Source organism: Cygnus olor, chromosome Z (assembly GCF_009769625.2).
Source record: "Cygnus olor isolate bCygOlo1 chromosome Z, bCygOlo1.pri.v2, whole genome shotgun sequence".
NCBI classification, from domain to species: Eukaryota; Metazoa; Chordata; class Aves; order Anseriformes; family Anatidae; genus Cygnus; species Cygnus olor.
Window position 1 is genome coordinate 37,371,800 of NC_049198.1, and position 107,225 is coordinate 37,479,024.

Here is a 107,225-nt window from a genome sequence, read left to right on the forward strand (position 1 = left end):
TTGCCGTGTGTACGCCGCGTTTGGGACACTCGGTTCAGGGCCTGCCGGGTGCGGAGCTGCATTGCCCCGCGGGGCCGGTGCCGGTGCCCGTCGGCCGGGCCGGGTCGTGAGGCGCGGGGGGGCGCCTCGCCTCACTCCGGGGGTGAAGGCCGGCGCCCCGGGAGCCGCCGCGCCCCGCCGAGGCGCCGCCCGCCCGCTCGGCCGCTGCGGGACAAGGATCGGCGGCGCCGCGCGGGCATGGCGGCGTGGCGGGACCTGCTCTTCGCCCAGCTGGGCCCCGTCTGCCGGGACTGGCGGGGGGGCGGCTGGAGGCACCCTGCCCGCGAGCGCTGCGCCGAGGACCGCCGCCCACGGGCCGCTCCGTGCCGCCCTCACCGCCGCGGACCGGCCGAGGGCAGCCGCGAACCCGCGGCCCCCGCGCCGCCTGAGGTGAGGCGGGGGCGGGTGGCCGGGCGCCGAGGCAGCGCAGCCGCCTGGTGCTCAGCCCGGCCGGGGCGCGCTGCCCCATGCCGAGCCGGCGGCGGGGTGGCGGCCGGCGGGGCGCGGCGGTCCCTGCGCTGAGCGAGAGGTGCCCGTGACCCCCGGCTGTCCCCGCGCACCGCTGCTCCGCCGCCGGCTCCGCGCTCGGGTCCGGCGCAGGTGCGGGAGCTGCCCCGGCTCGTCCCAGGCACAGGGGTCCTCCCTGCGACCGCAACTGCAGAGCCTTCGGGGAGACGGCCCCGGCTCTGCTGAAGCTGGGGCTCTTTGCACCGTTATGCTGCCGGGAGATCCCTTCCCTTCCCTTCCCTTCCCTTCCCTTCCCTTCCCTTCCCTTCCCTTCCCTTCCCTTCCCTTCCCTTCCCTTCCCTTCCCTTCCCTTCCCTTCCCTTCCCTTCCCTTCCCTCCCCTCCCCTCCCCTCCCCTCCCCTCCCCTCCCCTCTGAAACACACATCACTCAAATCTTGGGATTTTAAAAAGGCTCTGTTAGCTATAGATAAAATGGTGAAACTGGATGGTATTTTGTTCAGATCATGCTGTAACCAAGTACCTAGAGCATCTATTTCTAATATACTTGCTGATACAAGAAATATGTCTACAGTAGACTTTTCTTTGTGTGTATCCCAGTTTACAAATATTATTTTTAAAATACACAGTATCTGCCGGCACACCAAGAAACAAATGAACTTGGGTTTTAAGTTGTAAACTCCTGAAGGTAAATCACAAACTCCTTTTTTGATACCTAAATGGAGTGGCCACTTTCAGAGATTGACTGCACGTTGGACCCCACAGGTAGCCAAACCCAGGGGAATTCCAGTGTTACCTACAGGAATATGCTCATATTTGTATGAGGCTAAAATGGGCTTAAGGAAGCATCATTATATATGAAAGATTTTTAATGAAAGAATATGCTCTGTAGTTTTGAAATCAGTTTACAGGTTTTTCCTTGATAAGTTTATAGTATACTATAACAACCTTATATAAAGTAATGACATGCTTATATAGTGTTATTAAAAAACATGATAAACAGTAAATAAGTTAGAGTATGTTTGAACTTAAGTTTCCTTAATTGTCTTTTGGCTTGATAAGGGACAAAGGATGAAACTTTCTCAGCTGTTGAAAGGTCAGAGGCACAGAAATTACCCTGTAGTGAATGTGCTGAAATATGCTGTCTGGAAGTAACCTGTACCAGGAAGAAAACGTAAGAATCATGCAGAACCACACTGGAGGAAGACATACCTCTCTGAGCTCCACCTTCACATTTTTTTTTTTTTAATGTTGTAGGGACAAGTAGATGTTGAGGAAGACAATTGTTACCTTCTTTTACCCTTCCCATTTGTGTACACTGAAGTGGAATCTAAAAAGTCACATAGCAGTTTTAGAAGAGCAGAAGGTAGATGAGTTTAAAATTTCTGCAGCTCATGGGGAAAAACAAGGTCTCGGTAAGCATCTGTCTGTCCATGCATGCACATAATTGTGCAGTGCTCATAGGTGGGTCACAGCTGACATTTTCAAAAACATGTGATTTATGCACCTAATTTCTTGTTTTCAGAGGTATGTAGGAGCATAGGTCCCACTGGAACCAATCGAGCTTTGGGTACATTGTGGCCACTTTGTGGAGAACCTGATGAACTGGGCAGCTGCAACGCCTCACTCCTCTGTCATCCCAAGGAGTTCTTGTTTGCACATGTGTAACCACTGTGGCAGATGCCTAGCAATAACAGAAAACAAATTTTCATGGTCATGGGACCAAAATCGTCCTTGATTTATGGTATTGTTTTTAAAGCTGGGTTTTGGTGCAGGGTAGCTTGTCAGGGGAAGGTTGCAGCTGCAGGAAGAGAATGTTGGTCCCTTCACCACTATTAGCACCACTCTGAACATGGCTGGTGTTGCAAAAAAGATGGCAAAGAGTACTGCTGTACCCCATCTGCAGCATCCATCAGTGTGGATCTAGCCTGGTTACATCTGCCTTAGTGGAACGAAAACTTCCCCGGAAGAAAATCTTAAGCAGAGGGGGAAAAGGTACTATCTGCAATACTGTTCCTGCATCTTTCTGATACTAGAGATGAGGAACCAGGAGCACCTGACAGGCAGTGGAAAGAGTAAGCTAAATAATGAGAGATAATCTACTCTTTTGCTTTATACATATTCTGGGGGGAATGCATGAAGAAACTGACACACAGTTATTTCTACACTTGAGTCCAGAGATAATCAGTTATGAAGCAGAAGTACTGGGATAAGTACAAGGATAATCAGTTATGAAGTACTTCAACTTCATTGGTATTCTCAGCTCCACATACTATGTTCCCAAAGAAATTTGCAATAGGAGCCTCACTGTTAATTTTTATTTATGGCTGCACAGTTTTGAGACTTGAATTGAGACCGACTTGAAGAGAAGCAGAAAGGTGACTTTTTTGGTTGTGTTTGGTCAGCTCTGTGATAACACAAAAAGAGGCAAATTAATGTTAAATCTTCTAAATACACGTGTTACTTCTATTTTCTTGCATTAGTATAAATAGTTAAATATAAATCATGAGTATTTTATATCAGACAACTCTTTCCAAGAAACTTATTAATCCACCTCTTCTGGAGGTGAATTTTGTCAGATGAGCATATGATGTGAGGAAGAAAAGACTGAAACTATAGCAGGACCTAGATAAGCTAAGATCTTTTAGCTAAGTTTAAATATGGATACTGGCACCTAAAATCTTTCTTGGTCTTGGTCTTGACAGGGCAGTTGTGTGCCTGACTTATGCTTAAGCTAATATCACGAAGGACTGGTCTTACTGACAGGGTCTTTTGGAGTGTCACATGAAGAACCAGGAACGGGGTGCTCAGAGCAGGACCCAATGTTTTGTCCTAAATGAGTCCTCTCATCCTGCCTTTTCATGGCTTGGTTAACCTTAAATTCATTTTTCACTCAACACCTTGTCTGTTGAAAAGGTAGGTCCCCCCCACATGACTCCCATAGGCTTTTGGTTGCTCTCCAGGGAGGTGGTAGGTCCCAGCTGGGTAATCCAATTTTTGGAGAATTGCCTTAATGAATTTGAGACTTCAGGCAGTTGACAGCACAATGGGAAGCTGAGGGGGCCGTGATAAAAACTTTCCATTTTCTCTCAGAGCTGTTTTTCAGGAGGACCTGCTTTATCAACTGTTGTGTGAAGCTTCCCTGATTCTTGTAACACTTAAAGATATTTCTGTGTAAGGTGCAGACTAGATAAACCCTTGAGATCCACTTGGATCACTATGCTGTGAATTACCAGTTATTTTCTTGTATGTTCTTATCTCTACCATTTTAACTCAGTTATTGAGAGCTGGTCATACCTTCTTCTGCTGGTCCTGGAAGAAAAGAGACCCCTTGAAAGGGTCGTAGCTCCAAGTAAAGTGTTTGAGCCTCACAGAAGGCAGGATTAAGCCTTTGTCTTCATAATTTCCATATGGCTGTCATTGCTTTGCCTCTCTCCCATAGTGCTGATTCTGGTACATGGTTTTCTGGGTTGTCCAATTCCCTCTGTCCATCATGTGGGCACAGAAGGAGGCATACAAAAATAGTTTCTGGGATTACTTGCTGTTCTTGACTGGGGACAGAAGATAGGCACACTGATAGAAGCAATTCAGGAAAAAAGTTTTTTTAAAATGCACTGCTGTTGTGACATCTTGACACCACTGTTACCGAATCAAATGGCCTTGGGTTGCTACCAGAATGGGTGCTTCCGGTAATTAGTAAGTCTCAGTGATGAGGGTGGAGTTTAGCTCACTTCTGTGTTATTGCTGAGGATGAATGCACACTTAGCTGGCACTCATCGCCTAGCCCTTGATGGTCCCAGGTGCAATGGTCTGGAAATGTGTGAATGGCCGTGGCTGTACTGTGGTGCTAGCTCCACAGCGTCAAAAAATAACACATTTCCATTAAAAACATGGTTTCCTAGCTGCCATGTAGTGCTAGAGATTACTAGTGCAAAGGTGATGGGAGACTTGGTTGTTGCCGTAAAGGGTTTGTCACCTGCTGTGACTTTAGCACCGGTTGGATGAGTGCACGCTGCTCAGGTTGGGCTGTGGGTGTAAATTTCCTACCAGCCCAGCTAGAACGGGACAGTCCCTGGTTTGATCCCAGCCCTACTGCTATAAACGACTGTATCTGTTTACACTTTACTGGCATGACTTGACACCCAAAGAGGGGCAGAGGAACTTAGACTAGTATGTCCCTGGTGCTTATGACACATACCACGTGCCATCTGCATGCTGGTGCTGTCCCCACTGCCTCCCCGCATGCTGGTGCTGTCCCCACTGCCTCCCCTCATGCTGGCGCAGCTCACGGAGCTGACCCCACATGGATGCAGCCCCACAGCTTGGTGAGCAGGGTGGGAGGGAGCAGAGACCATCTGGGACACAGGGGAGCCTAGCCTGGTGTGGCGGGGACAAGGAGCTTTGGTGATGGCTTGGGCCATTGCTGTGCTGTCCCCTGGGCCCGGTGTAAGTGGCAGCCACAGCTGCTCCTCGCCCTCCAGGCCCAGGGAAGGAGAAGCCCTTTGGCTGCTTGTGCAGCCTGCAGTGCGAGGAACAGCTGATAATGTGGGTGTCGCAGAGTGTATCTTGGCACACGAGGCTGAAGGGTAGGTTTTGACAGACCCGGTGAAGGGCCTGAGGGTGTGCTCGAGTGGCCTTTGTTGCAAAGGGGCAGGACATTCCTGTACCCACGGCCCGTCATGTGCAGCTACTCCCAGGCCAGGGATAGTTTCCTTCATGGAGATATTCATATTTACAATGGAGTGATTTATATTTAAAAGCAAGACACCACAAAGAAAAGTGTTTTTGTTTTTTATTTGGGAGGTGCTAGATTGGGCAGTGCCGGGGAGAACAGCAAGCGTTGTCCACCTTGGAGATGCAGATGTGGGACCATGGCTTCATCCTCCTCAGAGCTCATCAGAGCTGCCCTCCCTCTCACTTTGGAAAATGGGGTTTCGGTCCTGTGAAAATCCTGCCTGTCTCACAGCATGTATGAAGTCTGCTGCATGCAAATCCAGCCCATAAAGATTTTATTAGGGTGTGAGACAAGCAGTGGAGCAACAGGAACAAGGGTGTCAGGAGTGACAGCAAATGGCCAAGAGGCTCCAGGGGACACTTGTCTAGGTCATTCACATCCTGTAAACTTTGTAGTACTGCAGTTTAACACAGATTGCTATCAAACTGCCACTTCTTGGGGTTTTTCATGCTTCTCCCAGCTGAACATTGCAAACTTTATTTGCTTTCCTTTCAACAGTAAATTCAGGTAGTTTAGATATATCCTGTCTTCAGAGAGTCACCTCCCTAGCTAATATTAGCTCTTCTGCTGTGAAAATACAAATAAATGAAAGCATGCTCAGAAATTTATAAGCAGGTGTCAGATCTAATTTACTTTTCTTCTTTGCCTTCTCTTGGTGAAGGAGAACCTGTACTATTGATCCAAAAGACAAGAGAAATGAGAAAGGGGTAGTCTTCTGTTAAAAGGCAGGCATAAAATTCATTTCAGTATGACTTTAAGGCACAGAGACTAAATTTCTGGACAAACATGGAGTGTTTTTAGAACAAAGGAACATTTTTACTTGAATGTAGAACGTGCTGTGATCTTTCCTGGAAAAACTAAAAATATTCACAGAACACAAGTAAAGTTTGATGGCTATCAAGAGGAAATCTTTGGCAAAAGATCAATGACTCATATTTACTCTTAAGCTGTGTTCAGTGTTTTAAGTATGTAGAATAGATTTTATAATTTCAACAAATAACAACAACATGAGCCACAAGAGATATAATCTACTGCAAGTGAAGCTGTAGATAGTTTAAACTGGGAAGAGCTTTGTGCTGTATAATTTTGGATCTTTGATGGAGGCATGCACAGGTAAGCACAGTGGTTGTGTGGCTGACATGGGTGATCCCTCACTGCCCAGTATGTAAGACCCAGTTTCAAATACAGCAAGTTGCTTTTGCTAACGTCAGGTGTTAACAAAGGAAAAGCATTGCCTTCTGGTGGTCCCAAAATGTCATACCAGTATTACTGGCTTCAGAAATGTTGCCAGTGAGGCAGGCAGGGCTGTTCCTCGTGGGAACCCTGCAACTTTTGACTCCAAAAGAGACATGGTAAAGTAGGATCATTCTTACATTTTAAGATTTGTAACTATTTGCAAATACTCTGTTACTGGTTCCTTCTCCATTTTGTCAAAAGGTTTTTTAATTTGCATAATTCACTCTGCAATTTCAGACCGTTTTCCATCCATTAAAATAATTAGAAGATATTTTTTATATATCTTAATGTATGACTAGTTTGCTAAATAATCCATGTTTTAGGCTGCTCATTGAACTGGCTTTGTAAGAGGGTGATGTACAGTATTCTGTGTTCTAATGTTAGTGGTGTTAGATGTCAGTGTTTAGCAAAGTAGCTGCCATCAGCTTCAAGCACAGATGTTTTTGTTGTCTGTATGGGTCACAGTTATGAAGCATAGCTGGATCCAAACTTTCTCAAAAATTACCACGCTTCTAGAGTAGTGGGTTTTGTATTGGCCAATTTTAGGCAGAAGGCCAAATTACGTTTCATGTCACAGAGGCTTTTGTCATTCCCAGTTGGGGAACACATCCACAACACGTGTTTAGAAGTAACTTGCAGATATGTAATGCTTGTACAAGATTTTTAGCAACGCGTTTGGAGCCTGCTTCAAGGATAGCACTGAGGAAGATGAATTGTGATTTGAGATTTCCTGTGTTTAGCTTGTTTGCAAGCGCCTGGGTTGTTGGCAGAAACATTACGGGGAGTGCCTGCCTCTGTGGCCTTCCTGTAGTCTGGTGCCAGTGGGCCGTGGCGGGGGACGGGACAGGAGAGTCTGCTCGGAGCCTCCAGCTGCAAACCGTGCGTCCCCCCAGAGCCTCCGCACCCAGTGGGGAGCATTACATCTTTGGTGACAGCAGAAAGGCTTAATTGATTAATTAATAAACTTAAATAGTAAGAGGTAATTCATTTGGCACAGGCTAATTTCATTCTGTGGCCTCAGCTTTCCATCAGCGCGATAGTTCTGTGTTCCAGGAGTCAAGCTGGGACTTCTTTGACAGCAACAAGGAGATCATTTTCTGTTCAGTATTTCCTGTGTTTTGTTGTCATGACCCCACTGCTATTTGCAATCAGAATGTCCTTCTGGTTTTCTTGTGTGGTCCACTCTGAGATTAGAAGCAATGTTTGGAAAGCCAATTACAATCAAAGGGGTTTTCTTTTGTTGGCTAAGTTTGGGATGAAAATTTGGAAACATTTTTATGAGCCTTCAATGTAAGGCCCCGATCCAGAAAAGCACTTAGCCATGCATTCTTTGCTTTTATGTGCAGTTGATTAAATGTAAAAGTAAATGCCATAGTATGCATTCCAGACTGAATTTACGTGTTTCTAAGAAGCTGACAGGCTCCATTTGTGCTAAGGAGAATCATCTAAAATTTTTCTTTAGTATAACTGAAGATTTTCAACAAGTTCTGTTGTTCCTCTCTAAACTTGGGTCTGTGTGATTTACACCTGTTAGCACTGGTGACTCCTCTTTTTTTTTTTTTTTTTTTTGTGTGTGTGTGTGGATATCTTGAGAGATTTAAGAATATGCTAACAGCAAATATAGTTGAATGAATTACTAGGAAATAATCACACAGATTCTGCTGTGGCCTGAAATGATACTTTATTTTTAAAAAGTGAAAAAAAAAATCTGTGCTATGGAATCTAGAGTCTTCTTACAGAAGTGGTTTGGGATTAACTGGTAGCTGTCCTTTATAATTGGGCAAGGTGAACTGTTGAGCAGTAAAACCACTCAAGTGATTTTATTTTTTTTGCACAGTACTTCTGTGAGTCTTTTTGAAGTGCAGTGATGAAAGTTTTCTTGCAAATTAAATTACTTATAATGCAGTATTCCACAGATTTACAGTCCTGAACACTTGGTCAACGTAGTAGGTAAGAAAAATTGGAAAAACGAAAAATACTAGTTAGTAACAGATGGACTGATGCACTGCAGTGGCAGAGTTGTGGAGAACTACAGTGCTTCTGTGTTACAAGCCAGGCTGCAGTGTAGCCTGAACACAGTGAAACTGTAGAATACCGGAGAGTTTGTTGGAAACCTCATGTTCCATTTGCGTTTTATTGCATATAACCCTGTCATTTTACAATACACTTCTGCCCTACCTGAATCCAAAGTGGTGTTCTTTGTTATGACCAGTTGCTGTATTACTTCATACCATAAGCATGCATGCAATGAAAACTGAAGAAGAAAGTTGCTACCCTGAAAAGCTTATGCAAGACAGCATGTTGAAGTTGGAACTCTCTTTCATGCTGGCAGCAATTTAGCAATCACCATGGGGTGCAGAAATATTGCTGAAGTCCTATATTTCATGTAGGATTTGTTAGGCATACAATGATGATACCTGAAAGTCCACCTCAGCTTTTATAGCTCAGGAAAAGATCCCAGGGCAAAGGGTTAAAAAGATATAAAATTGCTGACAAGCTGAGCTCTTGTGAAATAGTCTTGAGTGTTAGCTTACAAGAACTCTGGCTACATTTCAGGTACCTAGTGTTCTTGCAAGTGACTTGCTCCATGTCTAGTTAATTTTTAAAAGAGTTTAAGATATTTTAGGATACTCTGCTGAACATTGAGGCTGGATTCTTGTAGTGGCTATGCTAAGGGGAAATTCTTCTTTCCCTCCCTCACTTTGTGTTTGAATAAGTGTTGGTCACATGCTGCCTTAGGCTGATTTCTCACAACTTTCACCTGAAAATGGCATCTCCCTCCTTCCCAGGCACTGAAAATCAATTTTAGGTCTTTTGGGTCTTTCTAATTCTTGACATGAGTAGTAAAAGTTCTTTACAGGTATTGTGTAGGTATACTGGAGTCCTGGGGCAAAGCTATTAGTCCCAGGTTTATCTGTTGCAATTAAATAAGTATTTGCTTTCAACTCATCATTGTCAGGATAACAAAACATTTCTAAACTGGAAACAGAATTACATGGTGGGTAGCTATATCCAGTTTTGCTGAAATTCTGCCCAATCTGCTAAGCTTTGCAAAAATACTGGCTCTAATATTTAAGAGCTTTAGGGATACCCAAACCCTTGAGACATGGGGGACACGAGGGACAAGAGGGAATGGCCTCAAGTTGTGCCAAGGCAGGTTTAAGTTGGAAATGAGGAGACATTTCTTCTCAGAAAGAGCAGTCAGGCATTGGAACGGGTTGCCCAGGGAGGTGGTGGTGTCACCGTCCCTGGGGGTGATTAAGGAAAGGTTGGACCTGGTGCTTAGGGACATGGTTTAGTGGGTGATATTGGTGGTAGGGGGATGGCTGGACCAGATGATCTTGGAGGTCTCTTCCAACCTTTATATTTCTATGATTCTATTAGTTAGAAAAGTTGTTGTGTTTAGTGGATTCTGTGCAGAGCAGAGGTATATGGTGTTTGGTAGTACATTTCATCTCTTGAAGTAGTGTTTTGGCTAAGACCTGAATCAGAGATCACTGCTTTCTCTGTTGTCAGTATTAATTTGTTGCAGTTTAGGAAGTGACTTGATTGTTTTGACTAGTCTCCAACAGAAATGGATTTTGCCTAAATGAACTAGCCTATTATTTAAAATGTCTAGTCATTATATAATTTATCATTATCTTCTCCTGTCTACATCTACAGTATAGACAGTTGCAGCTGTTTTGTGGAAGAATTTATTTCGATAACGGATGAAATTATTCTGACACAGAGATATGTGCCTTTTAATTTCCTTTTGCAGGGAATTTGACAATGTCAGGAGCAGCATGCTGTTTGTGTAGAAAATGTATGTATCTGTGCCTTTCACCCAAAGGGGACGTTAGTACAACGAATGGTACTAAAATATTTGTTGTTTAGTTTTTGCATTGTAACCTAGTTTTCCTGAGTTTGGTACTCAACCAGGAAACAGTGCTTATTGTCTGGTCTTGAAGGGGCTGCATGTTTCTTGCTGATCTTGGCTTAGGAAAGCTAATTCCAGAGCAGGACAAATGCACATTAGCCACTGCTTATCGGTGTAAAATTGGTGCAGTGCATCTAAAAGCTCTGATTCTGGCAAGCCCTTTAGGATGTGTCAGGGTGGACAAGGGCAGAAGACAGCAGGAAAGGGAACTGCAGTATTCCTCTGAGAGAAGAGAGCAAAGCTGCACCCCTGCTCAGTGATGCTGTCGGGCCAGGGGCTGTCAGCACCAGGCGTGAACCTGTGTGCACAAGGAGTTGCTGAGCCCACCGCACTGCAGCCCTGGCTCTGGTGGCACCTTGCGGGTGGTGCTGCTGGGCTTTGGAGGGCTGCTTGCCTTTTTAGTAGTCTGGGCTTTTAGGTTTTGTCTGCTCTCACTCCCTGTCAAGAGGGGGTTGAAATAAGTAAGTGGCACGGGTGTTTCTCTGAATTTTACACTCTTGATCTCTTTCTTTACTACTGGAAACCTTAATTTCTTAAATGTTACTTCTGTTTAACCAAATTTGACCTGGCAGCATCCCTTTAATACCCTATTATGTAAGAATCTCAGACATTAAATATATTGGAGAAGTGATTAAAAGCAGTTTTCTAAAAACTACTCATGCGCCTTAAATTTCAGCGCCAAACTCTTCCTACTCCATTGACTAAATCAGGCTAGAAATCTGCAAAGCCTCTTCTGTGGCAGGGAAGCCTAAGCAGCAATCCTAATCCTCTGACTGGTGAGAAATGAGAAGGCAAAACTCCCAAATAAAGGTCTTGGGACTTTCTGGAAGGGAAATTGCAGTATAAACTTGTCTTTTGGTCTTCAGTATATCAGAAAAGAAATTTGTCAGCCAGAAATAACATATGGGTGTATTTTTGTCTCCTTTAGGATTTGGTGGTAGAAAGGATACATGTTGATACTGGCTGACATTTTTATATATCATTGTAGTGAAGGAAGAAATTTTAATTTGTTGTTGATGACATGATGACATGATGACATGTTGTTGATGACATTAAATGATGACAATTTGGAAATGTTTGTCACAGTTTTACAAAAGAAATATACTTTTTTGTTGTTATTATTATTTATGTAGACAGAGGTCTGTGTATATTTACATGTATATATACAGAGGTCTTTCAGAAAGCTAGGAACCAAAATCTGACAAACAGCAGTTGAGAAGTCTCCTATTCCCTTTCTTACTTGCCCAATGCTGATGTCACAAATGACTGTAAAGAACATGAAGTTTTAAAACCCTTTTCCCAATTATATTATTAGTTTAGAAACCTTATTAAAGCCTTAGATTAAGAAATGGATGTTATTGTTATGGTATAAATTATACATAGGAAGGGAAGATTTCACCTTCATTTTATATAAAAGTAACACTAAATGTGTTGTATATCATGGTGTTTCAGTTTTGACACTTATGCTTCACAAGATGAAAGACAGTAGTACAGATGAACTTCTATTTTATTTTTTCCTATGATTGATTGCAATTTTAATTTGTTATACTTTTAAATAAAACCATCTGTTCAGCAAGTTCATTAAAGACAAAAAAGATGGAGAGTTTGCAAACTGTTTTTTGCTATATTTACTTGTTTATCATTACATATGAAAACAAATGTTAAAGTTACAGATGTTTAGGCAGGTTTCATCAGGATTATATGCAGATACGATATTCTGTCCAGGTATTGCTTTTTTAAATTTAAAAAGTACAAGAAGCAAGGAGGTGAGACAGCACAGCATAGCCAACACTTTTTCAAACTCTGTGTAAAGAAAAATTAATGTTGAAATATCAGTATGGAATGATAATCTATTTCTTTGCAGAGTGGGGTGAAAATTACCACTATTCTATCAATTTTAGTTTGAAATGTTGTTTCCAGCCCTATTTACTGAGAAGTTCTTTAAGGCTGAGAATCCTGAAGTGGAGTTATCTGAGATGAGTGTTATGCTAGGAGGATCTCTGAGCCACTTGAGTGAGATAACAGCTTTGGTGCATTAAGATTCAAAGGTCAAATTAAGTTCATTGTGACCTTGTTCATTTGAAATAAATGGGAATTTTGTCAATGATCTCTATAGGAGCAAGATTAGAGCCATGGCATGTGATCCAAAGCTCACTGGAGTCAATAGCGTTTTTCCATTGGCTTTACTAGACCTTAAGCCTGACCCACTGGGATTCAAGTAGCCTGATCAGCTGCGGGATGTGTTGGTCACTGCCCTTACTGCCTCAGTTGCCTATGAAAATGGATCAAATTGTAAAACGTTGCACAAAGCATCCAGAATTTTGAGCATTATTACTTTTGTCTTAATCCCCTAAGCACCTGCCAGACAGAATCTAAAAAAAATAAAAATAAAAATTGTTTAAAGGAAAGTATGTTACTTTAGGAGACAGCTTAGATGTTCAAAAAGCTAATGGTAAAGAAGCCTATACATCTCCCCTATTAGATACTGTAATTTCAGTTTAACACAGTGTATTGCTATCCTTGCAGACTATAAATTATATTTTGTTTTCAAATAGCCACACCAAAAAGTTGTAGTATACCAGATGACCTCTACCCACTTTAAAATTACTGATTTGTGTTGTAACTTGTACCATCGTAACAGTGAATTTTGGAGATAAAAACTTAAGACACACTTTTTCAAGTGTTTTCACGTGCAGATTACCTGAGCACCAGAGCCTTGCTCATTTGGCTGCATGTTTTTCTGTTGGTGCATAGGTTGATGCAATGCCCTCCTTTTACACTGGTCTGTATTCTCCAGTGCTGGCCTTCACACCTGGAAAAATACCCAGATAACACTTGATCTTCAAAATATGTCATACTGGAGATAAAATAGCTGGAGGGAGGTTGTGTGATGAGGCTGTGTGATGCCAGCACCTTGTTCAAAAGTATTTCAACTACTGGTGTTGTTACTAATCAAAGTGACAGCAAGCAGTATGGTTGTTTTTGTTCTCACACAAGGCTGAGCACATTTCCCCAGCAAGTGCTGCGAGGCTTGTCCATTACACCCACTCACATTAATGAAAACTTCAGTCAAATTCATTCTTATCCAAAGCGTCCCATAGAACAGAAAGATTTTTTGTTCCCCACTTTTGCTTGAAAAGCATTACTTGAAATAGTAATGGATCTCAGAAAAATCAGAGTCTCAGGGTATTGTAACATTAGAAACATTTCACTGTTTTGCTTGATAGCTCAAACAACTAGAATAAAGTGGCTTGGGAAGCGTGAAACAATTCTAATTACTAACAAGACTACTGTTGAAAGGTTTTTGAGAGCAGTGTGTATCTGCCCTCAAACAATGAAATTTGCTTTGCTGCTTCTACTTTTTTCCTTGGATTTAATTTTTGTGCCTTGTCTTCAGTAGGCGTCTTTCTAGGATAATTAATTTTCCTGCATGCCCATGCTCTGTCCAGCCCTGAGGGTCTTCCACGCTGTTACTTCTTCATTCTAAGCTCGACCAGACACAATTCAATTAGTTACTCCCAGAAGAATACACATGCACATCAATACCAGCAAACTGCTTTTTAATAAACTCTTTCATCTTTGTCAGTGGGGTCCTGATTCAGACTACATTAAAATCAAAGAAAGGACTCCCATTAGTCTTGATGGGAGCTGGATCTGAACCTGCTGACAAGCTGATATTTCACCCAGGTAGCTCTTGGCGTTCTATAACCAAGTGATTAGCTGTGAGATTATGCAGGGGCATTTAGGGATGTGAAGCTAAAGTAAAAATACCCAAACAGGCCCATTTTATTAGGGATCATAATTCCATTCAGGAGATAAAAGAGAAATATTCCCTTTTATAAGAATTATTGCTGAACTCCAACCATAAAAACGCTCCTAGCACTGCTCTTAATCATTTGAATTACAGTCATTCTCATGAATTGAATTCTTTTCTAATTCATTGTATGAAGGAGACATTTTACAAACAAGTATGGAGACAAGCACTTACCATAAATATTTTTGCTAGGTAGACATATTGCATAGGAATAATCAATTGTAAGCATCAAAAGTGAATAAGGAGTCAACGTTTATAATTTGATTCCTGTTTGCCTTGTAAGCCTAATCATAAACCAGGACCTTATTGTGCCCTGTCCTAGAGGGCTTACCATGTAAGTAGAAGATAGACAATACATAGACAAAGAGTAATACAAACATGAGAAACAAGGCAATAATAATCAGTATAATTGTATTTACTTTTAAGGATAAAATATCTGTCCATTGCATGTTTTATTATGGTGGCAGTTCCATTTAGGTGCAAAAAAACTTCCTTTTGTTTTAGTATTTACTAAATTCAGTCCTGGAGATTTCAAAGTTCAACATCCAGAAAACAGTCATTGTTTTCAGGGATTTTGATTCTGGCAGGCCAGAATAGAAAGATGTTCACAGAATCACAGAATGTTAGGGATTGGAAGGGAACCTTGAAAGATCATCTCACTCCCAGTGAAATTCTTTGAAAAAAAAATTGCTATACCACAGTGACTGTTCAGTTCATTCAACTGCAACAACCTTCATTGAGGCAGCGTCCCTGTGGAGAAACCCCACCTAATACCACTGTAAGCAGTAGGTCCAGTCTTTGGTCCTTGTCTTTTGTGTTTCACTATAGTCCTAGTTCAGTAAACATGTAACCAGGATGCATCAATTCTGAACTCTGATAATAATAAGAAGGAGTCAACAATCACTTTCAGGCAAAAAGAAAATACTGCATTTTTGCACATTTTCAGGTTTAGTAAAATTGTCACTTAATAGTCTTCTTGCTAGTCAGAAGTAATGTGCAGTCCTTTAAACAGTCCTAGTTTATCCTTGCCACTTCCTCTGTTACATGTATGTGATACTCTAAATCATTCTCATGTTTATTACTGAGGGGTGGGAATACATTTTATAGTTCATCTTTCCATGGAGCTCTGTAAAACTTGGGAGTGAAGGGCTAGGACCATTGAGAGCTGTAGGTTAATCTCCTAGAATTTGTTACCATCTAACACTGTGATAGGAATCATTCAGAATTATGTATATACAGCAATGTAGACTTTGTAAAGCATTTTTTGGCACTGTGTTCTGAAGTTAAGGAATACAATTATGTTTGCAATGTCTTTTCAGTCCCCCAAATCTTGGATTGAAGAAGTCTTCAGTAAAAGAGAATGTGCAAACATAATTCCCAATTTAAAAGATCCTCACAGGTAACACAATTAATTTCATTTTCTTTCTGATAACATTTAGAAAGAATCAGAATACACTTTTCTGGGTGTTCTGTGAAGTTTAGATGCAGTTCTTTGCAGTTTTGCAATGCTGCATTGGCGATTGCTCCATTTTTAAGTACATCTCAGCAGTTCATTTTAAATGATGTTGTTTGCCCCATCCCTGGGAGTGTTGCATGGGGTTTGAGCAACCTGGCGTAGTGGGAGGTGTCCCTGCCATGGCAGGTGGGTTGGAACTAGGTGATTTAAAGTCCCTTCCATCCCAAACTATTCTGTGTTTCTACGGTACTGTTTGTTTGGATTAGAAATTGTGAACAATTGACCTTCTTTTCCTTCCTAGGCGCCTTGCTCTCAGTCCAGTAACCAAAACTGTGGTATGGCGTCCAACTGAAAGAGAAAAAAGTGTCATGCTTCTAATATTGCACTACTGCTGCGCAGGAATTCTTAATCCTGTTCTACTGTTTTCTCCCTTCCTCAAAATAATGTCAGCTGTTTATCAAAGTTCAGAGACACAGGTTTCTGCTCAGGCTGGCATAGAGCGTGAAAAGAGTAAAGAAAAGATGAAATCCTCAACCTATTCTTTAGGAACTGAGAAGAAAAACATGATTTGGCATTCCAAACTCTGTATCTAGTGGATGGTGTTGCCTAAATATACTCAGTGAAAACACATTTTGAGGGTGTAAACTTGTAATTTGGATAGTATTGTTCTGAACACATGGATTGTGTAGAGTAGATGAGAAGGAAGACTCATCTATGAAATGCAGATATAATGTATATTCTGAGATGTAAAACCCCAAACAAATCAGTGAAGTTACCCAGTAGTTCTTCCAAGGGTGAATGCAGAAGAACACAACCTTTAATTCTGTTAGTAAGAGTTTTATTACATGTGAATTGATATTTTATGAATACCGTTACAGATGTTTTCTTTTATACATGCATGTATTAATTATCCATCTTTATCACAGATGTCCGGCAGGATGCCAGGTGTGCCAGAATTTAATCAGGTAAGAGTGCATAAATATGTATCTATGATTTTTCTAATGACATAAAACCAGCAATGGATATTCCTAGTCTAGGAAGAAACGACAGCAAAAATATCCTCCTCTTACAATGTCAGAAAAGAATTTCTGGGGACCTGGTGGAGACATATTACCATAAACCTACATAAAATAATTGTAGGGTAAACTTTAACTCACTCCCAGTAGAAAATTTTGTCTAAATAATTTCTGTGTGTGAGTTTGTCTTAATCTTCTCTTGATGAATGAAAGACAGAAATGTGATGTTAACATGGGAAACAATTCCAGCTATATCCTGGATGATACAAGGGAGAGAGAGAGGAAAGCAATGGAAAACATTAAGAATGAGGGAAAGAGCAGAAACAAAATAAAGGGAGAAGAAACATCCCTGATGATAGGTTTTCATCTGCTCTGCACTGGGCATTCTAAGTCCCTGCCTTCAGCAAGTAGCAAAAATCACATCATTTTGGTGGTTTTAACTGATGTGTTGATTTTTCAGACAGCTAGTATTTGTGGCTTGTATTAACTAGTTGTTTTCAATCCAACATTTTTAGTTCAGCTAGTGTTCCCAAACTGCTTTTAGTATTGTTTATGGTTATAAACTAGAAGTTTTTTGAATGAACATTTAATCTTTCCTTGTTATTAATTTTGCATTAAAGGCTTCTGAAAGCTGAAGCACCAGAAAACAATGTTTCCAATAACTAACAACTAGTAAGCTGATGCAAAATGATTCTGTCATCTGCGTGAGCTTGACTATTTGCTTTTTGATGAAATGTTTCACATTTTGCAGTTGGACAAGATGATCTCTGAAGGTCCCTTCCAACTGTTCTGTTCTGATCTGATCTGATCTGATCTGTTCTATTCTATTCTATTCTATTCTATTCTATTCTATTCTATTCTATTCTATTCTATTCTATTCTATTCTATTCTATTCTATTCCTTTGTTTTACTTCTAAGTCTTATATGAAACAAGAATCACATTTTCCAAAAAGCAAATAAAATACTGCTGTAAATCATATGACTGCAAATGGATTTGTAAGTAAAGCAAACATTCTGTGCAGCATTAGTTCAGAAAGGGTCAACTCCCTCTATCTGGTATCTGTCCATAAAGAATGGTTGTATGCGTATTTTGCTTTAGAGCAGAAGAAAGGAGATCCAAAGATTTTTTTGCAAATGTTCTAGAAGTAGAAAGAAAGCTGAAGTTAACTTGCACTTCCAAGATGGTTATTCCTTTGGCGCCAGGTGAGCTAAGTAAAGGAGTACTTAGGGTATAATTTCATGGTTTAATCTCATGGTTTAATCCAGTCTAAATCAGGACCACAGCAGTTCTGTAGTTCTGTGCCACCTCTCTCACCCTGCTCATAGTGTGACCATATTGTTAGTTGGTCTTGGAAGCTCATTAGTATGAAAATTAACCTAGAGGAAAAAAAAATAGCTTTCCACCAAATCAGCCACCTAATGAACCATTATTTAGTTGCATGAATGCTAATATTATGGTAGGAGAAGGAGGAAGAGAAAATGGAAAACGGGATGGGTTTATTTTTTCTCTTTCACTTTTCTCTGTAAAGAGATCCCATACCTTTGGATTTTTACTTTTCATCTTGTAGTTGTTTCTTTTACTATTTTGTTGAGTATTTTCCCATGGATCCTGTATGTCCCTCTCGCTATACATGCAGAATGTGTGTGGGTGTCTGATGTTCATTTCAGTCAGCCATTCAGTCATGCAGGCACATTTCCCCAAATGTTAACTCTTCTTTTCTACTGGTGTATCTTATGATGCACTCAGAGCTTTATTTGAGAAGAATTTTTCTGTTCTTAACAAGAGGAAATCATTTTTGCCTTAGTGTTATAACTGTTTATATTGTATTTATTAGGTCAGCAGTGAAGTCAGGTTTAGGCCTCTTGAGATCTGTGATTTTCTACTCAGTCCAAAATTGATGTGAGTGTACTTATTGCCTATTATAATTTGACCCAATATCACAGGCAATTGAAATCTCTTAATGATTTCTTATTTGTAGAGAACTTCCAAGGTTTGCGGTTTATGATTGAGTTACACAACTATTTGCTAATACTAAGTAGAATAATTCCATGAAGTAGTTGCTAATGACATTTGATAAACTCACTAGCACACTTGTTTGTCCATTCTTCCCTGGTGTGTTGAAATGGCCCCTTCAGTGCAATGCTAACAAATACATACCAGAAAGCACCTAGACCAGTCTCACTATGTGAATATTCAGCAGCATGGTGCCATACTTCTGAATCCTTACATATCTGAGGTGCTCTCATAAATTGTCTCTATGTTTGACCATTTACACACATTTAGGGCTGTATCAAAAGAAGCATGGGCAGCAGGTCCAAGGAGGTGATTCTCCCCTCTGTACTCCCCTCTCATGAAACTCCACCTGGCATACTGTGTTCAGCTCTGGGACCCACAGAAAGCTAGGGAACTGCTGGAGCGGGTCCAGAGGAGTGCCACGAAGATGATCAGAGGGCTGGAGCACCTCTACTATGAAGAGAGGCTGAGAGAGTTGGGGTAGTCTAATCTATAGAAGAGAAGGCTCTGCGGAGACCTTACAGAGGCCTTACAGTATTTAAAGGGGACCCACATGAAAGATGGAAATCTTCTTATCAGGGAGTGTAACGACAGGACAAGGGGTAATGGTTTTAAGCTGAAAGAGGGTAGATACTAGATTAGATATAAGGAAGAAATTTTTAATGATGAGGTTGGTTAGGCACTGGAACAGGTTTCCTAGAGAGGTTGTAGACGCCCCACTCCTGGAAGTGTTCAAGGCCGGATTGGATGGGGCTTTGGACAACCTGGTCTAGTGGGAGGCATCCCTGCTGATGGTAGGGGCTTGGAACTGGGTGATCTTTAACTTCCCTTCCAACCCAAACCATTCTATGATTCTGTGAATTTTTGGGCACTGAAGTGCTGTCTGCAAGGACACTGGACTTTGTAATGTAGTTACTGCAGTTACTTCAGCAATAATCCTCCAGGTTTCTCCTTTTTGTTTTAAGTGTGATTTTCCAGGGGTGTGCTTTTGTGTTACTGACGTTGTTCCCTTCTTCGCTAATAGCTTGGTGAGCCTTTTGGGCAAAGACAGTAGAGTCATTGCTGACACTTTGAAATTATGCTTGCGACATATTCACAGTATCATAGAAAAATGAAGGCTGGCAGGGCCTTAAGGAGGTCCCCAGCCCAGAGCAGGCTCAGCCTGGGCTCAGGCTGGGCTGCTCAGGGCTTCTCCCAGGGGTGTGAATACCCAGGGTGCAGAGTCCTGACCTCCCTGGGCCTTGGCTCCACGGCCGGGCTGTCCTGGTGGGGAAAAGGCTTTTCCTTGTCTCCATCCTGAGCCCCTCGTGCCTCAGACTGTGCCCTGCCTCCCGCCCTCCCACCAGGCACCGCTGGGCAGAGCCCGACCGCGTCTCCTCCGTCCCCTCCTGAAAGTGCCGGGGCTGCTGCTGGGAGCCCCCGCAGCTGCCCCTTTTCCCGGCTGAACCGGTCCTGCTCCACAGCCTCGCCTCACAAGGGCAAGGCCTCCAGCACCACTGCCTTGGTGCCTCCCCTCCCCTCCCCTCCCCTCCCCTCCTGCCTGTTTGTGGGTGTCCTCCCCCTGGACTGCAGCATCCCAGCCCAGACACAAGGTACTGGGGAGCTGTGCCTGGTGCCCAGCTGGAGTGGTATAAACGGCATCCCTGGCTCTCCTTTCATCCCCAGGGTTTAACCCACAGAGGGCAGTCAGGTGGGACAGGCATGATTTATCCTTGGTGAGCTCTCGCTGACTGCTCCTGGTCACTGCCTTCTCCCTCATGTGCCCAGACATGGGCTCCAGGAGGACTCGCTCCATGATCTCACCCAGTACTGAAGGGAGGCCAGCAGGCCTGCAGTTCCTCAGGTTGGGTTTTCCCCATTTTTGAAGGCAGGTGTGGCATTTGCCTCTCTCCAGCTGATCTCCATGGTCCTTTCAGAGCTGATGGAGCTGGCTAATGCCCTTGTATGGCTGCTCTCCATCAGCACCCTGGGGTGCAGCTTAATGGGTCCCAGGGTATGTGGCTCCAGAGCTCCCAAGCAATCCCTGGCTTAACCACCAACCCTGGGTGTGAGCTCCTGTCCTCCTTGAGCCCTGTAGCTATGCACACAGCACAAAAGTTTACAGAAAAGCAAAACAAAACAGATGTGTGTGATGTCGTGCTTTGGTTTCCTCACCCTTTCTGAGAGCCTCTTGGTCTTGCCATTTGAACTCTCACATCAGGAAGGCCTTAGCACCTGGTCTGTTACTGCTAGTTGGCTGAAGAACCTGAGCATGCCAGGATGTGGCAGAGCATGAGCTGCTTGGGAAATACAAGACCCTTTGAGTTCATACCTCTTATTATGGTAATCACTGAGGTAAAAGCAGGTGTATGTACCCTATGTTGCACGTGTTAGGTCCACGTGCAATTCTTTCACTGTCTGCTGAGCGTAGCTGAACTGTTCTGAGTGCAGTTCACCTGTGGGTGTATTTGCATCCAAGCATTAAGTATGCAGAGCTAATGCTGTTAATTACTAAAGCTGTTAAATGTTCATTGGGCCTCTCAGTTTCAAGGTTACTGCACTGATTTGTCATGCCAGATAGTTGGTTGCTTTCTATAGGATCTCTGCTTTAAAAAGGAAGGTTGCTCTGGCTCTTGCTGTTCTAGAAAGTACTGCTGATGTTACCCTGTATGGAGCAGTAACATTAGATAGTCATTCTGTGCTCGTATTTGATGATGGTTTACTCTGTAGACTGAAATTAATTCAGATTTTAGAAAATTTAATGCACTGATAATGAGTCTGATTGCTTTTCAATGCTGTTCTTCCAAGCACTGGCCTGTGCTGGGTTGGACTGTGTAATGTGGTATAGTAAGTAGTTAAAGTTGATGTAGTATTTAGTTGGGACTACTATTGGCTCACTGTCTTCCAGAATGACTCCTGCATAAATGGGTTTGTTATGGTGAGACCACTCCAGGAGCAGAATGGTGACAACAAGATATTTTCAGGACCAAAATGAGTAAGGACACTGTTACTCATTTTTCCTCTGGAGATCTCTTTTTTTGTGGACATCGTACTGTCTCATACCCTGGAGTCCCCAGAAGAGCAAAAGTATGAGAAAAAAAATGGAGCAAGAAGGCTAATACCTCACCTGTAAGGAAATATGCCCTCTGAAGACCCATAATAAAATCAAAGCTATTTCTTTTTTCTGGTCCTTCCTTTGAGGTACATTGGCAGAGCCATAAACAAGTATAGTCATTGCCCTCATGTCCTTTGCAGGCAGATGTTATCCAAGGCTGTTTTGCTTGCGTTATCTGGCTTTGCAGCTACATTGCTCTGAAACAGTTTTAGAACAGGTATGGCTCTGTAGCAACTCTCAATGAAGTCTGAGTCCACCCGCTATTTGACAGCACTCACAAGATCTGCAATGATCTTCCATCTGTGTTGAACCCATGCAGTTTCCTGAAACAGGAAACATTGTGTACCTGTAAATGTTTTGGTGTGACTGGCTTATTCTCCAAGTTCCAGTTTTGGATACTTTTTGTCTAGTTCATGATCCTTGACCTGGATTGCCTCTGAGGAGTCAGAATTACAGCAGGTTTTGATTTTGGGGTCATCAGAATAAGATTTCTAGATCAGTAGCTAGTTTCATCAGCTCCTGTGCCTGCTCTGCTATTTCTTGTTTTTTAATATTTATTTATTTATTTTTGTTTGTTTTGTTTTTTCCTTATCACCACCATGGTGCAAATGGTTGTGGAATCATGCAGTGAATGCAGTGAGCTGGACTGGAGAATACTTCTGGTTAGAACAGACTGACAAAAAGGGTCTCAATGAGGCTTTCTCCCTACTTCCAGCTAGATCAATTCCTCTTTATTTTTACAGGATTCACTTGTGACTGCGTGCCTGACTTTGTGGAAAATCCCTGTATTTCTGTGATTTCCTACTAAATTAGCTAATCCATGTTGAATTAGCTTGACAAAAGTCAGGCATTTTTGATAGCCCCTATTGCTTTCTGACTTCTAGCTAAGCACCATCATACATATGATAACAGAGCTCAAGTCTTTTTTGCAGCTTAAGGTTTCTATGACTCTGCAATTCTTCACGAAGATTAATTGATTTATTAATTACCTGTAACTGTAGGAGGCTTCTTTCTTCAGTTTGCTTTTGCAGAGCATTACATCAATCAAATATGATTTGCTATTTGCCTGTTTAAGAAAACAGGGATGCAAACAAAATTTTTTGGTTTCTAGGTGTCAAAAAGTACCTCTCTAAAGCAGTTCACTTCCTTAATTTGCTTAGCGCCTTTTTTTTTTTTTAATGTATTTATCTTTCACTGGTTAGTTTACACTCATCTGCACAGAAAATAGTCTCTCTTTTTGAGTTTTTGAGGATTTTGTAGATCAAGTTTACATCTAGCTTGCACCTAGATTCACCAGAAATGCATCAGAGTCCCAAGACAGTCTTTTGACTGAATTTGGGCTTTTGGAGGTTATTTGTTATTTTACAGAGTAAAGGGGAAGAATTTATCTCCATTTCCCAGAGTATGTTAACATTTGAAATGTCTAAAGGAAAACTGGAGTGTCAGATGTCACTATAAATACATCAAAGTTACCCTTGTAGAACTGGCTGGAGCCTGTTGGAGCCTGTATGACAGTAATACCGATTGAATTTGGAGTCTGGGTTATTCATCCTGTTGCAAACCTTTAATGCTAACTGAGCTTCTGCTAAATTTCTCATAATATTGCACTTAATTTATTTTGTATATTCACTTTGCTGATGTCCAAGGGTTAGTACAATGGTGTCTCTAGACTGAGGGTTGCTCCTCTCCTCCCAATTAATGAGTGTAACTACTAGATATTTCTTCAATACCTAGAATAACCTCTGGTAATAACCATAACAAATCTTGGTGTCCTAAGATATTCCTCTGAAATTTCACAAGTCCAGTAAATCTCAGGTCAAAATTAATTTCTGGGTAAACTGTCAAACTGTTAGCAGTGTTCTCAAGACAGAGAACAAGTCATGTATCTAGTAAAGCATGTATATTTAATTCAATGTCATTTTGTCATTTCTGAGATTTTTTAGCTGAGCTCATTTTTATTTTATTCAGTGTCAGAAAGATACTCTTCTTTGTAGGAAAACTATTTGGACTATTTTGGTGATGATCCTAGAGCTGCGCACAAGTGTGTATAGTATAAAATTGTTTCTTTACGTCTAATCTCTTTATCTCACCTCTCTAATGTGAGATGCTGCTGTGGACGTCTGATTGGAGATCACCCAGGATTAGACTGTAGTTGGCCTGTCTATCAGCCTGCCCTGCAGAGAGATGAAGAATGGTCTGTGCAAAAACATACAAAGATGAGTCCAACGGATGCATTTGGAACAATCAGTTTTCAAGATGGAGATCACACTTACCATGCCAAGGTTTGCATGTAATTCAATTCTTAATGAATGTTGGGGTATATATGTCTGACTTCTTCTTATAATTCCAGTGTAAGAAAGGTGAAGAGTGACACTGGGTGAATATTGGATGGTTTTTCTTAAGAGAGCAGGGGAACCTAAACATAATTCGAGTTAGAGCGTGTGCATAATATTTTTACATTGAACTTCACTGTAATTAAGAATAGCTTGTCTTTCTGTCTGTATTGCTCACTGATGTATTTTTGTGCTATCACTTTAATTGTATTATGAAAGTTGTGATCCTGCACAAAGTGTTTAAGATGTTAGAGGTGGGAACTTCATAAAATGTTGCATTTTCTTCTCTAGGAGTATTTTAAGGATGTTTATTTTACCAATTTTTTTGACTTTCTTCCAGTATATTAGACTCTCTTATGATAGCAATTTGGATCAGCTGTTACACTTGATGGTTAAAGAATGGCAGATGGAGTTGCCAAAGCTAGTTATCTCTGTTCATGGAGGCATTCAAAATTTCAAGCTTCCCTCAAAGATCAAGCAGGTGTTCAGCAAGGGACTGGTGAAGGCTGCTGAGACTACAGGAGCATGGATAATTACAGAAGGCATCAACAGTGGTATTGTAATTCTTATTTGTTTTAGTCTCCCTCTGGTGTTCTTGTCTGTATATAAGCATATATATTTGGGGCAAATATAATGAAATTGTTTGATATTTGTGATATTTTACCACAAAAATAAAGCATTTCTGGTTTAGGATCAATGCATAATTCAAAGAGTAACAGTGCCTTTGCTGTTGACAGGCATTCTGAATATTTTGTTGTATTTTATTTTTATTGTTCTATTAATGAGCAAAGAGTATTCTGCATGTAGTAAGAAACAGTGCCAACTGATAGTAGATAAGCAGAACTTATTTTCAGTCAATTTTATCTGCTTTATTGAAATATTTAGCTTCTGAGGATTATAAGCAGTGTTTTGGAAACTGTTTTCAAATCTAAATTTAACTCCTGTTTTATAATTAAGAAATTTTTGAGTTATGATAATCCTTACAACTAGCCTATTTTATTATCTGAAAATCCCTGTGGATTTTTCTATTCTCAAAAACCGAGGTGATCAGTAAGCCACAGAACTGAAACAATTTTACTTCTTTAGCTTTTATTCAATCAAGTGACCTTACAGGAGAACCAGCCTCTACACTTATGTAAATAATAAAGTTTCAATTCAGGTAGAAAGTCCCAGTAGCACATATGTTAGAATTATTAACTAAAAATTTGTGTTGAGTATGAAGCATTGGCACATTACATCTGAGCCTTACAAATTACTGCAAGGCACATCAAGTATACAAGCAGGGAGGAGGTTTATTTCTGATCAAAACATAACTACAGAATAAAGTACATGATGGAAAGCTCTTTCATTTCTGTCCTTTAGCAAGTCTATGAATGTAGAAGAAAAATGATTGTTAATTGTCTGTTTAGGAGTGTCCAGGCATGTGGGGGATGCACTGAAAGGTCATGCCTCACCATACCTGAGAAAGATTTGTGCTGTTGGGATCCCCCCATGGGGTATCATTGAGAACCAGAGGGATCTCATTGGCAAAGATGTGAGTTTGACACATTTTATTAAAACCCTTTATGTTCTGGCAATGTTTTAGCTTTTGTTCATACCTTATTTTCTGCTTGCTTTATTTCCCTGATTTGGTATTTTTTCTTAGTAACAGAGGCTTAGATTTTGCACAGTAGGGGAATTCTGTGGCATGTTGAGACACTGTATTTTGTTTTTCTTCTGTAAATGAATAATTTTAAAACATTTCTTATAGGAAATTGTCATTCCTTTTTTGAAAATTTGTAATTAATTAGGTAACTCTCCAGAGGATGCAAATGATGTATTTCTATATTTATGTGATTTAGGATAGGCAGTCAGGTTAATGGTATACACAAAAAAGCTATTATTATGTGTGATTTTTGTTCATAAATTAGAATTTTAAGTAAGTGCCACTGTGAGGGCACAATCTACTTAACTGTTGAAAAACACTTGATATGTAAGGCACATTAATTCCTGATAAATAGTAGCTTACATGTTTTTGACAGAAATACACCCAGGAAAAATATGCCACTGTGTTTCAACTATTGCAAAGAAAGGCAGGCAGTGACCCTGACTAAGGACTGCAGGCCTGCCTAATCAGAAATGTTTTCTGTGCAATAAATTGTGGTTTTGTTGCCGTTAAGATCATATAAAATGAAAGCCCATTCTTGACTAGAGCAACAAAAAGCATGATAGAGATTTTCATAAGATTGCAATGTGATGAAGAAATACATAAAAATGAGTTGACATACCTGGTGATATTTTGCTGGTTTCTGTGAAGATCTTTTTTTTTGGTTTTCATAGGTAGTTTGCCTATACCAGACTCTTGGTAATCCACTCAGCAAGCTAAGTACCCTCAACAGCATGCATTCTCATTTTCTAATGGCAGATGATGGGACAGTAGGCAAATATGGGAATGAAATGATGCTCAGGAGGAATTTGGAGAAGTATTTGTCACTTCAAAAAATACACGCAAGTAAGTACTGCCATGGTCAGCTTTATTACAGAAAACCCTATTTAAAAGATCATGAAGATGCTTGACATTTCCTGTCATCTTCTTGTGAACGTGGCAATTAGGGATGTGGTTTAACGGTGGAATTGGTAGTGTTAAGTTGATGGTTGGACTTAATGATCTTAAGGGTCTTTTGCAACCTAAATGATTCTGATTCATTTTCCGTAGATTTCACTGAGGTTGAAAGTTGCTCAGTGCAACTGTCTTGAATTCTGAATATCAGGAAAAATAAAAAGGACAGCATTCTCATAAATCATTATGCATCTGGACTAACTCACATTTTGGTTTCTTAGTTGCAGGGACATCTAAATGACTCAGATGTATTGAGCATTTTCTCACTTCACACAGTTTTGCATGGTCTTTATATAAGCACTATACAGTTTTGCAGCATTTTGCCAGGCAGAAAAACTGTCACATTCGGTCGAATTTGTATTCTTCTCCACATTTATTACTTTTATCCTTATCACTTTTCTATATTACCAGCTTGTGTCCTCCCCAGGTACAGAGGCAAAGACTGGTTGCAAAAGGAGTACATTTATCCAGTGTTTCTGTTTGTCAGTTTGTGCAACTTCCATTGGTTGCTTATGCAGTAACTGAATTATAGTATAGAAATCATGAAAGAAATATTTATTACATAGACAAGTATTTCTTTTTATTTACTAGTTTGTATAAGTCATTTGTGGAAAATTCATTCTTACCTAATGATTTAAATCTTTACGTATGTTAAAAAACTTTAGTAGAGTTATAATATTGAATCCTTGTTTTCTGTACTTGCTTACAGTATAGTATTTAGAAACTAACTCAGTTTTTAATCTGTTCATATTTAGAGCTTCTTACTCAGCCTCTGATATTTTTTATTAGGACTTTAAGTCAGACTATTTCTATTTTTTTTAATTATTATTTCTATTGCATCTTATTGGAAATATTTCTGATTAGTAAGAAAAATAGCCTGCTACTGTAAAACTTGAGAAAGTCCTTAAAAGGTGCCTAATTACTTTTTTTTATGTGCAGATAACAAAATGGATACGGATCGCATTTAAAATGCTGTCAGTGTCCTTGCATGTGTGAGAGCTAATGTAAAGGGCAGGATATTCAGCAGGATATTCCTTCTTTCTGATGCTAGAACTTTATTGAGACGTTTTCATGGTCATTTTGATCTGGTCACAGAAGTTCAGTGAAAATCAGGCTTAAATTAGAGATAGTGGAGGCATGATTTCCTCTCTGTTGAATCACGTAGTTACTATGAGACTTCTTCATGAGTATTGATCAGATGTCCTGATTTTTTGTGTGTGTGTGTGTTACTGAGACCTGTTTGTAACTGGTTACGTGTGTTTTGAAACAGGAATGGGCCAAGGTGTACCCATAGTTGGGTTGGTGGTGGAAGGAGGTCCCAATGTGATTCTAATGGTGTGGGAGTACGTGAGGACCAGTCCACCTGTCCCTGTGGTGGTCTATGAGGGCACTGGCAGAGCTGCAGATATCCTGGCTTTTACCCACAAACACACAGGTGATACAGGGTGAGTAGCGCACGGTCTGTTGTGTTGGGAGGGGCCGTAAAAAGCCTGTCCCAAAACCACAGAGATGATTTCTAATGCTTCTGATGATAACCCTGCCATGGTCTTTTGCTGCCTTTTACTTCTGTGAAGTGGGAGCAGTGTTTCTTCCTTCCCTTCCTCAAACTAGTGCTAAAAAAATGTCTCTGCCAAATTTGCTAAGGGATTATTTTTTTTGTTTTCAGAGGAAATAGAAAATGCATGTAGGTATTTTGAATCATTACGTTTCTCACTTTCGTCTAGGGACACTGCTGAGGGACCCCACAGTGCCTCAAGTTTTGATCCAATCTTTTCATATGTCATCAATATTCTGCAAGTGGCCTTGGAGCTTGGGTTCACAGCATGTTTGAGATTACGGCTGGGGTTAGTGGCTGTAGGCACCTCAGGCTGGGGTAGGAGAAGGAGTAATGTGCTCTGGTTTTGGCTTTGTTTACCCAGATTTGTCATCCTTACTGTAATTCTGTCTGTGACTTCCAGTGCAGTCTTAGCCTCAGACTCTGCATTAAACCTAACTTGATGCAAATTTTGTATCCAAAATGTAAATAAACAAATATATTTCTACAGCAAATTAATATTTTTGTGAAGGTTTTTCAAAGGCAAAAGGGCTTTTTACATAAAAGTCAATTAAAAAAAAACACACACAATCTGACCTGGAATTTTTCTAATTAAACAGAAATTAACAGCTTAATAAACTTAGTTATTCATTATGTATATATCCTAATAATTTATTTATTATTTATTAGCAACCTGGTTTAGTGGAAGGTGTCCCTGCCCATGGCAAGGGGTTGGAATTAGATGATCTTTAAGGTCCCTTCCAATCTCTTATGATTCCATGGTCTTTTCTAAATATTTGGGGGGAAGAGGGAGGAAGGGGTAGTATTTTTCACTTTTTTCACTTGCTTTGTCCTCAATATTCTTTGATCTTTAAAAAAAAATATCCTATCATTTGAGAAGGAAAGAAGAATATGAACAGAAGGGTTAGCAGAGAGAAATGAGGGGAAAAGAGAGATATCAAGAATAACAAGGAACTAATGAGGAATTTAATTTTATCCCTATATTAATACTGAAAGAAAGAAAAAAGGTTTCTGAACTGTTAGTGGCTGTTTGCTTTATATTCACGGATAATCCTTTGAAAATTGTTAACTGTTCCATTTCTTCAATTTCCAATAATACATATGTATGGTCAGAACGAATGCCTGTGCAAATAATATTTTAATTTATGGGATGCTTTCGTTTTGTTTTGTTGAGCAAAGGGAGGAAGATGTCAACAGAGAAGTGGAAGTATAAGAGATCTCCAAGTGTCTCTGCAGTCCCTATCTCTTGCTTAGATGTCATTTGGGCTGGGAAGAAGTAGCCCAAAAAAATATATATTTTAGCTTGTATATCTGTTTTTCAGGGAGCTGCGCCCTCAAGTGAAGGAGGAAGTTTTGGTAATGATTCAAAATATGTTTAGTTTGGGGCAGAAACAGTCCAGTAATCTATTTCACATTTTGATGGAATGCATGGAGCACAGAGAGTCTGTGAGTAGGATTAACGCTCTGACTTTTTTATATCTTAATTTGCTGTTACGCTTTTTGCCCTTTCTGTGGTGGGTTGGCATGGACGCAGCAGTTGTAAAAGTAATGGTGTTATCCCTAAAGTAAATATAATACAAAAGTGTCTGTACTAATTTATATACTAAGTAGATTCACATAGGCTGCTTAGTTAACTTTGGAAGTCTTGATGGCTGCTTATGAAATGACAGTCTTTCTGATTTTAGTAGAGGCTGGACATCTTTGTTTTCACAGGAAAGATCAATTAATTTTTACTTTTTTAATGCTCTAGTACTGTGTTCTTTGTAATTTGGAAGTGGTTCTATCTATTCTTCTGCTTGTACCAGAACTGTGCTAGAATTTGTCTCTGAATATCAGGATAAAATGCGCTGCCATGTTTATTGGTTCAGGAGCTCATTTGGAGTTGCCAAATATTTGTTTTGGGAATAACGACAGTTGTAGCAATGATTACTAAAATGGAAACTATCCAATATGTTTTTATTATTATTTGTTTTACTTAATTGGAGTGTCTGTTTTCTGGTTGAAAGCTATGTAGTTATTCATCACGTTGCATTTTTGCATTTTGTAGCTTTAAAACTAATCAAAAGGAAATAGACATTATGCAGTAGGTTGATGCCAATTTGTCTTGTATGCTATTGTATTACAAAGCAAACTGGTACATTGTCTTTCTGAAACAAAGGAAAATCATGACCGGGCCTTTGCCAGTGTTTGTGTTGAAGTGTTTATGATTTAATCTACCACAGCCAAGAAGAAATAACCACAGACTTCTTTACCCCACCTCAAATAGTGTACTTCTGCAATTCTAACAGATAACCATACTTGATGTGGAGTCTGAAGAGCAGCAGGACATTGATTTGGCAATTCTGACTGCACTCCTGAAAGGTACCCAAAAATACGATCTGCTTTCATCTGAAATACAGTCCCACTGGCTTATCCTTTCAAAGCAAAGGAGTAACATCAGTGTGTGAAGACTACTCGGTCCTTTGCTTGTTTTCTAGGTACAAATATGTCTGCTTCAGATCAGCTGGATTTGGCATTGGCCTGGAACCAGCTAGATATTGCCAAGAAACATATATTGGTTTATGGACAACACTGGAAGGTACTCTTACATTTTATTTTTTTGCAGTACCTTTACACTTTATTGTGACAACTGATTTTCCATGATTTGCATTTGTCAGGCTTTTTAAATGAGGAGTAGTTTGGTGCTTGGAGTCAGTCTTTTGGGGTAATCATCTCTTATTTTGAAGAAGCATTATTCTTAAAACTGCAAAGTGCTCAACTGTAGAGACAGTTGAGGGCATCAGATGAAAAATCAAATGTACTTGTTTACCCAGAAAAGAGATGCTGTCTAAAATTCCCATAGTTTTCACTGCTAGCTTTTTCAAATAGTTTCAATGGTCCTTCTGGATATGTATCCCTCAAGCCTATGTTGACAACCACTGACGTTCACAGACATTTCACGGTAACCCAGAACATTCCTTTCTTTGAAGGAATAAACCACAAAGGAGTGTTGTCTCTGTTTTCCTAGCTCCAGAGAATACAGATATCCCAAGACAAATACTGAATCCTTTATGGTGTTGACAGGTAGAAATAAAATTATCTGTGGTTAGCATGCCATTGTGGCTCAGCTTTGCAGAAAATGACCTAGTAGGTGCCACGTTAAACATGAGTCAGCAATATGCCACTAGGAAGGTTAACGGTATTGTTGGCTGCATTAGGCAAAGTATTGCCAGCACTGGTGAAGCTGCACCTGGAAGACTGTCCATTTCTATGCTCCCCACCAGTACAACAGCTACCTGGACATACTGGAGGGAGTCCAATGTAGGGCCACAAAGGTGATTAAGGGATTGGAGCACCTGTCCTATGAGGAAAGACTGAGAGTGCTGGGACTTCCCATTTGTTGTAAGAGTGCATATTTATCAAAGTAAAACATTTCTTTGTCTTTTTTTTTTTTTTAAAATTTGCTTTTCTTTTTATATCTCCCATTCTGCTGTTAAGAGGGCTGATTTCAGCTATGCATCCGTTCCTTGGGAGATCTTACGTGAATACTACCTGGTACTGACAATTTGCTACCACTTTACTGATGACTTCTAAAATCTTTTCTACCGACAGTTCAGTTTGACATAGTTCCTCAGATTTGTCTGCCATAAAGAACAGCTTTGATGTGGGAACTTTCCTAACATATTCTGTAGCGAGCAGTGAGGCAATGAATTAATTTGCTATTTCTAGAATAGCCTTCTCTTTTCTCATGTTTCTTTTACACCTTGATCATCCTTTGGCCTTTATGGATTTGCTGGCAGTCCACGTGCCCCTGTTCCTCTACTTCAGATGTGTTTGAAAAAGATGTGTGTACCTGTTCATATCTGCACAATTGTTCAGCACCATTTTGAATGAAAAGTCATTGTCAAATAATGAAATAATGTTCCCCCCTTTGAGTAAGATGTAAGGAGTTTGTAATAAACAACGCTTACATCTCTAGCTGCTTCTCCAAGCAGAAATTGGAAAGAAACACGTTCTAGAAAATCTTCTGCCAATTAAGTAGAAAGCAATCTTAAAAAACAACATTTTCTTCATACATTGTAAATTAATAAATAAATAAATAAACAAACACAGTTTTAAAATTCTATTTTGACCTAAATGCTTTCTTAATTAAAGAGGAGTATCCATACAATGCAATTGTAATGGTCAGCAGTTTATGCATGGATATTTGGATACTATGAAAAAATTATTGACTGAGAGCATGGCTGTGCACTGGAACAGTTCAGTTTGTTCTTGGGCAACCCTATGCACAAATACAGGCTGGATTGAAAGCAACCCTGAGGAGAAGGACCTAGGGGTGTTGGTTGATGAGAAACTCAACATGAGCTGGCAATGTACACTGGCAGCCCAGAAAACCGACTGTATTCTGGCCAAGAAGCATGGCCAGCAGGTTGAGGGAGGGGATTCTCCCCTTCTACTCTGCTCTCATGGGACCCCACCTGGGGCCCCAGCACAAGAAGGACATGGACATATTAGAGCGAGTCCAGAGGAGGGCCACAAGGGTGATCAGAGCGCTGGAGCACCTCTCCTATGAAGACAGGCTGAGGGACTTGGGGTTCTATGACTCTCTATGTCCAGCTCCTTTGTTATTTTGCATGTAGAATTCCTCTTAAGTTCTGTGCAAGTACTATGACTCGAGAGTTTTCACAGTTTCGATACTGCTGTAGGTAGAGCTCTGCTTTGCAGCGTGTTTGAGAGAGTTTATCCTAACGCAGATTCTCTCTCATATGTGAAGAGAAGTCTGCTTTAAAGAACATCAAGTTCTATAGAGAGATCTTGAAATATAGTACCTTGAAATGGCTTTTGTCATATGTCGAAAAAGAGAGGCTTTCCTCCTGCCCCCAGCATTATCATACATTAGCTTCTGAAGTGAATTAAAGAGTAGGAGAGTATTATCCTGCTGTAGAGTATATTATTATCCAAGCCTGGTTGTAAAGGTAGACTTGTAAAGGTCTTCACAGATGTTGGGTTTATGGAGACACAGTTTTACTCCCCCTTGCTACTGGATTTTTTAGGCAGATGCTTCTTCCAGTATATTTTTCTTCTATACTGTATACTTTGAATATACATAAAGACAAATCATTGTGATAAACAGATACTTAACTGCCCAGGAATCTTTTATTTAGTTCCATAAGAAGATAATTTTCTAACCTTTCCATCTATTTCTGTCCTTCTGAAGGTTGGTGCTTTGGAACAAGCAATGCTGGATGCTTTAGTGATGGACCGCGTGGATTTTGTAAAGCTGTTAATAGAACATGGAGTGAACATGCACCATTTTCTTACCATATCTCGTTTGGAAGAACTCTACAATACGGTTAGTATATGAAATCCCAGTGTACAAAAGGCACACTAATAGCTTTGGATAAACATATATAGAAAGATTACTGTTTTCCTTAAGAGATTAGGCCAGGCCACTTTTTTTTTTTTTTTTTCTTTTTGATAAAGAGCTTTTGAGAAAAATTGAAAATGAATGGGTTTTGATCAGTTTTGATTGCAATGAAGGATTATTGGATTGATGTACCAGCTTTTTATTTTTCAATTCATTGACTTGAACCAGACTGCTCACCTGAAGCTCATGAGAATTATGCTCTGCTTTTAATCTGGTATCTGATGTATACTTACCTTGTTGTAAATGATATGCTGTTTAACCATAGTGATACCTACTTATGTACCGTATAGTAAGATTTAAGTTAATAGAGATGTTACAGATTGGAGTTGAAATGTTTTTGAAGAGGTTTGTGGGGACAGTGTGAATCACAATGGTTTATTCTGAGGATCTTTAAACTTCTTTCCTCGACAATATTGTTTTTCAAATGTAGAGATGTGTTGATTTACTTTTTTCTTTTCACATCACAGAAGCAAGGACCATCAAATCTACTTTTGCATCACCTAGTTCGAGATGTGAAACAGGTAATGGATATAGGAGAGGCTGGGGAGCAAAAATAGTAACTTAGAGCTTTAGTGTCCAGTGGCAGACTGCTATCAGACAATACTGGGGAATATGAAGGAATAGAAGTGATGTTTTCATTACCATACTTCTGTATCTACTAAATGGTTTTATCGTCATCCCACTAATCCCCCCAAGCAATTAACTAACCTACTACCACTGAATACTCCCAAGGGTCCTGTACCTTAATTTCAAAGCCAGAGGTTTGTATAGATCAGACTGTCTCTTTCTCAAGTTACTAAAGTGATATTATGAAGTGATTGTACAAAAGACGTAGTGAATTAGTACAGTGATTATGCTTACTAATGTAACATTTTTCTTTTTCTTTTTCCTTTTTTTTTCCCCTAAAGCGAAAGAAAGAGGCTTTCTGTGCTAAGCAGTAACAGAAAGATGATGTGACAAGAAAGATTATTTTACTGTGCTGCAGCGTCTAGGAGAACAGAAGGTGGCAGTGGATGACTATTGCATGGAGCTCTGGCTGACTTAGTTTAGTGACAGCCTTGTTATATAGCTACATTTAATTTATTTCATATTTTCATTATCCCTGACAGCTTTGCTTAACCAGAAAGGGATGAGCTGTTCTTTCTGCATGTAGTCTCCACTGCAAGAGATGCCTAGATCCAAAACTAGATTAATTGGCCAGTTCTTTCCAGGTTATGAATACTAAGATAAATAAATAAATTAATCTGACTATTTGCAGAGTCCTCTGGTCTCAAGTATTGGGATTTCTGAGAAGATTTTGTTTTTATGGGTGACCTCCATGTCAATGCCATTGATGCTACAGTAGGTGGGCGCAGGGTGTTCAGATCTTCGTGGCAAGCTATTTTCTGTGTTTTCCCACACTGATAGACATATTTTGGGTTTAATTTATATGATGGACCTGGAGGATCTCAGTGTTGAAAATACATTCCGTTCTTCCAGTCTGAGAATGGAGATGTTTTCTCCATTAGTGTGACCGGCTTTGCTGCTGCTTTGTTTGAATGGAGATACATTGCAGTCTGCCCCTGCTAGCATTCAGTATATGTTGCTTGTGCAGAGAAGCATCTGCAAGTGTGGGTATTTAGGACTATAAGTACTGGTCTATTTTTTAATTTTGGAGGTGGCAAGCTGTGAGACACGCTTTTGCCCCAGAATGCTCAACATGTTGGTGCCTCTTGTTACCCAAGACTGGGTGGCTTTTGCTAGCTATACTGAGGGTTGCCACTAAACTCCAATGAAAAAAGCTCAGCCTAATGGATAAAATGGCTTTTTACAGTCTGAAAGGCATAGACTCCTCTGATCCTGATAATACCTGTGATCCTGTTTATGTACAGGCAGGCACATTTTTCATTTCCAAGAGTTGCGCTTTAAGATTTTATTGATTATATCTAAAATATGCATGGAAGATAATCTTTCTTCAACTAATTTGTATCAAGTCTTGTGTCTTGGAAGTACACTGGATGTACCCAGGGAAGCAGTGCTTTAAACACAAGTAGTGACATACTCGGAAGGTACAACTAATGCAAGTGCAGCTGCTGTCCTAGTTATCATGACAGTCTTGAGCCTCTACAAGAGACTACAAGCGTCCTGGAATTATTCTACAACATTAAATGTATGCTTCATCTATATCTTAATTTTTAATTAATAAACTGGTTTAATGAGCAGATTGTACTCTGCCAGTTTGCTCTGTTATCAGAAAAGGAAGATTTTTATCAGCCTGTCTGGCTGATAAAAATTGTACTGAAGTACTGAATTGTACTGAAGTACAATTACCTTCAGTGTTGAATGCAGCTCGTCTTGTGAACATTGCAGTGTATTTCCCTGTGTGATGTGGATGCAGTGGACAGCAGATGTCACACTTCTTAGGCTGAAAATGTCAGTGTGCCTCTTTTCTCCCTCCTAGAGTAATTTTGTATGCCTAAAGAATGTTCACACTTCCTGACAGATGCAATAGCTGTCAGTTGCACCTTCTCCCAGAGTTCCCTTATAGTAGCAGGGATAGCATGTTGCACATAACAACATCACAAAATGCTTGTGACATTTGGTGTTCCAGAGTACGCTTCCTTCGGATTATAAGATATCCCTGATCGATATTGGCCTGGTTATAGAGTACCTCCTTGGTGGAGCTTATCGGAGCAGCTACACAAGGAAACATTTCCGAATTCTGTACAATGATCTGTACAGAAAACACAAGGTAAATTCTGTGAAATGGCTACCACTGGTCACAAAGAAAATCCAAAGTATTGCACCTTAAAATAGCTCAGGATGTCACTGTGTTTTGTCTGAAGGTCATCAGTTAAGTGTATACCATGCTTACCTGTTTTATGAGTTTGCTAGCTGTGGAAAAGTTGCAATTAAAACAGACAAATATGTCTAATGTCTAGACCAAATGCTAGAAATGCCATCCTTTGGACAAAATGGTCAGCAAAAAGTTCAGAGAACTTTTGTCTTTTAAAGAGCTTATGGCACCTTTTGTAAGGACTGGCACTTGGAAGAAATTCCAGATTGGGTGATTCCATTGTTGTGCAAGCTTTGTTGTTTAAATTGTATTATTGGGGAAATCGGTATTTTATCTTTTCGAGATTCAGAAAAAAATATATTTTTTTTTTAATTAAATGTGAAACAGGCCATTTTTTTTCCTTGTTGGTATAAGCTTCAGCTGTAGTTTGCAATGATGGCTGACTCACTAGTCTCTGAATAACTGCACAGGCGCCACTGAAGTCAGAGATAAATATAGGCAAACTTTGTCCCTAATTTGCATTTCTCTTTCTGTTTTATGGTGTGCCTTTGCATTTAGAGAGCGCTCTCCAGCTTTTCTCAGAACCTGTCTCATTCCCTTCATCAGAGTAATCAAATGGGTAGCAGAATGGGATCTGCTGAAAATACTTTACATTCTCAGTTCTTCCGAACAGCACAGCCTTACAAATGCAAGGTAATGTAATTGCTAGTTCTGAACTGTACTTAGGACACAGTAGGCTGCTAATCAGTTTACTGAGAGATTTATTTTAGACAGGCATTTATATGATAAGGTTTTACTGCTCACTGTTCACGCAGTAAAGGACTCCTCCCATGATACTTTTTGACTTCCATTCACACTTGTTGATAAGAGCTTTCATTCACTGAAATGCTGTATCACTAAATCTGTGAATATCAAGCACAGATGAAAACTCTTCTTATTGGAAAGCAGCAGTAGGAATTTTCTGACTTTCCTTATGTTTTCTCATGATTGCTTATTAAAGTAGCTATAGTAAGAAGAGATATAGTTCTGATATCTGTAAAACAAAGACAACGTTTTCTGTCAAAGAAAGAACAATAAAAGAGCAAAGATCACCATATACATATATCTGATAGACTAAATGTAGGGTTGAATGAGTTTAATTGGCTTTATTAAATTTAGTCTGAACCAAAATGAATGCATTACAGCACTGACACAATCTGTGATTCACCTCCCTTAAACCTAGTAAGACATTTTCATTGCCATTAGTAGAGATAGGAATGTGTAGAAAGTTCACACTACAGGTGTGGTAAACTAAAAATCATCATTAACTATCATAAGTCCTTTGTGTATGTTTCAATCTACTGTTTGCTTTTTCTCTGGTCATGATGGGAGTACAAGAAAGGAGTGAAAGTAGTGTCTTGGTATCGCAGGGGTTGGTGAGTACCCAATGTTATAAAAGAGGAGGCTATAAATGGCAAGGGTACAGAGCAAGGAGTGTCTTTTTCCTCTACTAATATTATCAGCTTCTTAGCACTGATAAACTAAATGTACCCTAGCTGTGGTTTATGACTTTGATGTATATACCAATTAAACAGTTTGCTACTTGCAATTCAGAACTGTGTGCAATTTTATTCACATGAATCTGAACCTCAACCATTCAGAGAGATTTTGTGTTTTTTAAAACAAATTTATAGGAAAGATCCACTGGTTTCCATAAGTCTAAGAAGAAGTCAAAAGAGGATATAAACTTTGCAGAGAACTATGAGTCATCTGGCTTTATCTACCCCTATAATGACCTCCTGGTTTGGGCGGTATTAATGAAAAGGCAGAAGATGGCAATGTTCTTCTGGCAGCATGGAGAGGAAGCCATGGTCAAAGCAGTTGTGGCTTGTAAACTCTACAAGGCAATGGCACATGAAGCTAAACAGAGCAACATGGTGGATGACACTTCAGAAGAACTTAAGAAGTACTCAAAGTATGAGTTCTCCCTTCACTTCAGTTAATAAAGATTAGCAATGCTTAGAATGGTTAGACTTTTTCATAATCCAACAAGAATATGTAAGATTAGTGGTGCTGTAGACTGTGGAGTATAAAATGTCTTCTGCTGCTCACTATTTATAACATATAATGGAGCTCTGTATTAGTGCACAGTCTGGTCAAGAGTTAAGGTAAAACTATTAGCATGTTATCTAGTTGCATAGCTGGAAAATAAAATATAGGTTAGTAGGGCATATCTCGCGGTCTACTATGTGGTCAACGGGGATTTTGAAATTTCCCTAATAGCTTACCTAACCAGCTTAACTTGTTAAAAATCAATTATGACACAGCTGTGTTAAACTTTTCAAACTCATAATATCTGGTAATGAACAAAGTAAAATCAGTCCTTAAGTCCTGCTCTGCATAAGACCTTATGAAAAGTATTCACTGAAAATATCTGAGTGAATCAAAAATGAAGTAGACCAAGAACTTTCATCAAGTTTGTTATTTCATTGTAGTATTTTTCTGGTAGTTTTTCTTCTTAATGACATATTGTCATTATGGTTTTGTACCATAATTCCTCAGATTCAGATTACAGTAAGATGTGCTGGCCTGTTCTGCTTGCTGTTCCAAAACTTAAAGGAAGGCATATCTTCCTGGCAGAGTCTCCGCAACAGAGGTGTCTAGGAGCCAGTGTAAAAGAAGAGGCTTTTGCAGATGCCTGCAATGCTTCCCCACACTGATGCTAGTACATAGAACTTCATAGGGTCCATTTTGATCACTAAATGAGATTAAGAACAAAACAAATAAATCAAAAGATAGAAACGAAGATGACATTAAACCTTGTGATTAGGACTAAATAGTCACATTTACTCACCAAACTATTTTTCTCTAAATATATTGATAAAACAATGGGTAAATGAGAAAAAGGCATACTTACTGTGTATTTTAGCTGAACTTTGGCTAATGGAGCTTTCAATCCAACCAGTAGTGATTCTGAGTTTTGACTGGTCCCTGTTAATTCTTTTCTGCTCAAGGGAATTTGGGCAGCTTGCCTTAGATATACTGGAAAAAGCATTCAAACAAAATGAACAGATGGCCATGAAGTTGCTGACCTATGAACTGAAAAATTGGAGCAACTCAACTTGCTTAAAACTAGCAGTGTCTGTTGGCCTGCGGCCTTTTGTATCTCATACTTGCACACAGATGCTACTGACTGATATGTGGATGGGACGCCTGAAGATGCGGAAAAACTCCTGGTTTAAGGTAGCATCACTCACTTTAGCTTTTGGGGCATTTAGATGCTATTTATATGTTTTATACATGTATTTGTGTTTATGAACTAGTCTAATGCAGCTTCAGACAGATTTGCTTGCGTGTAGATTGGAACATACTCATCTGGGAGAGAAAAGAAAGGCGGGGGAGGGAGGACAGTACTTGGCGTTGGTTTTACTTCTTTGCAAAAGAATCTGGGGGATGGCATTAGGAGAACACAGCTCCTGAGTTGTCTTTGTCTGTTCCCATTTCCTCAGCACCCTCCAGTCCCTCCCCACCTATTCTCGCTGCCCCACATTGCTGGTTTTCCAACAGAGCTGCTGATGGCAGGAATGCCCTCCAGACATAGGGAACAGTATCTACAGTATCTCCAGATACCACTAACTCTCTCCAAAGCCACAAAACAATCAAGAGCAGCACACCTCTTCAGAGGCTGTAAGAGTGTGACACGGAGACTCCCACCCCAGTGGCTCTGTCCCAGGCCAGTGGAATAGCTATGGGTTTGTGCTGGCATCATGCATGGCTGACTTTGGCCTCAGGTCTATGCTATCACTGCTGAATTAATTTCCTGAATCTTGTGTTTCTCTTTCAGGTCATTGTAAGTATTCTCCTGCCTCCCACTATCTTGATGCTGGAGTTTAAAAACAAGGCAGAAATGTCTCATGTGCCTCAGTCTCAAGATTTCCACCAGTTTACATGGTACCATGGGGACCAGAGCCCACCCAGCACTAAAGATGTCTTGTCTCTGGTTAGTCTGTGATGAGCAGTCATTTGTGTGTCAGGGTCTGTTGAATGAGGAGGGATTGATCAGCTGGAAACATTGGGACCAGATTATCAAGAAGTAGGGTTTTGATCCCTTGTTGGGACAGAGACTAGAGGGATCCTGGGCAAGTCACTTCATGTGTCCAGTATTGGTCATATTGAGAATATCCTTTCCAATCTCACAGGAGTACAGAGGTTATAATTAACTGTCAGTTATGCCGTTCTTTTAGGGCACAAATTTTCTGCTCTCTGTGTTCAAAAACAGGTTCTCTCTTCTTCTGAGTCTCTTGAGGCTAGTAGAGACGTCATTTAAAGCACAAGAGAAGCACTTTTTTGGTTTAATCATTTGAACTGAGTCCTGAAGCACTCTGCAGGGACCTGTCGTTGCATGAAAGTCCTCCTTAGATCTGACTGCAGAGAATCTCTAGCATAGGTGAAATCTTTCCCTATTAAGATCTGAATTCCTCCACACTTCTGCTAAGCAGAGTTGTGTGTCCTTTCTTTTCCTCATTCTTCACAAGTCATTCCTTGAACTGAAATTTTCTAGAAGTTTTCAGTTGGAGGCAGACATCAGACACAGAGAATTTTGATCCTAACTGGTAAATGTTGGTGAGGTGTTGACCAGCGCAAATATGATTGTCAAGTGAGATGTGTCAGGCAATCTTACTTGCTCTGTCTCCAGCAGATATGTTTTATGGATTGATTGGGACCTTATCTGTTAACTTGCAATTTGTGCAAAAATAAAGGAGAGTGGATTATTGTCAAGGGCTTTTGCAGCAGAATGGCAGACCTGTCATTGCCACACCTGTGTTTTCTACTTGATGCAGGAAAATGCTTGAAGCTCTTACACCCTGCAGTGCCTGAACTGACTGTTCAAAAATGTTTTCTGTGGGATTAGGTAACAGCTATGATATGTAGGAAAGGCAAATTGTAATTACTTGCTGTAGGGACCCCCTGCAGTCTGGTAAAAAGCAACACAGCAATGTTCTTTTCTGCCCTGCCTCAGACAGGGTTGCTTCCTTTCTGAGCTAGCAATAGGCTTAACTTCTAATTTTATCTAATACAGAGTGTTGTTTAAAACAGAAAGCTGACCTACTTTTCTTAAATCCTCTGATATGAAACAGGGAAGAAAAAAGTACAGAAAATTTCAAAAATCTTCAAGTGCCATATAGAACATTTTTCACACACGGTCATAAATTCCAGTCACCTGCTGCAGCTGGAAATTGCACTCTTTTATGGGACAAATTGTCTACTTCACCTCAACAGATCTGCTGTTAATATGTCAGGATGATTCTGTGTGTGTTTCTCTGTTTTAGTACTTTTCTGAGTCAAAGATGAGGGAAAAAAAACAGTTTTCCCTGACAAGGAAATGTTGTGTAGTAGGGATAAATCTCCATGTCACCAAAACTGCTGTGCTGCAGGTGTCTAGTATCAGCAAGTTTTAACATTGATATTACCCAAGGCAATTAGCCAATGTTAAAACAAGAATGAATGAGATAGGTTGGTTCCTCCAGGCCTGCCAAACTACCTAGTTTCCCCTCCATCTCTTAAAGCTTCTTTCAGCACCTTCTGTTTTTTGTTTGTTTGTTTTCAGTTGCCCACTGCTGTGGGTCTGCACCTTTTCCTAGGTTTCAGCAGCAACTCAGATATTTGTTTCTTCAGAAGGGTTCTTGTACAAGTGTCAAACTCAATGCAGAATTAAGTTTGCTTTTTGCTTTGTTTTTAATTTGTTGAGGATAATAAAGAAGTTACCTCTATTTTTTGTAGGCTGATTTTGTAAGAGAATACTTATCTCATCCTCATCTTCTAATCAGGCATACAGTACACAAAAAGTAGCAACTGGATTCTGTATTTAAAACTTCAGTATCCTGACGTTTTCTGCACATCTGTATTCAGACTGCATGCAATGAGCTGAGATGTGGTACTCATTCATTTATCTCAGAATGCCCCACAGATATGAATAGATTTATAGCTTACACACTTAAGTCATATTGGGAGTTGTTATTTATCTGTACTTTACAGATAGAGGAGATGAGATACAGGGAGATAAGTGACTTGCTTAAAGCCTTAGAGAAATGTGTGTCAGAAACAGGAGTGGATTCAATTCTGCTGATACCCAGGCCATTGCCTGTAATCATAAGACCAAACGCTAAATGGTATTTATAATTAAAAAGTGGGAATGATAATGAGATGCTTGTAACCAGATAAAATCAAGCTACAGTAATAGTATATTTTGAGTAAAGCCTAAACATCTGTGCCTTCTTCTAACATGGCACAATCTTTGCAATCATAGAGCATGGTTTCTTACTCTTAAAATGCTATTTCCTTTTTAAGAAGGATTATGATGTGGAGAAGGTGGCTCAGAAGTCTGATGAAAGCCAAGTAGATGGTGGACAAGGAAACCTGCCTGGCACTAGAAAAATCTATGAGTTCTACAATGCACCAATTGTCAAGTTCTGGTTTCACACGGTTGGTCATCACACAAGAACTTGGATTTCCAGAATTCTCCTCTGATTCTTTGAATGCCACTTGATGCAACTTTTTCTCTGTCCAACATGGATTTCCAGTCACTTGGTGGTGGTGGGGAATGGGAAAACATTTTAATGAAAAGTTTTCAGCTGAAATCATGCAGCTGCAGTAGAAAAAAAAAAAAAAAACACAACAATGATCCCCTCCCCCTCTTTTAAAAGATTATTTCCTACAGAGCATTTGTTAAATCAATTTGGATTTATTCTCCCTGCATTTGTTAAATCAATTTGAGTAACTAACCTCTATGTTAGTAGAACTTAAGGTATTTGAGATCAGGCTGCCTGTTGGGTCAACTGTTACTCCTTTAACAGGTTGTAGTCAACCAATTGATATGTCATAAATCCTCCTTCTTAGGTATGTTTATGGAAAGTTTTGTTACCTTTTAAATATGTTATCCATCTGATCTTTTTGTGTTTTGGAAGGCACTGATAAATCAAATGTGATTCACTTAGTTTTGAGAATGGTTACTTGCTCCTGCACAAGGTTAGGACAAAAGTGTAGCATTACCTTTACATTCATGTAACAGTGTGTAGATAGTTAACATTTACATAGTTAGAAAGAAAGATAGGTAATAGTATGGCTCCTGTTGGGCGTTGGGGCCTAGGTGAACATGCACAGCAATGGTTCATTTTCTGCTTCAATCTTTTGAGCACCAAAACACAGTTTTCAGATGATGTTTAAGGGTATTTGCACAAAAATACTTTGGAGAGCTAGGCTTAAAAATCTTAGAGTGGCCCAGTAGTTAGAATATATGTTTATATTCAAAGTATATTTTGTTATATTCAGAGTAATTATTTGATATTATGTTTGCAGGAATTTGTTGGAGTTTTTCATGCATCTGTATTATATACTGTGTATTTTTTAGATGGCGTACATGGCGTTTCTCATGCTCTTCACTTATACTGTGTTGGTGAAGATGGAACCAAGACCAAGTGTGCAAGAGTGGCTTGTTATTATTTATATTTTCAGCACTGCCATTGAAAAAGTTAGGGAGGTAAGCTTTTTCCATTCACACTTCTCATCTATAAAGGATGTATTATTAACCAGAAAATAAAATAAACTGGAGAATGCCAAACTGTGAATTTTCCATTGGAGAGAATTTAACAGAGGAAAGAATTACATAGGGCAGTTATTTATGTGATTTTTTTTTTTTTTATATAAAGACTAGTACTTGGACATTAAAAATACATCTTGAAGTTTGTCCTTAAAACTCCATTTCTATGTAAGCCAGTGGTAACATACAGTTTGTTTGAAAGTGATTGTGCTGAATTGGGTTTTGGAGCCCTATTGTAGGCACCCATTTCTTACTTTCTTGGACCAGACCATTAGATTTCCTATAATGAATATAGAATGTGTCTTTAGGTACTACTTTGAGTGCGGGCATTGTTATCAGGTATTTTATGTAGAATAATCTAAGATTTTCCATCAAGTCTAACTGACCATCTAGAAACAAACTGAAAAAAAAAAGCCAGCAAATTTTAACGCTGGATTGTTTGGGCATGAAAAAATGATACTCTAATGAAAATTAATTGCAATTAATTGCAGTCAATTATTTCTGAGTTTCTGAACACACCTTGCACTTCAGACCTGAAGCTTGAGACAAATGCAGCTATATATTTCACAAATTATTTTATCTGATCAGACATACCTTCAACATGGAATTGGTGCAGCAGTAATCAACAGCGGTGTGAGGTGTCCTTTATATGGCTTTTGGAATGCTGTACTTTTAGAAGAATAAAACAAAGTATTCACAGTTCTGAGTGAAGGATTCTGTTACAACAGATCACTCAGAAGACTACAACATCATTATGAGAGAGGTGAGGGATTTTAAGGTGCAGCAGAAATGCTATGGATATATTGAAGTTTGGGATGAACACAGAAGTTCTGTAGCTGCATGAGGTTAAAAAAAAATAAGGATTATCTAATTGGGAAAAGAAAAAAGGATATGAAATATCAAGGACTGGAGATTGCTGTTCTGCTGTTGCATTGTATTGATGGTGGGACAGTGGAAACATCAGTTCTCCTTTCTAGCATTAACATTCTTTGGAGACTTTGAAATTCATTTCTTCTTGATCTTCTTTGTCCGTGTACTAGTTCTGGGCAGCTGTCAAAGATTTTGTAGGGCAATATATGTTACATGTCCAGCTAATTAACTGCTGAGGGTCTTGTTATATATAATTGCAAACGTCCATTTCTCTAGATTGTATCAAGTAATGGTTAAAGCCTTAGGCGCTGATCCTACAACTAGTTCCTCATATGAGTTAGTCAAGCTGAATTGAGTAGGATCACTTGTTTACATGAATGTGTTCATATGCGTAAATTCTTGCAGGATCAGGGCATAACATTTAAAAATCTCTCCTTTGCTTGGTTCTTATCAGTGTGATCTTACATAGCACTGCATAATTGGCCTCACTCATGCCACATGCAGAGGTTTTATTTACAGCCTCCCAAAGATTCCACTTCACACATTTGCTCAGTGAAGCTTAAAATCCCTTTGGGGCACCTCACAGTTCAAGGAGTGAACGTTTCATTCTTTACCTTCCTAGTTGCCAGCACTCCTTTTTTTAGCATGCCCTTGGTGCAATACAAGGATCTTACTTTATATTTTCAGCCTGCAATAACAGGCAATAGTTGTTTCCCCATCAGCAAGGTTAGGTTGATGTTTTCCATGATTTAGGGGCTTTTGAAGGGGCTACTGCAAGTCATGACCATTCCTCTAGAAAATATTAATTAATTTATAATGATAGCTGTTCTGTACTGCCTGTTCTTTTCTGCTGAAGAACACTCTTCAGTGAACAGGTTCAGGCTTGGGATTTGTTTTTCTTTAGGAAGAGTAATTCTGTTTGGTGTGGCATGCTTGAGAAATAAAACATTATAGATTAAGCCTAAACCTCAATAAAGAATGAATTGCAGTATATATAGTATGTGGGCCTGAAAAAAAAAAAAAGGAAATAAGAAACAAACTTTTTCAAATATCATAAAACTGTTCAGACAGAAAAGGTCAAAGAATGTATCTTTGATTTTAATGGAGATGCTGTGTATATTTTTTGTTTTGGTTTTGTTTTGTTTGATTTTTTCCACATTCTATTCAGGTATTTATCTCAGAAGCTGGAAAATTCTGCCAAAAAGTGAAGGTGTGGATTTATGAATACTGGAATTTTACTGATTCTATAGCCATCATCCTGTTTATGATTGGTTTTGGCTTGCGCTGGTTTGAACCCCCTGTTCAAACTGCAGGACGGCTCCTTTATTGCTTGGATATAATATTTTGGTATGCCCGTCTCCTTGATCTCTTTGCTGTGAACCAGCATGCTGGCCCATATCTGACAATGATTGGGAAAATGGTAAGCATTACACTGTGGAGCAATTTTCTTGTAGTCATGACATCTACCAAGGAGCTTGTAAAGGTCAGAAGTGACATAAAAGGATGGTGATCAAAGTAGATGTTACCTAATAACTCATAGTGAATGTGTTACCTGAAAATACCATGATTTTTTCTGTTTGTGAGTTGACGATAACCAGATTTCAGTTCTATTTTATTCATTATTTAAGTTTATTCACAAAAGCCATTTTCACTTTGTTCCTTAGAGAAGGGTTGTATTTGTGTAGAGTTTCTGATCCAGCTTGATAATAGTAAGAAGAAAAATCACCGTTTCTTGCAGACGGGCTCACTACTATAGATAATTCCCCTAGCTCTTGGAAACTGTCTCATTATTATTTTACATTTTGATTCAAATAATTATATCCCATTTTTAGCAGGCAAAATTTCTCTGAGATCAAAGTTAATTTTTTTTCTCTTTTGGTATCAGAACTGCTGCTGAACTGCTGCTGAGTCTTGAGGGACATATGCAGATTCCCACTGTAATTTCCCTCAGTTATTGGAACTATCTTATTAATACTTTTATATTCTGTCTTGCATAGTAATTCTGATTCAGTGTTAGAATGAAAAAATCATTTGAACTGCTATTCTGTACTCTTAGTTTAGACGAAGATGCCGCTGATGAAAAGCACCATCACAAGGTCTCTGTGTTTTTTAAATATTGGATAAGATCTTTAGAGAGATTTGAGAGGCAAGACTTCTGGCCTTTTTGTTCCAGAATTGATTTTAACCTCTAGAAAATGTTTTAATTTCCTCCAGCATATTAGATTGTTAGCCTGTTTTTGTATTGCTATTTGCAAAAGTAGTGGCTGATTTTCTTCCCTAAAATGTAAGTCTCCTTTGCATATAATTAACACAGTTAATTCTTCCATGTCCAGACAGCAAACATGTTCTATATTGTGGTCATGATGGCCATTGTCCTGTTGAGTTTTGGAGTGTCACGAAAGGCAATACTTTCACCAGAAGAGCCTCCTTCTTGGACTCTCGCCCGAGATATTGTGTTTCAACCCTACTGGATGATGTTTGGTGAGGTCTATGCTGGAGAAATAGATGGTAGGTGATTTTCACAGTGCAGCTCAACAGCTTACATTTAATATGTGCTTAAACAAGTTCACTTTTGACTGTTAGAATTTTGGCCACATATTAAGTCTACCCTTACTCAAACAATTTTTATTCCAGTGTATATATAGCCTTAATTTGTAATACTGCACAAATAAAGGTGAGAATATTAGTTTCTGTGTGTAAAATGAAGATTAAACTTTAAAACTTTCAAATTTAACTTCTGAAATGAAGTATATTACAAAGCTCAGAACAAAGCACATAGGGACTAATAATAAGGTAATTCTTGGTCAGACCCTGTCAGTGAAATGAATTTGCAACTGGGACAGTCCTAAGCTGCTGATCTCTTGGAGAAAAGACTGCAAAGTTTATTAGGAAGACAGAATAAAGGGAAAAGCAAAAAGGAAAGAAAAAAAACGATTTTTCACCATAGTAAGAATTACTTGACATCCTTCTTAAACAAATAAACCAGCTGAACATGAAAATAAATAGCTTAAAACAATAGGAAAAATGTTATTTCTTGCTTATGGCTTTGGCTTTGTCTCAGTGAGAGAGAAGATCCAGGCACTCCAGAGGTTATTTCATTATATAGATGGAAGGCACTCTTATGCTATTAAGCAATGGGTGCAAGTAAAATAGTCTTGAAAACAGAAAAGAAGGTTTGCAAATACATACAGATACTTAAGACATATAGTTCAGTTTAGACCTGATTCACTTAAATAATTAAGGATGCCACATCAATTATTATTGATGAAACAGTCACATGACAGATACATATCTTGGCTATATAAGTCAAAATACTTCTAATAAAAGTATGGCATTAAGTTTCACAGTTTAATTCATTTAATCACCTAGTAATGCTAAACCTTTAGAAACTTGAAACTTCTCATATAAGACGGATTTCTCTAATGAATCTTTATGCCATGGAATATCTTCTGAATTTAGGACTGCTGTGTTACAAACGTGTTTTAAAATTTCCTCAAAGGTGCAAAATTTGATTAAAAAACACAAACATTAAAAAGTGGTTGTTTTCTCAGTTTAAAAATATTCAAAGGGATCCCTTAGTTTCTGTGTACTATCAAAAGTATCCATATGTACATTTGCATGTTAATTAATATGATCTTACTGAAGCTATAAAGGATTAATACTTCAGTTCTGATAAAGCAGCCTTGTAGCTATGTTTGTTTCACCACGGGGTCAGTGAAAGCTTTGCCACTTGCTTTAAAGATCAAAGATTTGTATTGCAGTTTACTTGAGTGTGTGCCATCCCCCAAATATATTGCAGTCGCGTTATTTTCCACTTAACAAAAAGTCATAGTGACTGTCATAAGATATGTATAGAGTGGTGTCTAGAGCTTCTGAATTGAAATGGAAACAATGAGGCAGTAGGGTCATGACGAGTTATCTTTCTTACACAGAGGTAGACTTTTAACAACATATCTCTGTGGAAGAAACTGGGACTATTCTGTTTCTTGCTCAGGCAAATGAGGAGCATATAGAATCATAGAATCATTAAGGTTGGAAAAGACCTCCAAGGTCTTGGATCTCCTCCAAGGTCCTACCACCAATGTCACCCACTAAACCATGTCCCTAAGCACCAGGTCCAACCTTTCTTAAACACCCCCAGGGAAGGTGACTCCACCACTTCCCTGGGCAACCTGTTCCACATGCCCTTGCTGTGCTCTGTTATATTCCCTTGCTAACGGTGCTCTGTATGTCTTTCCCTTTTAGTTTGCGAAACCAATCAAGACTGTCCTCCTGGGTCCTTCCTCACACCATTCCTCCAAGCTGTCTACCTCTTTGTGCAATACATCATCATGGTCAACTTACTTATTGCTTTCTTTAAGTAGGTACCGTGCCATATTGCTGCAAAAGCAAAGACAACTGATAGATGTTCTGCCAACACTTCTGTGTTGACTGTTTTGCAGTTTGAACAGAACCTGGCTCTGTGGCAGTAGACGACTCCACTTGGCAAACAAACAACATTAATTCAGCTCTGACATAATTTGTACTTTGTTCCTAAAAATTGTATTTGTTGTGCTGACAGCCTATATAATACTCATCACAGGGTAGCACAAGTTTTAAATTGGCAGATAAGTGGAGAATTTAAGGGAAGGAGGGTAATGCCATTGTAGGAGCATACTCTTTAAGTAACTGTTTAAGAGTTCCTATTGTTTGGTGCAATTTGATATGTTCTGGAACTGAAATCTAACTGTTGTGTATTGAACTATCTGCTTTTTAATGTCTGCTGCCAGAGTAGGAAGCTTTCATCAATGTTGTTATAGTAATTTTAACCTTTTGGTTAAAAAGGGAAGGCCTTGAAGTAAATCAATTTCTGTGTAAATATTAATAAAGAAGAGTGTAACCCACATAGTTAATTTTTTTTTTCTTAGAGTTGTAGTATTTCTGGGGAAGAAAAAGTCAGCTGTAGGTTAAAAAAATTTCAAATCAAGAAATGTAGTGATTAATATTCAAGAAAACTGAATGATCAAAACTCATTCTATTCCCACTTCCAATTAGAAATCCCTTTCCTGAAATTGTGGCAAGGCATTAATTTTTTTTTTAATGCACAGCTGTGAAATTGTAATTTGAATTATTTCTAGATTTAAACCTTCAGCATTGATGATATGTTAAACCTTCTGCTTAGTGATTTGATTGTTCCAGAAGTGGGACCAAAAAAGGGTATAAGCAATATTTTTAATTATGCTCCCAGAAGCAATGCTGATTTTTTTTGATTATATGTTGGGTGTGTAGTATGACAATGCAACTGAAATTAAAGTGCCAGAAACCACAAAGTTGCTTTCCTGTATTTGGGTCTATGACAGTACAGGAAATACTCTATGCAACACCAGCATCACGTTTAGTAATATCAGTGCTCCAAAGAGTACCCCACAGAAGAATTGCTCATGTAGCTGCCTTTTGCATCATGTATTTTGTTGTAGGGGGAGAGCACTGAAAGGCAGCAGAAGGATTGTTAACACTCTTCCCTTAGCCTGACTCACACGTTTAATCCAGTCCAAAGAGGCAGACAATGTTGAATTCCCAGATAGGCTATGTATTAAAGTTTAAATAATCTGGTTGAGATTTCAAAGCCACTTTAGGGATATTTTTTGCCCAGTTCCCATTAAAGTGAATGGGAATTGGATATCCCAATCTGTTAGGCAGCTTTGAAGATCTCATTCTCTGTGCACTAGCTGCGGGCACATGCTGCTGCTTTGTTAAATGAAAGTTGCTAAGCTGATTTACTTCACTGGAGGGATGAGACTTTTCTTCAGTGTCAAATTAGATCTGTAGACAAGCATCTTTTGCTGTATTGAGAAGATTCCTCACAGGAGTGTTTTACCTTCCTTTCCCGTTTCTCTCTCTTCTCAGTAATGTTTACTATGATTTGAAATCCATATCAAACAAGCTCTGGAAGTATAACCGGTACCGCTACATTATGACCTATCATGACAAGCCATGGCTGCCTCCACCTTTTATTCTCCTGAGCCATATTGGACTTCTGATAAATCGCATCTTCCACCACCGGCCCACAAATGAGTCTGATCAAGAGGAAGGCGACGTTGGACTGAGTAAGCAGAGCTAAACTGGGGACCAACAGAAATAGATTATGAGGAATGTTCTGCCAGCCTCCCATCACTTTGTAGCTCAGTTTCTCCAAAAAAAGAGATTTTCTGGCCTGGAGGCTGTTTTTATTTGCAAACCAGAATTTAATGTGCCTGTCTGAGAAGTCTTGTAGAAAAAAAAGTGACTAGGGGAATGTTTTGCTTTTCATTTAGCTTTTGTTTTGCTACATATTGTGCATCAATCAAAATGTAATATAGATAGTAGTAACAGTTAAGAACTTAGGCAGGCTCCGGCTCTGAGGTTTTTACTTACATCATACTCAGTCACAGCTATTTTCAATGTAGCTAGCCTATGACGTGCAAGAAGGTGTTGCAAACCTATCCTGCTGGAGTGACATAGATATGTCACAACTTGGAGCTGAAATAAAGTGGTATTAACTTTTCTGTATGGTAGAAAAACCTTATTTTGACGGAAAATAAACAACACTGAAGGCATACATTTTTGTACATTTATCCCAAAAAGACCATCAATTTCTTTTTAATAGCCCAGAGTTACAAATACTTTTGATGAGTCTGTGTTTATTCTTCTGGTACTATTCAATGACTTCTTCCCCCTGTATCCTCCATATACCATTAAGTTTTCATAATTTTTTTTTCTGGAGCTTAGGTAGTTGGGATCTGTGGCTCCTAAGATAAACGGCAGTTTAAGTAAAGAGGCACTGAATCAGTCTCCTGCTTTCAGTTTCCTTTGTAATGAGTGTCAGGTGTATTAAGTAAGCTAGTTCAGGGTATTTTGAGATGAGGTGTTAGCAGCCCATTAAAGATGCTTCAGCAAATGACTCTTATGTCCCTGACTTGTTATATAATGCAGTGCATGAGTGCAGAGTCCCTTCTTGACTTCTGCAGCATTGTCTGGGGAAGTGAAACCTGCCATTTGAGAACCCATTTTTGCATCAAGTAACAAGACCTGTTTGTAGATGTAAAGGAGCTGTGAGGGGAAAATCCTCCTAGACTATATGAATCTCTGGGAGAACAAGAAAACTCCAGCTTGCTAGGTTTTTGGTCATGAACAAAATAACCACTTTATGTTAGGCTTCAGATTGGTTGTTAGTCAATGTGTCAACATTACTTTATAGCAGTGGATACCAACATGAATGCCCAGAGCAAGTCCCTGTACAGTAGTACTTCACAGTACTATTTCTGCCTCCCGTGTTGGGGAACAGGTGTCTGTGGAAGCTGAGGAAGTAGCTGCAGAACCTGAGGACAGAGGAAATCTGGTGTTGGAAGATATATGGAGAGAGCACAGGAGCTTCAACTTCCTCACTGCACACTAGTTCCTTTGTGCATTGGCTCATCACTGCCCCTTAATCCCACCTCCTTCATCCTTCCTGACCTGGACTCCTCTGTCCTGAGGTCATTCCTAACACCTCCTCATGGCAATGCCAGCTCTGTGTCCCACTGCCTCCAGCTCATGCTGCTCTGTCAGGAACAGCCATAGCCAATGAGAGGAGGGGACTACAGGGTGTCAGGATGGGGAATGAATACTCAACAGTGCGTCTTGATGGATGGTGGGGCAATGCAGGGGAATGAGGTTGTGGAGAGGCTGGGGGCTTTAATCTTATCTAAAATGGGGAACATTACTGTATAGTATTACACGGCCTTATCCTTTTTGAAGCAGTGTACATTCTTGATACCTAATAACTGAACTGAGCAGACCCTTCTTGGGTTATGGTTCATTTAGGATTTTCTCTGCTGAACACGAATCCCTGAAGGTATCTGCCATGCTCACAAGTGGTTACAGAGTTCAAAAGTGCGCTCAACTAATCAATGCTGAGCAGCTTTACTGCTGTTCCTAGGCTCAGCTCCTCCTTCATGGCTGGATATATCAGTGTGCTTTTGAAGTACCACTGCTCTTTTTATATGCTTTTGAAGTACCACTGCTCTTTTTATATGCATGCAGAGTATAAGCGACTGACACAGAGGGTTTCTTGCAAGGTATGTTAGATACCAGGAAAGCTGTAAGACTGCTTAGCACATCCAAAAGTCCTTGGATAGAAGAAGGCTCATACCTTGCCTGCATTTTTCTCAGTGATTTCATTTTTTTTTTTCCATTTAAATACCTTTGTGTTCCTTTTCAATATGCCTATGCATTGCTTCACAAGTTTCTTAAAGAAATTTTTGTGTGATTAAACAATTGCTTTTAGCAATGAGGATCCAGTGCCACCCTGTGGAAAATCAATGAAAATGCCAAGGCAGAGAGTGAAATCTGAAATGAGCTCACAAGCAGGGCAGAAAGGATTTGACATGTTTGGTCTTTGTACATAAGCCCAAATTTCACGGAGTTAGGTCTGTTTCATTCTTGTCAAGGGAGGAAAAGAAAACCTGTTCTGTCATTTTTCTTTTTTCATGGACACATACTCAATTGTATTTGTCTTCACACTTCATACCAACTCCTATTTCTTTGTTCAGAGCTGTACTTAAGTGATGAGGAGTTGAAGAAACTACATGACTTTGAGGAACAGTGTGTGGAAAAATATTTTCATGAGAAGAATGAAAGCTTGAGTTCCAGTGACAGTGAAAGGATCCGTGTGACAACAGAAAGGTGTGTTTTGCTGCAAATTTGTGCTCTTTGTATACATTTGTTACAGTAAAAAAAAAAAAAAGAAAAAAAAAAAAGACTTTTAATGCTTTTTGACAAGTTATGGCCATTGTGAATTTGAGAGGCAGTAGCATATGTAGACCATACTAATTTCATGGAAAAGTAACATGTCTTTTTGACCTGAATGGTAGGCCTGTCTGGGAAGCCTTGCTGGCAGAATTGCATCCTTGGACACGTGCAGTGTGGTTAATGGGGTTGTTAGTGGTTTCACACTGATGGCTGCTTAAACTCCACCACACAGCTTTCTCACTTCTGCTCTTTAAATGAACAGGGGGAGAAAATAGAGTGAAAAGGGGCTCAAAGGTTGAGATAAGGACAGGGAGATCTCTTACCCATTACTGGCATGGGCTAAACAGTCTCAGCATAGGAAAATTAATATAATTTTTTGCCTATCACTAGCAGAATAGCATAGTGAGAAACTAAAAGTAAACTAAAAACACCTCCCCCCCAACCACTCTCTTCTACCTCCTTCCCCCGAACAGCGCAGGGGAACGGGGGCTGCGGTCAGTCCCTAACACTTCAACTGCGCCGCTGTCTCACGGTCCCTCTCTGTCCCTGCTCCCCATGGGGTCCCTCCCACGGGATGCCGTCCTTCCTGAACTGAGCCTGTGGGGGCTGCCCACAGGCAGCAGCTCTTCAAGAACTGCTCCCACATGGCTCCGTACCAGGGGGTCCATCCCTCCCCCAGGAGCAAACTGCTCCAGCACGGGTCCCCCACCGGTGGGCGGCAGCTCCCCCCAGACCCCTGCTCCTGCGTGGGCTCCTCTCCACGGGCTGCAGCTCCGGCCCGGGGCCTGCTCCTGCGGGGGCTCTCCATGGGCCGCAGCCTCCTCCAGGCCACATCCACCTGCTCCACAAGGGGCTCCTCCACCCATGGGCTGCAGCGTGGAGATCTGCTCCGTGTGGGACCCGTGGGCTGCAGGGGTACAGCCTGCTCCACCAGGGCCTCTCCACAGGCCACAGGGGAACTGCTGCTGCGTGCCTGGAGCACCTCCTGCCCTCCTGCTGCACTGACCTTGGGGTCTGCAGGGCTGCTTCTCACTCCTCTCTCTTCCAGCTGCTGTTGTACAGCAAGCTTTTTTATTTTTATTTTTATTGATTTTTATTTTTTCCCCTTCCTTAAATCTGCTCTCCCATAGGCCCAACCAATGTTGCTCACTGGCAACTGCTCACTGCGTGCAGAATGGTGTTCTACATTTTCCCTTTTGCAGAGAAAGTATCACCAAGAGGACATGCCAGAATATGGCATACAATACGTAGTTTTATTTAGAGGCTTAGCTGTGTAAGAAAATAATTGTATAACCAGTGTAGCATTATCTGCACTGTACCATCTTGGTTTGCAAAATATCAATATGTAACTATTAACAGGATTTCAAAGCCCCCAGTATTGGCCTAATTTAGCTTTCTATTGAAATCAATGGCAAAGCTGTCATTACTTTTAAAAGGAAGAATTAAACAAACTGGGCACTATAAAAAGTCTTACTGAATGCCAATACAGATCTGATCTAAAATTTGTTTTGCCTAGATATAGATAGGCCCTTGATGTTTGTATTTTCATGGTCTTATTTTCTACATACCAAGACAAAACATATAAGCAAAATGAATGTCCCTTGTAGAAGAAATAAAATAAATAGTTTTGTTCAAAAGCTGTAGAATCAATTACAGCAAGAAGATTTTATTTACTGGATAACTATAGACCTAGAAAGGGATTTTTTTTCCGGAGTGCCAAGTTAAAATGTACTCCTAGCATTGCATAACATTAACACAAGAAATTCATTTAGGTGAATAAAACATTTTGGAACACTGGTATTTGATTTTATTCAGCTGTTGGTTGAATGCTGCATCTTTAAGTTATTCAGTAACAAAGGAAGAGAGCTTCTTTTGCATATTGCCTGCAGCTGGTTCATCATTGTCTTAATGATAGAGCACCAGAGAGAGTATCTTTAGCAAACGTGAAGATAATGAATTGGTTAAAAAGATATCGTTCCAGTCCAAGAAGTTCTTGCACTGTTCACTGGGGATTTGAAGGCCATAAAAAAAGGCTTTGATTTTGGCAGCTGATTTTTTTTTTTTTTTGGTGGCTGAAGATAACTGGTAGCATCAAACATAAAAAATCTGTTCCAAGAGGCCATACGGGTTGTTGGGAAAACCATTTTCAAGCAGCATTTGAGAAATGGAATAGTATCTGTAGGGTGAAGCCTCATCCTTCTCATGTTTGCACAAGAAGTGTAGAAATGAAAGATGACTGGCTGACAAGAAGTATACTTTACAGCTTTTTACTTTTTTTTTTTTCTTTCTTCTTTTTACAGCATTTACACTTACAGCAGTACACAATGTAGCATTTCCAAAGCTGTGTCTTCTTGTCTGTGGCTTAGTAGTTCTATGGCATGGAATGCAGATTAGCAGAAATATGTTTTTTAAGATAGATTCTCTCTGAGCAAAAGGTCTATTTCTTTAAAAGTCAGTGCCTTTTGGCCCAGTATACTGAATGACGTGTTTTAAGTCTGGATGGGTTTTATCAAATATACATGTTCATGAGAATGGAATTCACATGAAAAAAATAGAAAGGATTGTTTTAAATACTGGCTTTTTAAAATGTGTTAATCATCTGGCACACAGAAGCAAAGATCTGTGTTTTGATGTTTTAATTATCTGTTCTTATTCTGTCTAGAGTGGAGGAGATGTTTCTGCAGCTAAAAGAAGTGCACGAGAAGGTATTTTATATCAAGGAGTCTTTAATCTCCCTCGACAGTCAGCTAGGACATTTGCAAGACCTGTCTGCCTTGACAGTGGACATCCTAAAAGTGCTTTCGGCTGTAGACACCTTGCAGGTGGAAGAAGCCTTACTGGCTGACACAAAATGTCGATCCTGTAGGAAGCTGCCCCATAGCTGGAGCAACGTGCTCTATTCCAAGACCCTGAGCAGTCTCGAGTGTTTGTATGACAAGAAGTACCACTACTACAGCATGCCACCCTCTCTGTTACGGAGCTTGGTAAGGAGTCAGTGGTCATCAGAATGCAAAGACCACAAACTGAGGACTGAGAGTAACAAGGTGGTAGAAGACAGCTCTCGGAAGATAGAAATAGAAAGTGACACACTCACTTCAGGCATATCTTCTGAGACTAAGTCAACCCCTAGATATGGACAATTTTTGCTGGTACCTCCTGATCACCAAGGAGGGCCCTTTTCAGAGGATGTCACCTTAAATTTGTCCTTTTCAAGCACTCCTACCAAGTACAGGGAAGATGTATTCAGTGATGAACTTCAAAGGAGCATTGCAGTGCAGCAAAACATGCAAAGTGTCAGCCTCATTGATAAAGAGCCAGAAGATTATCAGTGGAGCCAGAGGGACTTTGTTATTCACTTGCCATCAAAAAAGACTAATGCTGTAGAGGCTGATCATCCTCTCAGTCTCCAGCCATCACTGGATGACAGAGAGAATGCAACACCCTGCTGTGATGACAGGGAAGAAACTGAAGGTGGTTATGTGAACTGGGGATTCTCTGAAGGTGATGAAAAAGGGGTTTTGAGCTCAAGAAAGAGACAGAAGAAGGCACTGTGCATACATTCCTCCTATAACTGTGACTGCAATTGCACAGGTAGCCCTCCCAGGCATGTCCAGATAAAAGAATCAAAGTCCTTCTCTTACAACTCCAGCAGCTCACAGCACAGCATCATCTCTGAGAACAAACTGAAACACAACACCTCCTTTTGGATCAGCCCCCTCTGGAGGGACTGGGGTGTCTGCAGGAGCAACAGTTTACCATCCTCTCAAAAAGAGAAAAGAGGGAAAACCTGCAAGGCCATAGGTGATAATAAAAAAATGCTGTACCTTTACAGTATCTTTTCTTGGGAAACACAAGACATTATTAAAAGATGGTTTTTTTTGGCATTCAGGAGGTATTAGCTGTAGCTGAGGGTAGTAAGGAAAGAGTCCAGAGCTACTCTTTCACTTTTTTTGTGTGCTGGGAATGATTGCTGTGGGGAATTTGTAAGTGTGCCTGATACAAGCTGTATGACACCACTGTGTCAGCCACAGTGGCAGTCCATCCCTTATTCTCCCCACCTAAATGGCCCTCTACAGTTGTGGCTACAATGCTGCTGTGACAGAGGAATGATATTGGCTCTTGGGGAGTCTTTTACCCTGGGGAAGCAATCCAAGAATTACAAGAACCAAATGAATTTGCAGAATACCTAAGAGATACATTGTCAGAAGGTTGAATGGATAATGAATGACATTTTTATAGAAGGCTTACAAACCTTCCTGTCCACCACCAAATTTGCTTACCAGCAGCTAAAATATGGCAGATTCCAGTTCTAAGTATAAATAGTATGAGATGATAGATAACATTTGTTGTTTTATATCTTATGATGGTGAACATCTTTGCACTGAACTGCATGAACTGTCTGAATATTAGCTTTGGGTGTCACAAGTCTTTCTCAGCTTGCTTTGGAGATCTGCCAACTCTGCCTTATCAGATCTTCTCTTAGTAAACAAAAGCTCTGTAGCTTAATGGTGTTTTTTGATTCTTTCCCACAGAGTCTTTACCATCTAGTGAGCTACACTACAGTGAGGCAACAAAAGCAAAACAACAAAACAGAGACAGAAAGTCTGGGAGAGAAAAGAAGAATCAAAAACCCCTTCAGGTGCCGGTATGTGTAGATGGAAGGGAATCACATATCCCATAGCTGTCTTTTTCATTCACTAAGAGCAGTTCTGCAGTGTAGAGCAAAATTCAAGTTTAGTTGCACGTTTGCATTTAAAAGGCTGCACACAAATTGAGAAACCTTTTTTTTTTTTTTTTTTTGTCTGGCTTTGATTTAATCTCCCTTTTGTTTGAATGTGTGGCATTTCAGTTTTGAACACGATGAAGCCTATGGACTTTGTTAGATAGTAGACCAAGACTATTATTGATTTTACATAGAAAGGAATCAGTCCTTGCACTTCAGCTGAGAGAATCAATTGTGGAGGCTTCATATGCTGTAGGATAGATTGAAGAAGTGATGAGCTGCATCCAGACTGTGTGCTACTGTAAAGAGGAAAGCCAGGCTTTGTAAGGTTCTCACTCACCTACAGGAGCCCTGCAGTCTTTTCTCTGAATCCATCAACCAGTAATCACATTGTAGATAGCATGTTGATTGTGTCATAGAAATAAGGAAACTCTCCTTACTGTATCTATACATACATATATAAAAATTCGCTTCTGAAGAGATTTCCAGCGTCTTTGTCAGGTGGAAAGAATTATTCCTGTTTAATGAGATGAAAGGTGAAGACTGCTTTGTTTACATAAGATGCTTAGGTCAGCAACAGACCAGAGACTTGAACTTTGAGACCTGATCGTCTCTTAGGGTATTCTGAGGGACTTTGAAGTTTGTTTTAAAAACCTATAGCACCAGATCTTTCTTCAGTAGTATTGACTAGACAAAAGCAATGTGACTTCTGCAGCTTTTAACAAATACGGGAAAATCTGTTTCTCATTTGGGAGACAGTTCAGTCATTGGCATTTCAGTGGTGCACTGAAAGGCCATGTCATAGTGTAGCTGTCAGAGGAACTGTAGAGGTGCTAGTCATCCTATAAATCGAGTGTCGTTTTGTCTGTCTTGCCAGGTGATTAGAGTGGATGATTGTCCCCAGAACACCCAAGTGAGCTCAGAGCCTGCAGAGATCAATATCTGGGATGAGGAAGAGAAACACAGCAAGAACTGGCTTACTGTGTCTAATTTCAGTCAGCTAAGTATGTGATACTTTGCAGACAGTGAATTCAGGACAGCTTTTAAAAAAAGAAGCAGTAAATAAAAATTCACAAACTCAAAGTGTCATCTTCCACTTTCACCTCCTGGCATAATTTTTACAGAATTAGAAACAGATTGCAGGCATGCGTGGCTTGGTTACTTGCTACTTTATGTCAGGGCAAAAAGGGACATAGATTGGATGGAAGGTCAGTTGCATTTTTCTGGGAGTGCTGCCTGTCTTGCATGGGAAATAGTAGAGTACTAATCCTCAGGAATAAGTGGGAAGTGGGGAAGATGATATCCTTCCCTCCTCTCCTGAGGTGTCTTCTGAAGTGGCATTCTGGCTTATTGCAAAAATAAACTCTCTCGTGAATTTTTCAGGGCATATACACTCACAGGCAGTGCTGTGATACTGTATCTGTTGGCAGATCTTCTGAATGCATTATTCATTACTCATTGCTGAGAAACACATCCTCCAAAGTGAAGAAATGAATTCTGCATCGTCTCTGCTGGAATTAAAAGGGAATGGCATTCTTCCTGTTCTTTTATAAATTCTCCATCTCTTTCATTCTGAAAAATCCTTGCATGGATTATTTTATCTTTGAGTTTTGCTATATGCAGCTCACTAGCTTCATCCTGCAAGCTGCTGGGAGAAGCACAAGGGAGTGCTGTGACTCAGCACAGCGTGGTCAGAGAAGGGCTGCACTCCTCTGAATTCTGCTGACAGAGAATGGAAACAGTTTTAACCCTGTGAAATCCTACTCTTGCTTTTATAGCCCATTACACATTTGCTAGGGCATTATGGCATATAGGTGGTTATTTTATAGCACTAAATAGGTGTGTGTAGCAGTAGAGCTGTTCATATACACTCTGGAAATAGCTGATACCTGCTCTTTTGGCTAGGTTTGGAATGTCTCAGTTACATGCACCAGAAAATGAAAAATCAAGACATCCGTAGGCATACCATACCATTCTGTGATTACCTGAGGCATTCTCAAGAGGTAAGACCTAAGATTACACATCCTAGTCCATAGATTTGTCTGTTTTGAGACTAGGATAGCTCTGCTGACCTCTGTGGACTTGTAACTATAGGTTATTTGTCGTGAAATACCTCTTGAGACACGAGAAACTTTCCTGTATGCTGCCACTGTGCTTGTGTGTGAGTAAATGAATAATTTAAGAGCTGCTAACACTCTATGAAGATTATTGAAGTAGGATATTAAATTATTGAGTCACGGAGTGGCTTTGAGTATGAAGAAAGTGGCCAGAAACAAAGTATGTGTTGATGTTTCACTCTGCAGTAAGTGAGCACCCATCTTCGTCTTGAACTTGTGGGCAGAACTGGTCTGCACAGTGAAAAGATTTTTGGAAAGTTGGCTGCATAGTTCTTAATCAGTCACACAGAGATAGTTATTTCTTGCAAAGTGTTAAACACTGATAATAATTTCAAAGCTTGGATTTCTTAACCTCTGATTTATAAACACCTTGCCTTATGATTCATCAGAATTAATTTGCAACTTAATAACATAAAGGCCCTCTGCCTATGTAAATCAACATATGCCCCTTGAATTTGATGGAGCTAGACCAATTTATATGTCCTGAAGACTGTGGGCAGGAAGCTGCTGTGTAGAAAATTCTGTCTGTTTTTAAATGGTGTGGCTAATAGAAGGAAATACATCTTTCACTATGTTGTGTAGGAGTTTCTCAGAGGCATGTCAGAAAATTAACAAGGAATAAATTGAGAAAAGGAACTGTTAAATAATCCTTTCCTCTTCCATTTCAACAGCACCCACTCTTGCTTGTTTTACTTATAGCACTTGATTTTTGAAACAATAATGTCTAACAGCCTAGCTTATTTTTCACTGTAGTAATGTGAGTTGCTTTTTTAAAAAGGGAATGAAAACAAAACAGATAGTTTCAGATCTGATATTCTGAGTGGCATAGAATTTCAATCCCAAATACTTGTGAAGACTGCTCAAATCCTAATTAAAAAAATGATTTTTTTTTTTTTTTTGTGTGTGTGTGTGAAAGAGGTCAGAGATAAAAATAGAAATAACTTTGCTAATTATGTATTCTGTAAAACCTGGGTTTGGAGATTACATCAATAAATCTTTAAAATGTGAAACACAGAGTCAGACAAGCAAAATAAAGGTACAGTCAGGAGAACTGCATGAAAAGACGAAGTAATCTGATGCTTCTAAATTTATATTACGGTTTCTTGCTTAAAATTCAAGGGTAGGATTTTTAAAGCCTGTAGAAATATTCCACTGATTACAGTGGGATCAGAATTAGGCAGGAACTGGTCACCTCAAGAACACTAACTTCAAATTATTTAATCTTCTAAGATATAGTTTCCAATGCACACTGAATGTTTGTGCCTTCTCTTAAGTACTGTCTGGATTATAAGGTTATGTCTGGTTATGACATCTCAACAGTACATACATTGTTGAGATTTTATGATATTGCTGCATATAACTGCTCATTGTGGATTAACATATATTTTAAGTTAACGAATTATAATATTTCTCAGATTTACCCAGGAGGGTAAATGGGTATCAGGGAGCAAAGCAAGGATGTGTCTGAGATTTCTGTTTTGTTAAAGATATTTTTCATCTGCAAGGCAATCTACATGGTGAAAACATGAGTGAATTCTGAAATAAAAAAATTGAGAATTAAGTCTCAGAAAATATTCAAAGCTGAATTTTAGTTAGTTTATCTTTAGTCTTTGTCTTCTTCAAACTTTTGATTTGAGCTCTGCTTCCTTTGAGGATTGAAATCTGACTTTTCAGAAGAATAATCCCATCTCTGACTAGCACTTTGGGAGGATCTTGCAAATGGCAGACTGACCCAATTTTTTGTAATAGGGCTGGAAGATCATTTGACTACTTCTCTAACTACAAGACCTGGAAAATATTTGATCTAAATATCCCTGGAGAACTGCTTAATGTGTTGCCTTCTTCTATTATAGAGGTTTAGGGTGCATTTTATTTCCAACAGCTGTAAAGCTTATTGCTAAATTGGAATTTACTAATACAAAGAGGGTTCCCATAATATTTTCAGCATTAGAAGACCTTTAACATGCTTTGTAACTACACTGAGATACAGCTCTGAACATAACTATTTTATTCAGTTATATACAGACAACATGAAAAACTGCAGTATGAGCAAATTGTTATTGCATTTTACTGTAGGTATGGCAATGCTGTGATTCTCCTGTCAGTGGGATTATTCATGTTAACAATAAGAGTATCAATAAATGTTCTCAAGATTTTACATTTTTTAATTGTTTGGTGAGTATGTGACAGCGATATACAGATTTATACCAGTAAAAGTATCTCTCTTCTCTATAGGATTTGAGTAATAGCATGTCTGGAAGCACACAGAGAAATAATCTGAGAAACTCCTCGTACGTATCATTAGCATATTAAGATATTAATCACGTGTTTTTAGAAAGAGACTTCTGTACTTTCTGCTGTACTTTCTGCAACTTTCCACTTCAGTTCTGTAATATACTTAGAATGGGAAATTGAGGTCAAATGAGGAGTTAAGACAATTTAGTCTGTTTTGGTTTCTTTAAATGAAGGCATATTGATGGAAGTAAAGTAGATCCGTTCAAAAGAAATGTATAATTTTAGGTGGAATGGATACTCCTTTTTATTCTAACAATATCAAATTTTCTAATTCAATCACTAAGATTACCATGGTGTCTTTAACTATAGAATCTAGTAAGCATGAGTTGCGTATGATTTTGCTGTGCAAATTGCATATTTCCATTATTAGTAATTAAAATCCTAGCAGCTCATGAAACATTCTCTCATTCTGTGATTAATTTCTTTTGTACTGAGTTTACATATTTACAAAATATTTACTTAGTTTTTATAATCAGTTTTCAACAGTTATTAAGCTTTGATTATATGTATTGAAATTATACTGTTTTCAAATGTGTTTTCAATGTTGCTTTTTTATTTTTATTTTTTACACCTTGATTGATCATTAGCTTAATATTGGGGGTAATTTATTTCATCCAGTACTGTCTCTCTGTTCCTTCTTTCTTATTTTCATCAATTTCTTGTATGTTTCCCTTACTGAGTAATGCTGTTGATGTAGTAAATACAATGTACTAGAAAACTGTCACATCCCATGTGATTTCACCATGGGGGGAGGGAGAAAGATACTGTGTTTTTTACCCATCCTGTTTTTTTTTTTTTTTTTTATAAATCCAGTAGCCAAACTACATACTTACTAGCAGGATTTACAGGCTTTTGAGTAGCTTGATTCTGTAAGTCTGAGTCTGTTAAGTGAGTCTGTTGACTTCAGTGGTGTGTTAGGTGAATCACATCCACTGTCTTCTCAAACAAAGGTACCTTAGATGTTAACGTTAATGTTTGCAGCCTTGTTAATCCAAAAGACCAACTGTTTAAAAACTCATCTTTTATGCAAGCAATGGCATGTGTAGCTCTGAATACATCTCAGCATTGATTCACATGGTTTGAAAAATGAACAATTGTGTACGTGATTGAAGATCTTTAGCTGATATTGTTACTGCATTATAAATGACACGAACAGCAGTGCAGAACTGCAAAAGGGGTTCAACATACAGCAGAGAAAGGAACATGCAGAAAAATGTGGCTGTTCTTCAGTAACTGAAATTTATTTGCTAATTGTTGCAATGAACAAAATTACACTGCGGGTTATTTTGTTTTATGATTGCTTATCAAAATTTAGTTTTGCCTTCATATAGATCATACCTCTTTGATATATGATATACTATATATAGTTTAATTACAGGAATTTTGGAGTAAAATATCAAATGTTTGTTTTTAAATAGGTTGAGAGCTTCAGAAGGACCTGACAGTAAGTTTTTGGTTGCTTGCCACACTTTTTAATTCCTCTCTGCAAATTCCACTTTGACAATTCAGAAGTATATAATCCAAAAGAAAATTAATTTACTATAGTTGGATAGTTAAAAGAAATGTTATATTTGTTTCATACATTGGTTATAAAATCTTATTTTGAAATGTAAGATTTTTATTTATTTATTTATTTATTTTTTTGTGAGGACATGTTTTCCTCATGGTAGCTGTAAAATCTTGAAAGAAAAAAATCTATTTTTACTCAAGTCTGTCCTGCAATGATGTCCTTTTCAGGAGAAATAAACTTTAAAAAAAATTAATCACTGGCAGTGTGAGAGAAGCCTGAGTTAAAGCTGTGTCTGAGGATAGATTATGGTATACAATTTCTAATGTATGCTTGATTTTTTGAATTCCAGTTTGGTGTAGTTCCTCTACAACAAGTTGGTGAAGCAGGTGAAGCACTGAACTTATTATGAAATAGCCAATAAAGAAATTCAAGTTCATAATGAGGAGTGACTCTGTTCCAAAGCAGCTAGTTCACTTGTATTTATTGCCTATTAGTCTGTCTTTGGACAGATTTAGCTATAACAGGTTGAGCAGTGGAACGTTTATCTCTTGTTTGAAGCTAGCTGTGATGCAGAAGCACATCACTCTTAGGCTTGTCTCCCCTGTATGTGTGGTCTCTCTGGGTCAGGCTGTGCACAAACTGTGGCACTGCTGCAGGTGTGGGATGTCGTTGGGCTGTTCTCCAGAGTGCACCCTTGCTTTGATTAAAACCTCATTTTCCCAGCCTCAAAAGGAATAAGTTGGCCCCCAGTCTACTTCTCATGCTTCTCATTTGACAAGGCAGAAAATGTGATAAAACTACTTGGGTCCTTCAGGAAAGAGAGCAAAAGGGACCTCTAATCACCAAGAGCACTGGTTGGAAATGCTGATCATTCCCCCAGCATCTGTTTGTGTTTTTCATTTAAGATCTCTTCCACTGGGGAAGGAAACCTAGCAAATAAAGTAGACCAACAAGAAGAGTGTAATTTTCAAATGGTTTGGTGAAGATTCAGTTCCAATTATCTCATTTTTCAGAATTAAAAATATTATAGCATACTTTTTTTTTCCCAACCTGGCATTTCAAAGGATTTCTTTCCAATATAATAAAGTGATTTAATGTGATCAGTGGAAACATGCTTATTAATCTTGGTTTTATTAAAAAGAATTTTTATAAAACAAAGATTTTTGGACCAAATCTGACCTGGCTGTGCCTGCTATGTACGTAACCACAGAAATTGTTTGTCTGTTTATAATTTAACAGCATTTTAGATGTCATGGGTTAATGAATCAGTATTATTGTAACTTTGTTGTAATAGTACAGTTAATGGAATGCTTAATGACTGAGGATGGACTTGGTAAAATCATGCCTTTGGGAGACTGCGAAGCATGATGGACAGTAAAATGCTTTTAATATCCCAGAGGTGTAATTGGCTCAGAGAAGCTACATGTCTTTGAGGTTAATATTGCTGGTTTCCCACCATTTCCCTGAATAAATAAGTCGTCTGGCTGTATTGCACTGACTGAAATCTGCTGATATACTGTACATTATAACACAGTTAAAGCCTATTAGTAATTCTCCTCTTCAGAATGCTCAGACAGTAATTCTGATTAATTTGTTTCATGGCAAACCCTGGGATGGAAGGGATTCAAAAACCATGCATTTATCTCTGCTATAATAATTAACATAATGATCCTTTAAACATTATTTCAGATATCTTTGCCTGCTTGAAAACATCTCAAGATCTGCACCATCATTACTCAGGTAAGCAGGAGGCACCAGTATGATAGCTGAGTAGTTTAACAAATTTAAAAGAACATTAGTTCTTCCCTTGTCATTCTCTGTGATTTTCACTTTGAAGAGTTGCACAACTGCCCACTGCTAAGAAGGTGGTGTATTAATTCAGGCCTAATACTGCAGTGAGGAAATTATGAATTATTTTCTTGCTAATTGCTCCATTCCAGGTATTTGTGGCAAATACAGAGCAGAATATAGATAATTGCTTTCAAAATATCAGAGAAAACAATGAACAGAGCTCTGATTCCCAGGGGGGCCAGTAGAGGCACTCATTTGTTTATAGCTGTCATTTCCCCTCACACCTCCCACATCCTCCTTTGTACTTTCTGGAGTTGGTTTCTTCAGTTAATTGGTCCTGTACTACTTAATCTGTGTTTATATACCTATGAACTCATGGAAATTTGGCAGGGAATAAATCATTTGGATGCTAATTGGCCACAATCCTGTCTTTTCCTGAACTGAAAATGCAGAGATTTTCCCACAAACTTGGGTTTCATTTTTTTTTTTTTTTTTCCCAGAGGAGAGCTGTGCACAGCATACCAGTAGATGTCTCTATTGCCTGCATGGCTTCGTCTCCTTTCAAAGGAAGCATAGGGTAAACCAGAAGCATTAGCAGCCTCATGAAGTTCAAAAAGCTATGTCGTTTTCAATGGGAATAACACCACTTGGTTTGTAATCAGTGTACAGAAGTAATTTCTCTGACATGGTGGCATTGTTGCAATGATTAATTTGTTTCTTGTCAGGCATGCTGATTGAGACTGGGACGACTTTTTAGTGCAGGCGACAATCTAATTTACATTAAAAGCTGACAAAGATCTCTAGATGTTTCCAGTATAGGTGTATAGGTGTTCTTATATCAGAAAGATCAGAATAGAATGTAGTCAACAGAACCCACACTTTAATACTAAAAATCTGTGCCATATACTGCTTATGCTTTATCTTTGCTATCATGTTTTGCAGACAACTACAGTTCTGCCTCTCTGCACACCCAAAAGAGCTCGAGTTTTGCCTCAAATTTAGCAGCTGGTGCAAGTTGCTTTCTCATTTCACATTGCTTCCCAAGGCTCTGCAGTGAGCACTGAAAGGGTCTGACAGACAGCACAGGTCTGGAAGCTCCCCTGTTAACATCCTTTTCCCTGCTATGCAGTAATTTAGTGACTGTGTCACTTTGGTGATGCATCAAGGCAGGACCTTGATTTTCAGTCTATGCTTCAAAAACTGTTCAGGTATATTAATCAATGCCTATCAGATTTGGAATATGTAAGCAGAGTCTGAGACAGAGGTCTCTCAGTTGAGCACCCTAATTCAAGGGTTGGCATGTCAGGGGTCCCCTTTGCTCTCTCCTTCTGGGCTAATTAATCTCTAATTTCTGCTTGGAGATTTGTATCAAAAAGGGCGAGCTCTGGAAGCTTGTATATAAGCTCTGGAAGTCAGCCAGACTTACAAACTTTTTGGTTGCTGTTCAAAGAAACACAGCTAAGGTAGTGTATGGGTTTCCTCCTTGTTCTAGTCTTTATCTCTTTGAGGTTTACTCCTCACCTCTCTCCCACTTCCCAATAACTGAGTCATTGTGAAGGCAGATCCATAAATATTTAGTTGGCACTCTGAGTTTTGAAGGTGTTTGACTGAGAAATAAGCTCCCTGTTAAGAAGGTATAATAATGTTAATTAGGTTGGTTGGCGTGGAGCCCAGATGAAGAAGCTATGCTCTGCATAGGGCAAGCCTGGATTTCCCTGCAAAGTCTTGCTAAAACCCGAGACACTTCAGAGCCTGACAGAGACAGACAGTGAGGGCAGCTGAGGCCAGTGCATCTCAGTGGCACAGTTCAAATATCACTGCACTGGAGCCAGCAGGAAGAGAAAGCAGAAGCAGCCCTTGGTGAAAGGAGGATGAAGACCAGAAGCAGTCCTTCTAGCTAGGGTGCAAAGTGCTTGTTCCACAGCCTGTTTTCTTGGAAGACAGGAACTAATGGACAGGGAAAAGAGTGGTAGCTGATGCTTGTGAGATACCATGGGCATGCAAAGGAGAGTTGCTGGCTAGGTAGAACTTCTCAAATAACAATCAGAAGATCTGGCAGAGAACCACACTGTAGCTTGCTTGGCTTTGTACACTACAGTAGAGCACTGTCAGATATTTTTGAAAGTCAGTCGGCTTGTTTATTCAGTATGGCAATGAAACCTGTCTTGTTTGCAGCTGTTGAAAGAAACAACTTAATGAGACTTGCTCAGACCATTCCATTTACACCAGTCCAGCTCTTTGGTGAGTACTGACCTCCTGCTTATGTTTTTTTTTTCTTGGTTGGTTGGTTTTTTTTTTTTCTTTGTAAATAATCCATGCATTATTTTTTAAAGATTGCGTTTGAGACATTTCCTTGAATTAATTTCAGTAATTCTTCTTTTCTAAAGAAATGAACCAGGATAGAATTATATTCATGCAGTATTTTAGGAGATTCTCATGGTTATCTGGTCCAGCTCCCTGAGAGGCCAATTCATATCAGGTTGCTGAGGATCTGTCCAGTTGTGTTTTGAATATATCTATAAACAGAGTTTCCACAGCCTCTCTGGACAACCTGTTTCAGTGTTTGACTGCTTCACTGTAAACTCTTTTTCTTAATGTTCATTGGAGTTTCCCTTGCTGCAGCTTGTATCTGTTAGCATTCATGTGATTACTGTGAACCTCATAAAGGAGTCTAACTCCATCTTCTCTGTAACCTCTCATTAGGTAGTTGAAGACAGCAATAAGATTCCCCTAAGATTTATACATGCATTCTCTCTCTCTCAGAGAGAATGGTTCTTTGTCAGGAACAAAACCATGTATTTGTTGAAAGGGCAGACGACTTGTAGTGTTCCAAGTAAAAAAGAACTGTGGTATAACAGAAGAGTGGTAGAGAGTAATATGTAAGATCATTTGGAAGAGTTTTGAAATTAGTGTGCTGTATTGGTTTACAGCAGCAGAAGCTCTGTCTCTAGACATTTGAGATCTAGGTGTGTTTTCTTCAATGGGTAGAATATTTTGTCTCACAGCAACTAATTGCTGATACTTGCTGCATCGTAGGATTTCTTGGGACCAGATTGCTGCAGATAATTAATATAGCTATGAGCATATTGAACATTCTAATCTTTCAAGCTCCCAGGAGATACCTTTCTAGGTATTAAATTGTCAAAAGATAATAAAATGAAGAATTAATATAAGATTAAGAAATGTGCCCAGTTATAGTACCTTTATTCAAGTGTCTTTCTTTTATGTAAAACATTGACTTTTCCATTGCTTTATTTTAAATTAAAATGTTTGCAAAGTGTATCATTCATACCAATTCTGTGGTAACTGGTGAAGGTAGGCTCAGGGGCAGGAATGAAATACATTAATTTATCTCTGAATTCAGCTTGCCCTCCCTTATGCTATTGTTTGCTATTTGCAGATGCAGTTACCTCATCCCACTTGCTAATAAAGACCTGTTTCTACTGAATTCACATTGCAAGTAATGTGAGTTGCAAGAAGAAAAGCCAAGCTTAAAAAAAAAATCTGCTAGTTTACAACTGACAGAAATGTCTCTTGCTTGCACTGCTAGAGAGGAATGCTATTACAGCTATATAGGGTAACAGCATGACTGAGTTAAAATTCACCAGATTTATTCTGCTTTCAGTAAAATGTTATTAGCAGGAGCAAAACTGAAATCTTTTCAGTACAAATAACATTGGAATCTATAGGAAAAAAGATAAATCTTAATTTACAATGCCAAAGATGTAAATGTCTTGTTAATTTGCTTTTGCTTGTTTTTCTAGGATTCCTTTCTCCAAGGAAAGATCATGCCCTTTTCAATCTAATTTTCCTGGCTTATCATGGCCAATTCATTACTTCTGAACAACTTGTCTGTCTGCCTCAAAAAGCGGCTATCTCTAGCCCTTTAATTTTGCAGTCAATAACTATTACAAGCTGTGTGTGTCTGTTTGCCTTGTCTATTTGTTTGTTTTGTTAAGCACAGTTACAAGGAAAATACTGTGAGTGGTGCCTGGGTCTTGATTAACTTAAAACAGATCTTACTAAAAATCCCCCTTCCACACAAGTGCAGAAACAGAGGGAGCCATGCTCAGGATAGTTAAGTTAATTCACTGGAGATAAAATGATAAACCTTTTTAAATATATATTTTAAATCTATTTTTAAACCATTTTAAGTACTTTAAAATTGTGGCAAAAGAGATTGTTTTATGTAGACCAGAATGTTGCTGAGCTTTGTTTGTGTAAAAGGTCTTAAATTGCATAAGGTCTTAAATTCATGTCTGTCTAGAGGCTTAATACAGCTCTTTGGGCCACTCATGTTTTCACAGAGGATCTGTGAAAATAGGTAGTATAAATTTAGGCAGGGAAAACTTTCACAGAAATGAATAGTGTGGCTTACAGGGTTATTTTAAGATACTGAATCAAAATGCAGTTCTCTCCTGTTTCTGCAATGTGTGACTTTTACTGACAAAACTTCCTTTCGTTTAAGCTGGAGAGGAAGTGACTGTCTATCGACTAGAAGAGAGTTCACCTATGAACCTTGATAAAAGCATGTCTTCCTGGTCCCAGCGTGGCATGGCTGCAATGATCCAAGTCTTGTCACGGGAGGAGATGGATGGGGGTCTACGGAGGGCCATGAAGGTCGTTTGTACTTGGTCTGAGAATGATGTGTTAAAATTGGGACAAGTGTTTATTGTGAAGTCTTTTCTGCCAGAGGTGGTTCAGACTTGGCAAAAGATCTTTCATGATGGCACAGTGTTACATCTCTGCCTGAGGGTGAGTACAGACCTGAAGGGACACTGACTAGTGTAGTTTGACATGCCTTAAATGTTATACTGCTTATATGTGAATGTCTTCAGCATGGGTGATGTGTGGTTTGATGTTACCTTCTGGAAAGGAAAATGGTCTTGAGGAAGATATATCTTTCCCATTTGTAAACAGTATACAATTGGCTGGTTTTTGTTTGTTTCTTTTTGTCAAATTCATGCTACCTTTCTTCATGATACCAAATGAAAGTGATGCTTATAACATGCTTTTCTTCAGGAGATCCAACAGCAAAGGGCTGCCCAAAAGTTAATTTATACCTTCAATCAAGTGAAGCCTCATACCATTCCCTATACTCCAAGGTAACTTCACTGTCTTGAAGGTTTCGGTGGCAAAGGTTTCTCTTCTCAGCTATGTCCTCGGTCTCATGTAGACTCTTTTTCCATAGTGAGTTGAAACAGCAACTGCTTAAGACAGTTCAGTGACAGTTTAATTAAAATACATAGGTATGTAGATATGTAAAGATAAATCAGGGTGGAAGACAACAGTAATGGTAGTGGCTTAAACAAGAGGGTGTTAGTGAAAGAAATTTTCAAGAGACTTAAAAAATTTCAGATTTGTTGACTGTTTCCTGAAATCCGTTTTCTGGTGCATGTTTTTTTTCTTTTTTTTTTCTTTTTTTTTTATATTTTTTAATAAGACACATTATGTGATGGACAGTATTTGAATGTGTGCCAAAGGGAAGGGAAGGTAAATGAGGTAGTGGGGTGGGTGAACTGTATGTTTTAGAGGGTTGATGTTAGTGAAAGCAGTAGGTCTTTAAAGTATATTTCAATCATGTGTATTCACATATTAAAATGAGAGAAATGCCCACATCTTTAGTATTACTTGAATAATATTAAAGCTTTTTATTAGTAACTGATTGAAATACACATTTTTGAGAAGCAAGCAATTACCCTGCACTCAGTCTGTTTTTAAAGCATTGCATATATCACAGTGTCTTGAGAGCCTCCATGTACAACTGTATTCGTTTGGTAAAACAGATCACAATTTGGGAGTACTTGCTTTGTAAGTACTTATTGTAACTTTTTGCATAAAATTTTACTGTTTCCTTTACATGCTATCTTATGAGCATGACGAGAAACGTCAGGCCTTCAGCTCATAAAAGACCTGAAAATTCAGCAAAGCAGAATAGCTTTCTGTACTAGAAGAGCTTTGTTACATTTTTAGGGTAGATAAGCAGGTCTGATGTAGAAAGTGCTGAGACATTATTTCTAACCTGTGTTGATGGAGACTTTTCCTTCTGGTTACCTTCTCTCCCCTTCCATTGGCTGTATCTACAATTGCTTCTTTTTAAATCTGCTCTTCTGAAATGATACAGCCCCACGTTAGTTACAGACTTCCTATTGTCTTGGTGGGTAAAGATTTGGCAGCAGGATAGTAAAGAAAGACATACCCTGTTTAATGTCACTACTGGGGAAAAAGCAAGCGGCACTGAGCTGTTATGCATTTTCTGTGGTAGCAGTTGGGTGGCCACTGAAAAAGTCTTGGCTCTGTGTAGGCCCTTCTCTGCAACAACTAACTCAGTGGTGTGTTTTCAGCATTATTCTCATCCTAAATCCAAAACACAGCACTGTGCCAGCTACCAGGAGGAAAATTATCCCAGACAAAGCCAGGACACAGATTATATTGTTTGCCCATAAACTGTACCTTCTGCTGAAATGCATTGTTTTGATAGTTACCAAACTGAGGAAGTGTTTGTGCTGTCTACCATTTGGTATTGCTTGCCGTTGAAAATGATCCAGCCGGTGAAGACATGCCCTCCTTTTTGGTATATTTGCTTTGCATCATGCTGTGTACTGACTGTGAGGATGTTCATTACCCTTATAGACAGCATTTATATCCACAGATTCCTGGAAGTTTTCCTCATCTACTGCCATTCAGCAAACCAGTGGCTGACCATTGAGAAGTACATGACTGGCGAGTTTCGGAAATACAACAACAACAACGGAGATGAGATTACTCCCAGCAGCTTGCTTGAAGAGCTGTTGCTGGCCTTCTCTCACTGGACCTATGTATATACTCGTGGGGAGCTCCTTGTCCTGGATTTGCAAGGTAACTGCTAGCGTGGGATCACCAGTCCTAAGCCCACTGAAAAACAACTTTCTTAAAAGAGAATTTAATACTGCAAAATGGGCTAAATTCTCTTTAGCCCATCTCTTTTTTACATACTGGCAAAGCTCAAGCAACCCCTGGATATCTGTTGTGAGGTCCTGATAAATGAGCATTGACAGAAACGCGATAGATTAATGTAGGTATTGTGGGAAAATAATTTGGCTTCAGGTACATTTAGGCTGAATGGGCAAGCAGCAGGGAGTTAAAGTGCACAGGAACATTCCAGCCAGCTCCAGAAAAACACTCCACAGTTAAGGTATTTTTCTTTTTATTAAAATACGTAAATAATACAGAGATTCAAGTGTACCCATGTATATATGCATACTTAATATGTGTGTATATCTGTCCAAAGAGTTTGAATGGCTATCTGCTTTTTTTTTTTTTTTTTTTTTAATTAAAAAATCTGTAAGCAGTTTACATAAGCTGCAAGCCTCAGTGCTATTCACAAACTCTGGTGGCTCCTTCAAAGAGCATGTGATCACTTTACTGTACATGTATAAATAGGAACATGGCATATTTTAAAGAGATAAAACAGTTGACAATGTTCAGAAGATGAACAGCACCCATCAAATGGTATAAACACAATTGTTTGTCATTTCTGTCAAGGGAAATGTGTATGGGTAGACAGAGACTTAACATATTTACATTTTACAGCATCCAGAAGCTGTGAATTACAAAAAGACATGCTTAGTATGCAAAATAAACCTATAATTCCATCCTTGCCTTCACTTGCCTCTAGCAGCACATGAAAAAAAATACAGAAAGAGTAAGTGTGTCTCCAACCATAGCTTACTAGAATTTGTCTTTAAGTTTGCTTGGGTTTATTATACAACTCTTGACAGTTCCAGACCAACTGCATTGGCTCAAATGTGAAGAATTTAAACATCTATGTAAATCTCATCAAGACTGGAGCTTCGGTTTCCATCTCAAGTGGGGAAATGGACTGAAATCTGCTCTAGTTTTGGTCCCATGTTTATTCTGTAGTTCTCTTATCTGGTGTTTAGTAAGAGTGCAAGGGCTGCTGTCTTTGGATTTCTGATTAATTTCTATCACAAGTTTAATACTGGGGCCATACTACATATGTATACACTAAATTTTGTCTAATTTAAGTCAGCTGAAATGAATTCTATTGAAAAATATTTCAATTTGGGGGTATTTCAATTACAAAATGCTCTCCATAAGTTCTACCGGTGTTTGAAATAATTAATTATTCAAATAAAATAATTGCATATGTTTATAGAATCTCTTCTTCAGTTTAAGAGTACAACAATTTCTTCAGATGTAAGGAAAGAGTTTTTTGGTAAAATGCTATTATTTTTCATTTTTAGGAAAACTGCAACATAGGTATGAGCAGTCAGTCAGTTATTGTAATCATTTATTTAATCTACTTTGGTGGACACCCCAAAGAAGCAGAGATAATGAACCCAGATTTGCACATCACATAATCGAATAATGAGTTGTGGCTTGTGTTGTGTTTGCTACCTTGAAGGGAGTATATCTCTGGAAGTAGATCTGTTGTTATCAGTAAGATGCACCTTGGGTTAGTACTTTTATTCCAAATTAAAGTCTTACTGCAGGTTACACTTTGTTTAATTCTTTCAGTTTCAGCATAATGTTTAGTTGTTACTAGTATTTGCATAAGCCTTCTGTCTACGTATGAATAAACCACAAAACAGATAAGTCAGGACTGTAATAAGAACTCTGTATGTTTGCCAATATTTAACAGGTTTTTAGAGTCACAGCATTTTTTTTAGCTCATGACTGTTTTACCTGTGACAATTCATGATCTAAAATGAAAATGGGTAATTACATTATTCTTAAGTCCCAGGTTATGAAATCACAACTATCTTCCCTTGTAACACACTCTGTTGATTTTCTTGTAGGTGTTGGGGAAAACCTTACAGATCCATCTGTGATTAAACCTGAAGACAAAAGGTACATTTCTTCCTAATGAAATTATCATTCACTTCAAACATTCTGCTGATAGTCTGTATATTTAGGTCATTTTTTTTGTATTCTGTGTGAGAGGTTTAATTATTTATTGTATGGTGTTTGAGTTACATGGAATTGCGATGGCAATGGGAAGGCTGCAACCGCTACTGTGTTTTAGAGGGCTGTGGACTTCAGGGGCTGTATGTGTACCAGCTCCATATGTACTGAGCAGTATGTGAAAGGGGGGGAGAATCTATGTTGCTGTCCTCAGAACACAGCAGTTTTCCAGGACTGCACAAAGAGAACAGGAATAGGAGCTTAAGAACTGGATAAGTTTCATAGCAAAATTGTACTGAAGGGGTTTATCAGTAATTTAAATATTGTGGTCTGTTTTCCTCTGTCTAGTGAGGCACTGTATGAGTGTATAGGGCCATACGGCTCAAGGAGATGGCCTTTGGATCTCTGATCTTTCCAACAGATCCTAGTAGTGCATTTAAGCATAGTGCATGTTACAGACCAAGAGCTATGATGCAGAGATCTTAAATCTTGTGCAGAATGTTACAAAACCCAGAGGTGCTACAAAAAAGCAGTCTGCCTTCATGAATCAAGTTGCAGAAGCTGAGCTGATATCATACAATCGTAGAATCATCAAATATCCTGAGTTGGAAGGGACAAACAAGGATCATTGAGTCCAACTCCTGGGTCCCCAAAGGACCACCCAAAAAATCAGACCATGTGTCTGAGAGAGATATCCAAATGCTTCTTGAACTCAGTGCTGTGACCGCTTCCCTGGGGAGCCTGCTCCAGTGTCTGACCACCCTCTTGGTGAAGAACCTTTTCCTGATGCTCAGCCTGAACCACCTCTGTCACAGTTCCATGCTGTTCTCTCAGGTCCTATCGCTGGTCACCAGAGAGAAGAGATCAGCGCCTGACCCTCCATTCCCCCTCATGAGGAAGCTGCAGACTGCAATGAGGTCTCCCCTCAGCCTTCTCTTCTCCAGGCTGAACAAACCAAGTGAATTCAGGCACTTTTCCTACATCTTCTCCTCCAGACCCTTTACTATCTTTGTTGCCCTCCTTTGGACTCTCTCTAACAGTTTTATATTTCTTATTCTGTGGCGCCCAAAACTGCACACAGTAATATCTATTGCACACAGTAATATCTAGGGAGATATCTACTGCTCACAGTAATATCTAGGCAGACTTCATAGTGTCCTATGTAATAAGTAAAATATTCCCACCAATCCTCGCTGTGGACAACATGACAAACACAACTGTCTTCTGGGTACATGACCCTGTCTGTCATGCTGTGCAATGGCTACTCTCCCATCCTATGACCTTGCTCCTTGGTCATAGGTGCTGTGGTAGAGCAGAGGAGAGGTAGTAGTGTCAGTGGGTGCTACCCTGCACAGTCCTCTTTTCTGGAAAGTCTTCCTAGACCCTAACATCTCTCCAGACTGTCTTGTGTTCAGCTTTGACTCCTGGCTGACATTCGGCTCATGTCATCTGACTGAAGGGGTTTCTCATGTTTGGAAGGAAGTTTGATTAGTTTGATTTAATACAAAGGGAAATTAACTATAGGGATATCAGACGACTAGTCTAGAACTCGGAACAAGTTAATTTTGGAAGCAGGTACTTAGTTCTATGACCATTATTAATATTCCATTAATGAAATTAGTGATAAATGACTATTAATGTATGAATGCTTAATTATGGGGGCAGGTGTATTGTCTGTATAATATTTACTTTGGAAGTAACATGAAAAAAAAGCTGACCGCCTCACAGTGACAAAGTCTTCATAGAATCATAGAATAGTTTGAGTTGGAACGGACCTTAAAGATCATCTAGTTCCAACCCCCCTGCCTTGGACACCTCCCACTAGATTGGGTTGCCCAAAGCCCCATTCAACCTGGCCTTGAACAATTCCAGGGATGGATCATCCACAGCTTCCTTGGGCAACCTGTGCCAATGTCTCACCACTTGCATAGTAAAGAATTTCTTCCTAATGTCTAATCTAAACTTGCCCTTTTTTAATTTACAACCATTAACCCTTGTCCTATCACTACACTCTCTGATAAAGAATCTCTCCCAGCCTGTGTTTGTGGTTGGGATTGCTCTGACCTAGGTGCAGAACCTTGCAATTGGCTTTGTTGAACTTTATGAAGTTCACAAGGGCTTACCTTTCAAGACTGTCAAAGTCTTTCTGGGGGGTATCCCTTCCCTCCAGCATGTCAGCTGTACCACACAGCTTGCTATCATCTGCAGACTTGCTGAGGGTGCACTCAATCCCACTCTTGATGTCACCAACAAAGATTTCTTTGCAGTGAGAGGGTCACGGGATCATGACAGAAATACAAGGATAGTTTAGGATAGAGAAACAGAGAGGTTGATTGGTTGATTATATAGTTGTTTACTACAAAAATTTGAACAAACATTTTAAAATGTTGTAACAGATGTATAAAGATACAGTTTGCTGTTATTCAAGTAGACTTTTTTATACCAATGAAAACAAGGGTGCTGAGAGAGTTGGTGGATGTGACTGCTTGGCCGCTTTCCATCATCTATCAGCAGTCATGCTCATCCGGGGAGGTCTGAGATGACTGGAGACTTGCTAATGTGATGCCCATCTATATGAAGGGTTGTAAGGAGGACTCAGGGAATTACAGGCCTGACAGCCTGACCTTGGAGCCAGGAAAGGTGATGGAACAGGTCATCTTGAATGCAATCATGGAATGTATGAGGGACAACCAGGGGATCAGGCCCAGTCAGTATGGGCTCATGAAAGGCTAGTTCTGCCTGACCAACCTCCTTCTATGACCAGGTAAACCACCTGGTAGATGAGGGAAAGGCTGTTGATGTAGTTTACCTGGACTTCAGCAAGGCCTTTTACATGGTCTCCCACAGTATTCTCTAGGAGAAGCTGGCAGCCCATGGCTTGGACAGGCACACTCTGCTGTGTTAAAAACTGGCTGGACAGCTGGGCCCAGGGAGTGGTGGTGAACGGAGTGAAATCTGGCTGGCAACCGGTCACCAGTGGTGTTCCCCAGGGGTCGGTGTTGGGGCCCATCCTGTTTAATATCTTTAATGACGATTTGGACAAGGGAATTGAGTGCACCCTCAGTAGGTTTGCAGACGACACCAAGTTGGGGGGAAGTGTCGGTCTGCTGAAAGAGGGTAAGAAGACCCTGCAGAGGGACCTGGACAGGATGAGTTGATGGGCAGAGGCCAATGGGATGAGGTTCAACATAGCTAAGTGAGGGGTCCTGCACTTTGGTCATAACAACCCCATGCAGCGCTACAGGCTTGGGGCAGAGTGGCTGGAAAGTTGTGCAAAGGAAAAGGATCTGGGGGTGTAGGCTGATGCTCACCTGAACATGAGCCGGCAGTGTGCCCAAGTGGCCAAGAAGGCCAACGCCATCCTGGCTTGTATCAGGAATAGTGTAGCCAGCAGGGCCAGGGAGGTGATTGTCCCCTTATTGTATTCTGCTCTGGTGAGGCCGCACCTCAAGTATACTGTGTTCAGCTTTGGGCCCCTCAGTACAAGAAGGACATCGAGGCCCTGGAGTGTGTCCAGAGAAGGGCTATGAAGCTGGTGAAGGGCCTGGAACACAAGTCCTGTGAGGTGCTGCTGAGGGAACTGGGGTTGTTTGACCTGGAGAAGAGGAGGCTCAGGGGAGACCTTATTGCTCTCTACAACTATCTGAAAGGAAGGTGTGGGGAGCTGGGGGTCAGCCTCTTCTCACAGATAACTAGTGATAGTACTAGAGGGAATGACCTCAAGTTGCACCAGGGGAGGTTCAGGTTGGAAATTAGAAAACATTTCTTCTCAGAAAAAGAGCAGTCAGGCATTGGAAGGGGTTTCCCAGGGAGGTGGTGGAGTCACCGTCCCTGGGGGTGTTTAAGGAAAGGTCGGACGTGGTGCTTAGGGACATGGTTTAGTGGGTGACATTGGTGGTCGGGGGCTGGTTGGGCCAGATGATCTTGAAGGTCTTTTCCAACCTTAATGATTCTATGATTCTGTGAAATGTTGAATCTCAACGAACTGATAGTTATTAGTGAAAACTGTGACCAGTCATTAGTCCACAGTACTGCATATGTCAACTTAGCTTATCCTCTTTAAAATAGGAATAATATTTACCTGCATTATGTTGAAGCATGTGCTTGTTAGTATCCACCTGGATTATTTTTGTCATTAAATTATTTTGTCACAGTTACTAAGATTTTATTTTCAGATTTTTTTTTGTTTTGTTTCTATCATCTGCAAAACAGTCAAGTCCTAGTTAAAGAGCAAGTGTTGATTAATTAATCAAAACCAGCTTGATTTTTTTATGCTCTGGGAAATCTTCAGTACAGCAAGTTGTGAAACAATATTGTTTTGATTCAGGGATGTAAAGGAATAAGGCAGTGAAACCATGGATGTATTCTGTAAGCAGCTAGCAGATACCTAATTCTAAGAAACACTTTCTAATAACAGTAATGATGTAAAAGCACTATCTTTGTTTTAATGTTCATTTACTCACAGAGGAAACATTTCTGACAGTATCAAGATCTGACTGAAGTTTTCATTTGTGTATAAGATACTTAATCAAAACCTGTGCACTGCCTCTAAAGTTCCTTTGAGCTCACATTCTGTTAGAAGCCTGAGAGAAAATAGATAGCATCTGATTGATGGGGCTGATACAAATTTTAACACTACTTATAATTACATTATTTATGTTTTGTTTCTTTAATTCCATTGATCTAGTGGCTCTTGTCATTATCTTGCAATGAGTCTTTTCTTTCATGCATGCTTCATGCTGTCTTGAAATGGACTTTTCAATGGCAAAACATGACCTCTAGCTCTGTGACAGTGTGTTGTATCTTCAGTTTATATATAGTAACGTGATAAAACCCAGCAGATTAGTTTGGAAAGTATGTCTGATACTGTGGAATCTCAGGCAGATCCTGAGCTCATGTAAGTTGGTGTAACTTCATGGATATGAACATTGGAGATCTGGCCACATAGACTGCATAGGGTGTATGAGGTGATAAAATGGTGCAGGTTTAATGTTCACAAAAAGATTTCCTTTAAAACAGACGTAGTCAAGTCACAGCAGCAGGGTCGTGACATAGTGCAGTCCCTGCAGACTCCTGTAACACTGAAACGTTGTGAAGAATTTCCTCCTAAGTAGTACTCTGGATGCTCTTTTCAGGGTGTACTACATTGCTAAGCTCATAACGAAGTCTATACTGGTAAAGCTTTCACAGACACTGGATGCAGAATGTCTGTAGAACAGATTCAGAGATGAGGAAAATAGCTGGCTGAGTTTCAAATTGTAAAGAACTGATGCATTATGCCTACTGAGAAGCGAGGAAAAGGGCACTGGTGGTGAAAAATCTCATGACAAACAAATGAAATGGAGGAGTCAGAGGTGCTCAATCTTTTATTCTCTCTTTTGAAAACTCTAAAGCAGATAGTGATGGGCTGGAGGTTGTAGTATGAGTGGAGACCATGTTCTCTGAAGTTACTCATTGGCATGCACTTTGAAGAACAAATCTATTGAATCTTTACCAAGCTGTGCAATTTCAGACAAATAATTTACAGTTGAATTGCTGTCAATAGATAAAGTATCTGCCTGGACTTGACCTCTTGTACAGACACCTGTACACTTGTACAGTTGAAACAGGTAGATAGGAAGTTAAGTCTGCAAAAACATATGGATTAAATGGAATAGATATCTCCCTGGAAAGGTGCTGCTTGACGTGAAGCCCCCAGTACCTTCCATCAGTAAAGGTCTATAGATGTCTTATTGTTTGATCTGAGCATTTGTAGCTCTGTCTACAAATTGACCATGACTAGCACTGTTTGTAACAACAGTCTCTATGTTACCTGACTGTCAGACAGGACTGATCTGGTATGAATTGGTAAGTGTTTATGGAGCATAACTATGAAGTAAGATTCTCCACAAAAGCAGGAAGAGTTTTTTGTTTGTTTTTAAGGCCATGGCTCATATTTATGCACCTGTTTGAGACAGAGGAAAACTGGACTCAGTATTTTTTTCTCCTTGGAGACTGTCCTGGTTTCAGTTAGGACAGAGTTAATTTTCCTCCTAGTAGCTGGTAGGGTGCTATGTTTTGGATTAGGATGAGAAGAGCGCTGATAACATGCTGATGTTTTAGTTGTTGCAGAGCAGTGCTTACACCAAGCCAAGGACTTTTCAGCTTCTCGCTCTGTCCTGCCAGCGAGCAGGCTAGGGGTGCAGAAGGAGCTGGGAGGGGACAGACCCAGGACAGCTGACCCAAACTGGCCAAAGGGGTATTCCATACCATCTGACGTCATGCTAAACAATATATAGGGGTGGCTAGCCGGGGTGGGGGGGCCGGCTGCTTGGGAATAGGCTGGGCATCGGTCAACGGGTGGTGAGCAATTGCATTGTGCATCACTTGTTTCGTACACATTATTACTAGTAATACTATTATTATTATTATTATTATTATTATTATTATTTTCCTGTCTTAATAAACTGTCTTTATCTCAACTCACAGGCTTCACTTTCCCATTTCTCTCCCCCATCCCAGAGAGGGAGGGGGGAGGGTGAGCGAACGGCTGTGTGGTGTTTAGCTGCCGGCCGGGTTAAACCACAACAGTGACAAAATCAAACCATGAATAACCAGGAACCATGGAATGGCTTTGGTTGGAAGAGACTTTAAAGATCACCTGCTTCCAAACCCCCTGCCATGGGCAGGGACACATTCCACTAGGCCAGGTTGCCCAAAGCCCCATCCATTCTGTCCTTGAACATTTCCAGGGATGGGGCATCCACAACTTCTCTGGGCAGCCTGTTTCAGTGCCTCACTACCCTCAGACTGAAGAATTTCCTCCTAACCTCTAATCTAAATCTCCCCTCTTTCTGTTTAAAACCATACCCCTCGTCCTGTCTGCCCAAACAAAATGTTGCTCTCCATCTTTTTTATAACCCCCCTTTAAGTATTGAAAAACTGCAATAAGGTCAACTCTGAGTGAAGGAGAGTGACCTTCTTTATAAAACATTTGTACAGTTAGAAAGGACCTGAAGAGTTCAGCTGGTTCTTTTGCACCAGGTCATTCCTGTGTCAGGCCTTACAGGTCTTGTACAGCCAACTTGCCAGTACGTCTCTTTTCAATTATTTACCACCCTTACTGTTTAAAAGTTTTTTCCTGCTCCCCTGCTTGAAACACTTCTTTCTGATCCTGTCTACTATTGACATAGACAAAAAAAAAAATAAAAATCAACAGGTTCGAAGGTAGGCACTATCTTCTTCAATTCCTTTCTTTTGTTTTTAGGCTATCCCCATCTATAAGCAGACTTATAGACTGCTGGCCATTCTTGTTATTTTCCTAATTTACTAATATATTTTTTGAAACGGTTTTCCAAATTGAAATGCAGTATTACTCTTGTATCATTAACAGTGCTGGGTAGAGAGGGAAGATTATTCTTTCCTTTAAATGGTATCCCTGTTTATATATCCCATAACAGCATGAGAAAATTATCAGTTTGTATTGTATCGACTACACTTAGCATGGAAAAAGTTAGATCAGGAGAAATATCATTCTGGTTCTGTAGCCTTGGAATTAGTGAAGTCTTCTCAATTTTCTATACCTGCCCAAGCAAATACTTGAGCATATTCAATTTACGCTAACATTTTGCCAGATTATACCAAAAAACAGAAATGGCTATGTAGCATCATGTCATCTAAAATATATAGATGGCACTTAAAAAATATTCCAATTCTTACATGTTTTGTTGTACTAATTTGCAGTAAAAGCTGGATAGATTACTCCTCCAAATGATCCAGAAACAGATAATCTTCACTGCCTGCCAGAAATTAGACAGATACTAGTAGTTTCGGTTATTCATTGCTCTTCTCCTGTATGAAAGAGGAAAGTGTCATATTTGATAAATTCTTTCCTTAGAGAGAGTACATTTTCTTAGTGTGGATTACAGATAGATTTGAGAGAGTTAAAATCTTTTTCTGTAGCTTCTCAGAGCTGTAATTGATTTCAGATTTTAAAATGTGTTGTTTCCGCTCTGCATATCATTAAAATAAAATACTAGCATTCATAAAGTTTCTTTGGAAGTGTTTCTTGTGTGCTGTGTTCCGTGATGTCTGGAATGTCAATCAAATTCTTGAGAATAATAGTGAAGCAATATTAAAATTAATGAACACTGATCTTTTGGACCACATTAAGGATCTGTTATGATTATGTGGTACTTCTCATACATGTGTATGTAATAGCTTGCTTCTATTTGTAGTTCTGTCAGCTTCATTCAGAATATGCAATACACTTCCACAAATGGATCCCTTCGTAATGTTGCTGAATTGGCCAGAGTGCAGACACATGGAAATGAGCATAGAAAGAAGCCAATAAATTTTAAAGCCTTGCCTGACAGCAGTATACTATGTTCTTTTTCTGTGTTGCATATTGGTGTGACTCCTGCTCCACTTGCTTTTGGTTTTCTGTCCTTAAATAAGGTAAAAGTAAGTCTTTGCTAACTCTGGTTTGGTCCCAGATGCCCACTAGTAAAACACGGGCCAAACCATTTGCTTGATGAGACTGAATGGTGGCTGCAACAGAGTCATTCAGGCTCTGGCATACACTGTCTTCACATCATTGTGCTCAAATTTCCATTGAGCATTTTAGTAGTAACTGCTGGGTGTGTCCTGTCTCCCTTTAGAGAAGGCCACAGCAACACTGCATCTCTGAGATGCTGCAGAAAGGAAGAGTAGATATGGGGTATATATAGGTTAATCCCTTACCAGAACTGGTGGTTTTCTTGTCTCAGAGCTAAGAAACTGGAGGTGCACACTAGTTTTTATTGTCTTTATACAAAGGGCTAATTTATCTCTGATTCAATAAATGGAAATTATCATCCTCTCTCTCCCCTACAATTGCATTATTTTGAGTTTGTTGATTATTTGATATTATTACTTTTAGATCTGGAAAGATGGTATTTGGACCAGCAAACCTAGGAGAAGATGCAATAAGAAACTTCGTCACAAAGCATCGTTGTAACTCCTGCTGCAGGAGGCTGAAACTTCCTGGTATTCAAAATGAAGATTATTTTTTAACCCATATCTAACTTTCTAAGTGTAAGGTAGTAAAGGCCTAGGTGTGCTATAACAAGAACAGAAATTCTACAGAGCTGAGATTATAGCTGGCACACTTACACAAAGGCAAATAAGAGAATATTGATCTTTTACATCGTTCTTTTGCCCAGCAACCATGTTAGTATTCAAAGCTTCTACCCATTGAATTATTTCCTTTGCTGTGCAAAACTGATAGCATTTTGGGTGATAACATCACCCATTTTTCCAGGGTGATCACTACAGATAGCATCAGCAATAATTTGTAGAATGAGAACAAATAATGATCTAAAAATTATCAATGCATTAGCCAGGGAAAAACTGGAGCTTTTCTGGCCCTTGGATAGGGCCTGTACACTGCATCTCTTACCTCCTGCTTAGCTGGATCACTGATTATTCACATTAGGTTTTATAGAATGGGCTTCTGTTTATTGTGGTGGTGATTTAAAAGGCTCAAAGCCAAAATACATTGCTATTTTGGATGAATTTCCACCCACATTTTTTTTTTTTCAGAGGAAGGCTCCTTTTCAGTGCCTGCATGGTGGAAGAAATTGTTTGATTCGGAAACAGGAACTGCAGTGTTATTGTTTTGGATTATTTGTGTTTGTGGCAGCTAGAGATAACAAAGGAGAAAATCAGCTGAATAGACACAGTGTGGGAAGGTTCATTCATATCAGCTCCCACCATTTTTGGCCCCTGCAGGGCTCTCTTTCCACTGACTCTGATTTACCCTGCTGCAGATTTTCCTTCTCCTGAAAACTGCTAACAGACTGCTGGCCACCAGTTGCAGGGTTGGACACTGCCCAGGGTTTATGTGCTTTTTAAATATTTACTTGGCTGAATCATTTAATTTATTTTTTTCATAGAATCATAAAATGGCTTGGGTTGAAAGGAAAAATCATCCAGTTCTAACCCCATTGCCATGGGCAGGGATGGCACCCACTAGATCAGGTTGCCGAGGGCCTCATCTAACCTGGTGTTGAACACCTCAAGGGATGGGGCATACAAAACCTCTCTGGACAACCTGTTCCAGTGCCTCACCACCCTAACAGTGAAGAATTTTCCCCTAACATCTAATCTAAATTTCCCATGTTTAGTATACAACCATTACGCCTGTCATATCACTACCTGCCCATGTAAAAAGTTGCTCTCCATCTTTTTATAAGTCCCTGTCAGTACTGCAAAGCTTCAATGAGGTCTCCCTGGAACCTTCTCTTCTTCAGGCTGAACATTGCCTTTCAGCATGCCTTACGGCATGCCTTCAATGCCTTACAGCTCTCTCAGCCTTTCTTCACAGAAGAGATGCTCCAGCCCTCTGGTCCATCTTCATGGCCCTCCTCTGGACCTGCTCTAACAGGTCCACGTCCTTCTTGTGCTGGGGGCCCCAGACGTGGATGCAGTGCTCCAGTGGGTCCTCACAACAGCAGAGTACAGGGGGACAATCACCTCCCTCCACCTGTTGGTCACCTTTCTGTTGATGCAGCCCAGAGTGTAGTTGATGTTCAGGGCTGCAAGTGTGCACTGCTGGCTCACATTGAGCTTTTCATGCACCAGAACCCCCAAGTCCTTTTCTGCAGGACTACTTTTAATTAATTTTTCTCCCAGTCTGTGCTCATGTCTGGGACTGCCCTGACCCAGGTGCAGCACCTTGCACTTGGGCTTGTTGAACCTCATTAGGTTCATGAGTCCACTTCTCAAGCTTGTCATCTTCTTGCCATAGATTTGAGAAGAAACGACTGCACAATGGAAAGGCTCCGTCCAGCCTTTGAAGGAGAAGTGAAGGCAAGTGCCAGAGAAACTGATGATGCAGATGAGCCGCTGGAGTATGACACACGGTTGTGAAGCAGCAGCTGTGAGCGGAGCCCACGTATGCATGCTTGAAAACCTGTTCCTCATCACTGGCATGGGCCAATCCAAAACAACAAAACATAGATGTCTGAGTGCAACATCTGTCTGCATTTGACAGATGCTACAGGCAAGGAATCAAAAAAAATCTCGTTATTTACTCCCTTTCTCTTGTGTCTTGTACTGGTCTGTTTGTACTGCTCAGTAAATTGCCATCAGCACGTCACCCCTTAGCTGGATCAACTGTCCCATCAGTGCCTTTTTTTTTTGGAAATGTGGATAGTAGTTCCAAACTATGCTGGGTAAAGGAAAATGACTGTGACAAGATTATTTACAGGGGGGAATGATTTGATGTGATTTGTCTTTTTGCTCTTTAGTAAATACCTGAATATATACACGTAAATCACTCATTTTCAGACGCAGAGCACGCTCTGCCTTATGTTTGCTTTTGATCTTTGTATAGGATACCTTCCAAGACAATGTAGAAATACTATTTTTAATTTTTTGCTGACTTTGAGGCAGAGACAAAATAAGAATACACAAGTAATAAATTACTGATTTAAACAATAGCCACTGGTATGGCAGATGTACTGCAGAATGGTGTGGGAACTTCATCCTGAGTCCTTATCACATAACAAGAACAAGACAGACAATGAAGTGTTAGATTATTGGGCCCACAAGCATCGTTAACCTTACTCATTTTGAGATGATGAAACTGATACATCCATGACCTTCAGTTCAAACATAAAGAATAACCTTGAAAGTGATACAAATTTTAACAGGATTTGCCTTTCTTTATAATATGTTAGCTTCAGGGTTTTCTTAAGTCTTTAGGTGGTCAATTGCAAAAAGGGTTGAAAAGTCACAAAGAATAACGTGTTCCATTTGGTATTTAACTTCATGTTGATAATGTCAGGCCATACATGGGACTATTTTCTACCAATGTTACCAATGGTGCAGTAACATGTATGCTTTTGCAACATATTCATCTGTTTTTCTATTGATTTTGTCTGATTTCAGGAGAATCTGATAAAACGTGAAAATCAATTATGTGCAACATGATTTTTGTATAATAAGGATTGAAATGAACTGCAGAGCACAAATATCTAATATAACTTATGTTGTATTACAGATCACTTCTACCATTAAAGAATCTTCACAATTTTTATTGAGTAGAGATAGTTAATGCTGAAATGTAAATAACTGGAAAACTTATACTTGAATAAGAAAAAAAAAACAAACATATTTACACCACAATGGATAGTAAAATGTAATGCTTAACGGATCTACCTGTTACATCTACCATTCATTTGGAATATTCAGAAAATGTCTATGTACACATAGGAATTAGAATCATAGAATCACAGAATAGTTTGGGTTGGAAGGGACCTTAAAGATCATCCAGTTCTAATCGCCTTCTATGGACAGGGATGCCACCTACTAGACCAGATTGCCCAAAGCCCCACCCAACCTGGCCTTGAACACTTCCAGGGATGGGGCATCCACAGCTTCTCTGGGCAACCTGTTCCACTGCCTTACCACCCTCAGAGTGAAGAATTTCTTCCTTATATCTTGCATAGATTTACCCTCATTCTGTTTTAGTTTACAGCCATTATCCCTTTTCCTTTCACCACACTCCCTGATAAAGTGTCCCTCCCCAACTTTCCTGTAGCCCCCCTTTAAGTACTGGAAGGCTGCTCTTAAAATTTTCCCAGAGCCTCTAGGCTAAATTACCCCACCTTTCAGCTTTTCTTCACAGTAGAGGTGCTCCAGCCTTCTGATCATCTTCGTGGCCCTCCTCTAGACCTGCCCTAGAAGGTCCATGTTTTTCCTATGCTGGGGTCCCCCAGAGCTGGATGCAGCACTCCAGGTGGGGCTCCACAAGAGCAAAGTAGAGAGGGAGAATCACCTCCTTCAACCTGCTAGCCATACTTCTTTTGATGCAGCCCAGGATATGGTTGGCCTTCTGAAGAAATTGTATGTTCCCAGTTTTACAATCCCAGTTTTTGTATTGATTATGATTTCGATTAAGACATTGGTGTAATCACCTATACTAAGTTCAGATGAGATGCCATCAGTTCCTGAAAGTATCCTGCATATACATACAAACAGTGATTATTTTTGATTTTTATCTTTTTGTGTTAAAAAACACCACCTATCTCCCTATTTGAAAGAAAAGTGTATTTTTTTCTATTTTTTTCTTTTTTTTCTTCTTCTTCTCTCTCTTTTTTTTTTTTTTTTTTTTTTTTTTTTTTAAGCAATGCAACATATCAGAAGACTTAGCTTGCCTTTTATATCTCTGTAACAGAGGTTCTCTCTTTCACAGGTTTGCAGCTTACCAATGAGAATGTTTAATTGTGTCTCTACAGAATGATGGTGGATTGTCACCTCTTTCAAGATAAAGTAGTAGTTCTGTTTCCAGTGACTATCATCTTAAAATTAGGCTTTAGGGATTTATGTGCTTGACATACATACTTACATAGATGCTTTAAAGACTGAACTTTCTCTAAAGGATCTCTAACTGTTAGTATACCTGTACATTTATTCAAGTCAAGTGACACTTAACAAGTGACACTGTCTTAGAGCCAAAGACAGTTTTAAGTCCTGCCCTGGTAGTGCTGCTTTCTTCAATCATTTCCATAAATTCTTTCATTTGGGGATGTAAGAATTATGAACATTTTTGTAGACACAAAAAAATAACCTCCACACTAGACTGGGCCTGAGTTCCTTTAGTTACTTTTTAAGTTTTGAAGATATTCCCTGAAATCATACTTCATATTATCTTTTCTTGTCAACTCTCCTATTGCCTTTGAGAGAGAGTTACTTCTGCATTCATAGCAATACTTGTGAGAATGGGTACAGCATAAATCAGTGGGGATTAATTGTATTCCCTTTTGTTATATACACATCTAGGTATATACTACCTTCCCCTCAGATCAGGGATCCTTGCAAGATACTCGTCTGTGTTAAAATACAGTTGATACAAACATATTTGATATCAGATTTTGCTCAATGTGAAATATGTAATGTGATGAAACAAGAAAAGGATGCATTTGAAAATGTTCCATTATATACTTCTGTCGGAGCATCAATTATTCTATGCTCGTAGACACTAAGGTAAAAATTCCATTGATTCTGAGGTTAATTAATTTAGCTTCACTTTACTTTTTGCACTTTTTATAGAAGGGCTGATTCACATTTCACTGAATGTTACAAGTTTTGGTAATTTGGGTAAAGATATTTCTTCACCCTTTTGTCATAGTTTGATAATAAATTATAGTGAAATTATTATTATTAATTATAATTATTATTTCTTTTGAGTCCTTGGTAACTTTCTTAAAATTTCTTTGAATTCTTTAAATTCTTCTTTGATGTGTAAGCACTGGCCACAGATGGAAGCCCAGACCCCACTGAAAACATGAGAAAAACCCAGAAGCCTGTAGTGGGAACAGCAATACGCTCCATACTAAAACAATGGTATATGTAGAATGAAAGATTTTCAGGACAGAGTTCTTTCTCTGCTTTGCTTGACAACAACTGTGGAGGAGGAAATCCTGCATGTCAAACTGTAGGGTTTTCTGATTGTTAGTTTCAATATTTGTTTTTGCTTAAAAGCATGTTTAGAATTTTTTTTTAATACTTGTGGTGCGTTCAAAGAAAAGCCTTACTTTGCTCAAATAGGAAAGGTGGTAAATTTCTGAAAAAAAAAAAAAAGTTGAAACAAAAAATTATAAACTCACATTTTAATATGATCTTAAAGGAAATTTTATGAGAAGCATAGAAGAGCTGGGGTTGACCTGTGAAGAACACTTAGGAGAGTAACGAGTTAGAATATGGCCACAAAATAATAAAGAAGGAAGAGCCCTAAGGCTGATCTCAGACCTCTCCTATACATCCACTTAAGGAATGGGCTAGAATGAGAGGGGTTAATGAGCTAAACCTATAGGACCCCACTGCACAGCAACTGACCCAGGTGAGCAGGGCAGTCTTCAAAGACACCGTAACAGCAAATGAGACTTTGAGCTGGCCACAAACTAACCCTATGCTGCTAACTAAAATTGGGCTCAAATGACCTGGAGGACTGGATTAACTTTTGATGACTCCTGGGCAACTAACAAGGCCAGGCTGCCCTCAGATGATCACTTGGGGAAACTAGCTGGAATTAGAGTTGATTTCACATGACTCCTTTGCAGGTTAATTGGCTCTGAATTTGATTTCAAATAGCTTGTGAAATAAATACCATTGGCAAAGTTGACCCTGGGCAATTTATTGGGTGTAAATAAATTGGGTGTAAAGCTGATCTTCAATGGCTCTCACGTTGTTCTCAGTTGACCTTTTATAGCTAATGCTAACATGTTGACCTCAGATGAGCCTTGAGGATCAAACAAATGCTATTTTAACCTCAAGTGACCTCCACTAGTAATTAGAGCTCCTATTTTACCTGAACTAACCTCATGCCAAAACCTGAGATGACTCTGCAATAAGATTTGAATATGATGTTGACCTTAGACAGGGAACAAGGACTATGGCTGCCCTCTAATGATCTCTGAGCACCAAACAAGCACCTCAAGTGACAACCCAAGCAATTAATTGGATATCAGCTTTACCTTAAATTACCTCTGGGCACCAAAAAAATTCTTTGCTGGCCTCATGAACTCTAACATCTCAGGCTCTCTGGTAGACCCCAGAAGAACCATGGCAGCTTAATTGGATCTCAAGCTGACTTTAAATGATTGTTCTCTCCCCTAGATGAGAACAGTGTTGATCTTAAATGACCACTGTGCATGTAATAGAATGTCAAGTTGACCTCAGGTGGTCCTGGGTTTCAAACAACAACCTAGTTGACCTCAAACAATGCCTTAAATATACGTAGATCTGATAATGATGTCATACTACTCCTCTGGGTAGGTTAATTGGCACTTAGGTTGAGCTCGAATGATGTAATGGTGATTGATTAGCCCTCAAGTTGACCTCAGATGACCCCCCTGAGTGGGCAGCAATGCCTGTGGTGATCTCCAGTGACCCTGGTCAAGATAATTCACTCTCATGTTGGCCTCAAATGACCCCAGGCAGGTACTTGAATCTTGTGTCCAGTTCAGATGACCATTGGGCTTTCTAATTGGATCTCAAGTCGATTTCAAATGTCTGCTGACAAACTTTTGATGAAACTTACCTATTCCCTCAGTACTGTGAGCCAAGGCCATGTAGTTGAGCCTGTGATCTGTGGACCCCAGGCAAAATGGAACTATGTCTGCCTTCAAATAACATAAGTGGCAAACGGAAAGGTTTTTTTTTTTTTTTTTTTTTTTTTTTTTAATTCACAAGACCACAGTACATCCAGCTGAGGACAGCAGTTGACTTCAGATGATGTCTGATCAACAAAATATGGCAGCTCTTAAATGCACAGACCCTCTGATTGACAAATGTATTGCTTGAGGTCTTCTTTGTAGTGTATTCAGGAGGAGAACAGAAAGATATAGATCATTCTTGGCATAAACCCCAGGCTGCAGTCCATCTCAGGTGACAATTTGATGTGAAAATGACAAACTTTTTCTATTTCCATGGTCCTTTTTCAAGACTGTACTTGACTGCAGGTAGCTGCTCTGTATACAGATGGGGCAGGAACTAATCTCTGTTTATCCCAAATCACAAACTGTATCTCACAGTAGCTGTCCTTTAGTAGTAGCTGTGTGGAGAACTGTATTGGTATGTTAAATCAGAGAATTTGTCAGTGTTTGATCTCCAACACTCTCCTCAGCAGAAGACTGAGGCAGTATTTGATCTGAGAATATCTTTAAGCATGAAACATTTCATTTTCTTATCTTCTTCTGCCTCCACTATCAAATTGTGCTCAATACTTGATCTCAGGTAATCCCTGAGCAGCACATGTAGTGCATAGATAAATATGATGCATCTGACCAGCAGTATGGAACAACAGTTAAATTATGTTTACCCCATTGTAAAGTTTGGGGCAGGTGGGTGTAACTGTAGGGCTATGGCTATAGATAGGTTAACAGTTGTCCCTGTTACGGGACAACTGTAATGTAACTGTAAATACACATATTGGGTAGCATTAACATCTGGAGGATCTTGTACAGTGAATTGGGGAAGCCATTGTTCTTCATTGACCTTTGAGCTGTAAACTAGGGGAGGCATTGACATCCAAATACACAGCTTTGGCCATAGATGACCAAAGAAAATTTAGTGAGAACAAATATGAAGCTGGGGGATGTTATGTGGCCACTGTAAAGACTGTAGTGGTGGTTCATTTCTGCTAAACTCAATTTAACTATTATTTTTTATCAGTGTTTCCTGAGTAGCAAATTGAGACAGTAATTGACCTTTGCATTCCTGATCCCTGAGTCCAAATGTAGGACATAGAGTGGTATTTAATTTCACATTGTCTCTGAATAATTAATTGAGGGAGTAATTGACTTTGTATGACTTTTTGAATTAGAGAAGTAAATGACCTTGTTGTGTGGTAAGCAGTAAAACAGTCCAGTGCCCCAGCTGCAATCTGTGTCCATAGTTAACCTCATTTGACACCATTACAAGAGGTGGTGGCAGAATTTGATCTCAACTAATGCCCTCTCTCTCCTATCTGAATTTTGTCTTTTAAATTAGGCAAATATGTTTAACATTGATGAAATCCAAATAACAAATAGAGGCTGACAGGTACCTCAGGAGAGTTTGAGTGCCAAACTATATGGGAGCTTAACCTCAAACTTCTATGGACTAGGACATACAGTCTGCACATGACTGCTTGTGAATGTGAATAGGAAGCTGAAGATGGCTGCTGTGGTTCCTGAGCTCACCCACTACCTGTCCTGCGATGGGCTATCATCTGGCATGCAGATTCCCTGTCCTATTCTGGTGTCCTACTGCAATCTCAAACTCAGCATTTCAGTCTTCTGAACTGAGCACTCCTGAAATGTCATTCATAAGTCTACATTACCCATTAAAGGGACATCACTTTTACATGGTCCTTAGTAAAAATACAACCTAAAGGAAACCCACAGCTTTGCCATTTACTTCAGTGGGGCCCAGACTTAAATTCAGATTTCAGTGCCTAAATAAAAAGTCTGTCTACCTAGCCATTTCTTTGAACCTCTTTTTCTGTCTCTAAGACCTATTTGGACCAATAGTCCAAATAGACTATGATCATAGTCTATGACTATAACATAGATCCATTCTTCCCAGTGAAGACTCTAATATTTAAAACAATATATCTTACTCTGTCCATCCTACAACATAAGACCATCAGAATTTTTTAGGTGTGTCTACCACACCCTTCAGAATCCACACTAAATCATATTGTATTAATATCGTATCAGGTTTTCTATCAAGCCAGACACGGAATTAACTTAATATTTGAATTCTAGGTGGGTTGAAGCATTTGCTCTGAAGTTCTGTGGCTTCTGCTTAGAGCACTGAATAGCTTTCCATCAGGTAGATTCCTCAGAGTTGAATGTAACACAAATACTTCTGACAGGATCACCGAGTCTGTCTGCTTCATAGTCCCTTAATTGCACAACAGGTGTGTAGTTGCCGTGATCCAGTCTGCATGGGTGCTAATGGTCATCTTTTGTCAACAGCAACTGACCTTTCAGTTATGATTATGATACATGATACCAACTAAAAAGACATTAACAGTAAATTGCAACATAGAAAATGATAAAATATTCCATATTTAAATGAACGTCAGTTTTAGTTCCATGCTAACTAATATTCATTACCTTGCTTTGTATCAGGAATGGAAATGCTATTTTGTCCTCCATTCCACAATATGCCAAATACTATGTCAGCTCTCTTACACTGTGTGTTCTGCTCTCACCTAAACAGAAAGAACAGTTTCTAATTCAAGTCCCATTTGAAACTCACACTCTCTTATGTACTGTGTACTTGGCTAATGCCTCATTGGACATTTAATGTTTCTTTTGCTTTTAACTTATGGACACCAACCATGTTAACAGAATCACAGAATCGCAGATGATTCTGTGTTAGTTACCTAGATGATTCAACCATACTCTGATAAACTACAAATGTGTAGACACTGGAAAAGCCTTAAGGTCAAAATTGGAAAAGTACGCCATTCCCAAGTTAGAAAATATCTCCTTCTGCTGTACTCCCCATCTGCTCCCCTCCAAACATTGACTCTTAGCGGTACTTTACCCCTACCAAAATATTACAATCATAAAGCATGGATCAAATATACTTTCATTGCAAATGTGCCTGTGCAGAAGGACCTACTACTTATGTATTACTGCATGTAGCAGTATGTGGAAGGGATGTTGTGGTAAGGGTTGTGGCAGAAGGCTGATATTTTCTTGATGGGAAGAGCTAAAGTGATGGAGTTTGACTGGAAGTATGCCAAGCCTCCTTTCTTCATTTGGTGAAATCCTAACATGGAATGAATATTGATCTAAAATTAATAGACTTTCTGGAAAGCTACATAGAGCTCTGATGTTTAAATTAAATTTCTGTAGACACATCTATATTATTATCCTTTAAATACGTAATAGATCATTATGAAACAAATTGGATAGGCTAAGTACCAGCACAGAATGGATTTGCTGTCTTTTTCCGCTGCACGAATCTGTGCACTAATTGGAAACCCTGGGATTCCCAAGAGAGAAGTCAGACAGCTGGCTGTTTACCCTCTGTGTGCCAGCAGATTTCAGATAATTACTTTACCTACCTACATTCTTGCTTCTGTTTAATTAATATATCACAATTATTTATGTGAATAAAGATTAACCTGTTGTACTTTTTGTGTCCTTTTAATATAACAATGTTGTTCCAGATCCATGGAAGCACTGAAGACACTAACACAAGAAGAGTTTTAAGTTACACATTTTTGTCCATCAACTGTGTTTGACTGCTGGGAGGAAGAACTGGAAACCAGCACATCAGGGATGCACAATTTTAATTAACAGACAGACAGTGAAGACTTTTATTTACCAACATTGTTTACCATTAGGTGGGCATCAGAAAACCTTAGTTTTCTTATGGCTTTGCACCTTCGTTATAAAAGGCTTGCTTTTGCATTATTTCTTAATTAAAAGGATATATTTTTTCGAGCCTCTTCTAGCCTCTAATCCCATAGTCCCCCTTAGTAATTATAAAAATTCAATGCCAGTCTCCTTCACTTCAGTCTCAGACCATTACCCTTACCCACAGTTTTCATTTTACATGGTACACACTACCATTCCTCACCTTCTGCACTCCTATCATACACTCTTGTCTTGGTCTTTTGGAGCACAGTCTAGCTGAAGGCCTCCTTTTAGTGATCTTTCCCATATTGCACTCTTCTCTTTACATGCCTCACTAACCGTAGCCTCATTCTTCAAATTCTACCTACTAGTTTTCATTCCCTTACTTATCTCAATACCTCCCTGCTATGGGATCCAGTCCTGGATCTTATCTTGGCCTCAGTCATGATGCTTTGAGCAGACCACAAAGGGGAACAGCAGGAGAGAATTTTTGCCCCATTGTGAAGAACATGTACTCAAGCCAACAAAGCCAACATACACGAGCAAACTGCTACTGTGTTTGATGCTCAAACACTGTATTTGTTCAAATGTAAATGATTTTTTTTTCTCCCCTCACAGTAGCCTAAGCTACTACATTTATGTCTGTGGGATGAAATTTTTTGGGGGGAACAATCTGATTTATTTTTATTTTTTTTATCTGCTTCACTGGTGGCACTGTTTTCCAGTGACCTTAACTCTCTCTCAGGGACAGTGGCAGAATGACCCACTGGCTCCTGTAGAAAACAGAATCATTTAATATACCATGAAAACCTTACCACAAGTTCTCTATTCAATATACACATTTTAACCAAAATAATAAAGGACACATACATGCATTAGTTTGGTAGATAGCAAGCATCTTCTGCATGTGCTACATGGGACTGTGTATCTTGAACATAGTCCTTGCCACAAGTAGGTTTGCCTACAGCCTTCTCCTTGTCAGATCCCTTAAACCTGAAAGAAACTGCATACACAATTATTTTCAGAGCATGAAGGTACACCGCGCTGCCTGGGAAACCTGCTTTAAGCCAATGCTGTAACAATACACAGCGAAGCACCTGTACAACAATATTTTCATGAACCTCCCACATGCTTGTTTGTCACACCTCATTGCTTCTTTCCTTCTCTAAAATTGTTGTGAGTCTTAAGGACCAAGCTGGTCTCTTCATGCACTTAAAGCAGGAGTAATACATAGCGTTCTTTGTTTCCTGCTGAAAATTACTGATAATAAACATAAATAACTGAATAAATAAGCTCTCTTCACCACAGATTGCATTTCAATGCTTTGGGACATAATTCATGCACTCAGGCATTTATAATAGCACAAAGAGAACATATTAAGTGTCTTCTATTGATATTGCTGCTCTTTAAGGGTAGACAAAGTAAGCAATGAACTACATATTAAGACAATCCAGAGGACAAAAAAAGCACTTTTTTTTTTTTCCCCCAAACAGAAACATCTCCAATTATCTGACAATAGTTAATATTTTCATTTGCTTTGTGTTTACTGAGGTGCTAAGACCTTTCTTTCTGTTTTTTAGGGTCAGATACATAATTTGCAGAGACGTTGCAGTTGGCTTCCCAGCGCTGCTGCCTATATGAGAATGGGCTTGAACTGTGGGAAGCCTGCATTACCTCTTTTGCAATGCTCACATCCAGTTGCTCCTTGGCACTACATCCACCCAGCACACTGTTTACATAAACAGTTACTCCAATAACATTTATTATTATTATTATTATTATTATTATTATTAGTAGTAGTAGTAGTAGCAGTAGTAGTAGTAGTAACTGCCAGTCTCAATGGTACATACCAAAACAAACAGACAAAACCAATAAAATCCTGTCCATAGGGTTTTGGAGACTTAGGAAATCAGATTATAAACTGCAAAATCTGCACCTGTGTTTTGCAACATTCACGTTTGGTTGCAAATCCTTTCCTCACAGATCAGCCCACCTACCTGCTTGAACATGCCAGCAAGTCTGTGGCTCTAAGGCTTAGAATTAGGTGTGTAGCACAATTGTGGAAAGGAAAACATGGGCTTCCAAAGAGATACCTCCCTGCTTCTCCACAGAAAACTGGAATCAAGGGTACAGCAATGACATCTAATTGCAACATGCAGGGTCCACAACATGGAAGAAATTACAGACAGTGCTGGTGCCAGCTTTCCAATTAAAATTTGACAGGTCTTGTAGAATGACCATTTCTTTCAGCAAGCATCTATCTTACCAAAACAAAACAAACAAACAAACAAACAAAACCCAGCTACCTGCTTCCTGCCTCCCTCCAGCATAAAAACCACTGCAAAAATTAAAGTCTTTGCTCCGCTGCTGATGTTTACCATCCAGTTCAGGAAAAGACAAAAATACATGGAAATAAAGCAATAAAAAATAGGAAAGCAAAGTGAATGGGAGGAAGAGAGAAAATAATATTTTATCTATTATTATTTATTACTTACCATATTTTATTTTTCCTAGTTTAACAGTGCAAAAAGGCACAGCCTTGCAGTTTTTTACACCCACCTGAACCCAAACTTTTCTTGTTCCATGAGCCTGGTATAGCACACAGTGCCATGCTAGGGTAAGTCTTCTGAAGTAGTGATACAATTACAGCAGTGGTGTAAGGAATCAGATCTTTGCATTTTCAAATGAATTTGTTGCAGCAGCTTTCAAGGTGGGGCTGCAGGTTTTTATGGAGAAGCAAAAATTTATTGCTTTGATTATAATAAGCTCTGAAATGTGATGCCAAATGAATAATACATAAAATAATTAGATTGCATATAAAGAGCAGCTGGTACATCGAAAAGTCCCTTTTCTATTTTTTGGACCTACATCTCAGAGCACGCATGAAGCTGACGTTTCAGAGACGGTAGTTAAGGCGAGTTTAGATACCCTGTGAGGACAGACCTGTAGCTTGAATCCAGCTTGAGGTCCCATGTGGACTGAGCTTTTGACAGGCTTCATGATTTCTCTAGCCTCTCCAGGGTCCTCTGACTGTCATCACTTAGCAGCTGCCTCCCAGTAATTCTTGGTATTTGGAATAATTATCTCCTCTCCTCTTCTTGGAACAGCAGAACTAGACTTCACCCACAGATTGCAAAATGGCTTATAGATCTGCATAAAGTCTGTTATAAATATTGTCGTTCCATCCAATTTTCCAAGCCCAAACTTATGCAAAAATGTCTTCTGTGCATGATGCTCTCTAAAACAGTTTAATGAGTAGAGAGAGCTCTATATGCTCACTTCTTCCTATAAATATTTCCTATTTATTAGATGCTGTGCTCTATTTAGCTTTCTGTCTTGAATTTGCGATTGCATGCACTCTACTTGATTATCTAGTAGAAAGTCCAAAAATGCAGACATTAACTTGATATTGCTGGCAGCGTGCCCCCTCTGCTCAAATGATAAGGCATTCCCGTTGTTCTAGGCTGTGCTGAAATGGAACATCCCAGCAAAGAGAAAAAAATCTTTTCCTTCCATCTCAGTCCTAATTCTAGTCTCTATCTAGGTGTTGAACTCAGGTTAGTAAAAGGGGTAGATTAAGGCACTGAGCTCCCATGCTGACTCTGTGAAAGCTTTTCTTTAAAATTCTCCATTATTTGAACAGCTCTGTTAACCAAACCTATTATCTTTCCCCTTTGGTTTTCAAGTTGAGAAAGGAAAAGCAACTTCTTTAACGGCCCACAGATTGATGATTAACATTTTACATGTCCCTGCTGGTAAGTAAAAGAACTGCTTTGTGGACAGTGAAAATGCTGTAGAGAAGGAAGCGGGAGTCAACTTATGTTACTAAGTTGTACTGCTTCATTAATCACAATCTTTTTTATTGCATTGCTCAAAGCCAAATCCATTCTACTTCTCAGGAATGGATTAGATCAAAACCAAGTACACTTAGTGCACCTTTGACATCTGGCCTAGCAGCTGGCTATCTGCTAATATTGCTCTTAAGAGGTGTCAGGAGCCACATTTACTGTGACCATTCTAGCCCTTCTGATTTAAGCTTCTGTAGAGGGCAATGAATTACCTTAAAGGAGCTCCTCTGGAAAGCCTTAAGTTTTATGCTGGACCCCTGCCAGCCTCACTACTTCATGAGTATGAACAATCAGACAATTGAACTGATTTGACTTTGCCACTCCTGGAGTTTCATTGCCTTTAACCTTGGGATGTAATGATGGTAATGCCATGCTAAGTGCCTCTCCTACTAGGGGGAATAGGGTTTGTCGGTTCAAGTAGGGCACCCATTCTTGTTAGCTGAAAACTGCACTGATTTGCAGTGAGAGGGGAAATAGATTGAGCATGATTAACATCATTTTGAATGCAGCTTATTTTCTTTTAAGGCTTTTGGGGTGCGAAGTGTCCAGATGTGTTTATCTGTGTTTTAATTGTAAACTCATTACCAAGCAAGGTTGACCTTAGCTATTTTTTTTTCCTTATTTTCTCTCTCTCTCTCTCTTTTTTTTTTTTTTTTTTTTTTTTTCCCAGAGAGATTTTTTAATGTCTACCAAAGACTCAATAACGACAGCCTAAAAAGTTTGTACCCCCCTACCTGCTGGCAGAGCAGTGATGGGTTGGTTTGATTTTGGGCTTTATTAAACATGGAGGCTATTGTTCCTCCCTGATGAAGGTTCTGTGAGAGGAAAGTTTTCCTTTGCTGGCAGTGGAAGGTTGAGTGATAAGATCTGGTCAATGAAAATTGCCCACCTACATCTGGTAGGACAAACTACAGAGTCCTTGGCTTTTCATATGACATCTTGCCTTCTTTATTTCCTAGTTATTTTCCTGTGCCTTCTCATGTTATTTACTTCCAACTCTCTTGACTTGACAAGAACCTAGGCGTGGAGATGATGACAATACTGAACAGCAGTTTAACAGTCTTTATGATAACCTAGCCCTTCTCAGTCAGAAGGCTTTTGACAGAGTCATCAACTTCTGTCACTGATGTTGTGGTCAGAGGAGGCTGTTGCGCTGTTGTACTCACCCACAGAAAACAGACTCCTGTCCAAAAAAGTTGAGGTCATTGAGCAGGGATCTGTGTGCTCACTGGGGCCTATACAGGAAGTCTATATGCTCTAGGAACATTTCTCCACATATTGCAGACTAAAAGGTCTGACTGATATTTATTAGTTAACCTCAGTGTGAAAGAGATGAAAGGAGCTTTGGTTAATGCTTAAACTTGTTAACCACATGGTGTAGGGACCAGCATGCATTCACTGCCACCTTTCCCACTGTCTCCACACCCAGCAAAGGAGTGGAGTGGATGCTGGGGATCGGTGAAAACCTAAATCCCTGCAGCTTTCTTCACCAGAAGAGAAGGACCAGAGATGTAATTATAATGTTACAATTACAGAGAACTATGAAAAGCCCCTTGGGACAAAATGGTCCAAAAAATGTGATTCATCTTTTCCAGTGAGACGGTGGGCAATTCTGGCAAGTATTTTTTTAAGGCTGAGTCTTACCAGGGGAAGCGAGACAAATGCTGCTCACTCTGTGAGTTGAATGCAAGTCCAGAAGCTGAGCAATGCTGTTAGCTCTTCTTAGGAGTCCTACCTTACAGAGAGATGATACTGTGGCACAGTTAGAATGTGTCACTGGGCAGTATCATAGAATCATAGAATCATAAAATGGCTTGGGTTGGAAGGGACCTTAAAGATCGTCTAACTCCAAACCCCCTGCCATGGGCAGGGATGCCACCCACTAGATCAGGTTGGCCAAGTCCCCATCCAGCCTGGCCTTGAACACCTCCAGGGATGGGGCATCCACAGCTACTCCGGGCAACCTGTGCCAGTGCCTCACTACCCTTACAGTGAAGAATTTCCTCCTAATGTCTAATCTAAATCTATCCTCTTTTAGTTTAAGGCAATGTCCCTTGTCCTATCATTAGTTGGCTTTTGTTAAGAAGGACAAAGAAAATGGAAAATGTTCACCTCTCAGGCCTCTCTCTTTTTCAGCAATAAACAAATAACACCTTCCCAAAGCCTACTGTTTCCTATCAAGCAGCAATGCTTGTTCCAGGCCTTTTTTATAACACATGTGGGAGATCAACTTTTCAAATACTCATCTGCATCTACTCCCACTTGATAGCTTGGCAGCACCTTCACACTGATTCATCTCTTCCATATTCTTCTAATATTAATCCCTATTATAATAGGACCCTATAATGTCCTGTAGGGACCTTACTCCCTATGTCACACATTTCTTATAGAAACTTGGTATTTTCACTGCATTATCTATTTCTCCTCAGCAAATTTCAGCAGAGCTGCTCTCCAAACAACTCTGCGTGTAGAAATGAATTCAGACATACACAAGATTTTGCAGGAACACATGATCCATTTCATTATGGCCATATCCAGTCGGTTAGCATCATGATTGCCCTAAAAAGGGCAAAATGATCTGTGTGGTGGCAGGAGCAGCCTTGTTGAAAGACACCTGGCAGTCCTGGTGGACAGCAAACTGAACATGAGTTGGCATTGCATTGCAATAGAGAAGCAATGGAGACAAATCAGATCCTGGACTGCATCTGCAGTGGCATTACTAGCAGAGACAGAGATGTGACCACCTGACCCTACTTGGTGCTTGTCAGGCAGCACCCAGGGTACTGTGTCTAGTTCTGGTCCCCACTATTCAAAAAAGATGTGGGCAGGCTGGAGAAGGTCCAAAAGAGAGCCGTGAAGAAGATCAAAGTGCTGGTAATCCTGTGAAGAAAAGACTAAAGGAGTTAGATCTTTTCACCCTGGAGAAGAGATGGGTTGGGGGACCTTATCACAGCATTTCAGTAGTTAAAGGGTGGCTACAAACTGAACAGAGGTGTTCATCATGAAGAGCCACATGGAGAAGGCAAGGGGCAACAAGTACAAGCTGCACTAGGAGAAGTTGCATCTGGATATAAGAAATTCTGTACAGTGAGAACAATCAATCATTGGATGTGGTAGAATCATTATCACTGGAGGTTTTTAAGATGCAATTGTGCAGGTTGCTAGATAATCTCATCTAGGCTTCTTTTTCCTATGAAATACCAAACCTGGTGATCTTTCAAGGTCCCTTCCAACCTTGGCTATTCTGTGATTCTGTGTTTCTATCATTTTTGGGCTGGAAATTACTGTTTAAGCTGGAGTTCTCAATAACTAAGACCAGTGACAAAGGACTAGCATATGTAATGATGAAAGATGAGAGATAAAGTTTCCCACCTGCTCTGAATGTTTTCTTGGGCTCATACCAATCTGCAAGCTGTTTGGCCAAAGGCAGACAAGAAACAAAATTCAGTTAACAACCTTCATAAGACAAAGGGGTTCTTTTGTACAGTAGTTGGGTTTGTGCAGCCAGCGCCTGGAATCTGGATTTCTGTAGGAGTTTTTTAAGCTTAAACAGACTCAATCTATGTAGGAAATCCTGAGAGCTTGGTAACATCTTTAAATATTTCTGGCCTGTCATTATTTTACTTTACACTTGCAAATATGTAGTTTATGTATATCTCTATTTAAGTAAATTTTATGCTTGTACAGTGATTTTCTGCCTTCAGTTCCACCACTGCTGCTGGTTTCAGTAGAGTAACTATGGGTTAAAACATCTATAAAAAGAGCACTCCTGACTATCAAATATGTAAAACCTTCCCTGTTTCATGTGCTTCTATTTTTCTTACAAATATTTTCTAAGGAAATCCTTTTGACCATTAAGTAAATAGTTAATTTTTTAAAAAACTCTATTTAACAATAGTGTGCTGGTTGCATTTGAGTCATGTGATTGAAAGAGTATTTTGTCTCCTTAACACAGGAAAAATATAATTTCAAATGGAACGAAACAGATCAGTCAGATCAGTCAGATTCTGCGTGCACGTCTCTGCTGGAGGCAGGATGAGATACTTTTACAAATAGTTGATCTTTCCAATAGAGGGCAGTGTGTCAAGGACTCCCTATGTTCCAACACTGCCTTGCATCGGAAAGAACGTTAGAGTAGCTCAAGCAGAGGTCCAAGTTCAACACAGCACTGGAAAGCAAATCTCTTGGGAAACAGCCTAAATAGATAATGACATAAGCTTTTAATGCCTCAGACTCTCCTATTAGAGACCAGTTCAAGTGGCACTAAATTGAGGTCTGTAAATTTAAAATAGAAAAATTAGTGTTATTCCCTGTGCTGTTGATGCAAGCACTTGATGGATACATTTTTGGGCACATTTGATAATATACTCAGAGTTCTGTGCAACCATTAAATGACTGAGGAAGTTTTAAGACTGAGAAGTTTTAAGGGCAACTTCTGTTATCAGCCTCCTGTGGTGTTTGTTCCGATTCTTAGTGTTTCCATAGAATATCATAAAGATACTAGTTTCTTTTAAATTTAATGAAAAAATGTTTCAGGTTTATATCTTTTTTTTTTTTTTTTTTTTTTTTTTCCTTTTATAGCAATATTCCTCACACAAAAACTGTGTCTACAGGAAAATATATTTTTAATTGAAAGAACACTAAACCTAATACTTTTTTTACTCTTTTTGATTATGTTTTTATTAACATCTGTCACATATTATCTTAAACAGCTTTTGCTGGACAATATCTTTTTCTAGGGGCTGAATACACCTTTGAAAATCCAAAGCTTATTTGATTGCACTCACTGAATGTTTTTGAACTAAAATGAAAATAACGAATTTGACTTTCCCATTCCACACAAGGATTTTAAAATCTAGTGGTTTAGTTCAGTGATGTTTAGAAGCCACTGAGTCACTTGTAAAAGGCATGATACCTATGCTTTACTACTTTTTGGAGAAAATATAAACGGTGTGAATTCAGTAGAAATGGATATCTTTTTGCATGTAGTGTTGAAGGTTAAGAGTGATAGCTTTAAATCCAGATTTACAAACAGCTACAGCTTTTCAGGGTGCTTTTTTCAGTGATATGACAGGATTGCAGAATTTTCCCATTAAAGATTGAAATTTTGTTACAGTTCAGACTGACTTGCACAGAACAAGTCACTCTGGGACATTGGAACAATAACTCACCTCAGAGAGCGGCAGAGTGGATTTCATTAGTATCACAGATGGCAGCAAGAGAACAATGCAGACTTTGCCAAGACAATACAGACTGATTTGATAACATCTGGAAACCTTATGGTAAAGACGAAGACAGTACATATACCTCAAAAGTGCCAAGAAATAGATAAACAGATATGCAGATGCCAAGTCATCTGCTTGCCTAAAATGACAGGAGTAATCAATGATCACAACTAGTGTGCCGAAAACATGCTGCTTAAATTTGCTGTTGTTCTCATTATTTTCAGTAGAACTCTTAATTAGCTGTATAATATTATTATGATTTAGTTCATGAAGAGAAAAAAATTAATTCATTAAAGTAACAATTTCTTTCTGTATAGATTTTGGCTGGTAAAATATTCTGCACTCCCTCAAGCTGCTGGGATAGCTATATTCAGATGGTTACTTAAGCACATGACGAGCTTTAAGCACATGGAAGAGGTATTGATTTCTTTGGATAGGGTATGAGCTTAAAAGCTACACACAAGCTAATGCCTTGGATTCTACTGGGACTCCTTAAAAGCATGGTCTTCAACTTCGCCTCTGTTATATGGCAGGAAGGGTAGAGAAGAGAAGGAATAATGGCAAAGAACCTTTCTAAGGGACAGAAATAGTGGAGTGCCCCTGAAATGTACTTCCTTTTTTGAATTGCCCTGCAGTGCAAGCCATACAGTTCAGTATTTGTAGCAGGCAAATACAAAGGCCACTGAACAAAAGTGAGAAATCCTGTATTACCCTGCACATCTGCTGGGAGTGGCTCCAGAGACACCTAGCAGGAAGCACTGTGCACAAAACTATTTTGTAACCTGGAAAAAAAAATTAAATTTCTTTTGTAGCAAGAAGGTGAGCATGTTGATTAGGGTAGCATGGCCATTTAAAGAAGGTGAAGATAGGATGAGCTCTCTCCTCACATCATTACCTTCACACCAGCCTTCTTACCTCCCATTTGATAACATAGTGATACTGAGTGTGTTGCATTGCCTCAGGAGAAACACAGAGGATCAACTACAAGCCCAGTAAATGAGAAATCTGACTTTTAACCTGACAGGAAATTTTTATTGGTGAGTAACTCCAAAATACGTTTACTAAGACTTCACAGCTGAAAACTTCACAGTGCTCGGTCTTCAGCAGTCACAAGAAAGCAAAGTATATACTAAACCTGGCCTGTGTCCATTACTGAGTCATTCAGAGGAGTGTTGCAAAGCCAATCAGCTGCTATTGCAATTTTCATGGCTCTTTCACTGTAACTGAATGCATTTTTGAATTCCAAAATATAAGAAAACAGGAGGGGATAGAGGATACAGCCCCTGATAAAGCCCTCTGATAAAGGCTTTCTTTAATCTGAAGAAATTCCAGACAAGCTCAGCATTTGCACAAAATTGCTATTGGTTAATTAGTTGAAATGGAAGCAGTGTATACATCAGCTTTATCAGGGCTGGACTGAATCTGCTGATCATGGAAGTAATCTCTTAAGCTCAGTATTGCATCTACTTTTGTGGCAATTTTGAAGGGAAATCACAACAATTATTTCTAAATCACAGATGGTACTTGATCTGTTTACTTTTATACATGCAAAATTCTAGGCTTCCGTGTGAAGTATGCATGTTACACAACTAAACTGTCTATATGAACACCTAAACACCACCATGTAGTTTCATGCTGTTGTCTTAGATTATCCAAAGTGTCCATGTGCTGGGGAGAGCTATAAGAGACCTGAGACCCTGAGGAGCAGCATGTGGAGGTCCAGCAAGTCCATGGAGGAGGTCCATGAGCAATGCAAATGAGACCAACACACCCTTCTGTTCAATTGATTCCTTACAGATAGAACATCCATATCAAAGATTTGCTCTGACTTTTTGAGAATCATAGCTAAACAGTTTTAATGAATATCTGTAGGGGGAAGTAATTTATTTATTTATTTATTTTTATTATTATTATTTTTTTATTAGCCTGTTCACAGAATCACAGAATTGTAGGGGTTGGAAGGGACCTCAAGAGATCAATGGGTCCAAGCCCCTGCCAAAGCAGGTTCCCTAGAGCAGGTTACCCAGGTAGGCATCCAGACGGGCCTTGAATATCTCCATGGAAGGAGACTCCACAACCTCCCTGAGCAGCATGTTCAATATAGTTGAAATAAAACCCTTCTGGGTTCAGAGCCCCTATATCAGAACAAATCAGTCTTTGTCCTCCCCAAACCACCAGCAATCCAGACTTCAAAGGATTTTTTTTTTTTTTAAATTATTTTGATTTACCCAGTAAAGATGCTGGACTATTTTTGAGCCGTTTATCACATTTCATGAGACAGTTCCTGTAATGAAGATCGTGCTTAAAGTACATGGCAAGTTATCACCTGATGATCCAGACATTTGCATGAGCATGTAATTAAGTGAGCACTTGTAAGTGTATAATCCTTCTGGGACAGACAGTGATTGTTATTTCATATTGTATTATCTAAAGCATTTCACTGTTTTCTTTCCTGAAAGCTTATATTAATCTGTATCATCATCTGTGTTTCAGAAGCTGTAATTTACAAAATGTATAAAATAGATGGTTCATGCATGTATAAACAGATCTATTTATGTAGTTACATGGCCTGGACAATGGAGTTACACTGACATTGAACTGACATGACAGAGTAGTGAGCCATTCCCTGAAAGACTTTCATATAACTGCATTTCAAAATAATGTTCTAATTACAAATATTGTTTCCTCACAAAATTCCATCACTGTACTATTTGCCAGTCAGTACCTATGAAAGTTTGTTTCTGTCTCTCAGGAAAAGAAAATATTTCACTAAAGCTTTTCTTCCTAGGCTCACTAGAAAGATAAGATAGTCTAAAATATCATAGACAACCAAACAGGAAGAAAATATGAGCTACACCAGTATCTACTAATACTGATTTAAACTACATTGTTTCTGATTTTCTAACTGAAAAAAATACAGGTTATTATAAAATAAACACCCGTGACACTACCACAGTGGTTATTCAAATACCAGCAGCATACTTATAGAGTTCTGTGTTTTGGAACATGTAAATACAATAATCCATTCATTTCATATGGCTAGAAAACTGTTCACACTTCATGATGTCTGAAACATAGATGGTTATATGTGAAGTCATTATTAGATTTATCTGAAATAATTTCAGATGGATACAAAATCTCTGGATGAGTCTTAAATCTCTAGGACTTGAAAATCTAATTATGCTAAGATGTACTTACTGCATCTCAGAACCCAAACTTGCATTCTGGCATCGTGATTTAAGGAACATTTAAACATATAGCTTGTTTTAAG

General features: G+C 39.4%; 1 protein-coding gene across 1 annotated transcript; it reads left to right on the plus strand.

Annotated features, from left to right (window-relative positions):
* The first annotated feature begins 237 nt into the window (after positions 1–237).
* On the plus strand, positions 238–87,033 carry TRPM6 (transient receptor potential cation channel subfamily M member 6). The gene is made up of 38 exons (XM_040541169.1): positions 238–429; positions 18,516–18,580; positions 23,893–24,070; positions 24,462–24,675; positions 25,531–25,655; positions 26,441–26,612; positions 27,991–28,165; positions 29,598–29,721; positions 30,564–30,636; positions 30,753–30,853; positions 33,473–33,607; positions 34,150–34,203; positions 36,273–36,413; positions 37,017–37,151; positions 38,132–38,412; positions 39,452–39,680; positions 40,282–40,437; positions 42,786–42,920; positions 43,846–43,974; positions 46,073–46,324; positions 47,238–47,412; positions 49,150–49,264; positions 50,791–50,990; positions 53,454–53,586; positions 56,315–57,453; positions 58,185–58,297; positions 59,253–59,379; positions 60,281–60,378; positions 62,728–62,783; positions 64,206–64,231; positions 65,987–66,037; positions 68,264–68,329; positions 70,557–70,843; positions 71,111–71,193; positions 72,741–72,946; positions 74,890–74,941; positions 83,895–84,001; positions 85,764–87,033. Exons 1-38 carry the CDS (start codon positions 238–240, stop codon positions 85,883–85,885), a joined length of 6,222 nt encoding a protein of 2,073 aa, XP_040397103.1. The 3' UTR covers positions 85,886–87,033.
* The last annotated feature ends 20,192 nt before the right edge of the window (positions 87,034–107,225 follow it).

Coding starts and splice junctions, on each gene's coding strand:
- TRPM6 (XM_040541169.1), top strand. CDS start 238: ATGGCGGCGTGGCGGGACCTGCTCTTCGCCCAGCTGGGCCCCGTCTGC. Junction 66,038..68,263: donor TCTGCACCATCATTACTCAG/GTAAGCAGGAGG, acceptor TCTTGTTTGCAG/CTGTTGAAAGAAACAACTTA. Junction 68,330..70,556: donor TACACCAGTCCAGCTCTTTG/GTGAGTACTGAC, acceptor CTTTCGTTTAAG/CTGGAGAGGAAGTGACTGTC.